This window comes from Lepisma saccharinum, chromosome 5 (genome assembly GCF_977018435.1).
Source record: "Lepisma saccharinum chromosome 5, izLepSacc3.1, whole genome shotgun sequence".
In the NCBI taxonomy this organism is placed as follows: domain Eukaryota; kingdom Metazoa; phylum Arthropoda; class Insecta; order Zygentoma; family Lepismatidae; genus Lepisma; species Lepisma saccharinum.
Genome location: NC_139233.1, coordinates 93,148,438 through 93,292,616, shown reverse-complemented (window position 1 = coordinate 93,292,616; position 144,179 = coordinate 93,148,438). Strand labels below are relative to the sequence as shown.

The 144,179-nt window shown below is 38.2% G+C and overlaps 1 protein-coding gene across 1 annotated transcript; it reads left to right on the top strand.

The window, feature by feature from the left end:
• Positions 1-51,670: 51,670 nt before the first annotated feature.
• On the top strand, positions 51,671-114,067 carry LOC145988149 (uncharacterized). Its single transcript, XM_083122980.1, has 3 exons — positions 51,671-51,902; positions 95,302-95,410; positions 113,200-114,067. Exons 1-3 carry the CDS (start codon positions 51,671-51,673, stop codon positions 114,065-114,067), a joined length of 1,209 nt encoding a protein of 402 aa, XP_082979106.1.
• The last annotated feature ends 30,112 nt before the right edge of the window (positions 114,068-144,179 follow it).

Below are 144,179 nucleotides of genomic sequence, written 5' to 3'. Positions count from 1 at the left end.
TGGACTGGATATTGCCACTTTTGAACCAGATGTTAAGCCACTCCAAGAATGTCTCGATAATTCTGTTGTTGTGTTTGATGACATTATACTGGATAATCAAAACAAGGTTATAAATTTCTTTACACAGGGCCGACACAAAAGCATTGATTGCTTCTACCTGGAACAGACATTTTCTAAAATACCGAAGCAACTGATCCGAGACAACAGCAATTTTATTTGTGTGTTTCATCAAGATCATACCAACCTCAAACACATACATGATGAATATGTAGGTGGGGACTTGAGCTACAATAATTTTTCCAAGTTTTGCAGTAGGTGCTGGAACCAGGACAGTTATGGGTTTGTCACAATTGATATGACAAGAAAACCCAATAGTGGCAAATGGAGAAATAAAATCTACAATTTTCTAGACATTGAAACATATATAAATAACCATTAAAAGGCCAATCATTGATGATCTTAAATTAAGAGATTATCTTGTAAAAAGATTTAAGGGATGGAAATCAGAGAACCGAGGAATTTATGAACAACTCAAACAAACAGAACAGCCTCTTATTGATGCTATTAGTGAATTAGGTAAAAATATCAAAACTGTTACAGAGCAAAATCAAAATTTGATCACAGAGCTTGTACCTGTAGCTGCAAGGAACATATTGGATTATCCAATCACCCCACTTTCTAGTTTTCATACACCTAGTCCTGTTGCTCCTCGAAGAATTGAGGCTAGTCAGGATCCTATTGAATTGGGTCTTCTTGCTCAAAAATATTTAAGCACACCTAAAGACAACAAAGATGAGGTCTTTGGCTTATATGCTGACACAGAGCGTGATGGTAGCATCATACATAGAATTGGCAATTTCAGAGTAACATTTATGGGAGATGATATAATTGTATATTCAGAATCTCATCTTGGAGAAAAAGGTGGTTTTGTTAAATATCCCGGCACACCTGGGTTGTGGGAACTGATGACTAGGAAAAGGCCTGACACCTATACAGATCAAGATTATGAGCATTACAAAGAAATATTAATAAAATCAGATGCTCTATACCAGAACAATGATCCCACACAAAAAAGAGTTAAGTCTAGCAGTGGAGCAACATACAACAATTTAATCAAGCCCATATGGTCACAGATCAAGACTGGCAGTGGAATCAAACAATACAACACCCTGCCTAAAGAATTTGTCTGGGTTGATGATGTCAGGAAACTTGTAGATAAGTTATTGGTGATAGCTGGGGAGGAAAATGCTGGCAACCACAATTTTTACAATGAAAAGGTTGGAATTATGGACATGATAAGCACAAAATTGTCTAATTTTATAGTGAATGACACTAAGGGGATAGGATATCTTAAAAAAATTATTAATACTCTACCACCTAAATTTTGGAATATTTCTGAGGGTCGGGGGTTGGTTAATGACATCATAAACAAGCTGCCATTTGAACTACACATTTCAGGCTATCAGTATTGTGGTCCCGGTACAAAATTGGACCATAGATTAAACAGAGGTGATCCTGGTGTTAAGCCCCTAGATGCTGCTTGTAGAGACCATGACATAGCATACAACACACATTCTGATCTAGACAAGAGACATGTTGCAGACAAAAAATTAGAAGAGGCTGCATTTGGTAGATTTGTAAGCAAAGATGCTTCTTTGAGTGAGAGAATAGCAGCATTGGGGACCACCATAGCTATGAACACCAAACAAAAACTGGGGTGGTGGCTTGTAATATATATATAATAAACGTAGGATGAAGGCCAAGGGTGTTATGTATCAAATACCTTGTGCAGGTCTTAAATCTCTTAAAACTATTGATAGTCTTTTAACCAAAAAGCAGCGCAAGAAAAAAAGCTCTTGTATTGCCAAGGGCCATGGTATGAAATTGTTGCTTAGTACCCCCAATTAAAAAAATTACAACAATCTAGAAAAAAATCACATGTGGGGGTTTCATATTTACTATCCCGGCCATCTTAGCAGCACTTGGGGCTGTTGGGAGCTTGGCTGGGGGATCAGCTGCCATAGTAAAAACAGTAATAGATGCCAAGAAAAATAGGCAGAATTAGATGAAATAAAGCGCCATAACCTGGCCATGGAGAAATAAGGCATAGGTGTTAAGAGAGCCATGAATAAGTTTTAAAAAAACAAGAGCCGCTTACAAACCAAGATATTGAAGCTTTAATCAAGCCACTGGGCATCAAAAATTTTAGAGGTTTGTACATATCTGATTCTTTACCAGAACAACCACTCAACAAAGAGTGTGGCATTGTTAATTTGGATAAGTTCAAAAATCAGGGCACTCACTGGATTTGTTATCTTATATATTTAAAAAAATAAGGTATTTGTGTTTGATTCATTTCGAGGTGTTCCACCTGAAAATTTAGTAAAATATCTAAAATCAACTAATCTTTATTACAATAATGCCCGTGTTCAAAACTTCAAAGATGTTAATTGTGGACATCTGTGTTTATCTGTTCTCAGATATATCTCAAATAAATAAACCATCAATTGAAAATTTTCAAAAGGCCCTGTGGTATTTAAAACATCATGGGGGTATTCCATCTCACCAGCCAAAATTCAATATTGAAACTCAAATTACATGATGATATAGTGTATCCCAAAACAATAGCTCTCAGAGCATTTTATGGCATGTACTTGATCCCTAATATTACACACCACAACAACAAAATTGCAGTAGGGGATCAAAAAATTGTCATCACTCCAGGGCAATATAATCTATCCACTCTAAATGCTCAATTTCCCAGAGGTATAGTATTAACTCAAAATTCTGTCACTCACAGAGTAGAGATTGTATCTGCTACATAAACAGTGGATCTGGGTACTATAGGAGAGTTGTTAGGCTTTGAGAACAACACAAAACTTGAACCAGCCATCAAACACACTGCTATTAATATACCTAAATTCTTAGCCATAGAGACTCTGAATATTCACTGTAATGTGGCTGAGGGTATGATCACCAAATCAAATGGCATAGGTACTCACAAACAAACTGGCATCATTGAGACATTTAAACCTAATTCTGAATTTATGGAGCCAATCATCTACACTCCATCCCCAACATTATATTTTCCTGTGTGCCATAATAGAATAGATTATATTGAGTTGATGGTCACTAATGAAAAAGAAGAATTAGTTGATTTTGCTGGAGCCACAACAACTGCTATCATAGAGATTAATATTTAAATAAAAATACATACAAAAAAATGGAAAATATTGAGAGTTATGAGCTACAATCATTCCCCCCAAACAGGAGGACATTTGCAAATTTAAATCAACCCAACACAGAGATTGAGGTTGATCTTGATGTAGGGGATGGCTTTATACACCCCCACAGAGCAGATCTATACATCAAATTTGATGTTGTAAAGCTCGATGGAACAGATTATCCGGCAAATTCAAATATAAGATTGGTAGATAATTTTGTGCCGCATCTGTTCTCTGAAATTGAGATCAGAAAGCATGGTGTTGTTATAAACAGAGTGGATTATCACGGCATTACCTCCACAGCTTTGGCCACACTAAAATTATCCAAAACCGAGGCTTCTTACTACAAAATAGGTGGATTTGAGGATGGTGATAAAATTATATCTAAGAGCCACACAGTGCTGTTCCCTATGCGCCTGTTGCCAGGATTCTTCTCAGATTACAAAGATATTATGTGGAAGGGTGGTTTAAGAATCACATTTAGAAGAGCTGCCAATGATAATAATGCTTTGATGAGGTACAGCACATTAAACTCTACAGGGGAAGCTTTGCCTAATACCCTACCTGATGAAGGCAAATGCATTATTCAGACTATGGAGCTAAGAATCCCGGTTGTTGAATATGAAGCCAGTTATGCTCTTAAATACAAAGCAGATATAATAAAAAATCCACAGATTCCTTTACAATTTTATACATATCAATGTGTACAGATGCCTGCCACTGGTACTTATTATGAGTTTGATGCTACAAATTCATTCTCCAGTATACAATATAACATGCCAGATTTTGTGGTGGTACTGTTTCAAACTGGAAGACACAATAATCAGGAAAAAAATTCAAGTAGATTTGATAACTGCAACATCAAGAACATATATCTTAAAAATGGCAGAAATGAGGTGTTCCCCAGAGAAAATTATAATTTAGACATGTCCAAGGATGATTTCCTTAAATTATATGAAGCATTTACAGCTTACAAAAGAGTCACTACTGGCAATACTGACATGTATTACACACCAGATGAATTCAAAGCACAGAGACCCATGTTTGTCATCAACACTTCAAAAAGGAAACAAGTTGTGGTTAATGACAGGACAAACATTAAAATTATCTGTGAATTCCACAATTCACTCCCTGATTGCACTATATGTAGTGTTATTCTCATAGGTGAAAAATCATATGTTTATGATGTAAGAAATGAGAGAGTCACAGAGCAATTCTAGAAGAATTACATTGTTTTAGTACTAGATATGCAAGTTGAGCCTGGTGCCCAATTGAACTTAAACCGGAAGTAAATATGTGTGTGTGGGTGTGTGTTTTATGAGGATTTTGGCTTAATTTCAAGTGTATCCAAAACAATATCAAGAAGGGGCATATTTTTAACAAGCTTATGGACAACAATCTGGCTGATGCAACTTTTGTAAGTATGGGCAAATCAATCTGAGGGGGCTCATCATTTGTACACTGTAGTTTCGGGAAATTCCCGTGGGCATTTTTACAAATATCTTGGATTAGACAGGGTGCTACACTTAAGCTAAAAGCTCATATGCTCATCTTGAGCAAGGTTTAAGTGTAGCCAAATCTGCCTGAGGGGGTTCATCATTTGTTGAGTTTATAATACCACAAATCATACTACTCTAGGCGTACTGCAACCCCTCTGGAGAGGTTTGGTTGGGAGGTGTTCGATAATCCATCGTACAGCCCGGATCTCGCTCTCAGTGATTACCACCTGTTGTTCCACCTGAAAAAAGTTTCTGTCTGGACAATATTTTCACAACGACGAGGAGGTTCAGACGGCTGTCACACAGTGGTTTGGCGCCCAGGCGGCGGACTTCTGCGACGCAGGTACACAGAAGTTGGTCCAACGCTATCACAAGTGCCTGAATTCAGGCGGGAATTATGTTGACAAGTAACTGGACAAGTGCTGTATCTGTGGCACTAAATCATTGAATGAAATAATGTTTTCTATCTGTGCACGAACCCAGGGAAACTTACTTTCTGGATGCGCTTAATAATTAATGTTTCCGTTTGTCGTTGACGAATTTCGATTTCTTATATGAAAAATTAATTATGATCTTGTCTCTTTCTCCCCATATCGTAGCGCTCTGTCCACCTAAAGGATATTCGACTAACATTGACATAGTCTAAGAACATTCCTATAGTTTCTTTAGATATAAAGTAAAATGTTTGTAAACAATTTTTGAAAGGTTCATAATTGAATTATCAGAAAAGAAACTCTGTATCGTAAGTAGTACGTAAGTAGTACGTCAACGTCGTTTGGTGCCCTCGGGCGTTTAGTATTTATAATTCTTTTGCATGTATTTAGAATAGATTAGCATATGATTAGAACTAGTTTACGTTTATATATATATATATATATGCATATTTAAAATTTTTATGAAAATATAAATTTTAATTTTACGAAAAATATGAAAACAGATGGTAATTTGCGGTACTCAATGTTATGGATATGATTTTTTCTTAATTACTGTAAATAATGTAATGTATGAAACTTTAATAAATAATTTTTATAGTATTGAAAGTAAAATTTTAGGGTTCATTAAAAGCTACGAATTGTGGTAATGAGTAATGGTAAAAGTGTAATTACGATTTAGGACTCTCCATTTACTCGAACCTATGATATGTAATGGTAATAATTATATTCTATAATGTAATAATACTGTATAAGTAGTGTAGTTGAACTGGTTCTGCAACCGAAAATGGGACTCAGTGGGGCTCACAGTGTTGCTAACATTTAGATTTCTTCGATTAATATATTACAGTGTAGCCAACTCATGAACTTCTAAAATGTATATTTAATAGTATTGCCAGCCTATTGTAGCTTTTTACGCTATTTCGAAAATGGGGCTCGTTGAGGCTCTCAGTGTTGCAAACTTATTCTACCCTGGCAACCGAATCAGCGTTGCCTTATTGTGTTACCCTAGCTACTGAATCAGTGCGTGTTGTCGAAGCCTCCTACGATCTAATCTAACCTAAATTGGATGACATCTTACCTTACTGCAATGTGTTTAACTTCTCGGATATTTAGCATTAGCGAAAATCCATATTTGCAACATTGGCGATTTATTGTCGTGGTGTTTAAATTCGCGTGAATAGAAAATAACCATGCCTATAAATGTGTTCGGTTTAGGAAGCAGGCTATCAAGGAAGCCCGAATAAAACTGCATTGTCATCAACAAACCATCATTTTGACAATTGGAACAAACACCTCCCTTTTGAACTAAGAAACACCAAATTTTGACACCAAGCCAATGCTAATGCAGAAAACCCGAACTCTCTTCAACCAACTGTTTCCGAGATAGACCCTTCCTGTCGCCATTTCGGAGTTCCGAGAATAGGTTGTATTGAGGCTTTTACTCATATCAGAGTATATATTATAAATTCACAAACAGATTTTGGCTAAGTCTTACCGCTTAGGCTGTGTACCCACTTCATGTCGCCACTTTGGATTTTTGACCATCGATTGTATTTAGTTTTTTCTTACATATAAGTGTATATTATAAATTCGAAAACAGATTTTGGCTAAGTCTTACTGCTTAGGCTGTAGACCCACTTTTTGTCGCCATTTTGAATTTCCGAGCATTGATTGTATTGAAATTTTTGCTCAAATTTAGGTGTATATTATAAATTCACAAACAGAGTTTGCTTCAGTTACCGCTTAGGCTCTATACCCACTTCCTGTCGCCATTTTGGATTTCCGAGCATGGGTTGTATTGAGATTCTTGCTAACATATGGGTGTGTATTATAAATTCGAAAACAGATTTTAGCTAAGTCTTATCGCTTAGGCTGTATACTTACTTCTCTTGTAAGTAGTTATCCCATAGCCATAAATAGTTGACACGTTGCCATGGAAACCAAATAAGTGTTGCCAACTTATTTTACAATAGCAACAGTTGTTGGCATCCGCTATGAGGGGTGTGACGGGAAATCACGTTGACCGTCAGGTTTGGCCAGGACTCACGTTATTGGTTGCTGGCAGCTTCGCCCCTGCTCTCAGACTGGTTATTGACAATCATGTGATCTTGGATGCCACGGCACCTGACTTTTGATTGGCTACTAAGAAGCCTGATTGGTTACTGCAAACCCTTCCTCTGTACCCTGATTGACTGCTTATCTCGTGTGCATCTGATTGGCTGTTGGCAAAACTTGTTACTGGCTCCTTGATTGGCTGCTTATCTCGCGTATTTGGTAGTGAAGGTGCTCGGGAACATACAGGCGAAGCTAATCTACAAGAAAGTTGACAACACTGGTTCTGATCCAATGCTTATTAACAAAACCTAACTGGCAGCAGTGATGCAGTGTTGATGCCCCTATCATTTTTCTCTCATTTTTGACTCCTGTGCAATTCCCAGCTAGCGTGCTTTTGCCTAGTATATTATTTCAATAGCGATTACCAATATTGAGAAACAATCTATCGCATTTTAAACAAATCTTAAGCAGTATTGTAGGCAGGCTGGACATCTTCTTCCTCTTTTTGACTCCTGTGCGATGCGTTCCATCTTGTAATTAATTGCATATGCTATGGATGGAAACATGCATATGTCTGCCAGCGAACACACAGGGAGCTGTACATAATGAAAATGCAATTTTAAATTTGTAAAAGGGAAAGGGGGCCAACTAACCCTACAGCTAGCAATTCTTCTACAAATTAAGAAAATGACCAGGCACCCTTGCTCTACGCAAACATATATACTAAATAACCATGCCTATGAACTTATTCGTGTTCAAGAAGCAGCCTGGCATGGAAGCATCGAGTCAAGCTGCATCGCCATGCTTCGACCTGTTGCCGTCCATGTTGTCCAAACTCACGGATTGTTAATCATCCACCTTAACAGTATTTGGACGAAACGACGACGACGTTGGCAAAACATTTTCGTCTTTAACAAGAACCTAAATTTATACCTAAATTCTGACCAGTGGCAAACTTCAAATAATTGTAAATGTGAAGAATGCAGGCGGAATCGAGGTTTCCACGATAAGATGGACAGTGCCACCATATACAATATGTTTGCAGACAATTGCTTGTATGTCGAGCTCCTGGGCGATTACGACAAACTCATATCTCTCTTCGTCGAGATGCGGATCACCTACCTTATTATAAATAATCGTAGTAGCAATGCCTAACGACATCCTAGGCCACACAGAACGCGACGATCACGTCGACGAGCTTCTCATGCTCGACTTCAGAGTCAAACGTTGCGGAGCGACCTGCAGGCCCTGCAGTCCAACCTCAACTCCAGCCTCCAGGCCGAGATAGCTGGCTTGCAGTCTCAATGCCTGGACCCCATCTACTGATCGACGCCGAACTGAAATCCTTGCTGCAATAATACACCGAACTCGTGCCCATCGACAACCTCAAAAACTTCGAGGTGAGCGTCGGCAATTTGGAAAACGAATGGAAAACGAACTCAAGGTGCGAATCAACGACGTAGAACAACTGAGACAGCGATTAGAAGATAGAACCAGCAGCATACAGACCGAACTGCAATCCATCTTTGAGAGTATCAAAACTCAGGATGGTTACGCGGATTTACGCGAGCAGTTTCAATCCTTGGAAATTCCCACGCTGGAAAACATCAGGATCGAACCTCAAACGGATGCCCTGCACGCCGCCATCGCCGAGGTCCTAGACAAACTCCAAACGCTTGTTGTTCGGCGAACTGAACACCATCGCTCGCAGCGTAGCGAACATCCAACTGCAACTCGAGACTTACGAGGATTTTGAGGAAATTCAAGGTACCGTCGCCCCCATCGAGGATACCTTGAAAACCATGGAAAGCGATCTCTCGAACGTCCATGACGCACTGGAATCGAAATTGCCCGGCATCACCGAAACTCTGGCCACAGTTCAACAACAGATCTCCAAGCTGGAAAGTTTAAGCACCTAATCCGAACTTTTGCATTTCTACCACTTGATAGACGACATACAGAACAAGTTGGAAACTCTGCAGAAATCGACGTCCACCCAGAATTACATGGCCCAACTTCAAGATGCCATGCGTACCGTGGCGGAAGCCACCTAGTTTGAAGCTGTGAAAAAAGCTCTGCAGTTGCTTAAAGTACGGTGGCCACCATGCCCTCGTCCCAAGAACTCAAAGCCGTGAAGAGGACCGCGAACCGAATACTTTAATCCGGCGACGTCAAAAACATCCAAGCTGAATTCGCTGAACTTCGGGACACGGTCGATGCTTTACCCACCAACCAGAATGTTGCCGACCTCAATGTGCTGTTTGCTGAGACCAGGACTTAAGTTCACGACCTCGAGACCCGAAGTCAGATCATCGCGAACGTCAAGTTCCAGATTGACGACGTCGTAGCGAACCAGGATTCTGCCTTAGCCGACTTCGGCACCAAGCTTCGTGATTTGAAAGAACAATTCAAGCAACTGTAACCTGGTTACGACGAGGTTGTTCGCACCATCGGGGAACACCTTGAACCGGTGCTGAGCACATTGGACAACTCAGACTGACGTCAATTGTTCTCTGTCGAGATTGTCTGGTTTCAAAGTGTTCCGAATGTTCGAAGGCATTGGACTTAAGAACGAGCCGGTAACATTGACAAAATGTATCCTCACACCCAGTATCACGAATTTTTTCTCTACGGAACCTTTCGGTTTCTCAAATTTAGAAACTGGAAAAGAATGGAAATCATCCCGAGGTGCCGCTCTTCACCATGCAAAGAAAGGATGAAGTATTCAGAGCTTTCCAAATACTCATTGCGTATTGGGACGACGCGACCAACAAATATAAAATACACGAGGATGAACAATTAACCGTTTAGTGGAGACAGACTATTCTTCGAAGTCAAAAAATTGTATCCTGAGGATAATCCCTTTTCCGTAATATTTTCATTGCGACGAAATCTCTAACTCAATATCTACGCAAGCTATCGTGGACGAGCTGTACAAACCTGCACGTCGCCACCACAAAGGTTTGCCGGTGGTTACCAAGATCATCTACCTCCTCTGGCAGGAGGACCTCGTTGAAGTGAGCAGCGGTAATTTGAAGAACTTGTACAAAGTCAACAAGAGTCACAAGTACCACCTGACCGTCATAGACACGCTTTCCAAATACCCATGGGCTATCCCGCTTCAAGAAAAAACATGTGCGTAAGTTACAGAATCATTCAAATCTATTTTCGAGCAAGGAGCTGGATTACCACGCTACCTGCAAACGGAAAACAGAATGGAATTTTACAACTCGATATTCTCACAGTTTGTTCAAATGCACAGTAACCAGCGTTATTCAACCTTCAGCGACTTGAAGGCCAGGATTGTAGAACGCTTCGATCGAACTTTGAAACACCACACGTGTAAACAATTCACACTTCTGGGTAACTACAAGTGAGTCGACGTGCTACAGGAAATTGTTAACGACTACAAGAACTCGGTCCACCGTACGATACGCATGAAACCTGCCGACGTGAGAAATTCCGATGAGATGCGATTGATCGCCACTGCTTACTGTCCCAAGTCCGTTATCAGTCCGTTGAATTTGGACAACATGGACGGCAACAGGTCGGCAACATGGACGGCAACATGGTGGCACTGTCCATCTTATCGTTCTTGATGCGATAAATATTCTTGCCGAAGGAATCCTTGATTTCACAGGCATTCTCCGGATTCAAAATTATTTTAAATTTGCCACTGATCGGAATTTTGTATAAATTTAGGTTGTTGTTAAAGACGTAAAAAGTTTTGCCAACGTCGTCGTCGTATTTCGTCCAAATACTGTTCAGGTGATTCATTAACAGTCCGTTGAATTTGGAAAACGTGGACGGCCACAGGTCGAAGCATGGCGATGCAGCTTGACTCGACGCTTCCATGACAGGCTGCTTTTTGAACACGAACAAGTTCATAGGCATGGTTATTTAATGTATATGTTTGCGTAGAGCAAGGGTGCCAGAGCATTGTTTTAATTTGTAGAAGCATTGCTAGCTGTAAGTTTAGTTGGTCCCCTTTCCCCTTTTACAAAATAAAAATTGCATTTTCATTATGTACAGCTCTCCGTGTTTGTGTGTGTGTGAGAGACAGAGGTATACATGTTTCCATCCATAGCATAAGCTATTAGTTAGAAAATAAAACACTTCGTACAGGAGTCAAAAAGAGAAAGAAAATCCCCAACCTGCCCCCAATCAGAGGCCTGCACAAGACCCGGAGAAAACCCGTCTGCGAGGAGGCGCGCCTACAATAATATGCAACACGCACATCAAGCCCAGGTGTTCGACATCGCGCAAGCGAGCTTCAAGTCACAATGTTGCACAGGCTTCGATGCCTGCCAGGTTTTGCTATTACCCGGGTCTTAAGAAGACCCGTGAGACTCGATGTAGTTCTAGCAGGTAGACGGCGAGCACTACTGTCAGTGTTGCCAACGGCCATTATATTTCACTACGCAAGGAAATATTTGAATTCCTGCTAGGCGCAGGTGCCTTGAGGTTGTAGAATCATTGGCGTAGCAAGGGGTGAGCGAAGTGGGCGACCAACCTGGGCCTCGCGCATATAGGGGCCTCGCGTCCTATGAGGTTGATACGAAAAACGTAATAAATGGATGTGAGAAAGATAGAAAAGGCTAATATTTGTGGGCAATAAAATTAAGACATTTTTAACTGGCTTTATATTCTAGTTTAACGTTATAATTTGAATGAATACGTCAAATCAGAGGCGGGCGGGAGCTCTAAGCCTAAGGAGCCCCGAAAAAGTCAAAATAATTCTAATTTCTCATGTGAAACATCAACGCAAAAATTGCTTGGACAATTTTATCCATTTTTCTTCTGTGTCGTGACCTTGCATAGCCTACCCGATTTTAATATGTTAATGGTAAAGTACCTCAAACTGCCACGGAGCAAAGTATGGGGCATTTATTGCTTCCGGTGTTTTAAACTGAAGAAGGGTATGGATAATATTAGCAGTTCTTCCTTCGTTCCTACATCTTCAGACGCAGCTATTGCCCTCTGTAACGGGCACGAAGATGATTTATCTTCCGAATTTCCTGATCAAATTCTATGTTTCAGGAATGTGCTTAAATCTGAAATCAAGTGCTTTAGGAAAGTTTCTTCTCCTTGATAGCTCTACGCTAGCTTCCAGTGTTCTCTGTATCCTGTACCGCCTTCTGTTTGGGGGAAGGGATAAGTAAGTATTTGTATTTTCTTCTTTTGAATACATAAATGTCAAAGAAAGATATGTTGTAATATGTGAAAATTCAGAGTTAGAGCATCGATTTGTATAGTTATTAATGTAAGTGCAGCCACAACCAGCCATTCTAAGTAATTACGTAAATTTCCTGGAAGAAGCTGACTGTACTTGAGGGACCCAAGTTTATTTCTTGCGGACGCGTACTTTACGATTTTATTACGCCACTGCGTCAAATATTTAATATTACAAGAACATTAAGACGTAACAACAAAATGAGATTCACAGTTATTATTATCATCTAAGTCCTAAAATTCAAAGTTAACTGGTACAATTTATGTGCAACAAAGTCAAAATTGCTAATTAAAAAAAGTCAAAATTGGCAATTTAAAAAAAGTCAAATTAGCTGTATCAGTTGATTACACCAAACATTTCACATTTATTGTGCAAATGACTATCGTTTTAAGATTTGCTGATGTTGAAACCGATTGTGTAGAAGAGCTTGTAGGTAGATACATTGGGCCCCTAGACAGGATTGTGATTTAGCGCAGTCCCTTCCCCCCGCTCTATCAAGCACTGACATTTTATGTGCGTCCTTCCATATTTTCTACTTAAGCCATGGTTTGTGACATTTACATCCTACAAACTTCGAAATGAGGAAACAAAGAACGACTCATTAAATAATATATAGATTATATTTCAAGATTCTTACTTTGCATTTCTGATTTTTTTAAAAAAAATAAGTTTAACACACTTAAGGATATTTCAGTTATCTTACTGCCTAAAAAACATCTTAAAAAACGTACTATTACTACTACTTTGGTTAATGAAAATTCCAGCAGCGTGTTACTGTAGCTCTACCAAGTGTAAATTTCTCTGTCGCGTACTATTAAATATAATTTTCGTCAGAAATTAATTATTATTGTAGGCTATTATATAAATATGATAATTTGCTGACGTTTCCTTGATGACTGTGTATCGATTTACATTGATATTTCAAACTTAAAGAACGATGGGGCCTTGCATTCAAATCTCGCCCAGGACCTCGCGATATGTTGCTAAGCCACTGCACCTAAGATTTTGTAACTTCTCAAATTAGTGTCATTATTATGTCAAACCAATTACCACATATTTTCTAAATTTGTTTCGATGGTCTTGAAATAGGTTTGTGTGTCTTGTTCATTTTATGTCACCTTTCTGGTCTTGAAATCGTAAATCTTCTGTCGGTTTCATTTTTACGTTGTTTGTTTGTTGAAATGTGTAAATAGCATTGCCTGTTATTTGCACCAGTGTGAAAATACAAGCTAACAATTATATTTTGTATCGTATTACTATCAATGCGGTCTGAGAACAAGATAACTAGCAACAACACTAGCGAACGACGATTTGTTGAAAGAGATGACAATATTCAAAAACCTTTTATAATGCAAATTCTGATTTCATGTTCCATTTTATGGACCATCGTGCCTTAGTGTTCAGGGGGGGGGATCTTGAGCAACTAATTCGGATATTGAATTGGCAAAATTACACCAGAGAGAAAATCTGTTTGATTGATTGATTCATTTATTTGGTCAATTTATGCACAATAAGGCTAATCGGGACTGGACCTATAGTTTAAAGTGGGATCTGAACCATCATGTGCTTCCACCGGGTATCGAACCTGGTACCCTTTGATTACAAGGCGACGACACTACCACTGCGCCATAGGGGAGCACCCCGAAAAAAGTATAATGTAGAACAACCACCAGTCACACAAAGTTCCAAAGTATTTACGATGGCACTTTTTGCGAAACTTGGTTCGTACTCCTGTACAGGTGTCAGCAGTGGCAGCAATTAGGGGCGGGGCCGAGAGAGTGCAGTTGGCCCCCCACTTTTTGCTACTTTTGCACCACGCTAACCTCATGTACCAAGGGAAATTAATTATCCTTGCCCCCCCCGTACATTTGCACTTTGGCCCTCTAGTTTTGGAACCCAATCGCCGCCACTGGGTGTGAGCGATACAAATGTTTTCTAGCAAGGAATAAATGTCTGCAATTTCAAATTGATAAAAGTGATGAACATTTTAAGTGCTCCTAGAACAGTTTAGAATCTAAAAGTTGTCAACGGTGACTGCGTGACTCATGTATCTGGAGACGGTGCAAAACCGGAATGAGCGTTCGCTGAAGATAAGCGAGCTTCGTCTTGCAAGGCCTTCCAGTTACCTGTGGGCTTCGATGCTTGACGGGTCAAAACCCAGGTATATAGTTTTACTCGCCCGCCCGACCAACCAGGCGGGCCTAGTAAGCGATTCTGGCCGTTGTGCAGCCCTCTGCCCCCAATATTGCTTGAGATTTAGTTAACATGCGATGGATCATGATCAATATTGGTAATCGATATTGAAAAAATATATTAGGCAAAAGCAAGCTAGATGTGTATTGCACAGGAGTCAAAAATTAGATAAAAAAGGGTAGACGCATCAACACTGCACCATTGCTGCCAGCTAACTTTTATTAATAAGTATTACATCATAGGCAATCTTGCCAACTCCTATTTGTAGGTTAGCTTCGCCTGTAAGCTTCCGAACACCTTCACTTCCAAATACGCGAGATAAGCAGCCAATCCGGGAGCCAGTGACAAGGCTTGCCAACAGTCAATCAGGGACAAACGAGATAAGCAGCCAATTAGGATCCAGAGAAAGGGTTTGCCAGTAACCAATCAGGCTTGTTACTAGCAAATCAAAAGTCAGGTGGCGTGGCACTTAAGATCACATGATTGTCAACAGCCAGTCAGAAAGCAGTGAAGAAGCTGCCAGCAGCCAATAACGTGAGTCCTGGCCACAGCTCCCGGTCACGAGATTTCCATGACCCCTCATAGCGGAAGCGGGCTGCTGTTGCTATGATATCATAAGTTGGCAACACTGATTTGGTTTCCATGGCAACGTGTCAACTATTTATGGCTATGGGTTAGCTACTTACACAAGAAGTAAGTCTACAGCCTAAGCAATAAGACAGCCAAAATTTATTTGCGAATTTATAATATACACTTATATGTGAGCAAACATCTCAATACAACCCATCCTTGGAAATCCAAAATGACGACAGGAAGTGTGTCTACAGCCTAAGAGGTAAGACAGCCAAAATCTGTTTGCGAATTTGTAATATGTACTCGGATATGAGTAAAAGTCTCAATAGAACCTATGCTCGAAAATACAAAATGGCGACTGAAAGTTGGTCTATTTCGGAAACCTTTTTTTGTAGAGAGTTCGGATTTTCTCCATTAGCATTGTCTTGGTATACATGTTTGGTGTTTCTTAGTTCAAGAGGGAGTGTTTTGTTCCAATTGTCGAAATTATGGGTTTGTTGATGACAATGCGGTTTGATTCGGGGCTTCCATAATAGGCTGCTTCCTGAACCCGAACACATTTATAGGCATGGTTATTTTTTATGCGCGCGAGTTGAAACACCTAGACAATAAGCTGCCAATGTTGCAAATGATTTTAACCAAATTCTAAATATCCGAGAAGTTAACCACATCACAGTAAGGTGAGATGTCATCCATTTTAGCTTAAACTAGATCATATGAGGCTTCGACAACACACACTTATTCGGTAGTTAGGGTAACACAATAAGACAACACTGGTCCGGTTGCAAGGATAAAATAAGTTGCCCACACTGCGAGAATCAGAGAGTCCTCATTTTCGAAACAGCGTAAAAAGCTGCAAAAAGCTGGCAATACTGTTAATTGTACATAGTAAAAGGCTATGCGTTGGCTACACTGTAAAATATTCATCGTAAAGATCTACAGTTTAGCAACACTGCGAGCCCCACTGATCCCCATTTCTGGTTCCACCTACACTACTTATATGGTATAAAAAAGTGGTTTGAGACACTTGACAGAAGACGGTGCCCAAGGTAATTTGATACCATAATCTATTTTGATAAATTTAAGCTATATTTTTATATCTCCTGGTGGATTTAGCTAATTCATAGGTGTAGCAAAATGGTCTAATCATGCTACGAATTTTAAAACACTCCTACAATGATGATTAACATGTTAGAATATGTAGCTTGGAAATTCTACTCCCAGTGTCACGTGATCCCCACTGTTGATTGTCAGAGAGTGTATTTATATTTATTAGTATGCTTCTTCTCATTAATTTTGTGCAAGCAAATTGACTCTTAGCAATCAATGTGTATGCCTATACAAAAAATAATTTTGTATATTTTCTCAGAATAAATACCATCAATAATGATAATGCTACTGAGATTGATTTGTTACTTATTTCAGAGCAAAAGAATTTCTATTACTGTCTTATTCGTAATGTTTATCGTTTGGTTAGAAGTCAAATAACTAAATATCCTTGGGAAATCAAAATTTGTCGTAGGTGTTTGACTACATTTCATAATCATAAACAACAGAACTATGTCAAATATAATAATCAAGAAATTACTATCCAAAAACTTAAAGAACGCAAACAATAGTGTGGTGAGAACACACCTGTAAGTATGATTATACTCAAACCAAAAGAAGTTGAGAAATTCAAACAACACAAGACCCAGTTGCAGCATCCAGCTATAATAAAGCAGATTTTGAGGCATTACTCAAACCATTCATCCATGTGGACCCTGATCCTGAAATATCTTCTACTACACCTTATCAGCTCCATGAGGTTTGTAGTTATGGTTACATAGTTGTGCGGCGTAATTCATTAAAATCTAATATCGCTTATTTATACAGAGGACATAATGTTGTCAAACATTTTTTCTAAAAAAAATAAAAGAAGATGTAAGAATAAATCGTAAATAATTATCTGTGCCAAAACAAGAATACCATTATCTGCTGATGAAGAACAACTATATAATGCTACTGAGATTTGCCCAAGTGCAATGCAAATTTTACAAATGAAAATAAGAAAATCCATCATCACGACTATTTCACAGGAACAAATTTGGGGATTTTGTGCAACAGCTGTAAAACAAAGATGCAAAATTGTCCCCATATCCTTTCATAATGGCAGTGGAAATGATTTCCACTATTTAATTAAGGCATCTAAGTTATGATCCAGAGCATATAGATGTTCTAGCAGAAAATCAAGAAAGATACATTAGTCTTATCAAAACAGTAAAGATTTCTGAAAATAGTGCTATTAAGATGAGATTTCTCTCTGCTGGCCTGGATGCTCTTGCCAAGAAAATATCTGCTGATCAGTTTCAAATCACAACTAATAGTTTTCCTGGCTTGGGCATAGGCCACATTAGACAAAAATTGATATATCCATTAGATTGAATGTCTGACTATACTAAGTTTAATGATGAAACTCTTCCTTCTCTCAAGGAGTTCTAAGCCAACTCAGAGAAAATAATATTACACATAAAGATTACCATCATGCACATTTAATGTGGAAGGAATTAGGATGTAAGGCACTGGGAGGTTACCTTGATGCTTATCTAAATTTTGATGTGACAATTCTTGCTGACGTATTCCAAACTTTTATTAAATTGTCTATGAATATCTATGAATTGGACCCTGCACATTTTTACAGTCTGCCAGGGTTAGCTTGGTCAGCTATGTTACATAGAACAAAACTTGAGCTGGAGCTAATTTCAGATGTGGACATATTTCTTTTTATAGAAAGCGCTATTGGTGGAGGCATGGTACAATGCAGACAGAGATATGCTAGAGCCAACAATAGATATATGACAAAGTATATAATCCTAATGAACCGTCTAGCTACATGTTCAATGTGGATGTGTATAGTTTGTATGGTTATTCAATGATGCAGAAACTACCGTATGGTTATTTTGAGTGGATAGAACCTACATAAATAGACAGAAAATTTTGATGATACTGAGTATGGTTTCTTTGCTGAGGTGAATCTTATTTTTCCTCATGAGTTGCACAATCTGTTTTCTGATTTACCACCAGCCCTTGAGTTCAAGTGTCCACCTGAATCAAAAGTAAAGAAGATTCTTATGACTCCTGACCATGAAAAGAGATATGTCATACACTATAAGAATCTCAAATCTTTAATGGAGAAAACTTTCATATAGCGCAAATTCGAAGAGTTCTTAGATTCAAGCATTCAGAGTGGTAGAGACCTTATATTGAAACTAACACAATACACATAATACTTGCTACTTCAGATTTAGACAAGGAATTCTATAAATTAATGAATAATGCTCTCTGTAGTAAGACCATGGAGAATATTAGGAAGCATGTAGATATAAGACTAGTCTCTGATTCAAAAAAATGTAATAAATTAGTGGATGATCCAAAATTTAAATGGAGAACATTATATCATGAAGATTTGTCATTTTTTGAAATGGAAAAGCCATGGTTCAAATTTAATAAACCTATCTATGTGGGAGCTGCTGTTCTGGATATGTCTAAGCTCCACATGTTGCAAACTTTCCTATGATACAATCAAGCATTTTTATAAAGATGACGTTTATCTTCTCTATATGGACACAGATAGTTTTATATATCATATCAAGACACCTAATCTGTATGAAGATATAATACATCCTAAGTTGTCTGATTATTTTGACACATCTTCATACCCTCCTAGTTTGATATTCCTTCCCAAAACAAAAAAGTGCCTGGCAAACTAAATAATGAAAAAAGTAATGATATTATTAAGGAATTTATTGGATTACGAGCAAAGATGTATGCAATTAGATCAGAAAAAGATATCAATAAAAAAGCCAAGGGAGTAGGTAGAACCATAGTAGAGAATAAATTCTCCTATGATGATTATTACAACTATCTCAAAACTATGTCTCCCAAACTAAGGGAGGAAAAAAGAATTCAAAGTATTGATCACATATTAACTAGAAATAAAATAAGAAAAATTGCCCTGGATTCAGAGGATGACAAGAGAGAGATTCTTTCATGTCAAATACATACATTAGCATGGGCTCATTATGGAAGTGCCTGTTCAGTTAGCCTCACCAAATCTTACTAATGTCTTGTCTAAACTAAATATACTACTAATTATTAAATTGAACAATATCCTAGCAGAATATATTGATGATGCTGGTAAAATATTTTAAATTTTTAATAACAATCTGAATTATTATAAATTTCCCATTGGTGAGAATTTGCTATTTACTATAATCCTTAGAACAAGCGTGAGATAAAAATATTTACTGGGAGTAGTATCTATCGTATTAAATATGATAAAACGAAAACTCTCACTACATATGACTTATATATGACTGTTTTTATCTGGCTCAGACTTATTCTAAGATTCCCAAACAGTTACTTCGTAATAACACAAATCTAGTTTGTCTGTTTCGTCAGGACCACATCTTAAACATGTATATAATGACAATGTAATAGGAGTTTTAAACTAAAGTTAATTTTCAAAATTATTTTCTTTATACTGGGACAAAGATGATTTTGGATTTGCCACAATTGATATGACTCAAAAACGAAACAATGGAAAATATAGAAACAAAATTAACGATTTTATAAATGTTGAGTCATTATAAAATACGTTGTGAAGTTATAAATAACCTATAAAAATCACAAAACGTAAAACTGAAGACAATTTGAATTTACGTGACTATCTGACTAAAATATGTAAAGGCTGGAAATATGAGAATAGAGGATACTATAGTAGTGGAAAAGTATTGTTTCTAAGCACTCCTTGTAGGTATACCTACATATTTTGATGATTTTTTTATGGATTTTATTGAGTTCGACGATGTTCTAGCCTTATTTTTAGCTCAATCTCATTGGAGCCTCTTCATTGTATGTATGCCTTGATCTTACGTGATATAACTTAACCTATTCACATTTTACAGCCTTTTACGGGTTAAGATAACCCACAAAGTGTAAAATGGTAGTTTCTACGCAACCCGTGTAGGTGGACCTAGTATTTAACCTCAGTTGTGTCATATTTTGATGATTTTTTATGGATTTTATAGCATTTGACGATGTTCTAGCCCTATTTTCTGCTCAATCTTATTTTTGTAGGTGGTGGGCCCTCAACGTAAACGCCTACGATGTATTTGGGGGCCTTACTTTTTTTGTAGGTGGGGCCCCTCAGCGTAAATGGCTACGATGTATTTTTTTATGATGTGTGATGCTGCCTTTTAACAATGAATGTCGTGGAATTGGTGTAATGTTCTCCACTACATTTTGAGGGGGCCACAGTGGGGGCTCGCAATGTTGCCAACTTACTTCGTAAAAATTTCACAATACGATATTTCACAGGCGTAGCTAACCTAAAAAAAAAATTGGCACTACTCAGTATTGCCATAAATTTCTATAGCATAGTGATTTTTTTTATGTGTGAAGAATGTTTGGATCTAAGGTCAGAGTGATTTTTATAGAAATATCATATATTTTTTTCTTGTATCGAAAACTGTTCAGTCACTCTTTCATTCTTGACATCATACACAAAAGTTTTCTCTGCAATAAGAATAACGCTGCATAGAGTATCGGCTGGCAAAGGCGTCATGGAACTCGCACACAATTTTGATGTTGGTACGATCATTAACAACCACCTGCTTTCTCTTCGATGTGATAATGACGAACATGGGTCTGCGAGCAATGAACTCATTGGGGTTGTAGTACACGTCCACACTGCCGCAGTTCACTCTCTTGTAAGCTGTGTATGCCTCGTAAAGCTTTATTTAGTCGTTGTTTGTAATGTTCAGGTTGTAGTTCTCACGCGGGAATATCTTGGTTGTTGTTCTTCCCTGTCTGGAAGAGCATGACCACAAAGTCTGGCATATCGTACCGGATGCTGTCAAACTGTGTGGTCACGTCAACTTCAAAATGGCTGCCGGAAGCAGGTTTCTGCACGCACTGGTAACCGTCAAATTGGATGGGTACTTGGGGATTCTTCTAGATGTCTGCTATATACTTGAGTCGCGCAGTTAGTTTTGTATTCCACTACGGGCATACGCAGCTCCATGGACTGGATGATGCACTTGGCAGGATCGGGTAGTGTGTTGGAAAGTCTACACTCAAGGTGCTGTAACGCATCAGCGCATCGTTTTCATTGGCGCTTCTGCGCAAAGTGACGAGCAAACCACCCTTCCACATAATCTCTGTGTAGTCGGAGAAGAAGCCAGGAAGCAGACGCATGGGAAACAGTACTGTGTGACTTTGAGTTTTGATTTTTTTTGTACCTGCTTCGAATCCCCCTGGCTGGTAGTATGCTGCATCGGTCTTGGAGAGTTTCAGTGTTCCCACAGCTGTAGAGGTAATCCCGGGGTAGTCAACCATATCGATGACGGTGCCATGGTTTCTAACTTCCACCTGCGAGAACAGGTACGGCACAAAATTATCTACAAGTCTTAAATTTGCTTTGGCAAGGAATGCTTGGCCGTTGTCTCTCTTCACAACATCAAACTTGATATACAAATCAGCTCTGTGAGGGTGAATGAATCCGTTTCCGAAGTTCACGTCGTATTCTATCTCTCGATTCGCTCCATTGATGTTGGTATACGTGCGACGATTGGGAGGGGAGGACTGCAACTCGTAACTTTCGATTTGCTCCATGATGGTTTTGTATTATATGTTAATCTCCACGACGGCAGTGGTCGTGGCTCCTGCAAAATCAATCACCTCTATCCTCTCGTTGGTAATTGCCAATTCTACGTTGTCTATGCGATTACGAGAAACAGGAAAGTATATCGGTGAGGAGGGTGTGTAGATAATTGGCTCCATGATCTCAGAGTTTAGTTTGAACGTAGCGATAATACCTGTCTGCTAGTGACTCCCTGGGATGCCGTCCGAGGATTTGGTGATCATATCTTCTGCCACATTGCAATGTATGTTCAGAGTCTTGATGGCTAGAAATTTAGGAATGTTAGCACCGATGTGCTTGATGCCAGGTTCGAGCTTTGTGTTGTTCTCGAATCCCAAAAGCTCTCCGATGGTACCCAGGTCTACGGTTTCCGTGGCAGACACTAGTTCCACCTGTGAGTTACAGAATTTTGCGAAAGCAGTACACTTCTTGTTAATTGAGCCTGCAAGGTAGACAGATTGTGCTGCCCAGGGGTGATGCTGATTTTTTCAGTGTCAATTTTGATGGTATTGTTGTGTACCGTCACATTAGGTATCACGTACATGCTGTAGAATGCACGAAGAGCAATATATTTAGGATAGATGATATCGTCATCCAATGCGAGTTTCGGAAGAGAAGTCTCGCTTGTGAGATGGAATACTCCCATAGTGCTTCAGGTGCCACAATGATTTCTGGAAATCCTCGATTGTTAGGTTATTTAATTGCAAGAGGAACACAAGCACGGAAACGCAGAGATGGCCACAGTTCACATCGCTGAAATTCTGGTTGCGTTCGTCATTGTAGTAGAGGTTGACAACACTGAGATACTTTACCAATCCAGCAGGTGGCATGCCTCCGAATGAATCGAAAACAAATATTTGTTGTTTTTGACTTTGAAGTAGCATATCCAATGTGTAACTGGATGTTCATAACTATCTAGGTTAACCACTTCACACTCTTTTATATTCACAACAAAGGGTAGAGAATCAGAGATGAAAACACCCCTGAAGTGCTTGATCCCCAACGGATCGATCGAAGATTCAATATCAAAGTTGGACAGGGGCTGTTCTTTTTTTAAAACTTTCTCAAAGCTTTGAGGTTGGTTTTGGTCACACCTTTCCCCTTCTTCTCCATAGCCAGGTTGTGGCGTTTCTGCTCTTCTAACTCGACCATGTTCTTTTCTTCCATCGATAACGGTCTTGGCAATAGCGGCACTGCCTCCTGCCAAGCTGCATACAGCGCCCAAAGCTTCCAAGATAGCCGGGATGCTGAATATGAAACCTCCAGTCTTCTGCTGTTTTCGCGAACCTTGCTACCTCCTCAACTGAGGAATGCTGAGCAACAATTTCATTCCATGACCTTTTGCCAAACAGGAAAGTTTCTTCTCGCGCTGCTTTTTGGTGAACATTCCATCAAATCTCCGAGAGACTTGAGGTTTTCGTGAAGTATTTGGTAAGCGACACCTTTGGGGTTCAAGGTGATAGTATGTTATTTATATATCGTGAGAGGGTAAGAAAAATCTCTGCTTGGCCTAATGCAATGAAGTGATGATAGGTTGGTTTTACAAGTTGCTTTTTTCACAAGGGTTATTTAGTTTCAACCCCCACCGTAATTTTTGGCGATGGTCGTACCCAATGCAGCAACCCGTTCACCTAGCGAGGCATCTCTGCTGACGATTCTCCCGAAAGCCGCATGCACTAACTTTCTGTCAGCATCATGACGTGCGTTGAGATCAGTGTGAACATTGTAGGCAATATCGTGGTTCTTGAATGCTGCATCCAGTGGGTTCACTCCCTTGTCTCCTCTTTCCAGTCGCTGTTCGAGTTTCGTACCCGGACCGCAGTACTGGTAACCTGGCAGGTGCATCTCGAAGGGTAGCTTCTTGATAATATCGTTCACTAAACCTCGACCCTCGGCTACATTCCAGAATTTTGGAGGCAGGTTGTTGATGATTTTGATAAGGTAACCTATACCTTTGTTGTCGATGAGAATGAAGTTGGCAAGCTTGGTGCTAATCATGTCCATGATGCCCACCTTCTCGTTGTAGAAGTTGCGATTGCCTGCATTTTCTTCGCCTACGATAACCAGCAATCGATCTACAAGCTTTCTTACGATGTCTACCCAAACAAACTCCTTGGGCAAGGTTTTGTAGAGTTTGACACTCCTGCCAGTCTTTAGCTGGGTCCATATTTGCTTCATGAGGTTCCTGTACTCTTCACCGCTGCTAGATTTCACGCGATTCTGTATCGAGTCGTTGTTTTGGTACAGGGCGTCCGTCATGATCAAAATTTCTGTGTAACTTTGGTAATCCTCGTCTGTATAATCTTTAGGTTGCTTTTTGGGGATGAGCTACCACAGTCCCACGGTGCCGGGATACCTGGTCCAGCTGTTCTTCTCGCACAAATTAACTTTTACATCGTCGCTCTCGAACGTGACTTTTGATTTCCAATCTTCCAAATCACACCCTCGTTATGTTCCATAGTTGGGTTCAATCCGAATACCTCGTCTTTTTCGAATTTCCCGGTGCTTAGGTAATCCCTCGCCAACGGACCCAGCTCGACTAGCTTGTCCGAAGAGGTACTGCCTAGGGCTGACGTCTTGGAGCCGGAGCAAGTTCGAACGGAGTAGTCTGAATGCTGGATATCGGTGTAGGTATGGTATAATTTCGAGCAGTAAGTGGCACAAGCTCGTTGATTAACTCTTTGTTTTGCTCGGTGACATCTTTGATTTCTTTAGCAAGTCCACTGATGGCATCGATTATAGGTTGGTCCTGACGCATTTTCTCTTCGTAAATTCCACGATTCTCGGATTTCCACCCCTTAAACCGTTTTACCAGGTAACTACGCAGCTTCAGGTTATCGTCTGCAAATTTGCGTTTCATTTTTTTTTTAATCTAGTTATTTATTATAGGTCAAGACGTTTCTTGTAACGTTGCAACGTCTAGAAAATTATTAATTTTGTTTCTGTATTTTCCCTTATTCGGTTTCCTCGTCATGTCTATTGTGAGAAATCCGAAATCATCTTGGTTCCAGCATGAATAGCAAAATTTTAGAAACTGATTGTAGTTTGTGTCCCCACCTACATAATCATCGTAAGCCTGTTTTAAATTGGTGTAGTCTTGACGAAACAAACAAATGAAATTAGCATTGTCTCGGAGTAGCTGCTTGGGGATCTTGGAAAAAGTCTCAGCAAGGTAGAAGCAGTCCATGCCTCTGTGCCGACCCTGAGCAAAAAAATGCGAATTTCATTCTGGTTTTCCAGGATCACATAGTCAAAAACCACCACCGAATTTTCGAGACAGCAGTCTGGTGGTATCACTTCAGAAGCAAAGCAAATATAGCTATGCCTAGTCCCTCGTACAGTTTCGACAGCTGGCGATACTTCGATTGCTCCAAACTTTTGGAGAAAACATACAGGTGCCTGTTCTTTCAGTTAACCAGTTGGGTGCAAGAAGAAAATTATCAATAAGTATCGTTGTTTTTCCACATGCAGAAGGTCCAACATTGAGGCAGCGAATGTTGTAGGGTAGAAGCTCACCGTTTTTCCTATCCTGCCGTTCCGATGGAAAATTTGGCAGTCGCCGTACCACATCCCAAGCACCCGTTACACAATCACCTCGTTTTGCGTCGATCCAACTTTTTTCCTCCAGTCCCAGCCATTTCACCAACAGTTTGTCACATTTTCTACGTAATACTTTTTCAATAAGATATGTGTCGGGGTATTTTGTTTTAGAAAGTAACTCTTCGTAAAATCTTCCTTTCAGAATTTCGTCGCGATTATCTTTTATTATATACGTGTGACGGTTTCCGGGTAAGACTCGAACTACGGTGAAAAGTTCCGTATTCCAAATTTTAGTGATGCCTTTTTCAAACCTACGCTTAAATTTACTTATTCTCACCTGATCTCCAATTTTGTATTTCTGTTTCTTGCTTGTAAATTTGTACTTTGGGCAATAAACCATAGAAATTAAACCCTGCTCGTCAGATTTGTTGACGTCAGCTGGTTTCATGTTTTCGTGCGATGCAAACTGTGATTGTAGCTGTTAACAAGTTCCGGAAGCATGTCGTGCCACTTGTAATTCCCCTGAAGCCTGAACTGTTTCCACATGCGTGTTTTGAGAGTTCGGTTGAAACGTTCCACTATTCTGGCTTTGATGTGAATAAAGGTGGAGTAATGTTGAATATTTTGTTTTTGAATAAATTGGCGAAAGACAGAGTTGTAGAATTATTTTCCGTTGTCTGTTTGAAGAAATCGAAGTCGCCTGCCACTTTCATTGAAAATAGTTTTGAATGCTTCCACTACTAAGGTTCCTGTTTTTGCCTTGAAGGGTAAAGCCCACGCAAATTTTGAAAATGTGTCTATAACGGGGAAAAGATACTTGTATCCCTTGTTGATTTTATGTATGTCTCGTGAGTTTCCTCTTATTTTAGGCTCGTCACCGATGTTCGTCAAGGTCATGGTTGGGTAGTGGGTTGCGTGAGGCAAATACCAGTAGGAAATCTTGACGAACTGAAGTGTGCCAGCGATGAAAAACTGGTGATAGGCTTCTGCATTAGTCGACATTTAGAGATTGGAACCTGGATTGAAGGGCGAGGAAAATTCCCTGTCTGGAATGCTGTACAGTTCGATCACAACAGTGGACTTAAGATTGTTGATGCTGGCGTTCAGGGTGTTTGCATTGGTTCGAACCTCGCTCTCCCATCCTCCAATCTACCGTTCACCAATTCCAGGTGTCCGTCGATAGCATGAACAACAGTGGCATAGTCAGGCTTGATCTTCACATCGACAATAAGCCTCTTGAATATTTCGTTTTACTCATGTAGTTGGCTTTTCTCGATGCTGCCAATTTGCTCTTTCACATTGGCGATAATCTGCTGTAGACGTTCCACGAGTGTCAACTTGGAGCTCTGGGTTGCGAGGTCGTGGACCTGGGTTCTAATTTCCGCAAACAATTCACGTAGCTCGCTGATGTTCTGGTTGGTGGGTAAGGTTGCAACAGACCCCCGAAGCCATTCAATTTCGGTTTGGATGTTTTTGATTTCGTCGGATTTGAGTATTCGGTTGAGAGCCCTCTTCACGCTTTCCAATTCATACGAAGTAGTCAGGGTGGTCACCATGTTTTAGAGCAACTCCAAAGCTTTTTTCACCGCATCCAACTCCGAGGCAGCAGCAACAGCGCGTATGCCTTCTTGTGATTGTGTTATGTCGTCCTGGGTGGGGGTGGATTGTTGCAAAGTTTCCAACTTAGCCAGTATGTTGTCGATCAAGTGATGAAAATGCGAACACTCTGATTCGGTGTTCAGATTTTCCAACTTGGTGATCTGCTGTCTGACGCTGGCCAGAGTATCCCTGATGCCAGGCAGTTTGGATTCCAGTGTTGCGTGTACGTTTGCCAGATCATTTTTGATGACGGCAAGAGCATCGTCAATATGGGCTATGGTACTTTGCAGCTTTCCGAAATCCTCGTAGGTCTCAAGTTGGAGTTTGATGATGGCCACGCTACGGGCAATAGCATTCATCTCGCTGGACGAAGGTAGGTTGTCGATAAAGTCCTGTATCGTTTGGAGTTTAGGTTTGACTTCGTTGATGGCTGCATGCAAAGCGTCCGTTTGAAGCTCAGCCTTGATGCTTTCCAACGTTAGAATTTCGAACGATTGAAACTGTTTGTGCAATTTGGCCATACTGGCATTCACGCGATCGTAGTCATCTTGAGTTTTTATACTCTGGATAATATTTTGCAGTTCAGTCTGGATGGTGCTTGTTTGGTCCTGCAAGTTTTTCTTCAGCTGTTCCACATCGGAGGTCTGGGCTTTCTGCAGCTTAAAAAATTCGTTCTCCAGCTTGCCTATGCTCAGCGCCAAGTTGTCGAAGTTGTCTATTGACGCGAGGTCGGTGTACTTTTGCAGCAGCGATTTAAGCTCGGCGTCAATTTTGAGTACAGTGTCCAGGCACTGAGACTGTAGGCTGACTATCTCTGACTGGAGGCTGGAGTTGAGCGAGGACTGCAGGTCCTGCAGGTCACTTCGCAACTTCTTGACCCTGACGTCAAGCATGAGAAGCTCGTCGCCGTGGTCGTCGCGCTTGGGGTGACCAAAAGTATCGTTATTCATTGTTACCACTGTTGTTTTTTATTATAGTTTACGTGATTCGCATCTCCACAAAAAGAGGGATGAGTTTGTCGTAGTCGTCCAAGAGCTCCACGTACAGGCGATCGCCAGCAGATACATCGTACGTTGTAGTCGCATCCATCCTATCATGCTTGATGCGATACATGTTCTTGCCAGAGGAAACTTTGTCCTCCACTTTGTTCTCGGGATTCATGTTGAACTTATTTTAGCCGGAGATGGGAAACCGGTAATACTTCAAGTTGTTGTTGAATACATAGAAAGTTTTGCCCACATCCTCGTCGTACTGGGTCAGGATGCTATTCAAGTGTATAATTAACAGACTGTTAAGTTTAGATATCATGGAAGGCAGGAGCTCGTTGAAACTCGACGACGACGTAGGCTGGACGGGCACTTCCATAGCTTGCTTCCTGAAGCAAAACAGGTTCATAGGCATGGTTATTTTATATGCTTGTGTTGATAGAAATATTGCCACCCGTAAGGTTTTTTTTTAAGTGCATTGTATGCATTTCTTACTACTATCTAAACGATAGTGCCCCCAAGGCAACGTGTGGATCCCACAAGACAAAATACATCTTTTATCATCATGTGGATCGTGTGGATCGTGTGGATCGTGTACGTTTCCTAACTTTGTTGTAATCACATGGTCTACACTTTGGAAACTTTTTTCCAATCGTAGCTGCTGCTTCGATTCCTTCACACAATCAATATAGTCTTGAAATGAAAGTTTGTTTTGTACAGTATTTTTACCTACACTTTTAGCTTTCTTCGTGATGCTGCTCTCAGTTCTAAATGTATACATTTTGGAACGCAAACCGGCAAACTCAAGAATAATGTCACCGTTACACTCGTCTTTTAATTTACCTAGAACTTTTTTGTTACTAGATGGAATTCCAAATCTGTTCGGTTGAGGGTAGGACGAAGTATCATAATAATCAAGCATGGACGGATTTTTTACATCTTCATATAGATTGGATGTTTTAATGTTATAAATAAAACTGTCCGTGTCCTTGTAAAGTAATGAAATGCTATCGTTGTAGAAAGCATGCATAACACTGTAGTGAAATTGAAACATGTGATAATTCGATAAATCTAAAACTGCTGCTTCTATATAAATTGGTTTTCGGAATTTTATCACTTTTATATCTAGATTGAAAAGTGACAAATTCTCGTTGTAAATTTTTCGTGATTTAAATCTAGGATCAGCCACCAACTTACTGCAATTGTTTTCATCTGAAACCAATCTCACGTCCACGTGATTTCTCACGTTCTACATTGTTTTGCCATATACAGCAATATTCATCCATTTGAAAAAATCTTTGTCTAAATCGGAAGTGGCAACTGTTCTATGTTGTGTGTTTGTTTCAATGTATGGTTTGAGCCACTCGGAATGTTTAAACCTGATGACTCTTCTATTATCCAATACCTTAACACCCATCGCAATCAAATACTGTAGACTTTTGTAATGGAGAACATATCTTTCTTTTTTCACCAAAGTTAATAAAAGCTTGCGTTGATTAGAATTAAGCGGACATTTAAGTTCGGGTGCCGGTGGTAAATTGGAAATTGTCTGGAAATTCAATATCCACTTCTGCAAAGAAACTAAATTCACAATCGTCAAAATCAATAATATTTATAGAAGTTGTTTCTATCCATTCGAAACCTCCATAAGGAAGTTTCTGTACCATAGCATATCCATAGAGATTATTAACATCGATGTAAAAATTGTAATTCGATGGTTTATTTGCATCATATTTTTCTTCCATGTGCATGTTGTTGACTTTTGCATGTCTTTGTACACATTGTACCATCCCACCTCGAATCCCTCTCTCGATGAAAAGTAACATGTCTACATCTGTTATTAATTCTAACTTAATTTTTGTTTGCAACAACATTGCAGACCACGCTAATCCCGGGAGGCTGAAGAAATGCGAAGGGTCCAACTTGTAAATAGACATTGACGTTTTCCTGAATGCTTGAAAAACATCCGCAAGTATTGTTACGTCTAATTTCAAGTATGCATTGTGATAATCTCCGAATGTTTTACATTCTAGATTATCCCACATCAGTTGTCCATGTTCGTATTCTTTGTCTGTAATTCCTGCTTTTCTCAGTTGAGTGAAGAACTCGTTTTGAGGAGGGAGAGTGTCGTCATTAAATTATATTCATTGTTTACGTATTCATATGGATATATCCCTTTACTTCTAATCAGTTTTATATCTAAGTTGGGAAAACTAGCTTTCGTAATTTTGAATTGTTCGTCACAGAGTTTACTTGCTAGAGCGTCCAAACGTGCAGAGAGAAATCTAAATGAGTCAAGAAACCTCATATCTATGGTTTCATTTGTCCCCGAAATCTAAACTTTCTTACTTATAGAAATGTATCGTTCTTCTTTCCGAATTAAGAAATGATAATCGTAATTCGATCTATTATGAAAAAATATGGGGACAAATTTGGGCCTTTGAATTTTGAGGTTGCAAGCATTACAAATTCCGCTGATGAAACAACCGTGTATGTGCGAATGGTGAAACACTTTACGATTCTCGTTTCTGAAGTATTGATTGCACACTGGACACTCGACAGTTTCATCAAATATTTTTTGTTCCTCTAGTGTCAACGAATTTATCGCTTTGGATATTTGCAAGAAGCTGCCAATTTTCTCAACCTCCTCTTCCATCTTTTCAAAAAATTGTTCGATTACATTCGGTCCACGGTATACATATTGTTTATTTAATTCATCTTGTCGCATGACAACGTAACCAAAACTATTAGGTTCATGAAACTTGTATGGCGATGTGGAGGACATTTTTGGATTTGGTTTGCAGGAGGACAGTGGCTTCAGAAATGATTCCAAATCTGCGACGATAATGGCTGGATGATCAAACGAAGCCTTATACATTTTGAATTCTTCGACTTCGTTCTCTTTAGGCATCAACATTCGAGCTGGTTTGTTGTCACCGCAATACATTTCATGTTCGAGACGTTTTTCAATAGCAATTTGCCGTGCGGTATATATTTGGTGATTTAATTTTCTTCGGTCATTAAACGTGGTAAAACACCTTGGACAAACCTCGATGTGATTTGCATGCTTTGTTGCTTGACTTCTGATTAGTCGTGATTGTGAACGAATCAGGCAGTAATGGTGAATATTGTTGTTTGTAATTAATAGAAGATTAATTATATGAGCATTATTATCGTTGATATCATTTATCCTGATGGGATGCACAAGAAATTTTTCTGACTTATAAGAATATACATTTATAGCAATGCGTTTTCCATCAGAATATCGTGCACGCGACTCCAATTTTGATATGTCTGACAATGGCACGGGGTATTCAATGCTAGACATTATATCTTCAAACTCTGTCTCGTACTGCTTGTAATGATTAACTCGCTCTGGATTATTTTTCCAATGAACATTATACAGAGCTGCCAAGATGCACCAGAGAAAGCATTTTGTTTATTATTATTTTGAATATCTAACACTTCTTTCTTGCTTTGAATGGTCGGTTTTAGAGGAAAGTAACTCGATGCAGAAAAGGGCATGAATTTGTTCACGTAAATGGTTAATGTATGAGGTCTGCCACATAAAGACCTTCCCGACCCCTTAGCCTCGAAAGTGTCATGTTTCATAATCAACTTTTTTGACAGATTAGAGTAAAACTCGTCCAAATTTTCAACATATGCCAAATAAAGAGCCTGGTTTTTGGTACGATGATAAAAAACTTTTGTTGTACCATCGACTTTCTCATATTCGGAACATAAATCGACGTATACTTTTATGGAATTATTTTCAAGATTACTTTTCAAAGTATTCAGTACAAAAGTTTTCGCTTCACGCAAGAATCTAGGAATGTCACGGCCTGCTTCCGACGTAAATGATAAATCCTGAAGTCGACTATTAAATGCAGACCTAACTGGTTTATATTTATTATTTAATTTAATTTGTTTTGGAGCAGAAGCTTCAGTTTCAGAATAATCAATTTTTCTTTTCAATGTTCTTTCTCCGGTCGATGGTTTGCAAATTTTCAAATGTCTACTTAGATTTCGAATGCTAATTTCTTTTGCACATTGAGCACAGGCTTTAGTAGGTAACAAACGATTTGCTCCGTTACAACTTGTGTTATGTATCGATAAATTATTCTTTGAAATTAGTTTCCCACAAGTGACACATTCGATCTTATCATTCTTACGAGTAAAACAGGTAGGTGATTCCATTTTTTTATATGCTTTAAACTATGAGCAAACAAACGATAGAAATTTCAGATATGTTATTTATATAAAATTTTTAATAAAATTTATATAAAATTATAACCAACCAGATAATACTATTTCCTATGAAAAACTCTATGACCTTATTTGAGTTTTTCCGCCAAATTATATGCTTCTAGTCTCCTATACTTTGATGGAGCCCGTTCAGGTTCTATCCCCTGCGATGTGGGTTCCTCTGCCGATCCAGCAAAGGTGAGAAATCAGCACTGTGCTCTGACTTATATATATTTATAGAGCCAATAGAAATATTTCTTACTTAAACCAATCACAAAACACCACGTATAAATTATTAGCCAATCAAAATCTCTGTTATTTAAGCTATCATATATAAAAAAAATGCAAAATATCCCAGTTTCAATTCGATCTATTTATCCGAATCGAAGAAACCGACAATTCACATATCCCCATATCATTGTATGCTTGCCCTATTAGCACCTCTTTTGCTGTTGTGCTCAATTAGTTTTCACTAATTGGCGATTTTCTTGAAGAAGTCTAATAGAACAAGATACGGCGGTATGAGAAATATGAAAATTAAAGATTTTAGCGAATTACGCTGGCATAAGCTAAGTTCGTATTGCTAGAAGGCCTTCGTCGTTGCAAGTCACCTAACCCATTCACTGGCAAAGAGAGTTTAAAATGATGTAGTGTTGATCATATACTGGTTAATGCACGTCATGCCTCATCAGTTATTGATGTGAGAAGATGCAGAGGACCCAATTGTGATAGCGACCACTACCTGGTAAAAGTAGTAATGAGGGAAAAATTGATAGCAGTGCAAAGAAAAGAGATGGCCAAGAGAAAGAAGTGGAATATGAAAAAATGAAAGATGAAGAAGTTATTAGTGAATATGCAAGTAAGGTACAGAGTAAACTGAAGGAGAAAGAGAATAACAGACTTCGAGTGGTTGAGGAAGAATGGGAAATAATAGAAGGAGTGATAAAGGAGGTAGCACAAGAAACTTTTGGAGAAGAGAAAAATAAAAGGAATGAGTGGTTTGATGAAGAGTGCAGACAGGTTATAGATGAGAAGAATAGAGCTAGAGAGAGCATGCTACAGAGGGAAACTCGAAGTAATGCTGAGAGGTATAAAGACCTAAGAAGGAAAGCACATAAGATATGCAAGGAAAAGAAGAAAATGATGTATAAAAAGAAGATACAAAAAATAGAAGAACTAAATCAGCAAAGTGAAATAAGAAAATTCTATAGAGCTATAAATAGAATGAGAATAGGATTTGAGCCAAGAATAGAAGTATGTAAGGACAAGAATGGGAAAGTAATTGTAGAAGAGAATCAGATACTCAATAGATGGGCAGAGCACTTTAAAGAGATTTTGAATAAAGTGGAAGACCAAGAAGAAGAGCAGTATAATAGGAATATACGAAATAGGGATGGTCATGAGTTACAAGTACCTAGTATTGAAGAAGTTGAATCTGTAATGAAGAAAATGAGTAATAATAGAGTTCCAGGCGAGGATGAAGTGATAATTGAACTTATCAAACTTGGAGGTAAGGCATTGTTGGTAGCAATACATAGATTGATTGTAATGATATGGGAAAATGAAACAATGCCCCATAAATGGAAATCTGGAAAAATGTGTCCAATTTATAAGAAAGGTGATAAATTAAAATGTGGAAATTACAGAGGCATCACACTTCTTAGTGTGGTCTATAAGATCCTGTCAGGATTGATCAGTGAGAGAATAAAATGTTACACAGAAGATATACTGTGGATTTCGCACTGGCAGAAGCACTACTGATCAGATATTTATAATTAGACAGATGATGGAAAAGTTTTATGAACATGATGTGGATTTGCATTTTTTATTTGTTGACTTCAGGCAGGCTTTTGACAGTGTTAATCGAAATGAACTGTTTAAGGTACTTGAAGAGTATAATATTCCCCTCAAAATAATAAGACTAATAAGAATGACTATGAGTGGTACTAAGGCACGAGTGAAGGTTTGTAGTAAACTGAGCGAAGAGTTTAAATTCAATACAGGAGTGAAACAAGGGGATGGCCTTTCGGCAGTATTATTTAATCTAGCATTACACAAAGTAATGAATGTAGTTGACCAAAAGGGAACCATATTTAGAAAGTCCTGTCAAATATGCGCATATGCAGACGATGTTACAATCATTTCTAGAAGAATAAGAACACTTAAACAAATCTATGAGCAAATGGAGAGAGAAGCAAAAAAAAATAGGACTAATTGTAAATGAAAAAAAGACAAAGTGTATGAGAATGTCTAACTCTGAGATCAGAAGAGCACCTCAAGATCTGACAATTGGAGATAATAAGTTTGAGGGAGTTCCTTGTTTTAAATATCTGGGGACAATGCTATATAGTGATAATGATATGAGTAAAGTAATAAAGGAAAGAATACAGGCAGGCAATCGTGCATATTTTGCAAATATGCAGTTGTTTAGAAATAGACTGATCACAAGAAATACAAAGCTTAAAATTTATAAGACACTGGTACGACCAGTTGTAACTTATGGATCAGATAATTGGACTTTGAAATTGTCAGATGAAAATGCCCTCAGAATATTTGAGAGAAGAATATGAAGAAAGATATATGGACCTGTGAAGGAAGATGACGACTGGAGAATAAGATATAATGCAGAGCTAGATGATTTAATAAAAGGCCAAGATATAGTGAGATTTGTCAAAACCCAGAGAATAAAGTGGTTGGGGCATGTGGAGAGAATGATGGAATACCGGATGCCAAGAAGAATGTTGAAAGAAAAGCTTCACCATGCAAGAAGAAAGGGCAAGCCCCGACTTCGATGGATAGACGACGTCGCTGCAAACTTGCGGACAATGAAAATTAAAGGATGGAGGAGAAGAATTGATGATAGATTGGAATGGAGGCTGATTGTGGAGGAGGCCAAGGCCCACCAAGGGCTGTAGAGCCAGAGAGAGAGAGAGAGAGTGTTGAAAAAAGTTGACTTGTTCCCAAATTTTCACCGAGTTCAGACATTTGTACATAGATGGCTCTGTTGTTTTCACTTATCAAATATATATATATATATTGGAATATCTCTAAAACGGAGAGAAACAGGCAAAATCTGTTTGCAGATTTGTAATGTACACTCGAAGATAAGTAAAAGTATGAATACAACCTATGCTCGGAAATTAAAAATGGCGACCGGAAGTAGGTTTATCTCTTAAACGGTACGAGATAGCCAAAATGTGTTTGCGAATTTGTAATGTACACTCGAAGATTAGTAAAAATATGAATACAATTTACAGAGTTCATAGGAATTGTTATTTTATAGAAACATTGTCAGCCATAAGGTTAATTGACCCCCTTCCCCTTTACATACATGTGGAAGACAGAGGTATGCATATTTCCGTCCGTGGCATTACAAAAAAACGAGCCTGTCTAAGAGTTTTTGGTTAGCATGTAATAGATCAGTATGCTAGAAGAAACAGGGGGTAACAAGAGCATCAACACTGCACCACCACTATTGCCAGTTAGCGTAACTCTCCATCTTACGGCATACTTATCATCTTAGAAGGCTACAAAATATTACAGCATAGATCGCTGTGAACTCCTATCTGTAGATTAGCCTCGCCTGTGAAATATCATATGTCATTTTTTTTAAAAAAAAAGGGGCTTGTGAAGCAAATTTCTTTGTACTAGTCAGTGTAGCCAACTTCTATTTGTAGGTTAGCTTCGCCTGTGAAATATCATGTGGTGAAATTTTTGTGAGTAATTGCAACACTGCGAGCCCCTCCCACTGTGCCCCCCTCCAAAAGTAGTAGTGGGGGCATTGAACCAAGGCCACGACTTACATCGTGAAAAGAGGGCGTAGCCGTTTACGCTGAGGGCCCGTAGGCGTTTACGTTGAGGGCCCCCACCACCTTACAAAAAGGTCCCAAAATAAGACTGAGCAAAAATTAGGGCTAGAACATCGTCAAATGCTATAAAATCCATAGAAAAAGTATCAAAATATGTCACAACTGAGGTTAAATACTAGGTCCACCTACAAGGGTTGCGTAGAAACAATCATTTTAAACTTTGTAGGTTATTTTAACCTGTAAAAGGCAGTAAAAAGTGAATAGGTTAAGCTATATCACGTAAGATCATGCCATACCTACAAAGAAGAGCTCCACCACCTTAGAAAAAGTCCCAAAACAAGATTGAGCAAAAAATAGGGCTAGAACATCGTCGAAGGCAGTAAAATCCATAAAAAAATCATCAAAATCATCAAAATATGTCACAACTGAGGCTAAATACTAGGCATACCTACAAGGAAGGCAGGTGAAACACTACATTTCCACTACTAGTTACTTTCTCGTCTCTAACACACACTAGAAATCTACGTACATGTAGTTTTGTTACTAGCATTAAAACTTAACGTAGTTGTTTTAATTACCCCATTCCTAAAATCCGGAGTTCTTAAGCACGTTTTTTCATTGTGCAAAATTAATGGGGCCCTGCTTGGTACTCATGACATCAAAATTTCGTTTCTCAGTACGAAACCTCGACTGGTAAGCGGAACACACCTGGTGGACGAGAAAACGATGTCAATGGTACGAAACCTTCTATAGTGAAGTTAATTATTGCGCCTCAGTTTAATTGGCGGATGTAGTACAATTTTCGCTGCCAGGTGGCAGAAGGAATTTTTTGCTGTCAGACCGAACAGCCTTCTGACAGCGGAAAAGGGAACTTCTTCTGTTTGATGAAACAAGAAGGTCATATGTGGCATGTAACGCATTGTGTGTATTTATATAAAATCGGAAAACAAACACTTTGCGCGTCCAAAATATAATAAAAGATCTTGCCTGCATGGATTAATTGTGTTATTTGAGTAATCATAAGACTCAACTCTTAAAACAAAGAGACAAAGCGTGACAAAACACATTTTGTGAGACCAAAATGTAATAAAAACTCTTGCGTGGATATTTTAAATAGAGTTATTTAGAGTAACAATTAATATAAACTTGGAAAATAACCAGGTAAATGTTTACAAGATACACTCTGTGTGGTCAAAATTTAATAAATAATCTTGCCTAAATTATTAAAATCATTATAGTCATAGTAGAAATTAGGATAAACTTGGAAAATAACAAGTAAAACTGACAAGATACGCTTTTTGTGTTCAAAATATAATAAAAGCTCTTACCTAAGACGAATAAATTGGTTATTTGAGTAAAACAAAGATACACTTTTAAAATAATAGGAAATAATTTGACAAGACATACTTTGTGCCGAACATGTAATAAAAACTCTTTCTTGAATTGACTAAATCGTCTTACTTTGGTAAAAATAAGCATATAGCAGTAAAAGAATCAAGTAAAACTTGAAAAGCACACTTTGGGTGTCCAATAGGTAATAAGCAATCTTATCTGGATATTTTAAATCGTGTTATTTGATTAAAAATAAGCATAACCTTGTAAAATATTCCGGTAAAAGTTGGAAAAATACGCTGTGTGTGCGCAAAAAATAATAAGAAACACATGTAAATCGTGTTAATTTGGTAAAAATAAGCATAAACTTGTAATATAAAAGGGTAAAGCTTAAGAAAACGCATTTTGTATGTACAAAATATAAAAAAAACTTTTACTAGAATCGTTTATATCGTGTTATTTGAGTAATAAATACATGCAAAAGTTGTAAAAGATTGGATAAAAATACAAAGTTTAGTAAAACAAATTCCATATTATATTAAAAAACGCACAGTGACATAAATTTATTTGCTAAATCAATAATCAAAGTGTCCAAGGTTCGACACCACGTGCTAAAGGTAAATAGTGAAAACTTTTTCCCCAGTCTCAGAGAGCTTTCCCTTCTTCCCAGATAAACCCTTAAGCTTCGTTCTCCTTGTTCAAGGTAAAGTTCTCGTTCCAATCTAATTGGATATCCCAATATCATTTTTTCTTTTCCTCTAAGTAACCTTGGGCTACTTTGACATAAAGATGTTCAGACATGCAAGCGTTCTTCCGTAAAACCCGTGCTACACCATCCCGTGCCTTGAGGCAACCCTGAGCTGAAAAAAATTTTGCTTGGAAAACCGGTTCTACAAGCGACACACAGTTTCAAAGATTGGACTTTGACAGCGTATTCCCAGACATCCTTTGTTGTCTGGTTCAATCCCTTCCTTGTCCTACGCCATTGCATAATTTTTCAATATTTCTGCGTTCTAGTTAACCTTGGAACAAAATCTACCGACGCGTTTTCTCATTGGTTAATCGAGTTCTTTCTTTGTTCTAGCGTTCTGACGTCATTTGACCTTGACCGTATATTCCCCAAATTCCTTTCTTTTCTACCTCCGCGGACTTCACCGACTTCTGTCTAGTGTCTCAGACCACCGTCTTTCATACCATATATTATTATTAAATAGTACACTATAATATACACATCATAAGTTCAAATACCGGGACCATCATTCGTAGCGTTTAATAAACCGTAAAATCGTACTTTCCATACTATAAATATTAGTTATTATAGTTTCATACTTTACAGTAATTCACATAAAATCATATACATGACATTGAATATCTCTAATTACCTTCTATTTACATATTTTTCGTAAAATTAATACTCATATTTTCATAAAAGTTATAAATACGCAAATGCATAAATTACATTAGTTCCAATAATATGTAAATTTGTTCTAAATACATGCAAATAAATTCTAAGTACATGCAAATTAATTCCAAATACTAAACGCCCGAGAGCACAAAACGACGTTGGGGAAGATCTATACCACAATCGTAAAATTTTCAGTGTTATCATTTATTATGTTGTAAAGATAAATATTCGTCTAGTGAAAAAAATCCCTCAATGACGGTTTAAAAAGTTTAACGTCTTAAGTATTACTACCTAGCATTACAAATCCCAAGTGGGGCATCCAGCGTTATGCGTGTGACATTTTACTCACAAAATATATTGTTTGGCTTTAAAGATTCGTAATGAATTAATTTTATAGAATTTTGAAGTACTTTTTGTTGTCGGCTAACAAATAAAACAGAAACTTTTTGAGTGTTATGACAGAGACTGAATGCACGAAAAACATTTTACGAAAATGTTTAATGTGTGAGACGCTTAAAAAAATTAAGCAAATTTGAGTTCATTTATCTGTGAAGGATATAGACTGCAGATGATAATAATTGTTGTTGATTTAATATTCAACTTATATCAAGCAGATATTGATGTCATCTCAAATCATACAGTTCTTGTCAACTCACCCTCACGGATTTTGCTGAATATATATATATATGTTAGTAGGTAGTAAATATTCATTTGAGGCCAACTTCAACTTCGACCCTTCAAAAACCTGTCATTTTAGTGCACGAACTCACTATTTCTCTACGTTTCGCGGCTTTTTATTGCAGTAACGAAATAAAAGAGTGAGAAAAAGGCTTTGAAAAGTGAGTGTCAAAAACGTACTTTCAGGTACGCATACTCCAGCGTTGTAACTTTCTAAACACATCCATGTTTCTATATCGTGAGCTTTGTTAACCTAATGCTGGTTTGCTTCCCTCGTGATCTTTGTAAACCTAATGTTTTCATCCATATCGTGATCTTTGTAACAGCCTCTCATTTTCTGTAAACCAAAATGTGTGCTTTCAAGCAAAAACATCTGGCCAGGGTGTGTGTGTGGTTATCTAATGGCTGTGTGCGGCACACACCTCTGTAGAGTTTTTATTTTTCCATGAAACCTCCCCCCTACCGTAAATGCATTCAACGACTCTACTGTTATTTTGATATTTTTGAATGAGAGATATGTTTTATTATTTTTCTTGATGAAGATGTTACAAATAAAGTTGCATGCTTTTTTTTCCTAGTGTGTGTCGTTGTTGTTCAGCAGCATTATTTCGTGCTATGGTGCAAAATTCTCATTATCTCATACTATAATGGTAACTGGTGTATCTGATTATCTCATGCTATAGTGCAAAACTGGTGGAACTGATTATCTTGTGCTATAGTGAAAAAATTGTTGTTATATAGTGCAAAAACTTCTTTTCTCGTGCTTTCGTGCAACCTGTTAAAACTGCTCCGACACTCTCTCGTTCTTCACGTCATAGATGAAGGACTTCTCTGCAATCAGGATGATGCTGCACACGGTGTCCTCGGGCAGAGCATCGTGGAACTCGCACCAACCTTCTTTCTACCTATGTACTTTACTGTTACGGCAGTTCATCTCCTACTATTAGCCTTTACTCATTTGGAAGCACCCAGGCAGAGAAATAAACCACGACGGGGTGGCAGCTGGCTCACGTCAATTATTTTCACATTAGGCAGGAAGAGCGCACCTGGCGTTTGCTCGGTTCAGCTTTTCTGTCGCTTCCTTTTTCTGAACAATGCAAGAGCGAAAAATCTAGATCGCGACAATCAAATCGCATCGGACAGGTGCTCCCCTATATGACCATTGTTTCAGCGTGCAGGCAAAATTTTCCCACAGCTCGCTTTGAGCAAACGGGAAAAGGAAGCGACAGAAAAGCTGAACCGAGCAAATGCCACGGTTGGTTGTAAAGCACTCGAAGAGAAGTGAGAATTGTTCGTTGTCAGGTGTGTTTAGTCGATCGGTGGCGCGGCACGGAAGCAGATCAGATAATGTCTACTGCTTCGGAAAGAGCAAACGAGAGAATGTAAGCGATGCCGGCACGGCTGGCGGTTTTTTTCTTTCCGGGTTAAAATGGGGCTTCATGCGAGGAACTTGGTATACTAAACCATTACGTCTACTGCACTGTCGCACGTAAGCGATGATCAAAAAGACAGGCTGATACCTGAAACTATTACTGTTTCTGGAGCCATTCGCAACAAATGTTTTCACGTTATCTTATTACCCTTCAGAGGTACATACTTATCCTTATCGTGTGTAACTTACCACACATCTATATAACTTAACTTCGACTCTTAGTTATTTTCCCCATGATTGGTGTTCGGAAAAAGTTGACTATTTCATATTTTTTAAAAGATACCTTGCCGCATATTTGTCAATCTGTGAAAAAAATAATATTACCAAAACATGAATATGTGTAAACTAAAAAAGAATATCCTATTCACTATTTCGTGTATATAGCAATTTGGTTATTCCAAAAATGAAAAAAAAACACATGTATTATTTCAAGCCACTTTGTGAAAAAAACAAAATGTCCTCTCTAGGAAAGAATTTTTAATTTTTTTCAATTCGCTATACGTTAATGTACCATAACAGACAAGTGACAACCAATATTGCGTACGTAACCAATCTCGAAAAGGGACGTAAACACGATGCGAAATTTCAATTTCACCCAGTTCGAATTTTGTAAGGTTTATGCTGTCTAATTTTAACGATGCGTTGTATAAAAAGATATGGGCTGTGCATTTTCTTCAAAAACTGTTTCTACATCGGGTTCGATTTGAAATCCGGCAAACTGGCAGGAGTTCTTATAGTTAATATGTTCTATCTCTTCGGCCCCCACGGTATGAATTCTTCAGGCACGCAGTGAAGGATTTTAATTCGAGGCAGATTAAGTGTCGTATCCATAACCCGAATATATTCAAATTCTTGTGGTCAACAGAGAGAAATTTTCCGTGACATTTTTTTCCTGTTTTTGAAGATGAGACATAGCCGGAGGAGCCATAATATTTTTTAAGTCATGCCACACACTTTGCTCTATTTTTTTTTTTGCAACAGTGCGTGCACGATGTCAGCTTTTTTCTCCTGCTTCAGTCCCCGTAGCCCCAAAAAATCCAAAGCTTTGGACATATATAAATAACATACATTCATAATGGAGCCGCAACCCGGACCCTCTGGTCCTTGCAAAAATGTACCATGCAGCAACTGTGGGAAGTTGATTTCTAAAGTAAACATGTCTAAGCATAAGAAAAGAAAAGTATTGATGTCCCCCCGGCAAAAAAATCTCGCATTGATGCACATGAAGGCTCCGCTTTGAATAAAAGTGCTCGTACCATGACGTATAAACCTTCACCTTATGAAAAATGCGATTCCGGCACGTTCTTGGATAATTTGAAATCTCTTGTCGTTGACAAATTACGAGATTGCATTATTAACGTCGCAATCAAAATTCATCTTGTGTTAACCCTCATGTATGAGAAAGTCGTCTCGTCCAAGACAAGCAGTTTCAGTTTCTGTGTAGGATGTGAAGGCTTACATCAGGGTAATCACGACTATCTTGACGAAATTATAACGCATCTGTTTAACCATCTAGTAAGAAAACAAGAAGAATTTGAAGGTCGCGGAAGCGGATGGAGTATTTGTGGCCATAACCACATGTTGCAGCTTAGAGTGTGTATTTTTAAAGCTTTAGGTAGCGCTCAAAAAAATGCTGCGATGACAGACATTAAAAAAAAGCAAAATGCAGTGGTAAACATAGAAAGTAAAGAAAAGAAGAGTTTATTATGGTCTGTCATCGCAGCAAAGCACCCAGCCAATGATCATCCCCAACGTCTGTCCAACTACACCAGATACGAGACGAGATATAAAGAAGTGATGAAGGGAATTTCATATCCAGTTGGTTTGAACGATATCGACATATTTATAAAACAGTATAAAGAAGAAAAGTGGCATAACATTGATATTTCCGTGTTCGGGATTGACGATTGCGGCGACACTTGCGTTCTCAGACCTGCAAAGAGTCAAAATAGCGTAATCAGACTTCTTCTCATAGACGACGTTACAGTTTAATTTTCAAGCCTAGTTTGAAGTCAAATCAGCAAGGATCACAACAAGATTGAAATTTGCGATCGGTGCTTGAGAATTTTTCGCGGGGGAAAAATGGTACAACACAAGTGTTTTGGTTCCATGCATGCAGAACCCGAAGATGTCATGCCGGAACCCGGAAGCAAGATGACATTTCAAAAATATGAGGCTCTTCTCCCCCATCCTTTGTTCTTTATGCTGGTTTTGAAAGTTTTCAAGTTCCGTTAGGCTCATGTGACTCTGACCCTACTATCTCAAACACAATACCAATTTTTCACCAGGAACCTTGCATTTTTGCCATTTACGGGGAAAAGTTAAATAAGGTTATTACGTATTGTTCTACCCGTTGCTGGAAAAGCTTTGTCAAAAAATAGCAGAATGTGCCAAAAAACTTGCACATAGACTTAAAGGCCCTTAAGTTTTTCCACCCCCACTCACAACAGAACAACGTCAGAGACACGAACTGGCCACAAGATGCGAGGTGTGCTTTCTTGATTTCACCCCCGAAAACCACAAGGTAGATCATCACAACCATCAAAATTCTGAAATTTTGTCCATTGTTCACGATTTATTACTGTGTATCTACATTACACAGGGAAGTACTATACACATTTGTTCATCACAGAGCTTTACAACATCACGAATCGCATCAGGATCATTCCGAGAACGAGCGAAAAGTATAAGGGTGTGGATTTCTCTCGAAGACGGAGAAAGTGTAGAAGTGTGTATCCTAGACTCTTACAATTTCCTGTCTTCCAGCCTGGCCACCCTTGCAGCTCAACTTAGCGACCAAGATCTTGTGGCCACGAAACAATGTTTTGGGGAAGACAATTTGAATCTGTTGAAACGTAAGGGCGTCTACCCCTATGAATGCGTCAATGATTTCGACAAATTCGACGAGACCGAACTGCCACCGCGTACTGCATTTTATTCTCATCTCATCGAGGACGTTTGTTCCGAAGATGATTATCAACATGCCCGTAGAGTGTGTTCGGCCTTCAACTGTCAAACATTTCGGGACTATCAGGACCTGTATCTCAAACTTGATGTCACCCTTCTGATGGATATTTTCGAATCGTTTCGGAACAGATGTATTGCAAACTACAAGTTGGACGCACTACATTTTTTTACCACACCGGGGCTGACATTGGAGTCCATGTTGAAATACACCAACGTGGCTCTGGACCTCATCACGAACAAGGAGCAATATGCATTTCTTGAGAATGCAGTACGCGGTGGCATTGTCCAGTGTCCACGACGCCGTGCTGTTGCAAATAATCCTTATTCTCCTGGTTACGACGCATCAAAACCTGACACCTACATTGTCTACTGGGATGTGAATAATTTATATGGTCATTCCAGGTCGCAGTGTCTTCCCATAAGTGACTATCAATGGATGGACGAAGAGGAACTCTCCTCCAAGGATTTTCTCAACTGGGCCGAAAATAACTAATGGGGCTGTTTCTTGGAAGTGGACATTGATTATCCCGAAACGCTCCATGATATACATCAAGGATTAGCCATGGCTCAAGTAAAAGAAACAACACCTGGAGGATCGGAGCCAAAACTTGTATTAAGCTTAAAAACAAACGAAATTACATTCTCCACTACAGGTTACTTCAATTCTATATGAATCATGGATTACAGCTCAAGAAATTACATAGAGGTTTGAAGTTCAGACAGAGCAAATAGTTGGAGCCGTATATTGCTGAGAACACCGAGCGTCGAGCACAATCTACAACAAAGACCTCTACAAGTTGTTTAACAATGCAATTTACGGCAAAACAATGGAGAACGTGCGGAAGTACATCCATATAACATTAGTCAAGGAATGGAAGAAATTTGAGAAAATTGCTGCTTCCCCATACTTTAAAACATTCACCATTTTCAATGAGAATTTAATATTCGTTGAACGTAACAAGAAGGAAGTGAAGCTCAATAAGCCGATTGCAATAGTGGCCACCGTTCTTGAACTTTCTAAATTACATATGTACGAATCCTACTATGATCAATTCCAACTAGTTTCTGGCGATAACATTTATGAAGGTTGAAGTGGAAGGACGTCTTTTCTAGCCGCTCCGTTCTAAACTCGTGGTAAACAATGGGGGTTTCGACCGAGACCTGGCGTTGCCGGATTGGAATGTTCGTGGTGAAATCAGGCCTGAAATGTCAGGTGCCTGCGGAATGTAGCTCTGAATCGAAGCAATGTTACTGTGCATATGGTTTAGTGATTTTAGTGCTACTAGTGATAGGTGGTGTGGAACAAAATCCTGGGCCCAGTGGGGGAATGGGAGAGATCAAAGCAATGCTGCAAGAACTCAAGGCTTCTAACGACTCCCTAGTTTCCGAAGTTCGGCAATTCGGCACCTCACTCAAAACCCTCGTCACTAGAGTAGACGTTCTGCAGAGAGATGTTGGCTCCCTTACGAAACGTGTGGAGGAACTGTCTAAACAAAATAACTGGCTGGAACAAAGACTGGACGACCAAGAATACAGAAGCTGACGCGATAACTTGGTGTTATACGGTGTTGAAGAAGGTAACTCGGGAGAAGACTGGAGCCAGACGGAGACAAAAGTGCGAACAATAATTAAGGACAAATTAAACATCGATCTGCAAGAGGATTCCATCCAGAGAGCGCATCGGATTAACACAAACAGTAACCGAGGTCCTCGTCCCATCGTCTGTCGCTTTTTGCGATACAAAGAAAAATAAAAAGGTATTAGATGCCGCAACGAGCTGAAGGGAACGAAGATATTCCTGGAACAAGATTTATGTTATTCCACTCGCAAAGAACGTCAAGGATTACTCGAACATATGCACCGAGCCCGGAACGCTGGTCACCGTGCGTACATTAGTTATCGCCATGTTGTGGTCGACAACATAAGTTATTCCCTGCGCGATCTGCAAGCTAACCCTGCAACCCTTCCGATGCCCAAAGTGTTGGTCCCCGCCTGGAACAAAGTGAAAGCGGAGGTCAAGAACCCTCACCCCTCGTTCGTCCAGGAAATCTAGGAATGCAGGATGGAAGGGGGAGCAAGTGGGCAAGAGGTAGCGGTCTCCGAGCTCTTTCAGGATGTCAAGGTAGCCACGCCCAGCGCAACTTGTCAGGTAAGAAGTTTACTTCACCTGTTCTTGTCCCTGCTTTTGTGGAGACGTCAATCAATCTCGCTAGAACTGACCCATCCAAAACTCTGTGCGACAATGAAAAAAACAAAATTAGCATGAACATAATTTATCAGAATCTGAGAGGAGTTCGATCAAAAACCAAACAGTTCTTTTTAAGTGTATTGAGTAACAATTACGATGTGGTGTTGTGCACGGAAACGTGGCTAAATTCTTCAGTTTCTGATTCCGAACTACTCGACAATAGATATAGCGTCTTCAGGTCAGATCGCAACACGTTAGAAACTGGCAAAACTCTAGGTGGCGGTGTCCTCATCGCCATAAAGAAAAAAAATAATCCTCTAATGGTCGATGCTCTTTTACAAGAACAAATCATTGGCAGTTTAATTATAAAATTTAAAACAGAATCTGGTTGCGATTGTTACATGTGTGTAGTGTATATTTAACCTGCATCTCCCATGGCCGTATACGAGAACTTCTTTAGTCATATAACTGCACATTACCCTCTGGGTAGCCCGTTGGTTATTGCCGGTGATTTCAACATCCCTGAAATTAAAAATTCCAACACGGAGTTGCTCACGTTAGTCGAACAATGTCGCGAACTGAAATATTTCCTCGATTTCAACGACCTCTAAAGCAAAAATTCCATCCAGAACGCCAATAGTAGAACTCTCTACCTAGTTTTAACAAATATTGAAAATACTAAAATATTTCGCCAAGAGCCTCTGGCAAGAGAAGATAAACACCATCCGGCTTTAGGAATAACTTTAACACAAACCATACTTAAACAAAGAGCTTTAAATCCAAACATCCAACTATATAATTTCAAGAAAGCCGATTTCATTAATATGTATCGGAAACTCGAATTAGCTGACTGGGACCAACTAAAATAATGCGAAGACGTAGATATTGCCGTTGTTAAATTTTATGAAATAATCGAAAGCATTCTTAATGAATGTGTTCCACGCTCTCGCTCCTCTGTAAAAAAATCTTACCCATGTTGGTTCACGCGGGAAATTATTAAGAATCTGAAAGCAATATCAAGTCACCACAAAAAATGGAAACAAAGAAAGGGAAATGTAACGCATCACGAAATTAAGTATAAAACCTTAAGAACGAAATTAAAATGGGAGATCAGTAAAGCTTACCAAAACTATATTGAAACTTCAGGAATCAATCTTGCTCACGACACTAACCAGTTTTGGTATTTCATTAAAAATCAAAGAAAAATCCACCTTGCAGCCAACTAAGTATAATGATAAAACCATTGACGATAATGGAAGTATCCAAGATCTCTTTGCAAAGTATTTTGAATCCGTATATTTCAAAGAACTATCTTTCTACAAGGATCCGCATCCTAATGTAAATATGAACTCACTTCCTAGTATCTTAAATATCTCTGAAATATCACTAAATGAAATTGAGGAAGCCATTAAAAAACTCAAACCTAAAAAATCCGCCGGCCCTGATTCAATCCCCCCTTATGTAATTAAAGGTTGTTCGGAAATTCTTAAGTACCCTCTTCACCCCCTTTTCAACTTGGCTATCAGAACTTCGAGATTTCCAGCAATGTGGAAAACAACTGAAATCTCTCCGATTCCCAAAGCTGCTGATATGGCTGACATATGTAACTACAGGCCTATTGCAAAATTGTCAGTACCAGCGAAACGCTTCGAGCAGATAATATATAAGCATATATATTTTCATATTAAACCCATTCTTTCCCCCAAACAGCACGGATTTGTCCAAAAACGCTCAACCGTAACCAATCTTGTCGAACTGACAAGCTACATTGCACCCAGTATAGCTAATAAAGGGCAAGTTGACGTTTTATATACAGACTTTTCAAAGGCATTTGATACAGTTCACCACGATATATTAATACAGAAATTTGCCAACAATAGCCTTTCTCCTCCACTTATTACCCTTCTTTCTTCCTATCTGCAGAACCGCCGACAATATGTCGTGTATCAAGGCTGCAGATCAACCGAATTCGTGGCCAGTTCGGGAGTTCCACAGGGGTCAAACCTTGGTCCCCTGCTATATTTAATTTTTTTTAAACGATTTGCCAGAACTACTCACAAAATGTAGGACATTAATCTTTGCTGATGTTAAAATATACAAAAATATCGAAAACGCTGATGACTGTACAATATTACATGAAGAGCTGAATAACTTGCTTCAGTGGTGTGAAATTAATAAAGTCAGCCTAAACTTAAAGAAATGTAAACTTGTATCATTCACCCACAACAGACACCCTATTCAACATTCATACACTATTTCTAATGTGTTTGTACAAAGTGAGAATATAGTTACCGACCTAGGGGTCACTTTTGACAAAAAGTTAACATTCCAATCACACATTGCCCGCATTTTAAGCGAAGCTCACAGAAATTTGGGATTTATAATAAGAATGGGTCATCAATTTAGAAAAAAGGAAACATTTCTCTTGCTATATTATACGCTCGTCAGATCTAAACTCGAATATGCTTCTCTTGTTTGGCACCCGCAATTCAAGAAAGATATCGAAAAATTAGACAAGCTTCAAAATAAATTTCTCAGATATCTACTATTTAAACTTGATGGTACATATCCAAAACTCACTCCTAGCAACATATTACGCGAAATCTTTAATATTCCGTCACTCGACGAAAGGAGGCAAACAAATCAAATAACTTTTCTCTCCAAGCTTATCAATGGTAAAATAGATTCTTTTAATCTGTTGTCGAATTTAAATTTTTATGTGCCAAACTGTATGTTAAGACCCAGAACTGATCTCTTTCAAATCCCCCTTGGAAGAACGAAAATGACCGAAGCTGAACCCATGAGGAGAATGTGCAAGTTATTTAATTCAGTTTCTAAGAATAATCCAAGCGTAGACCTATTTAAATGTAATTGTAACATTAGATCTATTCGCTGAATTTCTGTATGTTTTGTTTTGTTTTGTTCATTGAATTTTGGTTTTCATTCAGCTTGTAAGGTTATATCCAATAGTTTAGCTTCATTTATTATTGTATTGTCTCTGTGTTCCCTTTGCTTCTATAATCTAATAATTAATTTCTTCTCACAATTGTTTTTAAATGTAAAATGTACATTCATATTTCTTGTTAATTTTCTTAGTTATGTTGTTGTTTATGTAATGGTGTCATCCCATATTGAACACTGTAATTGGGCATGCGCCTGTTGTGTTTCAATTAAATAAATAAATAAATAAATAAATTTGCTACATTCATACTGATAGCTTTGTGTTTCTAATCCAAACACAAGACCTTCATCATGATTTGACTTCGATGAAGCATCTCTTTTATTTTAGCAACTTACCATCAGGCCATCCCTTGCATTCATTGGAATATAAAATGACCATAAGAAAGTTCAAAGACGAAGCGGTCGGTAATTACATCAGTGAATTTGCAGGACTTCGGGCAAAACTGTACTGCGTGAAGATTGCAGATAAGAAAGAGATGATCAAGAAAGCAAAGGGGGTGGGAAATACTAGCACAGGTAGATTCACCATAGAAGATTACAAAGAATGTCTGTTTAAAAAAAACATAGCTAACCACCGATCATCGCATTGCGAATACTTCACACGAACTCTACACAACACGCTTGACCAAGCTAACATTGGATGGTACGGACAATAAATTAAATGTACTTGATTGTCAAGTACATACACGCGAGTGGGGACACTGGAATACCAGGGACAAATGTAGCATGTGTCTCCCCAACTAGAGCACGCTAACTGCTTTGTCCTCTGTCTTTTCTGTTTTACGTGCTTGGAAAGAGGTAACGAGTGATCTTCACTCATGCCTCCAGGCGAAAGTCATTAAGTTCAGCTCTACCACCTGCAACTTTTTTCTTCCTCATTTCATCCTTATAAAATAACATAACACGTAGGTGCAACAACAATGAATGATGTTCAAGCGTTGAAAAAGATGCTAAATGCATCAGTGGAGTAAATAAAGCTTTAAGACTTAGAAATCAAGAAACCTTATGTGATAACTTCTGGTGAAATTATTTCAACTCAATTTGGTTCTCGGATACGCTTATTACTTAATGATAAATACAGCGTATTTTTACCCGAAAGATATACTAACATGTTATCCGTTAAGAAACTGTCTTCGTTAATCAAAAACAAAACTCATATTATCTATAATGGTAAATTGGATCTTCCTGCCAATAAATCAAAACACGCCATAGAATTTGTTTAATGGATTAAATAACTTGAAAATGCAGATGAATTTATTTGGTTTCAGAAAACAAACCAACATGGAAACTGTACGCCACACAACGACAGATAATTCATTACTATCCAAACTCAACGGTCTGTTGATCATTCACCTCAACAGTATTTGGACGAAATTCGACGACGATGTTGGCAAAACTTTTTACATCTTCAACAACAATTTACATTTCTACGAAATTCCGATCGGTGGGAAACTTCGGATCACCGTGAATCCTGAGAACGTAGTTGAAATCAAACTCTCCTCTGGCAAGAACATTTATCGCATCAAGCACGATAAGATGCTTTCCGACATCACGTATGATGTTTCTACAGGAAATCGTTCATACATGCAACTCCTTGGAGATTACGACAAACTCATTGCTCTCTTCATAGAATTACGAATCGTCTATCCTTTAATAAATAACCATTAACAAAATGCCTAACTACATTTTCGGACACACCAAGCGTGTAGACCATGCTGACGATATTCTCATGCATTGAGAAGTGGCCTGATTGCTTTGCAGGAGACGTTAAAGAACGGTTTAAAATCTGAAGTAGCTAGTTTACAAACACAATGCTTGGATCCTATTCTGAAAATTGATTCCGAGTTGAAAACGCTAATAAAAAATTATGTTGACGTGCCTCCGTACGATAACGTTCAAAATATACAATTGAGTGTGGATTCGCTTCAAAATGATTTGGCCAAATTCCAGCAATTTCAAACAAAAAATTTGGAAAAATTAAAACTCGAAATCGAAGAACGAACTTCCACAATTCAGAATAATTTCTCTGAGCTGCATGTGGAACGTCTACACGATGATGTTTCCCAATTCACCACAGAATTCACCACCACTTTGTAAGAAATTAAATCTAAATTACAAATTTTGGAAGATACAATGACAAATCTACCATCCTCCGATGAATTGCAAGATATTAGCAAGAGCGTGGCAAACATCAAAATTCAATTAGAGGCTTATCATGATTTCGAACACATTCAAACCACTATTGCTACGATTCAGGCATCTTTGGAAGCTCAACTCAAACGGGTATTCAAGAGACTTTAAGCACGGTTCAGCAGAAAATCGACTACCTGAAAAATTTGAAGTTTGAAACAAATCTTAACCATTTTCATCATGTACTGGACAACATACAGGGTGATTTGGAATTATTACAGACGAGTGTGCCTTCGAACGAAGATTTAGAAAAATTGAAAACGGCAGTGACGGCATTATCCGAACGAGTGACATAGAAAGTTCATTGAGTGCTCTCGAAAATACAGTAGCCAATCCTCCCACCTCTAAAGATGTGCATGGTTTGAAAAGGAACATATCTCGAATGCTAAAACGATTAGAAACAGAAACAACAAACGTGGAACAGGATCGAGATGAAATTGCCACGATGCCTACATCGCAGAGTGTCACGGATCTTCATAACGAGTTTACCGAGATGAGGGACATCGTGAACGACTTTACCGTGAAAAGCTCAAAATTGAATCTAGTTGAGAACCTTCAGAACATTGTAGTCAACATTAGAGATCAAATTGGAGCGCTGGAATCCACACATGAATCGACGCTGGCCGCTTTCGGTGCCAATTTGCAAGAACTGAACGAAAACTACAAACAATGTCTAGGCAAGCAATCGATGAAGAGTTGCTCAAACCTGCACGCCGCAACTACGAACGTTTAGCTGTAGTAACAAGGGGTATCGTCGACCTATGGCAGGTGGACCTCGTCGAAATGAGACGCGGTAATTTGAAAAATGTACATAAATTGAACAAGGGTAGCAAGTACCTTCTCACCGTCATAGACACGTTTTCAAAATTCGCATGGGTTCTACCGTTGAAAGCCAAAACGGGAACATGCCTCACAGAAACATTCAAAACTATTTTCCGCGAAAGTAAGAGACGACCACGATTTCTGGAAACAGACAATGGGAAGGAATTCTACAACACCGTATTCCAAAAGTTTATTTATAAGCACGACATTCAACATTATTCCACTTTCAGTCATTTGAAAGCCAGCATCGTGGAAAGATTTAATCGAACCTTGAAAACACACATGTGGAAACGATTCACGCTTCGGGGAAATTACAAGTGGGTCGACATCCTGCCGGAACTCGTTGACGATTACAATCATACGTTCACAGTCCGATACACATGAAACCAGCGGACGTTAAACAATACGACGAACAGCGATACATTTCTATGGTTTATTGTCCAGAATACAGTCCCAAGACCAAGAAATCAAGCTTCAAAATTGGAGACCAGGTAGGGATCAGCAAATTCAATCGTACTTTTGAGAAGGGATTCACTAGAAATTGGAGCACGGAACTTTTTACCGTGGTTAGAGTTTTACCCGGAAATCGTCACACGTATATAATAAAGGATAGTAGCGTTGAAATTTTGAAAGGAAGGTTTTACCAAGAGGAACTCTCTAAAACGAAACACGCCGACACGTACCTCATCGAGAAAGTATTGCGTAGGAAAGATAACAAACTGTTTTTCATATGGCTAGGACTTCCGGAAAAGAGTTGGATCGACGCGAACAAAGTGACACTATGAACTCAACGTGGAACGTTGTAAAACGTTTACCCGATTAGGACCATCAGGGTGTGGAAAGACGACGCTGCTCATTGATAATTTTCTTCTCGCACCCGATTGGTTAGACTGGGAAAACAGGCATCTCTATGTATTTTCAAAAAGTCTCGAACAACCAAAGTTCAGGCAACTTATTCATTTGTATGAGGGACTGGGCTTTAGTACGGTCTCTTTCGAAATCATTCCACGTAGGAGCTGACATGAATTACAATCAGTTTTCTAAATTTTGCTCCGACTGTTGGAACCAATACGACTTTGGCTTTGTTACGATCGACATGACACGAAAACTTAATGACGGAAAGTACATGAATAAAATCAACGTTTTTCTAAACGTCTCAACGTTATAAAATAACGTCATATGAAACGTAAATTTCAAGAAGACACAAAACAAAAAATCAACTGACGCAAGAGATCAAACATATATAAATAACCTTAATATCGGAAAGTGGATCAACTCAAGTTTTGGTGACGATAAAACGGAAAGTATATAGGCTCAAAGAAATATGTCGAAGAGAAATGTTTCATGAAGAGGATAATCTTAAGCTTCGTGATTACCTCACGAAACGCTTCAAAGGTTGGAAATCCGAGAATCGCCGATTCTACGAAGAGAACAAGCGTGGAGGACAACCTATCATCGACGCCATCAGCGATCCCGGCAAGGAAATTAAAAATGTCACGGAACAGAACAAGGATCTGATCACGGAACTTGTACCTCTTGCCGCTCGAAATTATGAAGATTTTTATCCGACGCCTGCCTCCAGCATTCACACTCCTCTGGAAATTAGACAACAGCCAAGGCGTCAAGCCATAGGCAGCATTTCTTCTTCGGAGAAGATCGAGTTGGGTCCCTTGGCACAAAACTACCTGTGCACGGGGAAATTCGACAAGGACAAGGTGTTCGGATTATACCCTTGCATGGAAACCAACGAAGGCGTCGTGTGTAAGATTGGAAAATCGAAAGTCACCTTCGAAGGCAACGACATTAAAATTAATTTAGGTGAGAAGAACAGTTGGTCTAGGTAACCAGGTAGAGTGGGATTGTGGGAACTCGTTGCCAAAAAAATATCCGAAAGATTACACCGACGAAAATAACCAGAGTTACAGGGAAATTTTAATCATGACGGATGCCATGTATCAAAGTAATGACGCCACACAGAATAGGGTGAAATCGAGCAGCGGTGAGAAGTACAGGAATCTCATCAAACCGATATGGAACGATATCAAAATTGGAAGCGGTGTCAAACGCTACAACACATTACCGAAAGAATTCGTTTGTGTGGACGACGTGAGAAAACTCATTGACAGATTGTTAGTGATAGCCGGTGAAGAAAATGCCGGTAATCGTAATTTCTACAACGAGAAGGTGGGCATCGTGGAAATGATCAGCACGAAACTCTCCAACTTCATCGTGAACAACGACAAAGGTATCGGGTACCTCATGAAAATTAACCACACGCTGCCTCCAAGATTCTGGAACGTGGCCGAAGGAAAAGGTCTCGTGAACGACATCATCAACAAGTTACCTTTTGAAAGACATTTACCAGGTTACCAGTCCTGCGGCCCCGGTACCAAACTCGAGAAAAGATTGGAAAGAGGAGACAAAGGAGTGAATACGTTGGACGCTGCATGTAAAGATCACAACATTGCATACAACACGCACACCAATTTAGATGCACGTCACGAAGCAGACAGAAAATTGGGACATGCAGCTTTCGGGAGACTCGTCAGCAGAGACGCATCCTTGGGTGAAAAAGTTGCATGAATACCGTCGCCATGAACGCAAAACAAAAATTTTGTTGGGGTGTATAAATAACATGCAGTATGTCGCAGTCTTGTATAACATACAGTAAAAAATATGTTGCAGACTTGTATAACTGATTTCCCGTCCAAACTGATATGTAAAATATTCAAACACGCTTTAAACGGAGATTTCGAGGATGTTGAGAAACTTGTAATCATAGCAAGAACAACGCCGTAATTTCGTATCCCATGTGAAATGGTTTTGAAGGACCATCTTTGGCAGATAAGTGGCATGAGGTGCAGTGACCTCGACACTCTTCTTTCAGCTGCAGGGGAAAAATTAAACGACAGGATGGACGAAATTCACGAGGCGAGGCAGGGGAGAAGACGATACACGGATGATTGGCGCAAGTCTAAACAGGAGACTGAAGATATCGTCACACACATCATCGCGTTTTCCAAAGCACGAACTTACTTTCTTTCTCTAACACACACACACAAAAATATATAAATGAACCACTGTGAAAACGATATATAAATAACACATCGTGAAAAAATCTTATAACACACCCTGAAAAAAAATGAGTGAAAAAATGAGTGACGTCCAAGCATTAAAAGAAATGCTAAATTTGTCAGTCGAGTATATAAAAATGCAGAAATTGCGTAACGAACCGTAACCGTAAAGTTCGTGGGATCTTACGAGTACCTAGAATGTTAACCATTTAATCAATGGGTGATGTAAATTACTCATCATTCATCCTCTGATGGGAGGACTCGTCATTGGCATGACGAGTTAACGCTTGGCTATGCGAAAGGTACAAAATCACACTCAGGAACTAAACTACAGAAAAGACAATGGTCACTCGTTGGGTTTTGTGAACCGTTGAACCTGAATCATGGCTGGGTGTTAGGATAATTACCTGTCTATCTGAAGTATTAACCTGAATAGAATATACGAAGTCCTCTGTTAGCTTCTCCAATTCGTCGACCAGAGCGTCGTCCCACTTCTGACCTACTGCTCTGCTAACCACCTCTTCTCTCTCAACTCAATCCCAAAAGTCAGTCCCCTCTCAGCTTGTCTCACCTCTATATCACTAGGCCATCGATCTCTTCCTCTATGCCGAATCGTGTTTTTTTAATTTCTACCATGCAAACCGCTGACTCTATAACCAGAAGAATTACCTGTTTCCTGAATGCTCAGGAGGTTTGCATGGCACAACACAATGTATTGTAAACATGCCTTAGAGGTTGAGAGAAGTGAGAAAAACAAGTGAATGCCCTGGCCAACGTGAAGCATTCAGAGAGACTTAATAAAATAAACATATAATCTTAGGAATTGTTACGTTCTGCCGGCGTGGAGAAAATTTTCTATGTTGAAAATTTAAAAGTCAAATTGCAAAGCTTGACATGACCCAGGTTCGCCAATTCCATGTATTTTCTTAGAAAAACAAACATACAAAATATAAAAAACAACAAAACATAACTTTCTTTTGATTTCTTAACCCAAAAAAAAATTTCCATTCCCTAAAACATTACAATCAAAAAAACAAGTACGCACGTCGATATGATATAAAAACAATATTATGTATGATTATATGACTAGTAATTACAAAAAATTATGTCATTAAGTGATATAACTCGCGATGTTACGCAATTCTACGTGCGTAAGTTGTTTTAATTTAGAATTGCTCGTTTCTATGAGTCGCAAGCGCATGGTCATTAGTCTGTGCAAGGCTTGGCTTCCCGTGTAAAGAAGACCTGAAATGGCCGCAGTTCTCGCAAGGAAAACTTTTGTCAAAATGTTTCTGTGGAAGTAAGCTCAATGGGGACCCTTTAAATACATATTTAAAAGGAAACAAAGTTTATAAGTAAGTACACAAAAATGTGGATTGTCACACATGTAAGTAGAATCGTAAATAAGCATGTATACACAAGTGTTCGCTGTAATATCATCATTATATACGCATCTCATTGTAAAAAGGCTGAGTAAACCAAAATGTAATATGTTTGCTAAATGTATAGCCACTTCTCTTATAACAAGATGAAAAAAAAATATTGGTATGCACTGTTTATCTCAAATCTTCCATTCTCTGCATATCAAATAAACCTCGTTAAAAATATGAACTTTCAATGGCTATCCTGGTTATTCCTATATATGAGTATGAAATGTTCGATACATATAATCTTTGACACTGAATAACGGTCGCAGGCATAAAACCTAAATATAATGTTCGATTTCCTTGCCATGTTGTTATGTACACTGTAGTGTGTATATAGCTTTGTATTTATATAGCATTGTAAATACTGGAGTGTAACTGCACACAAAAAATATCTTGCAATTATCCACCAACTGTCTGCTCTGATTGTAAATATCAGAACATTGTCCGGTGTCAAATATGTTGCTTACTATGTTCCATGTTGGTGAAACAAAATTAACTGCTTGGAAGGAACATTTGCATAAAACATTCGCACTAAAACATACTTCTTGAAATGTTCGAAGGTGCTGTAGTTATGCTTGTTATTGCTTGCATGTACGGTTGGTTATCCATTGTGAAAATTTCTTCTTAAAAAAAATTATACACTGGTTGTTGCTAGCGCAGGTTAATTGACGCAACAGGCGCTTGTCGCCTCCTTGTAGTATGATATAAACTATAATGCATGTAAAAACTGGCTAGCATGCATGGTATGAAACTGAACATGTGTAGAAGGGCTATGGAAAAGTATTGTTTTCTCATAATGCACGGTAAATATCCACAAAAATACACATGATATGAGCTTGCATGTTAATGTGTGGGAAAACACTGTAGCACAATTTGAATAACAATTCTGTACTTACTGTTGTGACCGAAACTGCTGCTTATAGAATATATGTTCTCTCTACTTCTCTTCTTCTTCGTATTGCTTATCGTCTTGACTTAATTTGGGCAATGTAAAATGTGTAATAAATTACCCGTAAAACTTGGGAGGTGGGGAAAAGTTGTCTTAAATGGAAACAGTGTGGAGGGAAATTTTATCTGGTTCCTTCACTAGGTGTCCTTGATAATCTATAACACTAAACTGGAAAATTCATGGTTGAATACAGCCTTCCTGGTAAAAATGTAGTACTTTTGTAGTATGACTTAAAATGTCTGCATGCTTCCCTCAAGTTGTTGGTGACGAGTCTCTCCGTATAATAATTGACTGCATCTGCGGACGTCCTTCATAAAAAATGCCCATGATTGATGTAGGCATTGCTCGTCCACGTCGTTTTGTATAGACAGGTTAGGTTAAATAAGGGAAAAAATATAATAAGAAAAGGAAACTGCGTAGGATAGGTATATATAATTCCATGGTTATGCACTCAAAACCAAACTTATTCCATTGCCTTTTCTTAAAATTAAATTAAATTAAATTGCCTCATCAAGATAAAATAAAATTAAAATAAATTGATTAAATAATTGCCATAACTCTTTGAAAATAAATAAAGATAATTTAAATAAAATATACAACCGTAATTAAAATATTAGTGTCCATGATTGATGTGTGCCTTAAATTATTAATTATTACTGTGCTGCTCTGAATGAACCTGTCTTGCAAGTTGACGGTGCTTATAAAAATAATACCCAAGTGCTGCTGTTAGGAATAAATTCCAAAAAATAAATACTAATATAGACATGTGCAAAGGGTTTAAAACTAATTCTTGAAATTAAATGCCCTTACAAATAGATTGATTAAGTTGCCTTAAGGCAAGTTCAAGCGGAGTACATTGGGGAATAGTGAAATCAGATAAATTCTTGGGAATATTAAGTGGTAATTCAACTTCCGTCATTTTTACCTGTTCAAAAGCTAAAATTCTGGTATGTAAAATTTGTTGATCCACAATAATCTGAGAAAAATCCTGATAGTTATAAAATATAGATTGCTCCTCGTTAATCTGAATTGATCTGTGGGTGTTCAAATTATTATTCAAATTCTGAATGACAAGAAATTGACCTGAGCCTGATATTAAAATACCATTACGTGTTCTAATAAACTGAAATAATTTATTGTCAGTAATACATTTCACTTCAAAATTACAAAATGTAGAATTAATAAACAAAAGTGGAACTTTTCTAACTGTGGAAGCGGCCCCGGCGCCCACCCAGCGTCGAATAACATGGGTACCTGGGGGAAACCCTGGGGGTTAAAGGCGGTCAGGGACGTGATGCTGATCACATCACCCCCAGTCACGACCGGATCAAGAAAGTGTGGGGCGTTACCCCCACACCCCCTATACGCCTTCATGGCGTGGTGCTATGCACAGGGGAACACTTTACTTTTTACTTTTTTAAGTGTTGCAAGCATGTTCTAAATTCTGTTTAAATGTAAAAAAATATTATGTTTTGAACCCTTAAAAATATATATATATATAAATTTGTGTTGCGCAAAGCAAGCTATTAGTGTCCTAAGAGGTTGCTTTGGCAAGCCTCTAATGGCCTCCAAATAAATGATAGGCAGAAGCAATTTGCCGTGGTTCATTAATATGCAATGTAAAACAAAAAATTCAGTAAATGCTACTTCTGAGTTTCGTTGAAAGCCCAGGTGGTAACAAATATCGCATCAGGGAATCGAAAGAGTGAAATTCAAATTTTAAACACAATAAAGATAATAAAAAAATTTCTCAATTCCAAATTTTCTTTAAACAAAAGAAATTTAACCACTCAAAACATAAGAATGGAGTGTCAATCCCTTAGGTATGTTCAAACAAAATAGATTGAGAATAGTTATGCAATGTATTAAAATGTAAATACAAATTACTAATTATTACCTACTGTACTAAAATTAACATGAAGTTAATCAGTAAAAAGTAATGAATTCATTGCTGCAATGTCGAATAAGGTGCTAATTGGGTAAGTGAACTAAATTTCCTAATAATTAATATTAATAATAATAATAAATTCCCAAAATATAACATTTATGGTAAACCACACTGTATAAATTTGGAAAGGCTAACGGTGCCGTGGCGACTTTTGCTGCACATGCCTGTGCTAATCACCGAGCCTTAGCCTGGGCATGTTACTGACAATTTTGATTAATCTATGTACATAAAATGCCAAAATTGCCCTTTTGTAAAATTTCCCTGAGTTCTATCAAAATTTCGTTTGACTTTATCCTGATTCTAATGACATACAAGTCGATTTCCCAAAAAAATTACTTACTAAAAATATCTTTATAAAAACGGGAAAATTTTGCGAGAAAAACAAAAAAATATCGTCTTGTTGTTCCTTTGTTAAAATTATTGGTCATGTTTAATCTTAATTGCATAAATGCGACGTTTTATGGCAAAATTTTGTCTATGGGAAACAAAATATCCCTCACATTGTTTACATGAAATTCTATCGTGAAAATCAAATTCTGATGGCTATCCTTAACTAAACTTCCCATGAAAATTTTAATGAGCGAACGCCACTGGTTAAAAAAAAGTGCAGAGTCAAAAGGTTTCCGTTGTAATTCCATGTTAAATCTTTCTGAGCTACTAGCGTGCTCTGGAAGGCGTAAACGCGGAGAAAGGAATTTGCTGACATCAGATATTCTAAGTTGTGCAAAGTTGCATTTCGTAGTCGCTGGACGTAACTCATCATTCTCTACCGTGACAGCGAGGGCTCTTGCAGGCTCTTTGCTGTGATCGGCAAATTCGGGTTCCGTCGGAGAGGCGGAGGGGGAATATCGTTGCTTCGGGCAACGGGCAAAGGTGAGAATCCAACAGGCGGATGAAGAAAATGACGCGCTATGATTCGCTGATACGCTGAATGATGCGTGAATGTTGACAAATCTTTAAATTACTACAAACAAGGTTTAGTAAGAGCTGCGAGAATCTAAATGAAGTCAAGGACTTTTGAAATGACGCCATAGGGGGGATGGAGAGAGAGTGAAAATTGCCGTGCTGCGACAGCGTGTTTATTAAACTCGAACACTTCCGTGATCATACAATAACAAAACTTGGGAAGGTGCTAGCAAAACAAAACTAATAAACCTTGCATAATGTACAATCAAACCTACGTCGACGTCACGACGCAATTCAATAACATACAGTACGACATGCCAGATTTCGTCGTAGTACTCTTTCAGACCACGAGGGACAACAATTAGGAAAAATATTCCAGTAAATTTAACGACTGCAAGATCAAGAAAGTTTATCTAAAGAACGGTATTAAAGAAGTATTCCCGCGCAAGAATTACAACTTCGACATGACAAAAGATGATTTTCTCAAACTATACGAAGCGTACTCTGTTTACAAGCGGGTGACCGAGGGAAACGTGGACATGTTCTACGCACCCAGCGAATTCAAAGCACACAGACCCATGTTCGTAATCAACACGACAAAGAGGAAGCAGGTGGTGGTCAACGATCGCACCAACATCAAGGTCGTGTGTGAGTTCCACGATTCTCTGCCCGAGGACACCGTGTGCAGCATCATCCTGATTGCAGAGAAGTCCCTCATCTATGACGTGAAGAACGAGAGAGTGTCGGAGCAGTTTTAACAGTTTTAACACGACAGCACGATAAAATAAGTTTTTGCACTATATAACAACAATTTCTTCACTATAGCACAAGATAATCAGTTACACCAGTTTTGCACTATAGCATGAGATAATCAGTTACACCAGTTACCACTATAGTATGAGATAATGAGAATTTTGCACTATAGAACGAAATAATGCTGCTGAACAACAACAAGGACACACACTAGGAAAAAAAGCATGCAACTTTATTTGTAACATCTTCATCAAGAAAAATAATAAAACATATCTCTCATTCAAAAATATCAAAATAACAGTAGAGTCGTTGAATGCATTTACGGTAGGGGGAGGTTTCATGGGAAAATAAAAACTCTACAGAGGTGTGTGCCGCACACAGCCATTAGATAACCACGCACACACACCCTGGCCAGATGTTTTTGCTTGAAAGCACACATTTTGGTTTACAGAAAATGAGAGGTTGTTACAAAGATCACGATATGAAGAAAAGCATTATGTTTACAAAGGTCACGAGGGAAGCAAAGCAACATTAGGTTAACAAAGCTCACGATATAGAAACATGGACGTGTTTAGAAAGTTACAACGCTGAAGTACGCGAACCTGAAAGTACGTTTTTGACACTCACTTTTCAGAGCCTTTTTCTCACTCTTTTAGTTCGTTACTGCAATAAAAAGCCGCGAAACGTAGGGAAATAGTGAGTTCGTGCACTAAAATTACAGGTTTTTGAAGTGTCAAAGTTGAAGTTGGCTTCAAATGAATATTTACTACTTACTTATGTTAAAGGTCCACATGATAGATATCCAAAAATAAAATATTTTTCACTTCTGTTGATTTGTTACAGTGTTACAAGCCCACGAAAAAGACACTATTTAATAAAGAAAATTATGCAAGGAAAATAATGCAATATTGTAACCACTATAAATCAACAACCAGAAATGGTAGAGACTTAGGGTTTCCTTTCTTTGAAAGCTTGTTCAAAGTACTTCAAAAACCGTATTAAGGAACATCTTTATGAAATCCTGTTAAACTCTCAAAATTAAGAATCAAGATATGAAAATCTAACATATTTTTTTAAGATCAAATTTATCTTTTGAAAAAGTGAAGAACAACAGGACATGAGTTTTGCTGGGATAATAGAATATGGGAATTGAACTAACTATTTGCAAAGCCATTTCTGCACTAACGTCTAATAACGTTATCTAGAAAATTCCTTGGAAAAAATAAAAAAATGCATTCCGTCCTTTCTTTAGAAATCATTTTCTCGAAAACACCCATCTTAAAATTTCTGAAAACTGTTCAATATAGTCTTTGGTTACTGTACTTGAAGCAGGTGCAATCAGATATTGCAATATTTTTTGTGTGAAACTGGGGAGATTTTTTTAAAAAAACATGCTCCATGTTCCATAAGTCTTTCCAAAATATGTTTCACTGGAAACACTGTTCCCGACTACAGCATGTCAGGAAACCAGTAGAGTATCAAATATTACTAGTAACATTTTTTGCGTGCATGCATGCTCGCGGGCGCGTGTGTGTAGTGCTAAAGAACTACTTAAAATAGGGTCATTCTACACCATTTCAATCAATCTTGTTGCATCATATTCCTTTAAAAATATTAATAATTTAATAACTTATTTCTGTATTCTTCAAATGTTTAAAATCGATATTTCGGCTTAGGTGTAGATCCAGACCAAGCACAAAATGTTACCAGTAATATATTTCATGCTTTACTGGTTTCCTGACAAGCAGCAGTAACAAACAATGTTGCTAGTGTAACATATTTTACAAAAAAATATGAAACATGTAGGACATTTTCTTTAAAATATTCTCCCAAGTTACACAAAAAAAAATGCCAGGTCAGATTGCACCTGCTGCAAGTGCAGTAACCAAAGACTATATTGTAAAATTTTCAGAAATTTTGAGATGTGTATTTTTGACAAACTGATTTCTGAAACAAAGTCAAAATGCATCTTTAGTAGAGTATTTTTGTGACTCCCACCGCAACTTTGATTTCTTGACTAAACGACCACAAAAAGTTGAAAAACTCACTTTCTCTCCCTGCTCCGCGCCTCATTTAGTACGCTGACGACGTTTCACGGGCGCAAAAAGGCAGTGATGAGTGAAAGATGAGCTCTCATCTCCTCATCCTCCTCATCTTTCTCATTCTCTTTTTATTCTCTCATCTTCCTCTCATCCTCCTCTCATCCTCCCATCTTTCTCTTATCCTCTCATTTTTTTAATTTCTTATTTTCTTATTTTTTGAAAGATGAGTGCATCTTATCGTAATTTTCCAAGTCTGGGACCAAATGTTTATATATCGTGACCTACGTAAACCTCTTTTCTTATTCTCTCATTCTCTCATTCTCTCATTCTTGAAGGATGAGTGCACTTTATCGTAATTTTCCAAGTTTGGGACCAAATGTTTATATATTGTGATCTTCGTAAACCTCTCTTCTCATCCTCTTATTCTCTCATCCTCTCATTCTCTCATTCTCTCATTCTCTCTATTTTTAGAATATTGTCGTCAACATTAGAGATGAAGTTGGAGTGCTGGAATCAAGGGGGCCAAAAAATGTTTATATATAGCGACCTTCGTAAACCTCTCTCTCGGGGGAACGATGTGGCATATACACACACGCGCGCTCTCATCTTCTTAATTTCTCATTCTCTCATTCTCTCATTCTTGAAGGATGAGTGCACCTTATCGTAATTTTCCAAGTCCGGGACCAAATGTTTATATATAGCGATCTTCGTAAACCTCTCTCTCGGGGAACGATGTGGCATATACACACGCGCGTGCTCTCATCTTCTCATTTTCTTATTCTCTTATTCTCTTATTTTTGAAAGATGAGTGTATTTTATCGTAATTTTCCAAGTCCGGGACCAAATGTTTATATATTGCGACCTACGTAAACCTCTCCTCTCCTCTCATCTTCTCATCTTCTCATTTTTGAAAAAATGAGTGCACCTTATCGTAATTTTCCAAGTCCGGAGCCAAATGTTTATATATATCGTGACCTTCGTAAACCTCTCCTCTCATCCTCTTATTTTTGAAAGATGAGTGTATTTTATCGTAATTTCCCAAGTCCGGGGCCAAATGTTTATATATTGCGACCTACGTAAACCTCTCTCTCGGGGAGGGAACGATGTGCCACACACATACGTACGCGCGCTTATGTATTGTAACACAAACAAACAAACAAAATAATAATTGTTGTTTTTAGGATGCCTGGCCCCTATAACCTCGCCAGGGTGCGTGGTGCCCAGCCAAAAATGTAAAAGTTTTCTAATGGCTGCGGTTATAGATTACCGCACCTCTGTAGAGTTTCACGTGTTTTATTTTTTTCCCCCAAACTTCCATGAAACCCTACAGAGGACCTCCGTAATGCATGCAACGTGTACTAACGACTCTAGTGTTATTTGATGTTGTGATATTTTTGGATATAGAGTTTTATTGTGAGATATAGATAAAAATAATTATGTTTATTATAATATTTTTCTTGATGAAGATGGAGAATATGTGCGTGTTACAAATAAAGTTGCATGCTTTTTTCTAGTGTGTGTGTATGTGTTTTTGATGTTTTGACAGCATCTGAAACGATAAAAAAGAAATTTTATTGTTAATTTTCTTGTGTAAAAACAACAACAACAAATTTTTTGTGCAAATTTTCTGATTGTCTTGTGCTATAGTGCAAAAAGATATTGTAACTGATAACTAATGAAATTGACATTTGTAACTGATCTGAACTAGTGAAATTCGTATTGTGCCATTGTAACTGATTGTGCTAGTACAAAAAATTACTTATTGTGCAAGAAAATAGATGTTAAAAACTTGTTAAAACTGCTCTGTGACCCTCTCGTTCTTCACGTCGTAGGCGAAGGACTTCTCTGCAATCAGGATGACACTGCATAGGGTATCCTCGGGCAAGGCATCGTGGAACTCGCAGACGACCTTGATGTTGGTTCGATCGTTGACCACAACCTTTTTTCTCTTAGATGTGTTGATGACGGTCATGGGTCTCCGTGCTTTGAACTCGCTGGGCGTGTAGTACATGTCCACACTTCCCTCGGTCACGCGTTTGTAAGCCGAAAACGCTTCGTAAAGTTTGAGATAATCGTTTTTGGTCATGTCGAGGTTGTAATTCTCGCGCGGGAACACTTCGTTCCTGCCATTCTTCAGATAAACGTTCTTGATCTTGCAGTCGTCGAATTTGCTGGAATCTTTTTCCTGATTCTTGTCCCTCCCGGTCTGAAAAAGCACTACGACGAAATCTGGCATGTCGAACTGTATGTTGTTGAACTGCGTCGTCACGTCGAATTCCATGTGACTTCCGGACGCCATCTTCTGCACGCACTGGTAACCGTGAAAGTGAATCGGCACCTGCGGACTTTTCAAGATCTCCGCTTTGTACTTGAGGGCGTAGTTCGTTTCGTATTCCACCACCGGCATTCTCAATTCCATGCTTTGGATGACGCATTTCGCTGCTTCGGGTAAAGTGTTGGCTATCGGCGTGGTGCCGTCCGGACCCAAAGTAGAGTATCGCATCAGTGCGTCGTTGTCGTTGGCCGCTCTTCGAAACGTGACTCTCAGTCCTCCCTTCCACATGATCTCCTTGTAGTCCGAGAAGAATCCTGGAAGCAGACGCATGGGAAAGAGCACCGTGTGACTTCTCGTCGATATTTTGGTCCCGGCTTCGAATCCTCCTGCCTGATAGTACGCTGCGTCTGTTTTGGATAATTTCAATGTTCCCACTGCCGTCGACGTGATGGCTGGATAGTCTATTCTGTCGATGACGGTGTTGTGTTTCCTCACCTCTACCTGCGAGAACAGGTGAGGCACGAAGTTGTCCACGAGTATCAAGTTTGCTGCTGCAGGAAACGCGTCTCCGCTCTCTTTCTTCACCACGTCGAATTGAAGGTAGAGGTCCGCTCTGTGAGGATGAATGAACCCGTCGCCTACGTCCACATCGTATTCGATCTCCCTGTTCGCTTCGTTCAGATTGGCAAACGTGCGACGGTTGGGAGGGAAAGATTGCAATTCGTAACTTTCGATTTGCTCCATTTTACATGTATGGTTATTTATTATACGTTGATCTCCACGATGGCAGTAGTTGTTGCACCTGCGAAATCCACCACGTCTCCTTTCTCGTTCGTCACTACCAACTCTATGTCGTCTATGCGGTTGCGACATACTGGAAAATAGATCGGCGAAGAGGGCGTGTAGATGATCGGTTCCATGAATTCGGAACTTGGTTTGAAAGTGGCTATGATTCCCGTCTGCTTGTGACTTCCTAACAATCCGTCCGAGGATTTCGTGATCATACCTTCTGCCACGTTACAGTGTACGTTCAGAGTCTCTATGGCCAAGAATTTAGGAATGTTGGTTGCTGTGTGCTTGATGCCAGCTTCGAGTTTGGTGTTGTTCTCGAAACCTAAAAGTTCTCCTATGGTGCCCAGGTCCACGGTCTCCGTCGCGGATAGGATTTCCACTCTGTGAGTGACCGAATTTTGAGAAAAGTATGTGCCTTTGGGTAACTGAGCTTGCAAAGTGGAAAGATTGTATTGTCCTGGCGTGACGACGATGTGTTCGCTTCCGACGCTAATTTTGTTGTTGTGCTGCGTAACATTAGGTATGAGGTACATGCTGTAGAATGCACGCAGAGCCACGGATTTAGGATAGACAATGTCGTCGTGCAGCGTGAGTTTCAAGATTGAAGATTCGCTCGTGAGATGGAACACGCCCATCCTAGTGATGCTGTTTCAGGTTCCACAGTACTTTCTGGAAATCTTCGACCGTAGGGTTATTTATTTTAGAGAAAAACGCGAGCACGGAGAGGCAGAGATGACCGCAGTTCACGTCTCCGAAATCTTGAATGCGTTCGTCGTTGTAGTATATAGAGGTTTCGCTCGTTTTCAGATAATGAATTAAATTTGTAGGTGGAACACCTCCGAAAGAATCGAAAACGAATGCTTTATCATCATTTTTGTGGTAACATATCCAATGCGTGCCTGGATTTTCTTGACCGTCCAAGTTGACTACTCCACATTCTCTTCTTTTCACGCTTGAAGGTAACGAGTCGGACATAAAAACTCCTCTGAAGTGTTTGATTTGTAACGGTTCGATCAGAGATTCAATGTCTCGGTTGGTGAGTGCTTCTGTTTCTTTTTTTTAAACTTCTTCATCACGCCCTTTCCTCCTTTCTTCTCCATGGCCAGGTTGTGACGTTTCTGTTCTTCCAATTCCGCTTTGTTCTTCTTCGAGTCGATGACGGTTCTCGCAATGGCGGCACTTCCGCCAGCCAAACTTCCAACGGCCCCCAATGCTGCTAGGATGGCCGGGATGCTGAATATGAAACCTCCGATTTTTTGCTGTTTCCGCGAACGCTGCAATCTTTTTAATTGAGGTGTGCTGAGCAGCAATTTCATTCCATGTCCTTTCGACAAGCAAGAACGTTTCTTCTCGCGTTGTTTCTTGGTGAGTAACCCATCGAGAGCACCTAGATTTTTTAGATTGGAGTATGGTATCTGGTACACGACACCCTTGGGCTTCATGTTGATGCTCTATGTGTTATTTTCACGGTATGTTATTTATATATATTCTGAGATTTTTTTCTTGTGTAGTTTTTTTACGGTATGTTATTTATATATTTTCAAGGCCTCGCAGTTGTTACACAAATTCTATAACGTGCTTCGTTTTCTTGCCAAGAAGTTCCTTTGTCCCCTTGTACACGATTCGAGTTTTGTTCTCGATTAAAATAGATAGCTTCTCGTCGCATAACATGTTAGCGTATCGATCTGGTAAAAATAGACTGTATTGTGCGTTGAGCAACAGGCGTACCTTGGGACCATACTGGGTAGAAACGATTGAACCGGAAGTTATCGTGTAAGGTTTGTCGACTTCCAATTCCCGAATTTTTACATACTCGACTGACAAATTTAGCATTTGTTTTAATGTTTGGAGATCACTCATTTTTTCAGTTGTCATATCGAAGAAGAGAAAAATTTCAGTGTGTGTGTTAGAGAAATTTAATTGTTTTTTCACGATGTGTGTTATTTATATATACCGAAGATTATTTTTTTCACGATGTGTGTTATTTATATATCAAGTTTCTTTGACACGTATATATATTATTATTTTTTAACAAGGAAGAAAGTCCGTGCTTCGGAGAACGCGATGATGTGCGTAATGATATCTTCCCTCTCCTGCATAGACTTGTACCAATCATCAGTATACCGTCTTCTTCCCTGCATTGCCTCGTGCAGTTCGTCCAACCTATCGTTTAATTTCTCCCCTGCAGCCGAAAGCAGAATGTTGAGATCATCGCACCTCAGGCCGCTGATCTCCCGAAGATGGTCCTTGAGAACTATTTCACAAGGGATGCGAAATTCCGGCGTTGTTTTTGCTATGATCACAAGTTTATTAACATCTCCGTTAACTACCTTTTTGAATATTTTAGATAGTAGTTCGTGCGGCAAATCAGTTATGCAAGCCATGTTGTTTTTTTTACTGTATGTTATTTATATACCCCACCCCAATTTTTGTTTAGTGTTCATGGCGATGGTGGTGCCTAGTGCGGCGACCCGTTCACCCAACGATGCGTCTCTGCTCACGAATCTTTCGAAAGCTGCGTGCTCTAACTTTCTATCTGCTTCGTGACGTGCATCCAGATCCGTCTGCGTGGTGTTGTAGGCGATGTCGTGATCTTTGCATGCGGCGTCCAACGGATTCACACCCTTGTCTCCTCTCTCCAATCTTTTCTCGAGTTTGGTACCCGGTCCACAGTACTGGTAGCCAGGTAGATGCATCTCGAAAGGTAACTTGTTGATGATGTCGTTCACAAGTCCCTTTCCTTCGGCCACGTTCCAAAATTTCGGAGGCAGCGTGTTGATGATTTTGATCAGGTAACCTATGCCCTTGTCGTCGTTCACGATGAAGTTGGAAAGTTTCGTGCTGATCATGTCCACGATGCCAACCTTCTCGTTGTAGAAATTACGGTTGCCTGCATTCTCTTCGCCGGCTATCACCAACAATCGGTCCACGAGCTTCCTCACGTCGTCCACCCAAACGAATTCTTTGGGTAACGTGTTGTAGCGTTTGACGCCGCTGCCCGTTTTGACCTGGTTCCAAATCGGTTTGATGAGATTCCTGTACTTCTCGCCGCTGCTCGATTTCACCCTATTCTGCGAGGCGTCGTTGTTCTGGTACAAGGCATCCGTCATGATCAGAATTTCCTTGTAACTCTGGTAATCTTCGTCGGTGTAATCTTTCGGCTGCTTTTTGGCGACGAGTTCCCACAGTCCCACCGTGCCCGGATACCTGTTCCAACTATCCTTGTCGCCTAAATTGACTTTAATGTCGTTGCCTTCGAAGGTCACCTTCGATTTCCCAATCTTCCACACCACACCGCCGCCTTCGCTGGTTTCCATGCTGGGATACAATCCGAACACTTCATCCTTGTCGAATTTCCCCGTGCTCAGGTAGTCTCGTGCCAAAGGTCCCAACTCGATCTTATCCGAAGACGACGACGTGCTGCCTATGGCTCGACGTCGTGCCGGTGCATCCCTCAGTTCGAACGGCGTCGAAGGAATGCTCGAAATGGGCGTGGGTACGGCGTAACTTTTAGCTGCGAGCGGTACGAGTTCATTAATCAAATTTTTATTTTGTTCCGTGACACTTTTAATTTCTTTACCTAGACCGCTGATGGCATCGATCACAGGTTGATCCTGACGTTTCTTCTCTTCGTAGAATCCGCGATTCTCGGATTTCCAACCTTTGAAGCGTTTCGCGAGGTAATCGCGAAGCTTGAGATTTTCGTCTTCGATTTTTCGTTTCGTCATGACGTTATTTATATACGTCGTTTCTCACAACGTTGCAACGTTTAGAAAGTCGTTGATTTTGTTTCTGTATTTTCCGTCGTTGGGTTTCCTCGTCATGTCGATCGTCACAAATCCGAAATCGTCACCGTTCCAGCAAGTAGAGCAGCAGCGTTCCGAAAATTGATTGTAGTTCATGTCTCCGCCTACGTAGTCATCGTACGCGTGCTTGAGGTTGGTGTGATCTTGGCGAAACAAACATATGAAATTAGCGTTGTCGCGCACTAACTGTTTTGGAATTTTGGAAAACGTTTGAGCTAGGTAAAAACAATCCATTCCTTTGTGACGACCTTGCGTGAAAAAGTTGCGAATTTCATTTTGATTTTCCAGGATGGCGTCGTCGAACACAACAACTGAATTTTCACGACAATCGTCGAGAGGTTTTATTTCCGAGGCGAACGTTGCAATGTCCAGACCATCGTACAGTTTCATCAGTTGCTGGTATTTGGATTGCTCCAAACTTTTCGAGAACACGTACAGGTGCCTGTTCTTCCAATCTAACCAATTCGGTGCGAGGAGAAAATTGTCCACGAGCAGTGTCGTTTTCCCACACCCCGAAGGACCTACGATCAGACAGCGGATGCTGTCGGGGAGCAATTCGCCGTTCTTTTTCTTCGTTTGACTTTCCGAATTAGGTAAACGTTTCACAACATTCCACGTACTCATAGAATCACTTCGTTTGAATCGATCCAACTTGTTTCCGGAAGTCCCAGCCATTTCACCAAAAGTTTGTTGCCTCTCTTGCGCAAAACTTTTTCGATAAGGTACGTGTCGGGGTATTTAGTTTTAGAGAGTTCCTCCTCGTAGAAGCGCCCCAATAAAATTTCACCGCCACTGTCTTTTATTATATACGTGTGACGGTTCCCGGGTAGAACTCGAACCACTGTAAAAAGTTCAGTACTCCAGTTTCGTGTAAAACCCCTGTCGAACGTTCGCTTCAATTTACTAACCCTCACCTGTTCTCCAATTTTGTATTTAGCCTTTTTTGTCGTGGGCGTGTACTTTGGACAGTAAACGCTAGAAATTAAACGTTGCTCGTCAGACCTGGTAACGTCAGCTGGCTTCATGCCTATCGTTGCGTGCCGTGTGTGATTATAGTCGTTAACAAGTTCCGGAAGAATAGTGACCCACTTGTAGCTTCCCTGAAGCGTGAAGCGTGACCACATGCGCGATTTCAGAGTGCGATTGAATCTTTCCACGATGCTGGCCTTGACGTCACTGAAGGTCGAGTAATGTTGAACGTTGTGTTTCCGAATAAACTTTTGGAATACGGCATTGTAAAATTCCTTCCCTTTGTCCGTGTGCAGAAACCGAGGTCGTCTGCCGCCGCTTTCGCGAAAAATTGTCTTGAATGCTTCCGTGAGGCACGTTCCTGTTTTTGCCTTCAAAGGTAGAGCCCATGCGAATTTCGAAAATGTGTCTATGACGGTGAGGAGGTACTTGTTGCCCTTGTTCAATTTATGCACGTTTTTTAACTTGCCGCTACTCATTTCGACGAGGTCGCTTTCCCAGAGGTCGTCGATTCCCTTGGTTACCACAGCCAAACGTTTGTAGTTGCGGCGTGCAGGTTTATGCAATTCTTGGACGATGGCTTGCCTAGACATTTTTATTATTTTTAGAGATTACGTTTGAAGAGAAGCACCAGCGTGATGGGATTCAAAGAGGGTGGCACTTCGCTCGTGTTTTGAATGATCAGCTTATCGCCGGCACTCACGTCGAAAACGGTGAGATCTTCGTCTTCGTGTATTTCATATATGTTGCGCGTTTCGTTCCAACGTGCCAGAGGAATGTTTCCTGCTTTCTGGACACCACGATTCGATATCAAAGTCATGGTGGGAACGCTAGCTTTTCTACCGTGAGACCAGTACGAAAATTCGTTTATCTGAATCGTGCCATCGAGGAGAAACTTGTAGTACGGATGATAAGGATGTAGCATGTACAGTTTGTTACCTTCGACGAACGTGGAGATTCTCTGTTGATTGGGTACGCTGTTGATTTCGATGGCTTGCAGAGAATGCAGTTTAGCGAATTTAGTGTCGACGCTAACGAGGTTACTGTGAAGCTGACCCAGTGTGTTTTGTACGGGCAACAAATGTTCGACTATGGTATCCGTTACGGTAGAAAATGACGGTTTGATTTTCACTTCCACGTTCAACTGCTTGTAGCTTTCGTTGAGTTCTTGCAACTTGGCACCGAAAGAGGTCAGCGTTGATTCCTGCGTTGATTCCAGCACTCCAACTTGATCTCTGATGTTGACGACGATGTTCTGAAGGTTCTCGACTTGATTCAATTTCGAGCTCTTCTCGGTAAGATCGTTCACGATGCTTCGCATCTCTGTAAACTGCGTGTGAAGGTCGGCGACGCTCTGCGAAGTGGGCAGCGTCGACACCAGCGAGGCAAGTTCGTCTCGAATCTGTTCCACGTTCGCCGTTTCCGTTTCCAGTCGTTTCAGCATACGTGATATGTTCCTTTTCAAGGCATGTAATTCTTTGGAGGTGGGGAGATTGGCCACTTTACTCTCGAGATCGCTCAACGAACTTTTGATGTCACTCGAATCTGATAGGGCCGTCACCGCCGTTTTCAATTTTTCCAAATCTTCGCTCGAAGGCACGCTCGTTCGTAACGATTCCAAGTCACCCTGTATGTTGTCCAGTACGTGATGAAAATGAGTAAGATTGGATTCGACGTTCAAATTTTCCAAATATTGGATCTTCTGCTGAACCGTGCTCAACGTGTCCTGAATACTCGTCAACACACTTGCTTCAGCGTGAATATTTTTAATTTCTTCGTTGATCAATTCCAAGGACGCCTGAAGCGTAGCGATGGTGGTTTGAATGTGTTCGAAATCTTGATAGGCCTCCAATTGAATTTTTATGTTCGCGACGCTTTTACCGATGACCTGCAGTTCGTCCGACGATGGTAGGTTCGTCATGGTATCTTCCAAAGTCTGCAACTTGGATTTGATTTCTTCCAACGTGCCGGTGAATTCTTCTTGTAATTTAGAAACAACGACCTGCAAGCGTTCTATATCAATATCATTCACCACGGTTTGAAGTTCAGAGAAATTCTTTTCTATTGCGGAAGTTCGCTCTTCGATTTCCAGTTTCAATTTTTCCAAATCTTCATTTTTCGATTGAAATTGCTGTAATTTGGCCAAATCATTTTGAAGCGAATCCATGCTCAACTGTATATTTTGAATGTTGTCGTAAGAAGGTACGTCGACATAATTTTTTATCAGTGTTTTCAGTTCGGAATCGATTTTCAGAATGGGATCGAGACATTGCGTTTGGAGCGTAGCGATCTCAGACTCTAAACTTTTGTTTAAGGTCTCCTGCAAAGCGATCAAATCGGTCCTCAACTTCTTAACTCGAACGTCCAGCATGAGAATCTCTTCTGCATGGTCTACACGCTTGGTGTTGCCGAAAATGTCGTTAGGCATTTTTGGTTAACGGTTATTTATAATAGGATAGACGATTCGTAATTCTACGAAGAGAGGAATAAGTTTGTCGTAATCTCCTAGGAGTTCCACATAAAGATAATCTCCTGCAGACACATCGTACGACATGTTAGAAAGTATCTTGTCGTGCTTCATTCGAAAAATGTTCTTGCCGGTAGAAATTTTGATTTCGCCTGTGTTCTCCGGATTCACGGTGATTTGAAGTTTCCCGTCGATCGGAATTTCATAGAAATGTAAATTGTTATTAAAAACATAAAACATCTTGCCCACATCGTTATTTATTTCCGTCCATATACTATTAAGATGTACAATTAGTAGACCATTGAGTTTAGATAACACGGAAGGTAAGAGGTTATTGGAATTTGGTAATGCAGTCTCCATGTTGCTTTGTTTGCGAAAACCAAAGAGATTCATTGTCCTTGTTAGGTATTTAACACGTGCCTTTGCTATTCTTCAAAATATACGGAGGAAAAGAATGAAAGAGGGAGCCCTCGGGCGATTAAGAGTTGCAACCTGTTATTATGTTGTTAAGCCCGCTTCAAACTGAGGCTCATTAAATTCAACTCTTATTTTTCATCGCCCGAGGGCTCCCTCTTTCATTCTTTTCCTCCGTATATTTTGAAGAGGAAAAGACACAGCGGACTTCATGGCTATGGGGTTACAGTTAACACACGTCACATTTATCGCTTCCATTGTAGTGCCCCCACTCTCGCGTGTGGATTTTACAATCGAGAACACGTAACTTATTGTCCGTTGCATCCAATGCTACTTTGGTTACGCGCGTCGTGTACAAATCATGCAATTTACTTGCAATGCGATGATCGGTGCTGAGTTGCCTTTTACCATGAAAAAGGCATTCCTTGTAGTCTTGCATGCTAAATTTGCTGGTACTTATTTTTCCCACCCCCTTTGCTTTCTTGATCTCTTTTTCTTCTGCAATCTTTACACAGTACATTTTGGCACGAAGCCCCGCAAATTCGCTGATGTACTCCCCGCCAACTTCATCTTTGAACTTTCCAATCGTCATTTTGTTTTCTGCCGAATGTAAGTGATGGCCTGATGGTAAGTTGCTAAAATCAAACAGATGCTTCATCTTAGTCAGATCATGTTCGAGGCTTGGTGTTTGGATTAGAAAAATGAAGCTATCCGTGTCAATGTAACATATTTGGATGTTATCTCCATAAAAAGGTTGAAACTGATCGTAGTACGATTGGTACATGTGCAATTTTGATAGTTCAAGGACGGTGGCACCTATGGCAATCGGCTTGTTGAGCATCACTTGCTTCTTGTTCCTCTCGACGAATACTAGATTCTCGTCGAAAATGGTGAAGTTTTTGAAGTAGGGGGACGCGACGATCTTTTCAAATTTCTTTTCGTCCGTGACCAACGTTGCGTCGATGTAATTACGCACGTTCTCCATCGTCTTGCCGTAGATGGCGTTATTGAACAGTTTGTACAGATCCTTGTCTGCAGGCGATGTCGATTGCGCTCTGCGGCGCGTGTTCTCGGTTATGTAGGGTTCCAGCCACTTGCTCTGTCGGAATTTCAATCCTCTATGAACTTTCTTCAACTGCAAGCCGTGACTTATGTAAAATTGGAGGAGTCGGTAGTGCAGAACGTAATTCCGCTTGTTCTCCATGCTTAGTATGAGTTTTGGCTCCGATCCTCCAGGTGGCTTCTTTTTGGAGGGGGCCAGGGCCAATCCATGATGTTTCTCGTGAAGTGTTTCGGGATAATCGAGATCCACTTCCAAGAAACAACCCCATTCATTATCTTCGCTCCAGTTGAGAAAATCCTCGCAGGAGAGTTCCTCTTTGGTCATCCATGCGTAGTCGCTGATGGGAAGACACTGGGACATGGAGTGGCCGTACAGGTTGTTGACATCCCAGTAGACAATGTAGGTGTTGGGCTTCGATGCATCGTAACCAGGCGTATGAGGATTGTTTGCCTGAGCATGGCGTCGGGGACATTGGACGATGCCACCGCGTATCGCACTCTCCATGAAAGCATACTGTTCCTTCTCTGCGATGAGGCCCAGTTCCACGTTGGTGTATTTCATCATCGATTCCCAAGTCAATCCCGGCGTGGTGAAGAAATACGCAGGATCCAACTTGTATATCGCGATGCATCTCTTACGAAACAATTCGAAAATATCCATCAGAAGTGTCACGTCCAATTTCAGATAAAGATCGTGATAATCGCGAAAAGTTTGGCAATTGAATGCCGTCCACACACTACGAGCGTGTTCGTAGTCCTCTTCGGAACAGACGTCCTCCGTGAGAGAAGAATAAAATACCTCCCGGGGTGGAAGTTCCGTCTCATCAAATTTCTCGAAATCGTTGACGTACTCGTAGGGGTAGACGCCCTTGCGACGCAACAGATTCAAATTCTCATCTCTCCCCGAAAAACATTTTTGCTTGGTGGCCACAAGATCTTCGTCGCCAAGTTGAGATGCAAGGCTTGCGAGGCTGGAGGACAGGAAATTGTAAGAGTCCAGGATTCGCACTTCCACACTTCCTCCTTCTTCGAGAGGGATCCACACTCTCACTGTAATATACTTCTCGCTCGTTCTCGGAATGATGCTGATTCGAGAAGTTATGTTGTGGAGCTCTTTGACGAAGAGATGTGTGTCGTACTTCTCCGTGTAGTGCAGAAACACGGCAACAAAATGCGACTCCTTAATTTTAAGATTGCACGAATTACAGATGGTGCTTAGAAATAATCCATTCTGGTGGTTATGGTGGACGACCTTGTAATTTTCGGGGGTGAAAGCCTGGTTACACTCCTCGCATCTTGTCGCCGCGTCATGTCTCTGTTGTTGTTCTGTTGTGAGAGCAGGTGGAGAAATGTAAGAGCCTTTCAGGCCGGGTGCAAGTTCTCTCGCGCATTCCGCTATCTTCTCAACAAAATGTTTTGCCGCATCGGGTCCGCAATACAAAATGACATCATTCAATTTTTCTCCGTAGATGGAGAAACTGCAAGGCTCGTGGTGAAAAATTTGGGTCGTGCTTGAGGTAGAGGGATCAGGGTCGCAAGACGTCATGGGAACTTGGAAGCTTTCAAAGTCGGCATAAAGGACGACGGGATGGTGGAGAAGAGCCTGGTGTTTCTGAAATTTCATCTTGGTTCCGGGTTCCGGCATGACATCTTCAGGTTCTGCATTCACAGAGCCAAAACACTTGTGCTGTTCTCTCATCTTCTTACCCCCGCGAAAAATTCTCATACACCGATCGCAAATTTCGATCTTATCGCGATTCTTGCTGATCTGCCTTCCTACTAATCCTGAGAAATTCCGTATCAAACTGTAACGGCCATCTACAAGCAAGAGTCGAATTACATTATTCTGCCTTCTCGCAGGTCTTAACACACGAATATTGCCGGAATCGTCAACCCCAAACACAGAAATATCGATATATTCTCCTTTTTCCTCCCTATTGTTTTTTAAAAATTGATTGATCTTATTCAGGGGCACAGGATAGGAAATTCCTCTCATCATATTCTCGTCTCTTCCCTCGTATCCTCTGTAATTGGACAGGCGTTGGGGGTCATTATTATTAGCTGGGTGTAATGCGGCGATGACAGACCACAGGAAACTCTTCTGATCATTACTTTGTATGTTCAACACTGCATTTTGTTTTTTTTGTTTTTTTGTTTTTTTTTGAGCGCTGCGTAATGGTTTGAAATTGCAGACTCGAAGTTCTAACATGTGGCTGCGACCGCAAAGACTCCATCCACTTCCTCTACCTTCAAACTCTTCTTGTTTTTGTGTCAAGTGCTCAAATAGCCGTGTCACTATCTCGTCAAGATTCTCGTTATTGTCATCGTGTAAGCTTTCACACCCCACGTAAAAGCTGAAAGTACTTGACTCGGACGAGACAACTTTCTCATACAGCAGGGTCAAGACGAGATGAATTTTAATTGCAACATTGACGAGGCAATCACGTAATTTATCGACTACCAGAGATTTCACATTGTCGAGGAAGATGCTCGAGTCACATTTTTCATCCCTTCCAGATTTGTACGTCATGATGCGTGCATTTTTATTCAAAGCACCATCTTCATGCTCATCAATGCGAGGTTTCTTTACCGGGGGGGCGTCATCATGTTTCGGTAGACGACATTTTTTCAAATGCCTAGCAATGTTAGGTTTAGAATACAACTTTCCACAGTTGCGACATGCCACTTTCACGCAAAGACCAGAGGGACCTGGTTGCGGTTCCATTTTTTCTCTCTGTTATTTATATATATACAGAGAAATTTTTTTTGGGGGGGTTGTGGTAGTGGTAGTGGAAAGCGCACTGAAACAGAAGAAAAAAAAATTGAAAAAATGCTCGACATTTTTTTCCTTCCACATATATATTAGAGGCGAACAGTATGTATGTATGTATGTGTGTGTGCACTGTTGTAGGAGGTTAAAAATATGGGACATGTAAGTGAGTGTCAATTTTTTATGGCTCCTCTGAATATGTGTATGTCAGACGCAAAACAAAAATATTAATATATCATGAAAATAAAAACTTACCTTTCAAGAGAGGTGGAGAGAGACTTCAAAATAAAAAACTTGTAGCTCACTAAAACTCCCACGATGATATATATGTATACTGCCAGACAAACAATTAAGAATACTGAACTGTCACGATTGACGTTCACCTTTCAAGAGAGATAGAGAGACTTCAAAATAAAACTTGTAGCTCACTAAAACTTCCACGATGATATATATGTATACTGCCAGATAGACAAATTAAAAAATACTGAACTGCCACGATTGACGTTCACTATGATAATGATGTACAAAAAACTGGTAGGTTATATAGGAACTCCTCTCCTTTTTCTCCTTCTCTCCTTCCTACTCCACGCGACTCTCTTTGGTGAAAACACAATAAGCAAATAAAACCCTTGTTGACTGATTCATTCGTGCTATATTTTTTTCAACAAAAACTTTTGTGATACGCACAATATTTTGTGGGGGACAAATAACAATAAACGGGACGTTGACAGTTCCATATTGTATGCATGTATTGTCCATCATTTCCCCTCGGCCTCTATTCCACGCCCCCCCCGTCAGGGTGTGGTGTGTGAAACAAACGATTCCCAGTATAAAACTCAAAAAGCGGAAGATGCTGCTGTGTTCGCTTCCGCCGCATCCGCTTCTGATTCTATTGTTATCGGGGATGTGATAGATTCTTCATTCAGAACCGTGGGAAAGTTGAAAAAAATAGAATCTCTTCAGGCGAAAAAGGATGCAAGGTAAATGGGTTCGGGGAGGGGTTGCTGTGGATAGTTTGGTCCCGTGATGAAAATATTACATTGAGCGACGAAACACAATTTCCCCACAGGAACAGAAAAAATTCTACCGAGCGTGGCTATCCACGCGAACATTAGAAATTGCCTGAATGCCTTGGGGGGGCTTGGCATAGGATTATCGATTTTCGTTTTTAGAGAATAATTTATGTAAGATTCTAGCATCGAGAATAAACAATATTGATTAAATTTTTGACAACATTCACAGTACAAATCTAAACTCGTGATGATTTCGTCGCCACCATGCACCCCGGGCGAGGTTATATAGGGGCCAGGCCTCCTAAAAACAACAATTATTATTTTGTTTGTTTGTTTGTGTTACAATACATAAGCGCGCGTACGTATGTGTGTGGCACATCGTTCCCTCCCCGAGAGAGAGGTTTACGTAGGTCGCAATATATAAACATTTGGCCCCGGACTTGGGAAATTACGATAAAATACACTCATCTTTCAAAAATAAGAGGATGAGAGGAGAGGTTTACGAAGGTCACGATATATATAAACATTTGGCTCCGGACTTGGAAAATTACGATAAGGTGCACTCATTTTTTCAAAAATGAGAAGATGAGAAGATGAGAGGAGAGGAGAGGTTTACGTAGGTCGCAATATATAAACATTTGGTCCCGGACTTGGAAAATTACGATAAAATACACTCATCTTTCAAAAATAAGAGAATAAGAGAATAAGAAAATGAGAAGATGAGAGCACGCGCGTGTGTATATGCCACATCGTTCCCCGAGAGAGAGGTTTACGAAGATCGCTATATATAAACATTTGGTCCCGGACTTGGAAAATTACGATAAGGTGCACTCATCCTTCAAGAATGAGAGAATGAGAGAATGAGAAATTAAGAAGATGAGAGCGCGCGTGTGTGTATATGCCACATCGTTCCCCCGAGAGAGAGGTTTACGAAGGTCGCTATATATAAACATTTTTTGGCCCCCTTGATTCCAGCACTCCAACTTCATCTCTAATGTTGACGACAATATTCTAAAAATAGAGAGAATGAGAGAATGAGAGAATGAGAGGATGAGAGAATAAGAGGATGAGAAGAGAGGTTTACGAAGATCACAATATATAAACATTTGGTCCCAAACTTGGAAAATTACGATAAAGTGCACTCATCCTTCAAGAATGAGAGAATGAGAGAATGAGAGAATAAGAAAAGAGGTTTACGTAGGTCACGATATATAAACATTTGGTCCCAGACTTGGAAAATTACGATAAGATGCACTCATCTTTCAAAAAATAAGAAAATAAGAAATTAAAAAATGAGAGGATAAGAGAAAGATGGGAGGATGAGAGGAGGATGAGAGGAAGATGAGAGAATAAAAAGAGAATGAGAAAGATGAGGAGGATGAGGAGATGAGAGCTCATCTTTCACTCATCACTGCCTTTTTGCGCCCGTGAAACGTCGTCAGCGTACTAAATGAGGCGCGGAGCAGGGAGAGAAAGTGAGTTTTTCAACTTTTTGTGGTCGTTTAGTCAAGAAATCAAAGTTGCGGTGGGAGTCACAAAAATACTCTACTATCTTTTAATTTTTATAAAGAATTTCCTACATGACGTTTGAAGTTAGTGCAAAAATTGCATTTAAAATAGTTAGTCCACTTCCAATATTCTATTATCCCAGCAAAACTCATGTCCTGTTGTTCACTTTTTCAAAAAAAAAATCAACTTAAAAAAATCAAATTTTTGTATTTTGATTTTTAGTTTTAGAGTTGAAGAAGCTTTCATAAATATGTTCATTAATAAGATTTTGAAAGTATTTTGAACATGCTTTCAAATATAGGAAATTTTGAGTCTCTACCATGTCTGTTTTTTTTTATTTACAGTGGCTTGAATATTGCATTCTCTCTCTTGCATATTTCTTTTTTTCTAATAGTGTCTTTCTTCGTGAGCTTGTTACACTGTAACAAATCAGCAGCATTTTTTATTCTTTTTATTTTTAGACACCTATAATGCAGCCGCTTCACATATATTTTTTCAGCTGATTTTGAAATTTGAAGGTGACAAATTTATCAGTTACCTATATGATTTGAGATGAAATGACTGTACTTTTAATCCTTTATTCAATTGAAATAATAGTTTTCAGACTAATTTATTTTGTTATTTAAATCAATTAGGACCACGAAAGAAATGTAGTAACCTAATGTCTGTAGAGTATACCTGGGCGATTGGATGAAATAATTATGAATAACTGAAGATATACAAAACGTGTTACAATAAACCCATGAGTCACATTTTGTTAGCAGTGAACAGGCAATTTATAAGCAATCAATAATACAGGGTGGCTCAATAAGTCACTTAACACCCTCAGTACAAGGCCACTGCGGCATGGAATTTGAAATTGGCGATAACCAATCGTTATCTGGCCAAGGGGGAACCACATTGACGCCACCCACACGGTCGGCGGCCATCTTGATGTCCGCCGACCGTGTGGGTGGCGTCAATGTGGTTCCCCCTTGGCCAGATAACGATTGGTCATCGCCAATTTCAAATTCCATGCCGCAGTGGCCTTGTACTGAGGGTGTTAAGTGACTTATTGAGCCACCCTGTAATAAAAGTCTTGAGCAGTTAAACACACATTTGGATACATTATGTCAATAGAATGGAGGAGGTAATATTAACATACCTCATAATCATATTCAAGCCGGGAAGGGATGAAATGCATGACCAATATGGATTATTAAAGAACTGACTCTTATTTGAAGCTTCACTGAAGAAATTCAAATCAAGCCATAAGTCTGGAAATGCTCTGACCTTCAATAGAAAAGAGATTGTACAATATTAGCCATATTTTCTTATCATAAGACGAAAGTTTTAGTCTTGTATGGAATTAGTATCCATCAGTATATTCTGGAAATGTTTATATGGTAGAATAAGAAACTAATTTATTGACTAACGCCCAACAGAGTGAATTTGGGCTCCAAAAAATGTAATTAAATACATTAAATAAGCAATTAAATATATTTATTATAATAGCAACACCATTTACTGCAATTATTCAACCGTCGTGCTGGAATGTTTACTACAAACTGCTGCGATTCTACGAATAAATGGTTGCTTCATCAACAAGAACTAAGCACTTGTATTGAAATCCCATGTTTACATAAGCGGTCAATCTTCATCATTTGAGGCACGATGAAAGTAGAAACGTTGAAAAGTTGCCAGGGTCTTGGCGAGACTCATAGGGACACCAAGGCAAACTATTCAAGTGCGGCCCCAGTTACTGCTTTTATAGTGGCTCGATCTATTAATTCAAGAAATACTTCATTGTAATATATGGGGTGGTAAACAACTATAATACTCTTGACTTAAGTCTTAAATGATTTTTTTTAGATTTTTTTTGGAACAAGCATCGATTACGTCGCTAAAATGTATTATTTTTTTTGGCTCTGTCACTTTCATTTGAGTAAAGCCAGCCCACTAAAGAAATCGTGACACATGTTACTACGTAAATAGTTTTTTTAAATTATTTTTAATTTAGAAAACGAAGTATCTGCCTTTGCTGCTGTGACGGAGACAGTAAGGTAAAGTGGGATCCATGAGTATTACCCTGCAAATTGACCATGACTGTTTTCATTAATTTTTCTCATAAATCCTGTATGTTTTAAGCGATTGATTTTAATGTATGTTGGTGGAGAAGTTGTCGAGAGCTTCTTTTGAGTTTTCTCTTAATTCAACATGCTCTTATTGGGTCAAATAAAGTGACCCAAATAAAGTGTCAGGTACCCTGGAAGTTAATGAACTAACTATACAGGGTGTCTCAAAAGTAATAGCTCAAACTGACACAGGTGAAAGTAAACGATAATAGATGCAAGAAAATCTCAGTAAACATGGGTCTGCAAACTAGCCGTTTTCGAGATAATCGCGAATGTGTGATTACAAGCCGCCACTGACTTCATTGTTTGTAAACGTCTTCCTAGTTGGTAAAATGCTAATAGTGTGTGCGAATGTGTGGGTACAAACTGCCACTGACTTCAGTGTTTGTAAACGTCGTCCTAGTTGGTAAAATACCAATAATGCAGTATGGAAAATCTGGAGATCTCGTTGCTTTTATTGAACATATTACTTACTTTAACAAGGAATACAGCACTAATTTAGTATGTTCTACGTTACAGTTACTATATACTCGTACCTTTTAATGGAGGTGTTCAAAGTGTCGTCCTTCCATCTGAATGCAATACTGTACGCGATTCCGCATTGAGTTTCGAAATATTTCGAACACACCTCCCCCCCCTGGATCATTTCGGAATTGGTCACAAGTATGTACAATAATCTGTTCTTCAACCGTGTCAACGGGAGTGTTGTACACTACTCTTTTGAGGTGACCCCAGACACAAAAATTCAGAGGATTTACATCTGGTGACCTTGGAGGCCACGGTACAGACCCACCGCGACCGATCTATCTTTGATGATATCTGCGTGTTAGATGTCGTCTCACAACAGCAGCAAGATGTGCCGCTGCTCCATCATGCATGTACCACATACTCTGACGTGGATCAAGAGGAACATTCTGAAACAATCCTGGAAGATCATGCCGCATAAATAGAAGGTAGCTCGTTCTATTGAGTCTTCTTGGAAGAATGTGTGGTCCAATGAGACGATCGCCTAATACCCATAACCACACATTCAATGAGAAACTTTGCTGATGTGGTGCCTCGTGAACAGCATGTGGGTTTAGTACACTCCAAACATGAGAATTGTGAAAACTAAAAATAGAATCGCGTATGAACACCGCTTCGTCTGTAAATAGAATGTTACCTGGAAAACGAGGGTTGAGTACAACCTGTTGTTGCATCCGAGACATTTAACTCTTTGGATGTGGTAAGGGTAGAGTGAATTGCGATGTAAAATTCTCCATACAATACTGCGGCTTACTGGCACTTGGGCGTTAATACTCCTCGTCGAAGTTCCTGGAGAGTGTTCTACTGCTTCCAACACCATGCCCTCAATTTCAGGCGGAATGAGTGCAGGTCTACCTGCTCTCCTACCATGTTCATTACGGCGCTGATGTACCCTAGTAAATGTGCAACTCTCGGGGTGCCTTCGAGCAGGGTATTTTTCTTGTTACAAGCGTGCAGTCTCCCGTGCATTGCCGTTAGCCAAACGATACAAAAAATGATTATCCATATATTCTTCGTTGCTGTAAAGTTCCATTTTCATTACGCAGTCCAGCACAACTGACATGACTCCCACAGTACGATTAGACTGTGTACTGATTGTATCCATACAAAGCCACCTCTCGGAAATGTTATGTTTGATTACAACGCAACCTCACGGAAATGTTCTGTTTTGTAAACGAAGAGCAAACCTCGGACCGCGCAAGGATTAAAGCACTCAGTATTTACAAAGTGCAATCAATGATGGTTTGTAACCACACATTCGCACACATTATTAGCATTTTACCCACTTGGACGACGTTTACAAACAATGAAGTCAGTGGTGACTTGTAATCACACATTGGAGATTATCTCGAAAACGGCTCGTTTGCAGACCCATGTTTACTGAGACCCTTTCGCTTCTATTATCGTGTACTTTAACCTGTGTCAGTTTGAGCTATTACTTATGAGACACCCTGTATATGTATCACAATGAGATCAGCCAGCTCATTCCCATTATCCACGCTCTTTATCTTGCATTTAAAAGAACAAATTGATAATATTTGAGACTGAAATAAAGGCTTGGAAGTATGTTTGCAATTTTTCCATGTTTTTTTGCGATGCTAAGTGTTTACAGAACTTCAGAAAAAAGAAGGTTGATTTACCATCTACGTGTCTACAACTGCGTTCATGCCTTTAAAATGATTGTCTAGTAATGAGCATATTGTGTCCACATTTATTAAATAATGATACCTTGAACCAGCTTTCTCGGTTAGTAACTACTTAGTCCTGAAAGATTATTATTGATTGATTGATTTGGTTCATTTTCTTCTGTAACTTTTGGCTTATCGATAAGATTAGGATGAGTAATGATACGATGAAATTGATGAAGAGACACTCACATAGAACAGTTTGTCCAGATAGGGATTCCAACCCGTACTCCTGCCGTCGTAGCGGGCTGTGCTAACCACACCAGGTGCTGAAATAATTTGTCAAAATACATCTTTATAAGTTTTATTCTTTTGCCAGAGAATTCACTTGAAATCAGCCGTCTCCCCAACTTTGTCTATTTCCATTGCTTAAACAATTGATTAAAATTATCCCCGAACCTCAGTCATTTAAGAGAGCATTCACTAAGAGATCATGTGAAATCATAATATCAAGGGATGTGAAAGATTCAATTTAATCCTCAATGACGTAATCCAGGTCAATGTTTCCAAACACGTGTTTCTGTAACTGAAGAAGGTACGTTTCCGCGAATGGTTCATGGGGCTATGCGAGAATGGTGTGTGGGGCTACGCATATGTTTCTATAATCCAATTTTTAACTATTGTAACCTAAACGTGACCCTATCTTACCTAACCTTACCGGAAATGGTTTGTGGGGCTATCCGTCAATGGTTTGTGGGGCTACGTAGGTATTTTTGGGTGCAGTGGGGTGGAAATACTGCATGCCTACGATACTGAAACTGTGACCGCCATTTTGCGTGTTACCGAAGGCAAGAAGAAACGAAGAAAACTTACTCGATATGTTGCAAAAAGAGCTTATTTCCATGAAATAAGCTAAATGCCACCTTCAGCAATGTTTCTCAATGCAGAATACGAAAGTACGAATATTCAAATTAAATGAAGTAGCAAATTTCAGCCGTTTGTCCGATACGAGAAATTTATCAAATATACACATTCTGAACTGTTTCATAAAAGTGAATAAATTTCCGGTTACCTTCTATAGCACGAGTAAATACCAAATTACACAGAATTTGATTAGCGGAATGTACGTGATAAGCTTGGGGCATTGGTGAAAACAGGAGGTACTGATAGAGCTACAGTTCCTCCGAAATTTTTGAGAAAACCATCATGTTCAAAAGTAAGCAGTTAAGAAATCTGGACCGAAGTGCTAAGTGCAATACCCCTCAAAATGACCCCCGAATAACATTTTTGTATTTTTACAACTTTAGATCTATGATTACAAGCAGTAATTATGAAATATATTAGTAGTGTATAATGAGCGGTTCTGCGTCATCCCAAGTAGGTATCCTTTTTTTATGGATTTAGCCTCAGTTCTATCATATTATGACGATTTTTTTGTGGATTTTATGGCGTTCGACGACGTTCTAGTACAATTTTCAACGCAACACGGTTTTCCCCATCTCATCCTTTGTAGGTATTCCACGATCTTACGTGATATAACTTAACCTATTTACTCTTTTACGACCTTTTACGGACTAAGTTAACCTACAAGGGTTGTTTGTGGTTACGTCCTTTGTTTTTACGATCTTACGTGATATAACTTAACCTATATTTTTACTACGATAATTCAAGAGTTAAGTAACATACTTTGACTACAATCACGAGAACATTTTTTAACGGACTAAACTAACCTACGTCTTTTCAAAATAGGTCAAAGGTCTCGATTTTTATGATTTTCGAATTTTGAAGAATTTTGATAGGCAACGACAGAATTGGAAATGTATTGCAACAAATTATTATTACTTAATGTGATGGCTCATATCTAACGTGGTCTTTTTCTTCAACACGTTATTACGTAATGTGGAGACTCATATCTAACGTGGAATTTTTCTGTCATTTTTTTGCACTACGTAAACATTTTTTTAGTATTTTGAATTTTACTTCGATTTTTTCTGGAAATGATATGAAAGAAACTTTTCTACTTGTGTCACTTTTTACAACTGTTCCGTGACTCTCTCGTTCTTGACATCTTGGACGAATGACTTTTCTGCCACCAGGATAACGCTACACAACGTGTCGTCGGGGATTGGCTTGTCAAATTCCCAGACGATCTTGATGTTTGTTCTATCGTTGACCACCACTTGTTTTCTTTTCGACGTTTTGATGACGAACATGGGTCTGTGTGCCTTGAATTCGCTTGGAATGTAGTATACATTTATGTTTCCCTCCGTCACTCTTTTGTAAGCGGTGCACGCTTCGTATAATTTAAGAAACTCATCTTGTGCTATGTCGAGGTTGTTTCGTTTCTTCTTTTTTTTGTAGTATGCGATCTTGATCTTGCAGTTGTCGAATTTGCTGACATATTTTTCCTGGTCGTTTTCCCTCCCGATTTGGAAGAGTACAATGACGAAACTGGCATGTCGTACTGTATGTTGTTGAACTGCGTCTTGACGTCGAATTCGTAATTATTACCGGAAGTGGGTTACTGCACGCACTCGTAACTTTAAAATTTAATGGGTACCTGTGGATTTTTCAAAATATCTGCTTTGTGCTTGAGAGCATTGTTGGTTTCGTATTCCACAACTGGAATTCTCAGCTCCATGGTTCGAATGATGCATTTTGCTGCTTCGGGTAAAGTGTTTGGAAGTATAGTGATCTCGTCCGTACCCAAGTTACTGTATCGCATCAAAACATTGTTGCCGTTCGAGGATCTGCAAAGGTCATTCTCAAACCTCCTCTTCACATGATCTCCTTGTAGTCTGAGAAGAAACCTGAAAGTATACGCACGGGAATCAGTACCGTGCGATTTTTCGTTGATATTCTCGTCCCGCTTCGAAACCTCCTGCTCGGTAGTAAGTGGCATTTGTTTTCGAAACTTTCAACGTTCCCACTACTGTAGAAGTGCTTATTAGATAATCGACTCTATCGATGACCGTTCCGTGTTTTCTGACTTCAACTTGCGAGAACAAATAGGGTACGAAGTTGTCCACGAATTTCCAATTTGCGTTCGGAGGGTATGGGTCTCCATTTTCTTTTTTCAACACGTCGAAATTAACGTACAGGTCTGATCTGTGAGGATTAAAGATTCCGTCCCCTACGTCCACATCGAACTCGATTTCCCGGTACGGTTCGTTGAGATTGGCGAACGTGCGACGGTTGGGGGGGGAATATTTCAATTCCCAACATTCGATTTGCTCCATGATGGTTATTTATTATATGTTGATCTCGACGATGGCCATGGAAGTTGCTCCTACGAAATTCATAACCTCACCTTTTACGTTGGTCACCACCAATTCAAACTGGTCGATTTTGTTGCGGCATATGGGAAAATTGATTGGCGACAAGCGCGCGAAGATGGTCGGTTCCATGAATTACGAATATGGCTTGCAAGTTGCGATGATTCCCGTTTGTTTGTGCCTGTGGATATTGTCTGACTTTGTGATCATGCCTTCCGCCACGTTGCAGTGAAAGTTCAGAGTCTCGATGGCCAGAAACTTAGAAATGTTGGCGACGAAGTGTTTGATTCCATGTTCGAGTTTTGTGTTGTTCTCGAAACCAAAAAGTTCTCCGATCGTACCCAGGTCCACAGTTTCTGTTGCACACTCCAACTCAACTCCGTGGGTCACGGAATTTTGAGAGAGAAGTATTCCTCTTGGTAATTCGGCTTAAAAAGTGGACAAATTGTACTGTCCAAGTATGATGCTGATTTTTTCGTTTCCGACCTTGATGGTATTATTGCGTTCGGTCACGTTTGGAATCAGGTACATGCTGTAGAATGCAGAAAGAGAGATGGATTTAGTATAACGTCGTACAACATGAGTTTCAAGACCAAAGTTTCGCTTGTGAGATGGAACACTCCCATGATGATGCTTCAGGTTCCACAATGCTTTCTGGAAATCTTGAACTGATGGGTTATTTATTGGAGACAGAAATGCGAGCATTGAAATGCAAGGATGACTGCAGTTCACTTCCTCGAAATCTTGAATTCTTTCTTGCAGTATATGTTGGAAGCTTTGAGATATTTTACGATACCCGATGGTGGAACACCTCCGAAAGAATTGAAAATGAAAGCGTTATTATTTGAATTTTTGAGATAACATATTCAATGCATGCCTGGATTTTTGTAATTGTCCAAATTGATGACTCCACACTCTTTTTTTCTTACGGCGGAGGGTAAAGAATCTTACATGAACACTCCTCTGAAGAGTTTGATTCCCAACGGATCGATCACATTCAATGTCGCGATTACTGAGTGCTTTTTCTTTTTTAAAAACTTGTTCAAAGCGTTCTTCTTGATGACTTTACCTTTTTATCCATTTCCAGGTTGTGACTTTTCTGTTCTTCCAAGTCTGCCTTGTTCTTTTTTGACTCGGTTATAGTTTTTACTATGGCTGCACTATTACCTGCCAAACTTCGTACGGCACCCAAAGCCACTAGAATTGCTGGAATGCTGAAAATGAAACCTCCGGTGAGAGATTTTTTTACGAACGCTGCAATCTTTGTAATTGAGGAGTGCTGAGCAACAATTTCATTCTGTCACTTTTGGACAAGGAAGAACGTTTCTTTTCTCGTTCTCTCTTGGTGAGTAATCCATCGAGGGCAGCCAGATTTTTTAGAATCGAGTATGGTACTTCGTAAACGTCACCCTTGGGCTTCACGATGATGCTACGTTGTTTATATATATATTCTGTGAAAATATTTTTGTCTCACTCATCGCGATAATATAATTGTTCGAGGTGATCTCGCTAAGTCTATGAATAATTCACGTGATAAGTTTTATTATTTTTGGCAATCGGTTATTTATATATCGTGGGAGTCGAAGAAATGTACTATGATGCTAGTAGCTCTTTCCATGTTGGACCTGTTCCAATCATCGGTGTATTGTCTTATTCCTTGTCTTGCCTTGTGAAGCTCGTCCAACCTTTGTCCAATTTTTCTCCGGGAGCTTGAAAAATAACGTCGAGATCTTACAAACTCTTCGGGCCGCATATTTTCCGAATGTGGTCCATGAGAACCATCTTGCACGTTGATCAAAATTATTATTTTGATTAAGTCGATGTTACCATGACCTTCATCGAAAGCGATCGTAAATATTTTATACAGCAATTAGATAGTAAATTCTGTAATGTGAAGCTGCGTCTTTTTTTTATGGGGTGTTATTTATAGACCCCATCCCAATTTTCGTTTTGTGTTCATGGCCATGGTCATGCCCAAAGCTGCAACACTTTCCCCCAGAGAAGCGTCCCTGCTGATGAATCTCCGAATGCTGCATGTTAAAATTTTCTATGTGCTTCGTGACGTGCATCTAGATTTGTTTGAGTGTTGTAAGCAATGTCGTTATCTTTGCATGCGGCGTCCCTCGGATTCACTCCCCTGTCTCCTTTTTCCATGCGTTTTTCGAGTTTGATATCCGGTCCGCAGTACTGATAACCTGGGATATGCATTTCGAACGGTAATTTATTTATGATGTCGTTCACGAGTCGCTTGCCTTCTGCTACTTTCCAAAATTTCGTATCCTATTCCTTTACTGTCGTTCACGATGAAGTTGTAGAGTTTGGTGTTGATCATGTCCGCGATTCCTACGTTACCGCTGTAAAAATTACCATTACCTGCATTTTCTTTGCCTTCTACGACAAGTAAATGATCCACGAGTTTCCTAACATTGTCAACCCACACGAATTCCTTCGGTAACGTGTTGTAACGTTGACCCCGGTTCCACTTTTTATATCATTCCAAATATGTTTTTGAGATTCCAGTATTACTCTCAGCTGCTGGATTTCATGATTCTGAGTGGCATTTTTGTTTTGGTACAGAGCATCCGACAATATTAAAATGTCCTTGTATCTTTAATAATATTCGTCCGTGTCATCTTTCAGATATTTTTTAGTGATGAGTTCCCAAAGTCCAACCGGAACTGGGTACCTGGACCAACTATCTTTTTCACCTAAATTAATTTTTAAGTCGTCTCCTTCGAATGTGACTTTCGATTTTACAATTTTCCAAATCACTCCTTGGTTGGTTTCCATACTGGGATATAATCCGAGTACCTCTTCCTTATCGAATTTCCCGGTACTTAGGTAATCTCTTGCCAATGGACCCAACTCGATCTTACCCGAAGAAGATGAAGTGCTGCCTATGGCTTGACGTTTCGGCGGTTGCCTAAGTTCGAGAGGAGTGTGAATGCTAGAGAGATGCGTTGGAGGATAATCTTCACAATTTCGAGCGGCAAGAGGTATGTGTTCCGTGATGAGATCCTTGTTATGTTCTGTAACATTTTTAATCTCCTTACCGAGACCGCTGATAGCGTTAATGATGGGTTGACCTTTACGCTTCTTCTCTTCGCAAAATCCACGATTATCCGATTTTCGTTTTGTCCTTTTTTTAATATGGGGTTAGTTTAAACGTCGTGTAACGTTTCAACAATTACAAAGCCGTTGATTTTTTTTCTGTACTTTCCGTTCCGCGTTTTCGAGTCATGTCGAACGTAGCGAATCCGGAATCGTCACTGTTCCGACAAGAAGAGCAGAATTTCGAAAATTGATTGTAGTTTAAATCTCCGTCTTCGTAGTCATCGTAGACATGCTTGAGATTGGTGAGATCTTGACGAATCAAACAAATAAAATTAGCGTTGTCGCGTAGTAACTGCTTTGAAATTTTGGAAAACGTTTGAGCTAGGTAAAGAAATCCATTTTCCTGTGACGACCTTGAGTGAAAAAGCTGTGAGTTTCATTTTGATTTTCTAAAATTACATCGTCGACGACCACGAGAGAAATTTCGTGATAGCGGTCGAGAAGTTTAATTTCGGATTCAAGAGTTGCTATGTCCAGTCCCTCATACAAATTAATCAGTTGCTGGTATTTCGGTTGTTCCAAACTTTTGTTCTTCCAATCTGACCAATTCGGTGCGAGGAGAAAATTGTCCACCAGTAACGTTGTTTTTCCACAATCGGAAGGACCAACGATAAGACAACGAATGTTATCGGGTAGCAACTCGCCATTTTCTTTTTAGTTTGACATTTAAAATCTGGTAAACACTTCACCATGTTCCACGTACTTATAGAATCACTTCATTTGCATTGATCCAACTCTTTTCCGGAAGTCCCAGACACTTTATCAACAGTTTGTTATCTTTTCTGCGCAATACTTTCTCGATGAGATACGTGTCGGGGTATTTAGTTTTAGAGAGTTCATCCTCGTAAAACCTTCGTTTCAAAATTTCGTCGCGACTATCCTTTATTATATACATGTGACGTGTTGCGGGTATAACTCGAACTACGGTATAAAAGTTACGTGCTTCAATTTGTTGTGAATCCCTTCTCGAACGTAAGTTTGCATTTGCTGATCCTCATCTGAACTCCTACTTTGTGTTTTGATTTTTTGGTCGAGGGACTGTACTTTGGACAATAAACCGTAGAAATTAAACGCAGCTCGTCAGATTTAGTAAAGTCAACGGGTTTCATGCGTATCGGGCTGTGAACTGTGTGATTGTAATCGTTTACGAGTTACTGTAAGATGTCGATCCATTTGTAGTTTCCCTGAAGCGTGAAACGTATCCACATGTGCGTTTTCAAAGTTCGATTGAAACGTTCCACTTTTATGTGACTGAAAATTGAATAACGATGAATGTTGTGTTTTTGAATGAAAAGCTGGAAGACAGAGTTGTAGAATTCTTTTGCGTTGTCCGATTGAAAGAATCAAGGTCGTCTGCTGCTTTCATCGAAAATTGTTTTGATTGCTTCGACTACACATGTTCCCGTTTTAGAGGTAAAGCGCATGCGAACTTTGAAAATGTATTCATGTCGGTGAGGAGGTACTTGTTGCCCTTGTTGATTTTATGTAAATTCTTCTAATTACCGCTGCTTATTTCGACGAGGTCACATTGCCACAAATCGTCTATACCTCTTGTCACCACCGATAAAGGTTTGTAATTGCGACATTCTGGTTTGTGCAACTCGTTCATTATATCCTTCTAGATATTGAGTGATAGATTTTGTTTGAAGAGAATGATAACGTGATTGGATGTTTCGAAGGTGGCACTTCACTGGTATTTTGAATAAAATGTTTATCTCCAGCGACCACACCAAAAACCGTAAGATCTTCATCCTTATGTATTTCATATACAGAATGGGTTTCATCCCTGTAGGCTAAAGAGATATTTCCTGCCTTCTGGACTCCGCACTTACTTATTAATGTCATTGTAGGAATGGCGATCTGTTTTCCATGAACCCAGTATGAAAATTCGTGTATTTGTATGGTATCCTCGATTAAAAATCTTTAATATGGCTTATGTGGACTTAATACGTACAATTTGTTGTCCTTAACGAAAGTGTGAGTTTTTTGCTGTTTTAGTATACTATTGATATCGAGGAAGGAAAACCTTTTGGCAATTTTAGTATCGATAGTAACGAGATTACTTTGAACATGTCGCAGTTTATTATCTATGGGTAACAATTGCTCGACGATATAATCCGTTATAGACGGAAATGACGGTTTGATTTTTATTTCAACGTTCAACTGTTTGTAGTTTTCGTTCAGTTCTTGCAACTTAGATCCAAAAGCGGCTAGCGTCGATTCCTGAGAGGCAACATTGGTTACCAGAACACCAACCTGTTCTCTGACACTGACGACAATTTGCTGCACATTTTCCAATAGATGCAATTTGGAACTTTTCGCAGTAAGTTCGTTTATTTCTCCTCTCGGTAAACTACGTATGGAGATCGGTCACATTCTGCAATTTTGGTAACATGGACACCATGTCTAGAAACGAAGATATTTTGTTCCGAATCTGTTCCGTATTTGTCACTTCCGTTTCTATCTGTTTCGGTATGCGTGCAATATTTCTTTTAACGGCGCGAAGTTCTTGCAAGGTGGGAAGACCACTTACCGTGTTTTCGAATGCTTTGTCACTCTGCACGTCACTAGATTCGGACAATGTCGACACAGCTGTTTTCAACTTCTGTGAATCTTCGTTCGACGGAACACTCGTCAGAAAAGTTTCGAGATCATGCTGTATGTATATCAAGACAGGATGAAAATGGTTGAGATTTAGATTCAACGTTCAAATTTTCTAAGTACTCCATCTTCTGCTGAACCGTAGTTACCGTGTCTTGAATACTGTTCGTCTGTTTTTGGAAGCTCTCTATGAAAGTGTGGATATTTTTAATTTCATCGTTAATCAACGCCTGGAGTGTAGCAATCGTAGTTTGAATGTCTACAAAATCTTGGTACGCTCTAACTGAAGCTTGAAATTCGCTACGCTCTTACCGATAATTTGCAATTCGTCAGAGGAAGGCAAATTTGAAATGGTGTCTTTCAAAATCTGCAATTTACCCTTAATTTCTTCGAGAGTACTATGATTTGTTTCCGCTTGAAGCTTCTCTTTCATAGAATCATTTTCGATCGTTGAAAATTCATCATGTAAGTTAGAGATGGCGTTATGTAACTGATCAACGTCAAAATCATCTTTAATGTCGCCCATCAACTTTTGAAGTTCGGACATTTTTTTTCTACATTGGAAGTTCACTCTTCAAGTTCAAGTTTTATTTTTTTCTATATCTTTCGTTTGAAGCTGCTGCAATTTGACCAAGTCGTTCTGAAGCAAACCAACGCTCAACTGTATATCTTGCACGTTGACAAGCGACGGAACGTCGACATAACTTTTTATGAAATATTTTAATTCAGATTCTATTTTGAGAATGGGGTCCAAATATTGAGACTGAAGACTTGCTATTTCCAACTGTAGACTGGTGTTCAGTGTAGTTCGCAAAGCTATTAGATCGCTTCTTAACTTTTAAACTCTAACATCCGGCATAAGAATCTCGCTGACATGATCCACGTTCTTCGTGTGTCCAAAAATATATTTAGGCACTATGGTTATTTATTTATTTATTATCGGATACCCGATTCTCAATTCCACGAAGAGAGTAATGAGTGTGTCGTATTCTACCAGAAGCTCGACGTACAGACAATCGTCGGTAGAAACGTCGTACTTGGTTGAATTGTCCATCTTATCGTGCTTGATTTTGCAAATGTTCTTGTCGGAAGAAACCTTGATTTCACGCACATTCTTCGGATTTACGGTTATCTGAAGTTTCCCATCGATCGGAATCTTGTGAAATTTAAGTTTTTGTTGGAGACGTAAAAAGTGTTGCCAACTTCTTCGTCCAAATGCTGTTCAGGTGAAAAATCAACAGACCTTTGAGTTTAGATAACATTGAAGGTAAGAGATTATTGAAGCTAGGTTAAGCAGTTTCCATGATGATTTGCTTTCTGAAACCGAAACCGAACAAGTGTATATGCATGGTTATTTATTTATTTTTGTAAGAATTTTTCTTTTTGTTTGATTATGGACATTCGATACATTTCTTGTCATCTTTGAAACGATGGTGTCCCCAAGGCAATGTATGAATCCCACAATCGAGGATACATCTGTTGTCATCTTGAGGATCCAGTGCCACTTTTCGTACCTTGGTGGTTGTGAGTACGTGATCCACGCTTTGGATTCCTTCTTCGGCCCTCAATATCGGTGACCATGTGTTACGACACTCGACATAGTCTTGGAAGCTGAGTTCATCTCCACCATGTTCCTACCCACACCCTTGGCTTTCTTGGTAATTGTTATGTCCTAATATTAATGACATAAACAGAATGTACATTGGCCATAACTGCTAGTTCACCACATACAATAATGTACTTTATAATATATATCAATCTTCTCCCCTTCTAGAGAAAACAAACTTATGATTGGTAAAACACTCTTGGCCTTTTCTCTTTCAGATTTCCTTCTTACAAAATCACATCCTCCCTTCGAAGACAAACTTGTTCCTGGACCAAGTCTGCTCGGTTCCTTCGAATGTGATCTACTTTCTTGCTTCGGAGACGAACTGTGAGCATTGTCTTCTTCACTGTCGCTTAGTTCCTGCCGTGCATTTCATTTTTAATAGGAGGATATAAATATGCATGATATGCACTATCGTCATATTCCTTGGGTATTTCTGACTGATTTGAATCTCCTCCTGTTTCATGAAGAATCTTTAAAAATGAATAGTGTACATTTCAGTATCTACCACTTTCTACATCTCTTACTTTATACACAGCAAAACTGCATCTTTCAATAATCTCTCCATTCCGATATATCTTTCTTTCAGGACAGTAATAATATACTTTACTTCCAATTGAAAATTTCTCACATTCATAATGAACATTTTTAGTGTCATCTTTAATGATTATATTACTTGCAGTGTTGTAAGAAAACATTAATGAACTTGGAGATGTTCCAGTTGATGGCAATGAGTATTGTTATGCAAGTGTAATACTGTACGCAGTAGTAATTCTACTTCAGTATTCAATTTTCTAACATCCCCTTTTGGAAAATCTCCTATGAGGGTTAGATACCTTTTCACGGTATTGACTGTTCTCTCAGCCAACCCGTTTCCCGAAGGTTTATATGGGCAGGAATGCTTTAGATCAATGCCCAAACTTTGGCAGAACATCTTAAATTGTTCACTTGCAAAGGGTTGTCTATTATCTGAGACTAACTCTTTTGGAGAACCAAGTATGTAAAATTGGCTTTTTAAATGTCTAATTGCTTCCTGAGCCGTTAAATTAGAACATTGCCAAACATTCAAAAATTTCGTGTGAGCATCAACACACAACAGGAATAAATAACCTTTGAAATAGAAATGATCGACATGTACCCGTTCCATAGGTTGTGATGTCGGTGTCCATGATATAAATTGTCCTTTTGTTGGAGCTCTTGCATTCGTCTGACAAGCATCACATTTTGCAACAAAACTTTCAATGTCAGAAGTCATTTTAGGACACGAAATTAAATCTCTGCAAATCTGTTTTAATCTCACTACGCCACTGCGCAGACCATGAATTTGAGTGAGAAAGTTGCATCGCAGTGTCTCTGGCAATACAATTTTATTTCCCCACATCAACAATCCATCTTACGTTGACAGTTCCAGACGTTTATTCCATAAACCTATTGCTTCCTCATTCATTTGTGGATCAATTCCTCTTGGCCAACCATTCTTAACGTAAATTGTTATTTTAGACAACAATTCATCGTGTGTTGTATGTTCCTTGATCTCCGATACACGTAACGGTTGTAACTTTTGTTCTAGATCTGCATACGCTGTCAAAACCAAATCTCATTGCAATTCTTCAGGTAGTGATAATCTTGACAAAGCGTCTGCTATTGGAACCTTCTTAGAATACACTATTTCGTAATTTAGAGATGCCATGAATATTTTCCATCTCTGCCAACGTGCATTGTGTTGCATTGGCACTGGTGTATTCGGATCAAGCAATGATTTCGCAGTCGTTGAATCAGTGTATATTGTAAATTTTTGACCTGCCAGATATAAGTAAAAATGTTTCACAGACGAAACAATGGCTAATGCCTCTCTTTCTCCCTGACAGTAATTCTTCTCAGCAGGTGAAAGTGTAGCTGAAGAACACGCCACTGTTCTATGTTCGCCATCTATCTTGTGCCCTAATCGACCTCCAACACCGTAGCAAGAACTATCCGTTTCTACGATTATTTCTTTTGAAGGATCGAAAGGAATTATAGCAGGTGTCTGAACAATCTTATATTTAATAGCCTTAAATTCCGATACACATTGATTAGACCACAACCATTTTTCGCCTTTCTTCAGAAGTCGATATAGGTGTGGTATTGTAGATGACAAGTTGTGTAGAAAACGGCTTTGAAATGCAACCATCCCTAAAAAACTTTGTAGTTGAACCTTATATCCTTTGGCTCTGGACTTTCTAAAATAGCACGCACAGGCTTTTCAGTTGGTTTCATTCCATTTGCCGTGAAACGTCTTCATAAGTAAATCACTTCTTGCAATAGGAATTCAGATTTACTCAAATTGACTTTAACATTATAATCTTTAAAGCGTTCCATAACTTGTTTTGTTCTCAGGAAACATTCTTGTAGACTATTTCCAGAAATGATAACATCATCAATAAATGCTGCAACTCTTTCCAATCCTGTTAAAAATAAATCAATTACCTGTTGGAAAAGCTGAGACGAAATATTTGTACCAAATGGTAAACGTTGCATTGTGTACAAGTGAGAATCATAATTTAAACATAATATGTTTTGTGAGTATGGATGCAAACTAACTTGTAAAAATGCTGAACGTAAATTAAGCCTGGTGTAGTACTTTCCTATTTTAACTTTTTGTAAAATATCAGGAAAATCTGGTAGAGGATACACCAAACCATCGGTTTAAAAATTGACCGTTTTCGAGTAATCTACACAGATACGTATAGAATTATTTGATTTCTTAACTGGCACAATAGGACTTGCCCATTCTGAATGTTCTATAGGAGCTATAATATTCTGCTTCACATATTATCTATTTCTTCCTTTATTTGATCTCGTAATGAATATGCTATTCTGTACGCTTTCCTGAACACAGGCCTAGCATTCTTCTGTATAAAGGTATTGATACCTTGAATTCTTTAATGGGTGTACTAATATCCTCATTAAACAATTCTGCAAAAGATGTCAGTAATTGTGAACAACAGTCTTCAATGTTCATTTGTTTTACATTACTTGAATTATGTACCTCGGTTTTACGTTTCTTCAGAATCATAACTTTGCTAGTTTGCCCTTGCACATTTGATGTTCGTGAACATTCACCCACGTCATCAATCTTCTGTACATGTACCTTTGGAGTATCCATTATGCCTGAACGCTGAATTTTCGAACAAGCATCTGGTAGCGAATCTTTTGATTCCAGACCTAAGCAAGCATGTGTAGAATCTCCATTTTGAATGTAATCAGTTTCAGGAAACTCATTAGAAGTTTGCTGCGCCAATCACCAAATAATATGTTCATTCCAACTCTGCCAATTAACATATTTGTATTAATCTTATCGCCAACAACAAAAGGCATCATGTACATTTTGCCATGATAGTAAAGTTTTAAGTTTAATTGGCCTATTAAACACAAACTTTCACCTGATATCGACGTATATGAATTTAATAACGGACTCAGTGTGAAGTTGCCAATAAGATTAGTTAACAAATCTTTTGAAATGAAATTAGCAAAACTACCAGAATCGACAATAACTTCTAACGATTGGTCTTGTATTATAATATCAATGTACAAAGGTAAACGTTCATTTCTCAATGAATTCTGATCAGATGCGTGTTGCAAATTAGAAATAGATTCGTTTGCTTTTTTATTGTACATTTGTTGCGTGTTTGTAGTTAAAAAAGTATGTGCACTATCTTCTTGCACAGAAAAAAAGCTAAGTTGAGAATTGCGTTCTCCATAACCATTACATTTGGTATCCAAATTATTGTTTCTCATTTCACAATTTCCTTTATAAATACTAGATAAATTGACTGCAGGTTCCTCCCATTGTTTATTTCATTCAAAACATGCAGCCAAGAAATGTCCTTTCTTCTTACAGAAACTGCAAATAGTATTGAATGCAGGACAGTTCTCTTTGAACGTACAACCTAACCTTTCACAGCGCTTACATTTTATATCATTTGCCTGATTTTGCCATGATACAAATTTTTGGATAAATGCAGTATGGGGTTTAGATTGTGGCATGCCTTTGTATGCATTATTTGTTCCGAATCTTGATTCTCTTGTATCTTGTTGATTCTTTGAAAAAAGAGCTTTAGCAAACGAATTGTTTGTACCGAATCTACGTGAGCCTTGTATTTGTTTATTTTCACCTACCAAAAATGCATTTTGATTGACTTTATTTTTATTTGTGCGTATTATCTCATGTTGGAGTACCACATCACAAACCTTTTCGAATGTGTTGGGCATGTCTGACAGTAATCTATCTTTTAGTATACTATCGGGTAGTCCGAACACGAGTTTTTCTCTAAGACAAGTGTCTAATTCATCTGTTGTAAACTCACAAGTTATTGCAACTTTTAAACGATGTATGTACGATGTAACTGTCTCACCTTGCTCTTTCTTTATTTGCATAAAAGCGATTGGTTGAATCCATTTATTAACCTGAGGTGCATATATTTTTCGCAATGTATCAAAGAGTTCCTCCAAAGTGCAATCTTGTGGATCCTTTGGACTTAATCTGTGTTCCAGCTCTTGACATGGTAAACTACCGAGTACAGAAATAAGAGTAAACACTCGTTTCCTTTCTTGTATATCGTTAGCATCAATAAAAGCCTTGCATCTTTTAATATACTAATTTATATCCTGGCTTGGGTTATAAGCCTCAAATGCAGGTATAAAACTTATGTGTTTTTCCATACTGGCTCACTTGGACTTAATTACTATAATTCTACTTACAGTAGTAAATATTTATCTTCTTTAATCCTCGTCGCCATTTTGTTATGTCCTAATATTAATGACATAAACAGAAATAAACATCTCAAGATTGGAGCTTCATAATTAATATATTCAAACTTGTAACAAGGTGGATTACATGATTAAAACTTAAACATCCATAAGACACATAAAAAAGATACATAATCGTGGCTATGCACAGACTATGTACATTGGCCATAACTGCTAGTTCACCACATACAATAATGTATTTTATAATATATATCAGTAATACCAAGAACCAAGCAGTGTTGCCAGGGTTATTGCAAAGGAGGCAAAACTTTTCAAAAACGGCCTCATATCTGCTCCAATCAAATTACAAGATTAATCTTTTAGCTCAAATTCAATGTTGATAATAATATTAGAAACGAATTGTTACTTGCACATACCTTGTCTTGGATTTCACTGATGTTGATACGCCCCAGTTGTTCATCTCCTTCGTACAGCTGAAAGTTCTTCATCGTCCCATCAGTTAGATGTGCTATGTCGTACGCGAACTTCTCGTAATATGAACTATTCTTCGCATACGAGTCTCCGAACGTCCTAAAAGTGTATTCCTCCATGAAAACTGAGCATAGTAAAATGTGCATTGTAATGTAAATAGTTGAATAGAAAGTTAATAAGATTTAAGGTTTTCCTTAATCGATTAATACTGTTATCATAAGTTTTGATTATTTGTAACAGTATTTCATTTTAATTAAGTCCCATTTCAGTTCAAATGTAATTATTTTCTAGTATAAAACTCAAAGTAATTTTAGAATTTTTTTATAACACTAACTCATATTGAGTTGAAGTAAATTGTTTCAACAATTTCATTCAACATTACATTCAACAATGAAAGTAGGATGAATCAAACAAAATGTGCAGATCGCTTTAAAGTTAGTAATGTTATCATCTAAAGTTAAGCAATTACATATTTTAATAACATTATCAAATTAATACTTTTATGACCTCGTAAGCATTTTACAGTTACTAATCATTCTCATAACTAATTAATAAAATAATTATTGTAATTATACGTAAATTACACAGTTTGCTAAGAAAGAACATAGGTAACACTTTACAAATAATGAGAATACATTTTCATTAGGAAATCGATATTCCATGATTGCAAGACAAAGATATTCACTTACAGTGTATTAATATTATGAGCCTATTGGGAATAGCTGTTAATAGAGAAACGAAACAACAACGTTCTTTATATTTTGCAGTTACCACCACTCCAAGGTATTGATATTGAAGCAAACCCTTTCTCTCACACTTCAGCAAAACATTCTAGTACGTACATTCCCTTACGGTTTGGTAAATTCAATTAAAAGTCGGACATCACTTATTGATTTAAATTCATTTGTTTATTTTCTCTTGTTATGCTCAGAATGTATACAGAAATGTATACATCGTAATATTACATAATCAATAATGTGGTCATAATTAGTTATACATCATACTAAATCAACTTATCATTTTCGCAAAATATAACAAAATAGAATTTGATAACAACATGTATATATCATCTTGCGTGTTAAACACAAAATTATACAATATATTATATATGAGATAACTGAACATCTTTGGGTCAGTCACAATATATGCGATATTATGATGAAATATACTTACAAATGGATGATTATGTTCCTTAATTTTTTCGAGTATTATATATATGTTTACCTGATTAAACTGGTGTTGTTGCATTCGAGGTCGTTCTATGTGACCTTGTTGTCGACTTCCGTAAATATAATCTGAACTAAATGTAATTGTATATAATCACCACTTACTCCTTATAGAAGCGCTTCAAGTTATCAGATCGAACGTTTCCTGGACATACTAGAACACTAGGCATTGGAATTGCCCACTCGTTGAAATTCCTTTCTACAGTCACTACAACAGGGTTGTCTTGAAACTTTTCCCAAGACAATCGAATTAACAATATCGTCAGAAATAGGAAAGAGACAGACAAAGTTATCCAAAGGAATCTGCAAGAGAAATATAATTAAATCCGAATTCCATTGATGGGATATTTTGGAAAATTAAACTAACTTCGACAGTTAGTGTGAGTAGTTAAATGTCTCAGAGATAATTCATACGTGCTTTACCAACCACAGAAATAGATCAGTTAATAACATATAAATGAATTTCAATTTTTGAAACATATATTTATTTGCATATGATAGTATAACATGTTGGGGTAATGGCAAACCTATTGTGGTGAATTCAAACTACAGTGAACGTCACTAATTCACTGCAAACCATCAAATATTCATTCATCCATTATTTTATTTTGGATCTAACAGCTTTTCAGCCTTTTTTGTCCATTATAATATACACGGGAAAATGTAAAGTATACATAATTGTAAATTGTAATTTAAATTTTCCGTCCACCTCCCCTATTACACATACATTACAGTCGAAAAGATAAACTTTTCCCTTTATAATTGTATGTTACACTTTCTAACGAACTGTAACTCCTCCGACCATCTGAACCATGATAATATACACGGGAAAATGTAAAGTATACATAATTTTAAATTGTAATTTAAATTATCCGTCTGCCCCCCCCCATTACACAGAAATTACAGTCGAAGATATAAACTTTTACCTTTACAATTGTATGTTACACTTTCTAACGAACTGTAACTCTTCCTACCAATTGGATTGATAACCAAACTTGAAAAATTTATTGGATACTGAACCATCATATTATACAAATTTTATGGTACCGGGTGTTTCACAAATAAGAGAATTGTTAGACAATTTTTTGCAAGTAAGGTATTGAACTTACGTTAATGAAACCAGTCCAAAGCGAATGAGGAACTCAAACAGTTTGTTTGTGCACCTTCAATTGTTCAATGAGTGCACCATGGGTGACACGGCACACATCGAAACGAAATAGTCCAGGCGCAAGTGTCATTATTTTTATAGATTGTTGTTATTTTAATTAAGGGAATATACGACTACCAGTAATACGTTGCTAGTGTGGTACACAATCATGTACTACCAGGTGTTTCATCCGCAATTGTGGCAGAACGCCTGTGTGACATCATAAATCAAAGATGGCTGCAACTTCATGCACTAACAAAGAAAATTGAACATATCTCCTCGAAGAGTGGTTTTTGACAAACGTTTGTACAGATATGTTTTTTTCAGAATTGATAAGGGAATAAAATGGATTCTTACAGATTTCTTTATAACTCGAATGTTATGGAGATATATCCGGTCTCACCTAAAGAAATTTGGACATTTTTTATTCTAAATTGCAAACGGAGTCCTCTCTGGCAGTGATCACCCCATACACTCCCTAGGTAGATTTTTGTTTCAGGGCCTAAAACTTATAGTCGAGCATGCCATATTCAATTCCAAAGAACTGTAGAACTGAATCGTGATCATAATGAAACCCCTGTTAGATCCCTGCCTGTTCACATGTGGTAATACGAACTTTGAATGAAGGCATTATTTGCCAGCACTATACTGGGAAGGTTGAAGGTTAGTTAATGTCTAACCGCCCCAGACATATAAGTCAGACGAAACAGATACCCATTTGGTTCCGCCGATTTCTTGCTAGAGTGATAACTCACCAGCGTAGGCACATAGGGCACAACAGGACCCTTGTTTCCAAGCATAGGATATGGCGTCACCAACGCACATATGGCTTAAATACCCCATTTTCCTTTTTGTGGTTTTGCCCTCCATTCCGCCACTATCCTCCCTCCTTCTGACCCGTGGGCGAGCACTGCACAGAGAAAGGAACCTCCCACTTGCTGATAATCTGACACCCTCACCAGAGACGATCGCTGAGATTCTTCGGTGGTAACATACCCTACTTACGAAAGTAAGAATAATCTTTTGTAACTATCTAATGAATACATAGTATGGTAACTAACTAACTCCTCCAGGGGATACACTCTCCTATAATCCAAGTCTGGCAACATTACTACACTTACAAACACAAAAATTACACTAACCTTTACACCCAGAATTAGCTAGGATTATAAATGGTAGATTCATTGATTTAATGACCCACCCCATTACTTGGAGAGTTATGTCTGAAACAAAGGAACTAATGTAAGGAGGGCCATATTTGTACGCCTGCCCTTATATCATTGTTTACACTTTAGAAGCTGAAGGATTCATATCCGTTAGCATAGTGTCTTAACATGTAATGAACACAAAAACCCCCAGGGGTCAATGTAGTCATATTGTAATCATCACTAAGCCTTGAAAGCTTGTATGTCATGATCCTTGTATCACATCTTATTTTTATTCTTTATTTGTTTTGTTGCTTATTAAACTCTAAACTCCAAAGTTTTGCTTTATCCGTTATCCCCCATGATTTCCAATATCATATGAGTCCACAGTGACTGTTTTTAAGGTAATATACTAAAGATTTATTCTAAGACGAAGAGCAGTCGTGCGTATGAAGGCACTCCTGCCACCACAGTAGAAAAAGACGTCTAGGATAATAATATTTAATGTAAGTATTTCCCACACGCATACACAGACACTCGCATCTCTTTTGTCCTTCCATTAAGAAATACCTCTCGCACTTACACTTCCCCCCCTTTAATGTTTTTATCATGAGGTCACTAGTTTTATAACTTTATGCACTAAAATAGGCAAGGCTAGTCCGTAGGCATATCAGAGAAAGGTATGTCTCCTACTCTTCCCGTGAACTCCGTAGATGGATAAGCTAGGTAGAGTAGAGTGACCGGTCGACGACCTGCACCACACAGGTACGCCCCTGTGTGCTTCTGTCTCACCCCAGGACGTGACAGCAGTGATACTATTTCCTGCCCTTTTCTGCAAGAATTTAAAGCGTTATATACGCTTTACTTGACAATCTTGCTTATAAATGGGTAAAATTACTGCCTGTGATATTTTGTTCATACCTACTATTGGGGTGTATGACCTATGTGACGTCATACATCCAAGATGGCTGCCTCTTCAAACATTATCAAAAAAGAACGACAATATCTCCTTATAACCTTTAGGAGTAATTTTGACCATTTTTTAATTGTTTTAGGTTTTTGCAGAAAGGTAAAAGATGTGTATGGAGGATGCTTTCATTTGGATGCATGCAATCATGTATTACTACAGGTGTATTGCTGGAAAATGTGTCACAGACCATACATGACGCCAGGAAACCAAGATGGATCCAAACCGGCGATGCCTGCAAGATAACTGTCCTCAGAGCTTGCAGCCGCGTCAGGGGTTAGAGTTTCTATCTCCAAACTGTGGTTCTGTCCGAAAGGTATAAATTACGGACTTGAAGTATGGTCTTAGCGGAAGTGATGTCACCTAGTACAGTTCGAAAGCGCCAAGAACAGAAGTACGCAAGTGCACAGCTTGCAGTACAGACGGGAGTGGACTAGGTCACGTGATTTCCACACTGGTTGTTCATTTGTATAAAATCACGGAGGTAGAAAGCCAGCAACACAGGTTAAATATACGTTATGGGCCAGCAAGTTGTTTTAAAGTTCTTATAATGTGTAGAAATGTATGTGTACGAACATTTGGAAATTCTATGTGATTTCTATGGTGAAAAAGAAGTGTTTAAAACGTGGCTAAAACAACGAGTACTAAGTTTTATCTACTGATCGTATTTGGCGCTGCAGTCGAAGTGCAATTCGAAAGACTTTCACTTCCAGTCCACGACTTGAAGACCATACTCGGAGGATGCTCGCTTCAAGTACGATCTTGCACCTTTCGGATACGCCCATAGTAGACGGAGATTAAGGACAGCTGGTCTCTATGCCAGATGTCCAGTAGTGTGTGTCCCGTTTGATCCAGTTCACAGAAGGGCCTGCTTACAGTGAAGCTAGCATCATCGAAATTAGACCCTGAACGAATGGAGGAACGTCCTCTTCACAGATCAGTCAGGATTCAATTTGCAAAATGATTCCCGTCGCACATTAATGTGGAAAGAACCTCGATCACAATTTAATCCAAGGAATATCGTGGAAATGGATCATGCTCAATGAACGTACGGAACTGCATGACTCTGCTGGAGGTGCCCTTACTGCTCAGAGGAACAGTAATCAATATTCCAAAAACATGTTCAAATTTTCAAAGGCGCAGTCGGCCAAGACATTATCTTCATGGATGTTAAAATGATGATATATGTACGCATGGAACCAAATTGGTGAATGACTTTCTTGAAGGTGAAGAAATACAACGCATGAACTGGCCACCGAGGTCCCCTTCCCTGTGACAGATTGGGAGACCAGCACAAGAGGTTCGATAGATTTTCCTAGAAACACGGGTTAAAACATCACCTTCCTGGGAAGCAGATGGCAAGATCAAAGGCATGGGTAAGTTAATGCTGAACACAAACGTATCTACGAAGGCGTGTAACTGCTTAGTTAACGCTGTGGGAAATAAACCCTTCATTGACAATTCTCGATTGAAGCTCGTGGTCGTAAGGTAGGTGAATGTTTTAAACCCCAGCCACACTAATGCCGGGTCAGGTAGTTACGGAGTTCTTGGAAAAGAGGGACGAAGGTCACTGTGAAGTTAGCTTTGTTTTATCTACGTTCAAGCGCGAAGGGGAATCAGCAATTTATACTTATACCCCTTGCTTCTGCCTTTCGTGTGACTGCCGGTATCGGCCAATGATTGCTATTTATTTCCACCGAACCTCGGCCCCGTGGCGGAGTGGTTAGCACATCGCGCTACGACGCCAAGGTTCGATTCCCGGCCGGAGTATGGACGTTTGGGAGTGTACGTTCATCAATTCCATCACATCATCACCCATCCATATCTTCACAAATTAGATAAAAGTGGCACAAGAAGCGAATTAAAATAAAGCAAATCAATCAATCAATCAATAATTTCCGCCGAGATTACATTGGGAACATACGGCTTTAAATGACGGTACTAAAAACGATAAGTTATCGGACGTGGACCTATATTTTGAAAGTTGGACCCAAACCACCATGTGCCTCCACTGAGTATCGAAACCGCGATCTATTAATTACAAGGCGATGGCGACATCATCGGAGAGGCCCCTCTGAAGATTTATGTGCACCACTAGTTACCTTAATGCACATAAAATATTTATCAGGGACTTTACTTATCATCATTCTTTTTGTAAGGTAAGCTAGATGGTGAATATTTGCTGTCTTATCTCTGATTTTATAGCGTCTTTTTACTATTTATGTAATAACAATGTTTTTTGGTCAAGATAGAAAGAAGGAAATAAGTGTTAACGTTGTCTTTCCTAAGTTTCATAGTCTGTGGTTACACACAACAATACTCCATGCGCATCGGAGAAATTATATACTAATTAATTAATTTTCATATTATTACAAATAATTATATTAACGTATTAAATAGAAACAATTTCATTATTATATTTCTGAGACACTTTGCTCGGACTAGCTCCCCAAATTATATATTTCTAAATACGTGCATAGTGATGTGACGAGTTAGTATTACTCGGTAACTAGCCTTTGTTATTTTATACTGGAATTATACAAATATCGGTATCGGCATCGGTATTGGTGGGTATCGGTCATGGTATCGGTATCGGCAAATGGTAGCATCGGCTCAGCTCTAGCTTTAACCCATGTAAACATAAAGTTTTACTGTTTTTTTTATTGTTTGGACAAATTGAATACAATTTATACTACAAAAGTATAGGCCTCCCCTATGGCGCGGTGTTAGCGTCATCGCCTTGTTGGGGTCCCGGGTTTGATACCCGGTGGAGGTACATAGTGGTGCGGATCCCACTTTAAACTGTAGGTCCAGTCCCGATTAGCCTTACTGTGCATAAAGTGGACTTAAACACCAAATCAATCAAACAATCAAACTACAAGAGTATACATTATGAATATTCTTGTTAGGCGATTTATGCGTCTGTAACACACTTTGCGAGTTGGTCAATATTAAGATCTTTGTAAAATATTCTATTGTCTGAGGCATTAAAAACTATGTTGTTTCTTAGCGGCAATGAGTCTGTATCGACAATCAAAATCTATTGTAATGTATGTATGCAATTTAGATATCTCAACACAAACGATATCTACCTCATGTGCGGAGGTTGTGGTCAAATTTGAAACTAAGGAATTTCAAATTGTTTGCAACATGTGGCAATGACACTTCTCAAACACAATACATGAGATACGCTACATTACAGTAGAAGGGAGAGAGAAAGATACCAATATTCTTCTTCTGAGCTGCAGACCTCAAAGTCTATATCTGCTTGTAAATAAAGTAGAGAGAAACAGATGGAAGACTAATAAAGTTTGAAAGATTGCTGGCAACTCTTAAGACAAATTTCAACTTAATTTTTTCAACAAGGAAAGTGGTTAAGTGGTATAAGTCACGCCCAATAGTCTAAAGATGGAAGTTTCAAATCTCTCAATTTTTCCATTGTAATTTTATGAGGTAGTATAATTACGTATCGTCGACATATGTAAGAGGCAAAATATGAAAAATATTATTTTGGTAAATGTAATTATTAGTCGATTCTACTTGAAATGTGTATTTCCATATTTCTTCTCTACCAAATTAGTTCTTACTGGTTGCAATAAGGTGCACAGATGGACACTTATAAAAATCGTAAGGCTTTGTAGGCCAGCTGAAAGCAAAATATGAGTTGACTCTAAAAAAAAATAGGACTCTAACAGCACTTTTTGTTCATATCCCCTCTTTACAAATTCCTGGGCAAGACACTGTATATGAACCAAGGATGACTTCATGCTGGTAAGAGAACATTCGCGTTGACTGCATGAATGTTAGTCCCATACACAAGTAAGGAGGCTTTCCAACCGTAGATTTGTACATGCTCAGCTCACAGGTAGATTGTTGAATTACATACGACATGGGCTATGCTGTCTCCGACACGTTTTCAACATGTTAACGATACATGAGACGTCCATGACGTAATGGTGTTAAAAGTATTAATAAAACATTTTATACAAATTCAAATTGTGAAAAAAGGCAGAGTGTTATTCATAGACGCTAGCGTTCTCTCTGGTCGAAAATATATATCACTCTTGGTACGTCTATAAGATAGTTTACGTCATAATAGATGTAATTTACCTGAATTAGAAGTCTTCTGAAAATCACAAAAAATAGTTCTACTTCAATAAGCATTCTTATTTTTTCACTTCATCTAAATCTGGTGTCAGACTAACAGTAAACGTTAACTATCTCACAGAATTATTGCCATAATGAAGAAAATACTATACAGACTGGAATACACTACGAAAATGATTGTAAAGACACATGTTCCTTTTTCAAATAATAATAATACAGTTTGATAATGTACCAACCTTCGTGGCGGAGTGGCAAGCACACTGAAATACAACGCCAGCCGTCCTGGGTTCGATTCTCAGCCTTGGGTAAATACATTCCTTGTAAGTGTCCCTTCATCAATTGCATCATATCATCTCTCATTCTCATCTTTGCGATTAGCATAAAGTAACACAAAACAGAAGTGAAATAAACCAAATCAATCAATATTAATAACGTAATTAATTTTATCATAAAAGATGGCTTGAAAATTCTAATTTGAAGAAAAGCAACATTAGAAATTCGTTTTGTGAAAAATGTGTAATCTCTCACCACGCTGTGACGTTCAAAAATCCCGATAACTTATACCTAATCTATCTTAAGTTTGGAGACAATAGAATGGCTATGAATTAGATTTTGTTTATCCGTTTTGAACCTTATATAACAAAATTCGTTTAAATCACATATTATTCGAGAATTTAACTAACTGTATTGAAAGAAAGAGTTCTAAAATAATGTGTTATTTCTATTTCTTCCATTAAAAATGTGTACAACATTAATAGAAGTCAAAATGTTACAGCTATATTTTGTTTAAAAGGACAATACTAACATCATTATATTTATTGCACACAGGAGGCATGCGAGATGATTACAAGTGCATTGTACTTTCCTTTTGGTACCTACCTTTCTATGGGATGTCTCTTTCTTCTCACAATTTCTGGTACACCATGAAAAGTCACTTCGGATAAACATTTGGATAAAAATGTCCACATTTTCAAGTTGTACTATTATCTGGACACCTAAGTAAATAGATAGAAAGGTGTACGTTTAACGTTCAGATGTTATCTCGTTTCTTTTAGAGTAAGAATAGAATTAACCTTTCATGTACAAAGCAAATAATTGCAAAATTACGATTTTTATTATAACGCTTCTCTAAATATTTTATTATTGCAATAAATGTATTTTCAAAAACTTCAAAATTAATATAAAGTGCCACTTTAGCAACAATTTTATTCATTTCACCCACTATATTTATTTATTTATTATTTATTTATTTACCTTAATTTATCTCCCTCTGGCCTCCTTTAAACACAAGAACACACACACACACACACACACACACACACACACACACACATATATATATATATATATATATATATATACACATACGTATATATACACACATACATACATACATACATACATACATACATACATACATACATGCATGCATACATACATATATCTTGATTGCAGAAAGGCCTTGTAATCAAGGAGTCCTGGGTTCGATACCCGGTGGAGGCACATTGCACAGTGCTTCGAATCCCACTTTAAACTGTAGGTCCAGTCACGATTAGCCTATCTGTGCATAAAGTGGACATAAAACAGCAATTCAAGAATTTATTGAAAAATTATAAGTTTATTTGACAGACTTACAAAATCAAATTCATCTAACAAATCATCGTATGGTATTCTGGCAAATATTTGATTATTTATATAACATAAATATCTGAGAAGTTTATTCTGTGTGCGTTCAATCATATATTTCTGCGAGTTACAAGTTGGTGCACATGCAGAGCATTCATATTCCAATTGCCTCTACCTAAACATTTATACAGTATACACAAACAGTATACAGTATATCATTTAAACTTTTAGCATTTCTTATTAGAAATTGAAGGTTCCTGTAGACATTCTGGGTAATGCAAGAAATATGCTCCTTGAAGGTCATGTTAAGTGTTATAATGGAATTCACTCTATTTTTATTAATAACATTTATAATTTCGCACATTATTTCTCGCTCTGGTAAATATCACATATAAACATTTCTGAATATTATGCCTGAGGTCATACTCTATACTCCACATATGGACCATGTACCGTATATATCAGTTCGTAATTTCCTAGTATCCGTTTTAGCTCTAATTTCTCTGAATAATTAAACATCATCTGCATGCATTAAACACTGAGAAATTGCTTTACCTGGTACTAATACTAATTGCAAAAAAAGAGAAACTAGATTTGAACACTGTGGATACCAAGATTTAACATGATAAACGAAAGATTGTACATTTAATAAGTTTGGAAGTATTGTTTTAGATTAATAATTTATATGTTGTGTGCAAAACCCAAAACGTGCAAGCTTTATAGGATAATATTATTATCAATCCTGTCAAAAGCTCTTGCGGAATCTATATATTTCATGCACACAAAACCTTTTTCTGGAACGTATCATGTGTATGCCGGACAAAATTTATCCGATTTTTTTGTTCGAGGATGGACTCTAACGCTATGTCCAACGTGGATACGGGCAGCGCGGTGCGTGCGGTGTGATGCGAGCGCCGCACCGCAGATATGTGCGTGAACGCAGGGAGTGTCCAACCTTACTGCGTGCGATTGTGTTGAGCAGTTGCGACGAACATGGCTTCCAGTTCGGTGCGCTCCGTGCTATTAATGGAAAGTAGTGTAATTAAAATGAAAATATTGAAGGAACACAAGAGACGTCACAGACAAAAGACACACACAATCTTCAGGAATAGGTTGTCGTATGGAGAATTTCATCATCTGTATCCGCAGCTACGAGCAGATGAAAATGCATTTCATCAGTACACTAGAATTACAATAAACACCTTTGTCTATATTGTGAAAAGATTGGATGGTGCTTGTTATCATTATACCACAAATTTTCAAAGACCAATTTCTGTAGAAGAGAGGTTGCTGCTAACCTTGAGGTAAGTGACTGAGATTTCAATTATTAGTATTATGAAACTTTTATTACACTATTGCTGGAATACATTTTGGGAATACACATTTGGTGAATGCTGCTGAGTTAATTGTTTTCTGGAAAATATATATTTGTAGCATGAGGTGAAGGTAGGCTTGCAGAGGAATATGACGGCGAAGTATTGGGGTAAGCTAAACTGGCAGGAGAAACAGGTGTAGAAATGTGTGGAAAATTAGAATGAACAGACGATGCAGCAGTAGTTGAACTCATAAAAGAAAAATTTGAAACAGGAGACTGGAAACTATCTGATTGAGTTTGCGACAGCTCTTGCATCAATATTTCTTGAAATTTAGTTCTAACTCGTAGTTGCTGGATGGGATTCATTCTTTGAAAATATGGTAATAATGACCTCATAAACAGTAAATTCTCATCTTCGGGTGTTTGAAGTAGAGCAAGTTTTTTGGACTCAATATCCAGCAGTTTTCGTTCTAAATCAATTGTCTCTTCGTGTGGTTTCTTCCTCCTTAGACGAGACGTACCTGCTTTGGATGGGGAAGATTGTGTTGTTCGTTGTGGAGGAGCAGATGGTGTTTGTGTTTCATTGAAACTCACCTGAGAAAGTTCAGTATTTGTGTTTTCGTCGACACTTGCATCTTCTTCCAAATCATCACCTTCATGACAGTCACTGACCATTCCAGACACCTGCCTATCTTCTGATGCCTGAAATGAAACATTTCCCTCCGTTTCTCTGGGGACTACTGTATCCTTTAGAAAAAGTAGATTCGTAAAATACTGCCACTTTCCACGATACGTTGCCGCACATTCTTGGGAGCAGCCCGATTTGGATTTCGGAATTTTCTTAAACTCTTTCACAAATTGATCTCGTAAATTGCGCCATTTCTTTCTAGCTTCATCCTCTGAAATCAAAAGAGAAGATACTCACTAAGTAACTAACTAACTCTAATTGCATTGTTTAAACCTATTTATTATTGTTCTGCCTTTATGAATTGTTCTGCGTTTGTGAGTATTAATAAATTTGTACAACATTTCATTACAAATCAGCATCGTCTGAACAAGCTAATCAATATGCTTATGCAATTCATTCTGATCTGTCTCACTACATACTGCGGGCAACTGTAAAAGGGTGTGGAGATAATTCATCCACTTGTTTCCAACTTATACAATATTTAAATTCTTCTCAAACCCCATAGCTCTTACATAGTTAACCTTACTTTCCCAAATTGCATTGCAATACACAAGTTAATCATCGAGAATTCTTTAGCATATGGGGTTTGTCGTGTTAAAAGCATGATGACTATATTTTTTAAGCCATCGACAGGAGTGCAATACTTCTAAAATGGATGTTTTTTTTCTCTTCCAGATACCTATCGACTGGAATTGCATTCAGACAGATTGCCTTCTCATTTCGCATATCTAAATCATCTGTTGCATCTATAGTCATTGAGGTGTGCAAAGCCATTTGGGATTCTCTTCAGAAAGAACACATGCCTGTGCCTACTGTTGCAGATTTCAATCGAGTTGCGCAAGACTATTTTGAAAAGTGGAACTTCCCTAACTGTGTTGGTAGTATCGATGGGAAACATATAAGAATGAAGTGCCCAAGCAAGTCAGGCAGCATGTTTTTCAATTATAAACATTTTTTCTCCATAGTGCTTTTGGCCGTTGTTGATGCAAGGTACAGATTTTTAATGATCGATGTGGGTGCATATGGCAAAGAAAGTGATGCTGGTGTATTTTCTAACTCAGCACTTTATCAAAATGTCGAAAATGGTTTCTTATCGTTACCAAAAGATTTGCAGCTGCCCAACTTCCATCAAAAAGCTCCATTTGTGTTTGTAGGAGACGAAGCATTTCCATTACGAACATATCTTATGAGACCATATTCTAAAAGAAGAGTTCAAAACAATGCAGCCGCCTCATATTTCAATTACCGTTTATCGCGTGCTCGAATGACAGTGGAGTGTGCTTTCGGCATAAGTTCTGCGAAATTTAGGATCCTATTGAAACCAATCGAAACTAGTGTACAGCATGCTGTTCATATTGTTAAAGCAATTTGCATTCTGCATAATGTTATAATTGACATAGAAAAAGATTCTCTTGTAAACGTCTTGGAAGAAAATGTGATGGACAGGAACCTACAGATCTCGAAGGCAAACAACCGCGCTTCGAGAGCAGCAGAAAATGTACGAACCGTATTCTGTGATTACTTCTCAGTGAATACAATTTGATGTTTTTGTTCATCCACTCACGACTTTCACATAATTAAATAGTAAAGACTGTATGTGTATTCTATTATTACTTACTTGCAATTCCTGTACTCTCAGCTACGGAATCCCACTCCTTATCAACAATTAAACGATCTTTGTAACGAGGGTTTCTTTTATCCCACAACATATTTCTTCTTTGCACTTCTGCAATAAGCCCTTCCATCTTTCTTGGCGACTGGCCACCGGACGGCAAATGCGATACAAAACAAACCTGTTTGAAAATCAAACGTTGCGTGCGTTGCGAGCGGACGAATCGCACGCGTCACGTGTCTACGTAGGACGGGCTCATTTCTGACACAGGGTTGATCGGATACGACTGCTCGCATCGCCCCGCACGCACCGTGCTGCCCGTATCCACGTTGGACATAGCGTAATACTATCGCCGGTGCGCAAAGAAATAATATTGGTATGTATATTTATATTTTTGAACTCTCACCAGATTATTAAATTTCACGGCTGAGCAAGAGCTGAAACGTTCCTTGAACACTACTAACGAAAACATATTGCGTTAGCCTGCTTGTGTATCCTAATTGTGGTTCAATTTATTCATTGAGATGAGGAAGATGTTAGCTCCAAACAACTGAATAGCATGGCCACAACTTACTTGGTTGTTGTACTAATAGAATACAATCCGCTTGATTCTCACTTTGGAAGATCAGCATGCATTTTCTAATAGTATCATTTCCCTTTCCAATGTGAAGTTCGAGTACTAATTTTTACTGATATTTTCTAATAGTGAATCAAAAGAAACTATAACAAAAACTTTAACAAAATGAAATAATTCAAACAATTTCGAAAAATCCTGAACATTTTGATAAATCACTGCCAAACATACTTGAAGAAGTTTGAATGATATATTACCTATTCATGGAAACCGTTACCAGAAAGTCATAATCAAGTGTGTAAAGAAGTTAATCTTGCATAACCAGGGAGTCGTAACGTAACGAAATGAAGCGGTATTTTCAATTACGTTTTCCGTTACGTTACTACCATAAACAAAGTAACTTTTTTCGTGAACAGAAACGTTACCTCAGGTACATGAAACATTACGTTACAGGTGTGCATAACGTTTTTGAAACATAACTGATCTGTAAAGCAGTAGGCCGTTTGGTAACGCTTTTACTGTGATCAGTAGCGTTACAGGGTAAGAAAGAGGTTCGTCACTTATTGACTAGTAACTTTTGTGTGTGTGGAAAGTGATAGTAACGTTACAATTAACCATAACTTAATTGAGGTCACGACTGTACAAATATTACACTCCTTGCTTCATAGCAACGACGTTATTGATAGCTGTTACTCGTATCATACAGACGTTCCGATGTGCAATACCGTGTCCGATGCCGTGTTCCGGAGAGAATAACATAGGTCTCTCGTATAATTGTGCTCGTTACTCTTGTAACGTTCTAGTTATTTTCCTCCACAAACGTCTGTTTCAAAAAAGTAATACACATATCCGTTACGAATAGCAAATACCGTTATCGAAGACGTGTTCGAAGAAGTTTCATAATTGTGATCGGCAGCATAGTAACATTACAGTATTTTGACACATTGAAAGTCATTAAGTTATAGGCTAATACGTATTTTCGTTTTGGTTGTCAGTGAAAACATTAAATTGTAAAACAAAATGTCTCAAAACATCCGTAAACAAGATTCGGCGTGACAGAAATTCTGGTTATCGGTATTTACTGATTAACTATGTATTTATCACAAATATATTTATTTGATGTATGAATTTGTTCTAATTTTATTATCTATGGAAAATGAATTTCAACATGTGCGTTCACTTTATACAACAAACGTTTGTTGAGGTAAAATGTTTGTATATACAGGGTGTTTCGTAAGTTTACAACGCTTGGGAGGTGATGATTGTACGAGTGAAAATAAGGTAGAAAATTCATGTAACGAAATTCCGGAAACGGTTTTGTTGCCGAGTTACTGACGTTAGAAAACGTGAGAAAATGATTATCCGAAGTGAATCATGGCAAAACGGGTGGAGAGAAGTCGTCGGTGTTGGGCGGTCCACTAACAAATTGGGTACGCTCTTTTCAAAAAATCACGCGGCAATGTTGTGCAATGTCGGCGCAAGGGATTCCCCAAAGGACACGAACGAAGATGTTGACGGGAGTGGGGTGGGTGTGCGTTCTGCGTGAGCTGGTATCGACGAAAATTGGCATGTGTTGAATGGCAGCAAAAAGCAAAGAAAATTTCCTGAGCGAAGGGCACCATGACGTAAAAACGAAAAAATTGAACTATCATAGGTTGCATACCCTGAACGGCACACAGTATGCTTAATGGAGATGTGAAGGGAACCTCATCACAGACGGTTTTCAAAGTGTCCACCATGTACTTCCAAGCAGAGGCGACAACGGTGAATCAAGGATTGTCTAGTGCTACCCAACAACCCCGGCGTTTGTGCTATCGATGCTGCAGCTACATTGATACGGGCAACGAGGTCCTCGGCTGACACGACAGGTGTTTCGTAAACGAGGCGTTTCATCTCTTCCCAGAGGAAGAAATCCAGTTGCGTAATATCAGGCGATCGAGGTTGCCAAGACACAGGCCCTCACCTGCCAATGCACTGGTTGTGGAATAAGGTATTGAGGAAATGGTGCACATTCCGATCGAAATGTGGGGGTGCACCATCGTGTTGAAACCACAGTCTTTGTCTCAGTGCCAAAGGCACGTCCTCTAGTAGTTCAGACAAAACCTCACTGAGAGCTTGATAAGTGGGTCCACATAGGCGAACAGGGCAAATGTACGGTCTAATCAAATGGTCATGCAGTATCCCGCACCACACATTCACTGCAAACCTGTGCTGATGATGTGCCACTAGCAGTGCATGTGGATTTTCATGTTCCCACACATGACTGTTTTTACTATTGAACACACCAGTTTTCGTGAAGATAGCCTCATCAGTCCATATTACCGTATTCTGAAAATTGGGGATAGTTTCAATTTGATGAACAAACCATTGGCAAAAGTCCTCACGTTGGCCAAAGTTCCGAGGTAAAAGGTCTTGCACGTTCTTCAATAGGGGGTATCGAAAAAAGCAAATTTTGTATGATGCTTTTGGGGTAGAGCGGAAAAGTTGCCTCTATACATAAGTAACTTCTGTTCAACATTTCACCACCCTCGGATAATGTCTTCTGTTCTGGCAAGGGTAAACATTTACCGGAACGTTGAAACGTTTACTGGAACGTTGAAACGTTTATACAGAAAGGTTGAAACGTATTGTAACAAATAGTCGAACGTGTCGCAAAAGGCAAAATAATAATTAAAAAAAATTCTCAAATTCAAAATCGGTTAAACGAGACAGAACAAGGTAAAATTGGAATCTTCGGGCTCGCGTTTCTTTAACCGACCTACTCCTGGAAGTACTATATAAAATTTTCAACAATTGTATTGGACGAAGATGATGATATACATTGAGTGATCGACATTGCTAAAATTTATGCGATGTTCGCTAGATGATCATCAAAAAACCACATTCATAAAATTACAGGGAGAGAAATTGATAATCTAGAAGTGGCGAATGTAATAACGGGAGAGATGGACGTGACTCTGGACGAAAACGACAAGAACGTAAGGAGATTAATCGACGCAAACAAGATAAAAGATGATCTGATGTAATGATACTACAGCCATGCATTCCTTCTTCGTTCGTAATGAAATCAACAAGTTATTCGAATTACGGAACTTGTCATTTTGACCTCCTTAGCGAAGCATGTTCTTAAAAAAAATAAAAATCATCGGAAGTTTCATTTCGCAAGCCACGATGAACTTAGGAGGCACAGGCTTGTGTACTTTCCATCTTTCGTTCGGAGGGACAACGTAACCAACCATTCAATGATGGGGCCTCCCCCGTGGCGCAGTGGTAGCGTTGTCGCCTTGTAATCAAAGGGTCCCAGGTTTGATACCTGGTGGAGGCACATAGTGGTTCGGATCCCACTTTAAACTGTAGGTCCAGACTCTATTAGCCATACTGTGCATAAAGTGGACTTAAAACACCAACTCATCAACAACAACAACATTCAATGATGATAATGTTTATGAATTTGTTCGGATTGAGAAAGTAAAAATTATCATGGAAGAGCCACCTTCTTTTGAATATCCCCTTTCCTCTGTTCATATTTTCCGTCCTTGATTTCTATTATGTTTCCCGCTCGTCAGAGTCAAGCGTTCTTTTTTATCACAGCTCTTCGTTTTCAATTTTCTTTCAACGTACAAATTCATGTTATCATGTCATGGAAATTCTTCTCCTTTTTGCATTGCATAATTGAAGATTTGAAATAACACAGGATGAAAAATGCTATTGGCAAACTTACGAAGAGAATGGATTTGTAAGAATTCCCTTGTCAATATGAATACCTTATTACTAACTTTGTTTTTGTTTAATACGTGAATCCATATTACATTGAATATTAACTAATTAATTAATTCTCTACCCTTCTTGTACCCGAAAGTTCGATTTGTTATCCTGAGCAAGATCTATATATATATTTTTAATTTTCTAGTTCCTTAGATATGAAACGAGGAGACAAAAGTTTTATGAAGAGAAAAGTAACATGAATTAAGCCTTCTTTTCATTTCCTCTTTAATATCATTTTCATTTGTTAGTATTACTCCTAAGTATTTGGATTTGGAAAACTGGTTCAAAACAAGTTGTTATCACTTGGTTTCGGCCTGTAAGCACATATCTTTAGATTTCTCATTGCTAACTTCTAAAACCTATCTCTTTAGCCGCTTTGAAAAAATATTTTAGCATTATTCTTAATTGTATTTACATCATTCTCCAGTAAGTCTACATCATCTGCATATTCTAACAGTACTTCGTTAGTTTCTTTTACCTTCCTAAAAGCATATTCTAAGGCAAAATTAAAAAGAGCATCTTCTTTTTTTTTTTAATCCATCATGAATTGTACATTTTTGTCAGACATATTAACAAGTTTCTTCTCGACTAATTTATCTCTTTGGAATCTTTAACTTCAATCAAGTTAGGTTCTGCTGTGCGTACTTAATTTATTTCTAATTTATCTCCTACATGAACATTTAAAACGTCATTAAAGTAGTTCTACCATCTATTTAAAATAGTCAGCCATTTTTTTATGAAGTTTACTTTAGGTTGCCACCCCCTTTCTCAATTCATTTGCACCTCTGATTCTTTTATTTCAATTTCGTTAATTTTACTTTTCAAGTAATCTTCTAAACATGCTGTTCTTTAACCACCTAAGTCTATTTCTATTAGGTTATGCGAACCATGACTTACTTTTTCTTGATTTATACTTTATTTAACTGCTGATTCTATTGCATTACGTACGTGCTCCCAATTCTTATTTACGTCTGTTTCATTTAAATCCTGCAAAATATCGAATCTATTTAATTCATATTTTTGGAGGTACACAGAATGAAAAAAAAATGTACCAATGTATACGCGTTGAGGTTCATTATGTGGAAATAAGTTTAATTAATTTTCTTTAAAGTTCATTTTATGCCAGGGATTGTATTTTTTTATAGTTTGTATAGTGGCATGTGCTTTCAGTAGGATTTTTTTTAATTAAACGAAGTAGGTTTCTTAAAAAAAATCGTTGGTTTATATGCTAATATTTCTTGTGAAGCATGTTTGTTGTCCGTGTTGAAGTTTTTTTTTTGTTTTAATAGGATTCGAATTCTTTAGGGGCGAGGGGGGTTGAATTTTTTCGAGAATATCACTCATTCCATGTTTATAAGTAATTAAAATTTTCAGTAGAAAGCGCATCCTTTATTGATGTTTCATAAGATTTGGTCTCCAATTAATTTTGATGAGGGTGTCCATGTTCGAGATCCACCTTTCTTTGATTTCCACCGATTTGTAAAAAGCGTCCAATTCATACGAAGCAACAGAAAAAATATTGTGTGTGTGCAAATTTCGCCCATTGGTAAGGTGGAAGGGTGGTGAATAGTTTCCTTTTTCCGTTGTTGGTGTAAAAAGCAGAAAAAAATATTCCGTCAATTTTTTGTGTTCCATGTTAGAAATGTCAATAAACGTTATTTTTTAAAAAATATATAGTTTCGTTCGTGATTATTTTTTGAAAATGGATTTTTTACAGTTTTCCATATAGCAATTTCACAGATCATTTTTTTTTCGATGATGGTATGTTGTAGTTTCATGGGAGAAATATATTTTCACACCCCAGTGATTTTTCTTAGAGTTAGCAAAAGTGTGTGCCATCGAATTATACTCTTGGCGTGATGTGGCACGGAAGTAGATTGTTAGCGTTGAGGGCTGAAAAAGGAGACTGAGAGTGCATCCTTGAACTTGATTAATTGATAGATTTATTCGGAACATGCAGTTTTTTATAGTGACGTGCACCTGGTATCGAAGATTCTAATGTATTTTTGTTTTGGGTTATAAGTGTGTTATTCGATGCCCTTTCTCATTTTTGAACTCCACATTATTTTGTAACCCAACCGATGATAATGCAAATGGGTGACATGATAGCAAAGAAATAAAATGTTGCAAAAGTTGAACCGTTTATCACGATAGGGAACTCAAAATATAAAAAAATTTCATTATCCTCCGCTTACACATTTTTTCTCTTTTCTCACAATCTCTATCTTGGTTAATTATCTTCCTACATCTTAGATACATAAAGATTTCTTGGGGTTTAAATCAAAATTCTATACTTAATAAAACTGTGACAAATTGTAAAGCCAATGGCTGACGTGCATGAAGGTAGAATAAGTATTGATCTTCAGAATCACTAACCTACCCCAATTGCATGTCTGCACGGGCACGTCGTGATGTGCATAGGAAGGCAATGACGTAATGCCGGTATCCAGCAAGCTAGGACAGACATCTAACCAACTCTAAATATGAATAGATTACAACAAAAACAAGCTGGATGTCAGACTTCTTTACAGACCTGTATGAGGAGTACTGCAACAACATGTCCCACTAACTAATATGTAAATTCAACCTATTTCCTATAAGAAACTCTATGACCTTACTTGGGTTTTTCCGCCAAATTATATGCTTTTAGGCGAAAACTGTTTAGGTTCTATCCCTCGCGATATAGGTTTCTCTGCCGATCCAGCAAAAGTGAAAAATTAGCACTGTACTCTAACTTATATAGATTTATAGAGCCAATAGAAATCTTGCTTACTTAAACCAATCAGGTATAAATTATTAGCCAATCAAAATCTCTATCATATTAAAAAATTCAAAATATCCCAGTTTCAATTCGATCCATTTATCTGAATCGAAGAAACCAACAATTCACATATCCCCATATCACTGTATGCTTGCCCTATTAGCACCTGTTGTGCTCAATTAGTTTTTACTAATTGGCAATTTTCTTGAAGAGGTCTAATAGAACAAGATACGGCGGTATGAGAAATATGTGAATTAAAGATATTTTAGCAATATACGACGTCTTAAGAAAGGCATATTCAGCTTCAAAGTACTTTGTCTAACGCTTACTACCAGTCCCTATTACTGGCAGAGAGAGTTAAAAATATTGACATGCTGAAAAAAATTGACTTGTTCCCAAGTGTTCACCGAGTTCAGATGTTTACTAATTGATGACTCCGTTGTTGTCGTCTATCAAAAACCTAAGTACCTTGGAAACAGTGAGAGTTATCGAAAAATCTCCCCTTGTCGATTTTTTTTTGGTGACATAGAGTACGCGTAGAGAGATCGGGTTTAGTGTGTCGGTCGAGTCACGGTGTCCTCTGTCCTCCCATACCAAAATGAACATAGATCGTCATGGAACCAATTTTTTTCATCAATCGAAAATTTTCTAAGTCCAGCGTTAAAAAAATTTTGAATTACAAATATCTCAAAAATGGTAAGAGTTATCGAAACAATATATATCGAAAAACACCCCCATCCGGTATCGTTAGATACCCTCTGTCGATTTTGGAGGTGTAGAATACGTGTAACAAGTTTTGGTGGTCCTGGGGTCAAGGGGTAAGAAGTTAACCCACCCTCCAAAATTTGATCACTCGTAACTTTTGAACGAATAGTCGTAGAAAGGTCGGGTTTAGTGCGTTGGTCGAGTCTCGGTGTCCTCTGTCTACCCATACCAAAATAAACATAGGTCGTCATGGAACCAAAAATTTTCCGAAAATTTTCCAAGTCCTGCGTTAAATTGCAAATATCTCGAATTTTTGACAAACAGAGGGGTCCCATAGGACCTTTGAAAAAAAAAAACACGTGAAACTCTACAGAGGTGTGGTTATCTAACCGCAGCCGTTAGAACCTTTTTTGGTTGGGCACCACGCACCCTGGCGGGGTTATAGGGGCCAGGAATCCTAAAAAAACCAATTATTATTATTATTTGTTTGTTTGCTTGAAAAAACACGTCACAATACAGAAATAATGATAGGCGAGCGCGCGTGTGTGTGGCAGAAAGATCACATCATTCCGAGGTTTACAAAGGTCACGATATATAAACATGGCCGGACTTAGAAAATTACGATAAGGCGCATTCATCCTTCAAGGATGAGAAAGTGCATTTACTCATCACTGCTTTTCTGCGCTGTGAAACATCGTCAGAGCAATAAATGCGACGCGGAACGTGGAGAGAAAGTGAGTTTTTGAGGTTTTGGTGCGATTTTCTTAGAGGTCAAAAAATCAGGGTTGTTGTAGAAGGCACATTTACTGTACTACTCTTGTCGGAAACAAGTTTGCGTGTTGGCCTTGTCTGCTACTGCCCTCCCCCATTTTCTTATCTATACAGGAGCAATGAAGAGTTTCCAAATCGCTTCTGAGTTGGTAGGAAAAGGGAAGTACATTTCATTTGATCCCTTCTGTACTAGGTGGAAGTGAAGTTGAAGATTGGGTGTGCTACGTGGAAGGTAACACCTTACACCCCTGCTACGTTTTCAAATCTTAAAGTAGTTATTTATATGTGGGTGTGAATAAAGAGATCACTTTAATATTCAGATAAATCGTGAAAGCCTTATGTTTCTGTTACATACTTTTTAACGGTCAACTACAGTGCGGGGAGAGGAGAATTCATGCTACTTCCTGACTACATCTGTTACGAGTAACTGCATTGCTCCCTGCCTTAAGTACGAGTTAAATGGGCAACAAAAACAAAAATAGAACATTTGACGGACGGCAGCTACGTATTTATTTTTTCCGTATCTAACCAAATGGTGCAGGTATAGGGAAATTAAAATTTTTAAGTACATGTAAGAGTACCACGGGTGATGCAATGAAACGTAGTGAAAAGGAAAATGAGGTAGATTGCGTATCTCAGATATTTCAACCAAAAGAAATTGGAGAACGAATTGAAGGAGCTTCGGTATGAAAAGTCAAGACTCTCTCCTCATCCAACAGTTTAAATTCGGTCCAAGTTGCGCATTGTTTCATTTCAATATGGAACTTAGACCGTATTTAAATTGATTTGGAAAGATGATCTTTGTGCAGTATTTCAATTGATCCGGAGAAATTCCTGGAACAAAATTTAATTACCTTAACCATAAAAGGGCTCTTTACTGTCCAGATCCATTTACGCTTGCTAATATTATCTGCTGAACCGGAATTGAATTGATTTAAAATTTCTGACCCTTTAACAACCCTGGTTGAAATTCATTTATTTATAAAGAACCATATTTTAACGGCTATTTCACATTAATCTCACACGATATACTGAGTTACTTTATGAAAGGTAAGAGATTTCGGCTATTCCTTTTCCTTCCTTTTTGATAAATAGATTATATTCGTCACGCGCCTATAAAGTTACTAGCTAACATTTGTGAATTGTTCTTTCCTTGTAACGTTAACATCTACCATACTGAATTTATTTACGTTCCTTATGCAGATGGTATGTACTTAACTGCATTTTGTCCCGTTCCGTTACAGTGGTTTACATTTTGTTACATTCCTATGTAACGTTAATTAACCATATTGCCTTTCACTTTATTCCGTTACTGAGGATTGTATTCAATTACGTTCCTATGTACCGTTCTTTACAATCATATTGCATTTCGTTATGTTCTTGTAACGCTAGTATATACCACATTGCATTTCGTTAATACTTTCCTTGTAACGATAGTATATACCATATTGCATATTACGTTATGTTCCAATGTGCTCATTTAGTTCCGTTCCTTTATAACGTTAATATCTACCATAATACATTTTGTTATGTTCCTTGTAACGTCAGTCTATAACATATTGCATTTCGCTACGTTACATGGGTACCAGCAGTTGAACTATAATCTTCCTCCTACAAAATTGAACGTACCGTGTAACGCAACTTGGGTACGTAACGACTCCCTGTGCATAACCCCATCCACACACACGGATATCGCCGCATAATACCGTCATAATTTTCACACCATTCAGAGTTCATCAAGAAGACCAACTTTTCTTCGTAACCTTATGTTCGTTGAAGTCTTGCTTCAAATTCACGAAAAACGATCTCTTCTATTCTGTACATGTACTGTACGTCATGCATAGTTGCTAAAGTTATTTTTGTCGGAAAACGACAAAATTGTGAGTACGTTACAGAGAGAATGTGCACAGAGTAAATGTAGTTACGTCGTCCGGTTGAGTGTAGAAGCCTCTGGATAAAACTGTAGAAACTATTTGTTTATAAAAAAAGAACATGAAGGAAGACATGTGTGTACCATAAGGCCAGAGGGAGGTTATGTAAACTGTCTGAACCTCTTTTTGCACAATTCTATATCGATTTCAATACATTTTCCAGCAGAAGATGGCAAATGAAAGTGGAGACCATGAATTTGTAAAATCTTGGTGCTTACATAGACAATAAGAATTGCCATTGTTAGCTCCAAAAGGAAGTCTCAAAGGGACCAAAGTCACTAAGAAAACTCTTTAGTCTTGATGCAATCTACACTCTGTGAAAGTTTTTTGGAGTGTTTTTTTTTTTTTACTTCGCATTTAGACCAGTTTTGGATAATTGCGGAGATGAGGATGAGTGATGATATAAAACTGATGAAGGGGCATTCACAAATCTTTACGATTCTTTGTTACACTCATCATGCGAGGTTGAATTGAGGAGTTAGTTGCGGTGTGCTTTGCGTGCTGTTGGTAGTCAAGAAGTACCTCAAACTTTTGTGCATACTCTGCTTACGGGTGTGAATTCTAAACATTTTCCGGATGTGTAAAATTATTTGCGTCCCTTGCATTCGGACATGCGAGTGTGTGTGTATGTGTGTGTGTGTGTGTGTGTGTGTAAGGGAGAGAGACAGAGAGAGCCTTTTACATGCGTATTTGTACACGAGCTCTTCGATGTCCGTATCTCTAGTCCAGGAATGCTATTTTCGTATCCAGATTATGTGTGGGTCAGGATAATGTCCTGATTAGGTACAGTACAAAATTAAATAAAAATTATCCACGAGACCATCCCGACCACGTGAATAAAGTCGTATTGATACACGAATCATGTCTAAATTACATCCATAGGATGTCCAAAACATGTCCAAAATGATCCAAGGATTTCCAAAACAGGAACACAAATTATCCAGGGAATCTGCAAAACATATCTTTCCAGGATTTCCTATGGATGTTCTCTGGATGGACATATAGATATCCAAGGGACATACAATGGATGTCTACTGGACATTCTGTATATACTGTAGATTCCCATAAGTTATCTTTTAGATGTTTCCTGGATATTTCTTTGCTCTATTGGTGGCGTCGTAGGGAGTTGTGCTAACCCCTTCACCACGGAAGCCGGAAGTTTGTCGGTGCTCTATGAGAGGATGCTGTATACGTGTATTACTAGTAATTACTTACATATATTATAACATGAGGTAAAGTACATACAAATACATAAATTAGTAGATGTTCTACATGTGGCCCAACGAAAGTCACTGCACAAATGCTCCCTTAATAATGTGACATGAAATAAAATTTTCTAATTTTTTGTGTTAATTCTTTGCACATGTCCTACCATTTAATATTCGTTACTCAAATATAAATTATTGAGAAATTCTGTATGTTAAAATCCAATAATATATTTAAAAATATAGGGTGTTCCTTATAGGACGCCGAATTAGAAAATTAAATACAAACAGGGAAAATATCATTAAAATAGTTATATTTCACATATATGTAAGCAGCAACATCTTCCATTTACGTATGAAAGACAATGTCAGACATATGCCCACCCCTACTGAGTCTGCATGCATATATATGCTCCACAAAATTATTGGTAACCCTCTCGCAGATGTCTGTCCCGATGCCTCCAATGAGTCGTATGATTTCCGTCTTCAGTTCCAAAAGGGTTCGTGGTTTTGTTGACGTAAACCTGTGATTTCGTCTTATGGGGTCTGCGACGCTAAGGGTCCTGGGTTCGAATCCCGTTTGAGCTTGGTTGTTTGTGAAAGCCCATTCATCAATTTCATCATTTCATCACTCATCCCCATCTTCGTAAATTAGCCTAAGAGGCACAAAACGCGAAGTAAAATAAAATAAGTCAATCAATCAATCAATATTATGGGTGTTTGTGAAATCACAGGTGTACGTCAACAAACCACGAACCCTTGAAGAGTTTGTGAAATCACAGGGTGTAAGATCACATGACATGTCTGCGTTGCACTTTCCCCACTTTGCTAAAATGTCTTCACAATGAGAACACGTTGCTCAATCGTAAACTGGCCCATATCGTAACCATAACAATCGAGTCAAAACAATTGAGGTTACATTAATCCGTATGACAACAGATACCAACATTGGTAAGAACAGGTCTGCCAACCTCGAAACAAAAAACTAGAACTAGATTCAAATTCGGCGTCCCATAAGGAACAACCTTTATATATATTCTAGTCTACTCCAAGACATATTTGAAGACCTCGAAATTTTCTTAGTTCAAACTATGGTATGCATGAAAGTTGTCATGTTTTGTAATCACGGAGGAAAACACTATGCGAACTATCTCATAAATACTGATCTTTGGAAAACAGAAATCAGGGTGGTTCATAATTATTTCAAGGATATTGTTACGTTTAGGTCGTTCGCCGGCCTAACAGCTTGGCTGCGAGAGAGGTTTAAACGTGAGAAGGAGGAATAATTAATGCTCCTTTGTCCTTCACCAATTTATTATGTACGGGCCGAACAGGTAAGGGGGTGAACACTTCTGAGAAAGGTTTGAAGTTTGTTGTACAAGAACTGTAACACATAAAGCATTAAGACGCATATCAGTACATAAAAAATCCATCCAAGCTCGAAGATGCAATCAGTAACCTTTTCACTGGAATTCACTGTGTATGTCTACATTGTATTGGATTTCTGTGCACATTACTTTTGATACATAATTTATCAATAATTCATGCTATCAGCAGTATTGTAAGTAATGAATTTTGAGTGCAAAAATAATTCAATACCAAACATTGCATATTGTCAAAATTGTAAAAGCAAACATACTAATATATAGTAAAATATTTACTCACTTTATAGGATCACTTCAGTTTCAAAATCTAGAATATAGTGGTATGGTTTTCAATGCACTGAAAGAGAGTTACAAATTATAAGCCACTTGTCAGACTTTGGTTGTTGCGTCACGGAGTTCAGTTCCCTAAGAGGTAAGGCTGAATTGTTTCTACGTGTAAAGCAGGAAATTTACTGCAAGCTTGTGAGATAATTGAATCGGCAGGTTTAAGAAGGGAATTAAGACCAAAACTGGCAAAATTACTTATTGCACTCCACATCATCGGAAAACGTCGCTGTACACTTGAGTATGAAGAAAGATATAAAAAACAGTCCCTAGAGGAAGATAAAGAACACTGAAATCAACGTAAGGTGTAAGAAGGAAATGAATCCTGGACCGGTGACAATCCCCACATATGCAGCTTACAATGCCACAACGAAATATCAATCAACGAAAAAAAAAAGTTAATGATGTTAGGAGAATGATCCCCTACATTCCAGACGACAAAAAACCTTTATACGACGTCGTGGTAACTTGGTCTACAACTTCTCACCACGATGAAGATCAGTCGGTGGATGAATGACTGTTTGATGTTTTAACTTGCCTCCAAATTTCCAAAATTTGGACATTATTTTTTTATTATTCAATCCATTGTGCACTTTTGTGTTGTAAACTACACGAGATTATGTTATATTTTTCCCAACAAAAACTTCATACGTTTATAGAAGGAAATAAATCCGCCACCTTTTTTACATTTTATATAAGTTCTGGTTACATGTACATTGCTTTTCACGTACTCCTCTATACCTACACAGGATTCTCACGTTCCAGTTGTTGTTCTTGGATGCACACTCTCTACTTATACAGTTTCTTGTGATTTCCCACAAATTTTCTTTTTGGACTTATTCCCTTCTTAAACCTGCCGATTCAATTTGTAAACTCAAACGTTTTCTTAGCCACTTCCTTGAGAATGCCAAGCTACCTACCTGGAATGCTAACAAATTGTGAAGGTGAATCATGATAGCAGCATGCAGTGGCGTCATTTAGTCATTATGCATGCAAGATGTAAACATCACGCAATTCTCATTTTGTTAAATGTAAGAAGATATGTTTGTTCGATAAGACTCGAGGCCCCGTTGCATGTTTGCAAGTATAATGAGGAATATGAACAGATGTTAGTTCATATAATATTCACGAAACAATAGCGTGTGCAATGTTGGAAATGCCTTAGTCAAGAATGACTAAATCGATATATTCACGCGGGTTTTAGTCAAAATTGAAGAAACAGTTTTCTAAAGTGAGTAAATTGGTGGACGCAGTCTCTATCACAGACTAGAAATGAATATATACGGTAACTTCCTATTTGTCTCGTGGAAATTCACTTGTCGTCTGCTAGCAGCTCGTCACGTGATTTTCCATGATTTTCATTTCTCCCACTGTAGCGCTATTATCGTTGATTGATTGATTGTTTGATTTGGTGTTTTAAGTCCACTTCATGCACAGTAAGGCTAATCGGGACTGGACCTACAGTTTTAAGTGGAATCCGAACCACTATGAGACTACATCGGGTATCGAACCCGGGACCCCTTGACTACAAGGCAACGACGCTACCACTGTGCCTCCGGTGAGGCCCTATTATTGTTGAGAGCGTGACGACACCTGCATATGTCATGCCGTTCCCATGGCAACCACAGCATACTGGGAGTTCTCGTTTCGTCTGCTCCGCTCGCTTCTTAGCAACGACTTTTATTCAAAAGGTTTCTCGTCTGGTGTAAATTCTGAAAAATCCCAGAGGTCTAGAATTCCTCCCAGAGCACCTGATGTTAATTTCAACCAGGGTTTGGAAGTAATTAGTAGGGCCCGGGACTTTATGTTATAACATATTTTTGCTTCAGATCTAAAATTGGGGTGAGATTTTAACCATTTTTTGGTCAGTATAATTCAAACTCAGTATCAGCACAATAGGTAGTAGCTATGGTGCTATATTGGAAAGGAAATTTCAATTTACATATGCTGATGAATTGTGTTTATATTCAATCAATAATAAATACCTTTATAATTATTATATTGATAAAAATAAAAAAAGAACTAGAAACAACAAAAAGTACAAGAGCATTTATAACATATCAATGCTACACATAAGAAGAAAATATCTCTTTGTTATCTCCTTCCAGGATAAAGCAAGTCCTTGTATCCACAATTCTGAGCTTCAGTTTTCAAGATTCATCATCTGATCAAACCACATCCAAATGTAGAACATATAACTGTCACTCTATGCAACCTTCCTCCAAGCACTTATTTGAGGAACTGTAACATTTACAAGCCTGCTCGTTAAGCAAGATGAAAACAGATACCTATTCACTGCTTCAAAATCAACATGGCATCTTTTATACATATCAGTGTCATTCCATAACTTTCGAATCTTTATAAGATTATATCATGATCAAAGTTCATTCAAGTCATAAAAGGCTTCTATATCACTTAAACATCCAAGTTATTATCACGTGGCCAAGTTTAATCTTTAAAAGCAACAATTATTATACAAATATATAACCATCCCATATTGATATATCTGTCCTTATCTTTGTTCCCATCTTCAGCCCTTTTCCCAAGTCACAGACAACTAGTATCAGAGCAACTAGTTCAAGCCAGATCTTTTAGTATGTGCAATCTTCAATTGTTTTTGTTTTATATTTTTGTCCATAAGTGCTTAACAGCTTGAATGTTTGTGTTGCAAATGTACATATTTGCTCTGTTACAGCTATTTTACTATGTATATCACAATATACTTATCTAATGATTACAATTACCATTTTTTGAATGTTGATACAAAATACCAAGTATGACATCATATTATACATTGAACAATTTTAAAGAGTTGACCTTTGTATATAAACCTTGATGCCAATGCAAATGTACACAATTTCAGTAAATTTAATTATAAATTTGAATGTATCATATCTTTCTTGTCTGAAAGAACACATATGATTGAAGATATTTGTTTTTCATATTGCCAGTCAAAAATAACTGTTATGACCAACTTATTATAAATATTGCACAAATGTGGAACTTTGAACTTAGCCTAACCATTTTCAAATGTTGTTATGACAATGTATTATTTATATTGTCATACTGGCGCTCAACAAGGGACGAACCCACAACAACAGATCTGAGCACTACTGAGAATTTTAACATATAGCAATTAATATAATGCCTCTATATTTACAAACTGTTTTCATGTTTACCATTATAATCATCTGAGTATAACTGAATATTTGTTTTCCAACAATACAACCAGAACTTGTTCATCATGAACCAATACAGTGCAACTACACATAATGAGTTTTTAGTACATAATAATGTTGCAAAACAAAATTTTAAAAAATCAAGTTCTACATACCCACAATTATTATCTAGTGAAGTTCCATAAGAACCATTTTTACATAAAACAATGTAGCTACATAACATTTTTATTTATTATCAACCAATGAAGTACCATTAAGAACTTCATTCTTAATCTGAGAGCATAATTTCTATATTAATCTTTATTTAGCCAAAAATATGTTAATTATAATTTTCTATATGTAGAGTAAGTTACCTATGATCCAACTAAGTTTCCCATTGGGTATTCATCCCTTTGTCTAGTAACAAGACAAGAATCTAAGTCCCTGCATCAAGAGCAAACATCCTCAGATTTACAGAGTGTCGAAACTAAGATTTCTTAAATCACAAATCAATTCATGCAAGAAATGTATAAATTATGATGTGCGCACAAAAATTATAAATCTCAAATAACTGTTGTTCCTGAACTCACAGCGTCACGGCACGAATTTCCTATTCTGTCCTTTGTGAACACATTTTGGAGCCATAATGCATTCTAGCATTTTAAAGGAACCTACTACTTGACTTAAGCTTGGATCAACACGTCTTCACTTCTTGTCAAGTTTATTTCTATTGGAGCCTACAATTCAACTCTTGGAATCTTAGAGCTCTAGTAAATGTTTTTAAGTCACAGCTAAATCTTAATATTAAAATCTATTATGCACATGCTATCACATTATATTATACATTTTTTGCACCCAAAATACACATAACAAAGAATATTTGTTATATTGAATTTTTCCACCGCTAATCACAACTAAGGATCAAGATAAACGAATGAGGACCAATGTCGGATTACGAAGATCAACTTAAGGCAAACTCTACAGATGAATACTTCATACCTGAACTAATGTTTCAGACTCAAGGAAAGAAGCACGAAAAATGAAAAAAATTTGACATTGACATCTGACAAATGAAAAATTGAGCATAAAGTACTGTGACTCACAGTACCACCCTTAAGCAACAGTCTAAGAGATGAACTTAACCAACCAATCCTCATGGGTGTGGTTGTAAAATGAAGCAGTATTTCTTGTTCATCAAACCAACAAAATAAACAACATGTTATCAGTTAAGAAATCATTATCATGTTTTGCAATGATGAAGAAAATATTACATTATACATTTATGAAGTATGAACATATATATTGTATATATAATCTCAGATGCATAACACTGTCAAACATATACATGTGTGTATTAAAAAGAATTTACAACCATGAATCAATTTTCAATTATCAGAATTGCTTTGAGTTTGCAATTGAGAAAATACTATCTGAAATTGTCAAATAATTAATCAATCTGTGTCTACTCTTAATATAGATCACACTTATAGAGAATGACATCACACTGACAATACTTTGTGAAAGCTCATTACTATAATATCTTCAAGTGCAAAGATATCATATGATCATGTCAAAGTCCTTTACTATGCTGTCAAAATAAATCACAAATTAACGTTGTTAATTTAGAATAAAACAACTAAAATATACCTCATACCAACAAAATTTCATCCTAGTCTGTATAAATATTTTAGCAATCCTAGCAAGTGCATTGATAAAATAACATATCTCTGAGGCTTAATTGACTAAAACCTTTTTAACGTAGTCATGTGTGATTTCAGAAGTCATCAAAAATACATCTAACATAGCTTTAATCCAAAACATGGTAAGAATGGTTATCTCAAAAGATACTTGATACTTACGATCATTATAAATATAAGATACATGACTCAGAGTAATCACTTATTTAATTAAGTACATTTATATTATAACATAAATGGAACATTACATTCCCTGAAAAAACTAGTGTAACTGGTCTTAATATGTATCTTTACTTCATAAATTTATACCCCTAAGATGTGGAAATAGTCAACCTTCAATCATTATATATAGCAGCATCATCGTGTGGCTTAGCTTGATAAGTGTATTTGAAATCATAAATACCTAACCTATCAGCACTACATGATTACTATTGGAAGAATCCAAACTTGATAAAGCACCAAAGATACATGTGCATCATAAAAAGAAATATATATATTCATATAATAAATATTTCTACATTAAGTGTCACAATAGGACTCACTATTGCCTTTACGTGAACACTTCACAATGCTTTCATGCAACTGTGGCATGGAATTATGAGTGACGAGCTTGGATCATCTAGTGGATGTCTCTGATACATGTCAACTTCATAAAATATACGAGGAAACAATTCATCTTCAGGAATTATTGACTTAACAATTCCCTAATAGCAAATAAAATAATTCTCGTATATAAGCATTTTAAATGCACTTACATTCTTTGTACACTACCACTACTTAACTAACATCTTGGGTAACATCTTTCACCAGCTATTCAAGTTTGTTACATAGATGAACTATTAAAGTGTTTTTAAAATTTGCTTTTGTTGTGCATAATAATGCCAAGTTTCCCACAAACATGCGGAGTTATATTTAAGTATAATAAACTTAAATATAGTGATCATGCAACTGAATTGTGCATAAAATAAATCACAAACTTATACTTCAAAATATTATATTGTATTTTTGTCCATCAAGATGAACAGTGGTACTGTGGCCAAATATACCTCCCTAGACCAACAGTCTAGAAGATACTCCCAACCAACCACCCTTATAAGTTGATGTGTTAAGCAGTTACTACATCTATGTAAGATATAGAAGCTAAAGAAACATCAACTTGCACTTGTCTAACTTGGGCAAGAAACTTCTGCACAAGATCACTAATTTTACATTACAAAATAAATAAATAAATATGTATATGCCTACTTAAATATTTAATTTGATTCCTAAATTTAATTTTGTTATTGGCTTTGGAGTCTCCAATTAGAAGCTGAACTCCGAGTATAAGCAGAGTTTCTATAAGTTTTGCTACGGCCACCGTCACTAGTTTTGCTACGGCCACCGTCACTATCTGATCGGTAATATTCTATTTTATCATAACCAGGACCATTGTTATTGCTCTCTCTGCATACTGTGTTTTGCACCTTTGTATCACATGATTGTTTATCATGCTGCTGTTGAATTTGATTACGAACATCAGAAGATGTTTGTTCGTTATTATTAGAAAAAGTCCTAGAATTTCTATAGAATTTATTAGAATATCTATTCTTATTTATACTATCATTTCTATTGTTTCTTTCATTTGAATTCAAATTCCTATTTTGATCCTTAGCATGAGAAACATACGCTACTCTAGCCTTATTCGTCGGATTATAATTATTCCTGTTCGTGTCATTGAACCTTGCAGGATTATTTCTTAAAGATTGAAAATTTTCAATTACTTGCAACATTTGCTGCAATGTACGTACATTATTGAGCACCATATATTCACTAATCCTGTGTGGTAATAATGAGGCTAACTGTGCTATCAAATGAGGTTCTTCAGCATGAGGCTGAGTAGACTTCAAAATTTTGTAGTTCTTATTCGCATATTGTAACAGGCTTACATTACTCTCTTTTGTAAAAGGAGAATTCAAAGTTTGAGTCAACTTTACTGATTTCCAGCGGTCATTCTGATAATGTGCCAAAAAAGCCTTTTTAAATTCAGAATATGTGGTAAACTGATTCTTTACTTCTAAGTACCAAGTTCTAGCACAATCAGTTAGAAGTTTTGGTATGTACTTCAAGAATTGACTTTCTTTGATGTCATAAATATCTAGGTTTTCCTCTACTTTTTCTAAGAATTCCGATGGTGCAAACTCTAAAGATAACCCATCAAAATGAGGGAAATGCCTCAAGTCCTGTGGTTTAATGAGAACTTTAATTTGACTCTTATTACAATTAGTCAATGGAACATCTACTGAATGACTAACATTATTCATATGACCAGCATCATGTTGTGCATATGAAATTTTGTCATCAACATTATTATTAGCAACTGATTTGTTCTTCCTCAATTTTCGACGCTTAGATGCTAATCTTGAATTTCGGTATGGACCACTAAGCATACTTACTCTATCATGATCTGAATCTGTACTATTATACATCTCAGATTCAGTATTCACTCCTATATTATGTCTAACAAGACTACTTATTGGTGATCCATGACAAACTTCATCTTTATTCCCAACTGTATGTTGTCTCCGATTTACAGTGTGAGAACTCATTCGAGGTGTAAAGTCACTCTGTGCTTTAGCTGTATTTTTAACTGCTATTATATCATGAGTTGATAATGGTGTTAATGCATTATTAACTACACTCATGATATTGGTTTCTATTTGTAGAAGTGCATTCTTAACACCTAATTCCAAAGAAGAGTTGATATTGCCATTATTATTTACATCATGCAACTTATGCAATTCATCATCTCTATAATACTTGTGCCTTGTACTAATATCCACCGACTTATCACTATCAACATCACTCCTAATTGCATCATTCTCTGGAACGCGAGTGATAATAATATGCCTTGCACTGCTAGACATAACTTCTTTATCAACCTCATCATGTTGTATGCCAATAGATTTGACATCAACCTGTGGTTCAGTTGAATGAGCATACTTGGTTTCACTTCTTAACTTAATTAGATCATTACTTAATGTACCAAGTGATACACTACACTGAGCACAAACCTCAAGACATTGATCCAGTTGAGAAGTGAACTGTTTGGATAAATTACTAACTATATCGTCTAATTTTTTATCCATATCCGCAGCAAGATAAACTAGCTCATCATTCATCCTTTGATCCAGTAATTGAACTTTCTTTTCTAACTTTTCTGTTCTATCTAAGCACTCCTTACGGAACTGTGAAATATCTACCTTAATTTCTCTAAGTTCCTTACTTTGAGCTTTACTGGCTTCAATGCTTTCTTTCATCTGACTCTGCACAGGACAGATACCTTCTTTCATTTCACTTTGCACTGCAGAGATACCTTCTTTCATTTCACCTTGCACTGCAGAGATACCTTCTTTCATTTCTGCCTGCTGCGATTTGAGCATCATCACAATGTCAGCCAATGTGATCTCCTTCTCCATAATGTTAGGTATTGAAACTAATATCAGAAACAAGAATATTCACAACTCAATAACTTATACTTTCCTATCCAATAATTGTACCATTTGAGTCTCATAATCTAAGTTTAACCATTTTTTGGTCAGTATAATTCAAACTCAGTATCAGCACAATAGGTAGTAGCTATGGTGCTATATTGGAAAGGAAATTTCAATTTACATATGCTGATGAATTGTGTTTATATTCAATCAATAATAAATACCTTTATAATTATTATATTGATAAAAATAAAAAAAGAACTAGAAACAACAAAAAGTACAAGAGCATTTATAACATATCAATGCTACACATAAGAAGAAAATATCTCTTTGTTATCTCCTTCCAGGATAAAGCAAGTCCTTGTATCCACAATTCTGAGCTTCAGTTTTCAAGATTCATCATCTGATCAAACCACATCCAAATGTAGAACATATAACTGTCACTCTATGCAACCTTCCTCCAAGCACTTATTTGAGGAACTGTAACATTTACAAGCCTGCTCGTTAAGCAAGATGAAAACAGATACCTATTCACTGCTTCAAAATCAACATGGCATCTTTTATACATATCAGTGTCATTCCATAACTTTCGAATCTTTATAAGATTATATCATGATCAAAGTTCATTCAAGTCATAAAAGGCTTCTATATCACTTAAACATCCAAGTTATTATCACGTGGCCAAGTTTAATCTTTAAAAGCAACAATTATTATACAAATATATAACCATCCCATATTGATATATCTGTCCTTATCTTTGTTCCCATCTTCAGCCCTTTTCCCAAGTCACAGACAACTAGTATCAGAGCAACTAGTTCAAGCCAGATCTTTTAGTATGTGCAATCTTCAATTGTTTTTGTTTTATATTTTTGTCCATAAGTGCTTAACAGCTTGAATGTTTGTGTTGCAAATGTACATATTTGCTCTGTTACAGCTATTTTACTATGTATATCACAATATACTTATCTAATGATTACAATTACCATTTTTTGAATGTTGATACAAAATACCAAGTATGACATCATATTATACATTGAACAATTTTAAAGAGTTGACCTTTGTATATAAACCTTGATGCCAATGCAAATGTACACAATTTCAGTAAATTTAATTATAAATTTGAATGTATCATATCTTTCTTGTCTGAAAGAACACATATGATTGAAGATATTTGTTTTTCATATTGCCAGTCAAAAATAACTGTTATGACCAACTTATTATAAATATTGCACAAATGTGGAACTTTGAACTTAGCCTAACCATTTTCAAATGTTGTTATGACAATGTATTATTTATATTGTCATAAGATCTTTACATATGTGATGAAAATCAGCCGAAATAGACAAACTTGACAAAGCATATTTTGACATATTTCACCAATTTGGCGTTTTAACAAAATATTTCTTCAATTTTGTTGTAATAAGACATATTTCTGTATAATTTCGTAATTCTCCTGCACATAATCGATTATTTTATATTTTTTTCTTAGTAGCTTTAGCACAACGGATAGTTCATATTGTCGATGACAGGATATGGAAATTGAGGAGAAAGAAAGGTGCCGTCTTTTCTTAGTACAGAACAATAATACCCCACTTTTTTTGAACCGCCGACAATTGTTAACCATGCAAACATTATTGAGGAAAAATGTTCTCTCTCATTGTTGCACGGGAAGTAAAGAAGTTTCATTCTCATTTCTTTGCCTTTTTCGTTTTTCACAAAAATCAGTCAAAAGTAAAAATAACATTTCGGTACATTACAACCCCTACTTTACTCTATCGGATATGGGAGAAATTCGACAGTACTGTTGTGTATATTTGTGACTTTACTGGGAATATTTCTGCATTTTTCTGAGATATTTGTAATTTTTCATGACCTATTTTCCAATTTATATGACATAATTACATACAGTTTTATAGGACATAAATGCCCGACCCTGTGGCCGAGTGGTGTCGACCTCCGTGGCGAAGTGGTTCACTCCGCGACGAGGCCAGGTAGCGAGCAGACGTGTCTAGCGAGCGCTCCCGAACATTCGTCAAGTAGAGTATAATCAACACGCGGTATTAGTTTTCTACAGACAGGTGAATATTATATTAACAGCAGAGCGAGCAGCTCAGTACCAGTGACGTTAAGTGGACGTAAGTAATTTCTCAGTCATGCCGGTCAAGAGGTTAAATACTTTGCAATTTTCCTTCGCCCGTGTGCAGCAAAGACCGACCACGCTAGCCATCCATGAATGGATGAGAGATGTAGTGAAATTGCGCGTTGCCGACGTGTTGAGTATCGAAGTAGACTTTGTAAAACACCAAGTGTTTGTTAAAGTAAGCACCGAACAATTTTGCACGGAAATAATAGCACGTAGTAAAGGAACCTTCGTATTTACAGACGACACGGGAGAATATGATATACCAGTGCATAGAGCAGACAAACCTGTCACAATCGTTCGTATTCGTTTAGTGCCCCTGGAATTACCAGACAGTGCCATAACAACCGAAATATCCAAATACGGAATTGTACAAACAGTACGAGATGAAGTTTATTCCCCCTCTCTCCCCTACCCAGTCAGAACGGGCAGGAAAATAGTACGCATCATCTTACAAAAACCGGTGCCATCTTACATTACGTTAAATGAAGAGCGTTACTGGACCACATACGAAGGGTAACCTAAACTCTGTTTTAGATGCAATGCGCAGGATCACCTACATCATCAGTGCCAGAATAGGTTGGCAAGGTCGACACGCACTGCTGGATACGCTGCAGCGGTGGTAAATACACTCCCCAGTTCTTCACACCCTCCTAGGGATTCAACTGCTCATGACCAGGACATCCGAACTATTTTACCAGTACCGGCATACCGACAGGCTACACCAGAGGACCACAAGGAACAACACGAGCAGATGGAAGTCACTGAAGACAACGAGACCAAGGTCAGTACTAAGATCTCCAAACCCCCACAGTTAAATCCGCAAGAAAATAATGCAAGTGATGGGAACAAGGAAAGTGTGCACGAAAGTGCAAGTAAAATGTAAGTGGGAACGAATCTATAGTTCCAATCACCCTATTCGACTTCCCGAATCAAGACCCCCAAATTCCAACAAGTTCGATGTCCACAGCAGCAGAATTTCCAGCACCTACCCCCAAAAAACACCGCTCACGATCCGCCAGGGATGCGAGGAAAAATGCTACAGACCACATGACCTTACGTCCGAAGAAACAAAAAAAGGATGACGTGGTAAGTACAGCAGTAGAAGTACAGCTCAAGCCCAAGAGAGATAACCCTATTCAACCAAACCCTTTTTTAGGAAAAGAGGAAAAAAGCTTAGAACTAATAGGGGCAGGGACACATAAACCAAGTGATACAGAAATGCCTCCAGTTCATATCTCAGGTAGTGAAGAAGAGATATGAGTGAGTATGCCCAGCGTCAAAAGTGGAACAATTGCAGAGCATAAAGTACAAAAAATAATTAATGCTTTGCTTAAATAAGATCCTGTCAACCCTAATGTACACATTTACATTAGCAACGATTAACCTTAACAAATTACAAAGTCAGAATAAACTAATGGCGTTAAATGATTTTCTGTCACAGTCGGATATTGATATTGCCTTCCTACAAGAAGTAGGCATTGACAATTTTTCACCCCTGGCAAGGTACAAGGTTCATAATAATTTTACTGCCACATATCAAGGCACAGCAATAGCGGTGCATCAAAGAATTGATTTACATAATGTCACCTTCCACCCATCAGGAAGATTAATAAGTGCGGAATTAGGTCCCTTGTTTTTATGCAATGTATACGCGCCTTCAGGAAGTCATAATAAGCAAGAACGAGAACACTTCTTTTCGACAACAGGATTGACATCCCATACACTGAATGCGTTAGTGGCTGGCGATTTCAATTCCGTCCTAGACAGGCAAGATCAACAACCAGGTTATAATTTCTCCCGCGCACTCTATGAATTGACAAAAGGTTTACAGTTAACAGATGCATGGAGTTGTAAAAATAGAGACCAACCAGAATTTACACATTTCACAACTCGAAGTTCCTCACGCATTGACCGATTTTATATAGCGAATGGTTATAAAGGAAATGTACAAAGTGTAAGTGTGTTCCCTGTGTGCTTCAGTGATCATAGTGCCTTAATATTAAAAATAAAATTGGAACAAAACAAATCACATATGGGAAGAGGATACTGGATGCTAAATTGTTCCGTATTGGCAGATAAAAATTATGAACTGTTAATAAAAGACACTTGGCAAGAGTTAGTTAGGAGTAGATCACCCAGTAAGACTTTGACAGATAGGTGGGAATTCATTGTAAAACCGAAATTTCGTTATATTAGTAAAATGTATAGTATAGACAAAAGTAGAGATTTTAACAACATGTATAATGTATATTATGCCGTGTTACACGACTTACAAAGTCAAGCTTTACAAGGTCATGTAAATAAGCCTTACATTAACGAGATGAAATCAAAAATACTTTCTTTACACCGAAAAAAGAGAAGTATCGTAAAAATCAAAAGCAAAAAGTTACCCTTGGATAATGACGAAGAGGCAAATTTATATCATATTTTACAAGAGCATAGACACGTTAAAAGTCACCTAATAACAGAGATAACAGACGCTACGGGACAGGACACAACTAATCCTAGAGTAATTCAGAACATATTTTTACAGTATTATTTAAACTTAATGGGTCAAGCTTACAATCCCTTAGAAACAGAGTGGGACTTCACAAACCAAGTGACAGAAAGACTAACAGAAGAAGAGCGAACGGAAATTAGTAAACCCTTTACGAATACCGAAGTAAGAAATGCAGTTTTCAAAGCGGCCAGAAATAAATCAACGGCAGAGGATGGCCTACCCTCAGACTTTTACCAAACCTTTTGGAATCTCTTTGGAGATGTTTTCACGCAATGGGTTAATGAGGTATTACAGAGTGGGAAATTAGGGTCCTCAAGTCGAACAGGAATAATGGTTTTTATTCCAAAAAAACTGAAACCCAAAGTGGTTTCTGACTACCGCCCGATTACAATTCTAAGTAGTGACATTAAGATCATTAGCAGATGCTTAAATACCCGCCTATTTCCTTACATGCATAAACTAATAGGGGACACCCAATATGCATTTAATCCTCAAAGAACGATTCATCATTTATTACAAGCCATACGTGACGTAATCATTACAACACAAAACCAGCAAGCTAGCAACGCAATTTTATCAGTGGATTTCTCACAGGCTTATGATAGAGTTAGTCATAACTATATGTACAGTGTTTTAAAGGCTTTTGGTTTTGGAGACACCTTTATAAAATGGATACAAATTTTGTACGGAGACATTCAGTTAAAATTAAAAATTAATGGGTGTTTCACGAAAACTTTCCAAATGAAAAGAGGGGTTTTACAAGGAAGTCCACTTAGTAGTGCATTATATGTATTAACACTGGTTCCCTTACTTAAAAGAATAAAAGAAATGAATGAAGGCATTTCTGTCATGTCAACAACGATACATTAGTAGTTTTATGGACGACATTACATTATTTTTAAATAGCGAAAGGGATTTGGAGAATGCCCAACAATACTTGAAATATTTCGAAAATGTCTCGGGGGCAAAGCTAAATGTAAACAAAACGTTTTTGTTACCTTTGGGAGTCAACAATTTGTTTAGTAATAACACTAGTGTACGTGTAGTACAGAAAGTAAAAATTCTAGGTATACAATTTTATGCAAATATTAGTGACACCATTGAGCATAATAGTCGGTTAGTAACCGAAAAAGTGATATATACTTTACGTGCAAATCAACTCAGGTTTCTTTGTTTGAAATCGAGAGTGAGATACGTAAATATTTACGCTCTATCGAAGGTTTGGTACCTATCCAAGACATTGACCTTGTCCGTGAAGCAAACAGCTAGGGTAAAGCAACAGGTTGGTAAATTTCTCTGGCATGACTCAGTGTTCCGTGTGGCTATGAGCGAACTATACCTCCCGGAAAAGAGGGTAGGTATGAACCTAAAGAGTGTGGCGATACAATCAAAAGCTTTATTTATCCAAAGCGGTCTTTCAGCGATATTTTCTCCAACTGAATCCACCACGCAACGCATAATAATTACAATGTTAAAAGAAGTACCATTAACAGCACCAATGGATATAAAAGTTATACCCAGAGAATTAGCGTTTTACACTGAGTACGTTATACATACATTTTACAAAACTCTGAAACAAACTTATGATTGTCCTTCTGTTAAACAGATTTACCGAGAGCAACTTGGCGCAAATATAACAACCGTTAGAATTGAAAGAGAAAATCCACAATGTAATTGGAAACAAATATGGAACAATGTAACGGCGAAACACCTAACGAATAAGGCATCATCTATTTGGTACAAAGTGATCCAACAAGTTATTGTAACGGCAGATAGATGTCACAAATATGGTTTTAGTAATTCTCCAAATTGCTATGATTGCCAAGCACCAGATTCGATTACCCATAAGATAACAGAATGTAAGAAAGCAGCCACAGCTTGGTCAAAATTAAGAACAATGCTAAGTAGAATTTGTCGTATTTCACCAAACCAGGTATCAGTTAAAGACATTATTTTACCAGAGTTCCACTTGTTTCCAAGCACAAAGCAACAATCAGTTCAGTGGCTTATAGCACAATACTTAATGTTTGTATTTCCTGTGGGGAAAAATTATAATTACTTGGACTTTGGATTAACTATAAGACAAGAATATCAACAAATGTCGTTAGGTTATAAGAAATTACACTATGCCAACTTTCTAAATGTAATACTTGAATAACATATCTGTAAGAATTGTAAAGAGTTACTGTAATTGTTGACTAAAATTGAATAATAAAAAAAAAAAAGTGGTTAGCAGAGCGCGCTACAACGCCAGGGGTTCTGGGTTCGAGTCCCGGGTAAGGCATGGGTATTTGTGTTTGTCCAGTTGATAAGAAACGAAGAAAAATGTAAGAATTGAAAAGTGTAAAAGTGTAAAATTGAGAAAAAGAGTGAAAGGTGGGGGATACCTCCGTGTAGGGAGTATTTCCTTAAAAAAAAAAAAAAAAGTGGTTAGCACATCGCGCTGCGACGCCAAGGGTCCCGGGTTCGAATCCCGGTCGGGCTTGGTTGTTTGTGAATGTCCATTCATCAATTTCATCATTTCATCACTCATCCCCATCTTCGCAAATTAGCCAAGAGGCACAAAACGCGAAGTAAAATAAACTAAATCAAATCAAAAAAATCAAATTTATAGGACATAAAGTCCCGGGCCCTAGTAATTAGTTACAAGTAACTCAATTACTAGTAACAGTTACTTTTTTACGAATTGTAACTGTAAGTGTTACTTTTAAAATCAAGTAATTGTAACTGTAAAGGAGTTACTTTTTTCAGCAGAAGTAAAGTTTCAACAATTACTTTTAAAGTTACTCTCCGACACTTAAATTGCAAACTTGAATATTTGTAGAGTAGAGCTAAAATTGGCAACTTTAAGATTTTCGTGTAATCACCTAAGTCAAAATGTCAAGGCTGATTTCAAGCAAGAACACTAACTCTCTCCTCATTTCCTTCTTGAATCAGCAGAGTGAGAAGAAGGGCGGGAAGCGTATTTAATACGTCCCATGGCCATGTCTCTTGTCAATATTCTCCATACTGAGAATGGAATCTGCTTCAGGAAGTCGCCTAGGGGGTTACAGAAAGGTCCACACGGTTGATAGCTTCAGAACAACAAGTCTTTATATTTGATCTGTGATAGCGATAGACAATGCAAGTACTCTTTGCTGATTTTCTGAAATGGTAAATGGCTACTGCTCGTAAACCATTATTCGCGAATGAACATACCGTATCGTACCGTCATTTACCTGAAAACTGTAAACTGGCCTGCTTGAGTAACATATTCTCAATACGGGGAATGACTTCCTGGGGTGCGTAAGCTCGATCCGATTTATACATTAATTATAAATAATGGTAAGCCTCCATAGCCTTGCTGCGAGAGGCGAAAACACAACTTCTAAAATAACTTTAAAGCACTCGCAGTTGCACACGCAAATGCGTTTTACATAGACATGGTTAGACCCCGCACGTATTTGGATATGAAAGTAGGGATTTATCACAATCGATGTCATAAAGGTCATTCTTATGTGTAATTATTCTCTAAATCTCATTAATTTATATCTGTAAGAGGTAATTTTCCAAAACTGCCAACCTACATTTGTTATTTATCATTGCGTGCTATCGAGTTCTGGCATTGCTCACACGATGGCAGCACCATACTGTTCAGCTTACTGAGCTGTTCAA

What these genes read in the sequence shown, in the direction of transcription:
- LOC145988149 (XM_083122980.1), top strand. Translation starts at nt 51,671, where the DNA reads ATGCCTACATCGCAGAGTGTCACGGATCTTCATAACGAGTTTACCGAG. An exon ending in AAACTACAAACAATGTCTAG is followed by an intron (nt 51,903 to 95,301) that starts GCAAGCAATCGA and finishes TTTCTCTTTCAG; the next exon opens with ATTTCCTTCTTACAAAATCA. An exon ending in TCTTGCTTCGGAGACGAACT is followed by an intron (nt 95,411 to 113,199) that starts GTGAGCATTGTC and finishes TTTCTCTTCCAG; the next exon opens with ATACCTATCGACTGGAATTG.